The sequence below is a fragment of the Rhinichthys klamathensis genome, unplaced genomic scaffold (assembly GCF_029890125.1).
Source record: "Rhinichthys klamathensis goyatoka isolate OS25496 unplaced genomic scaffold, OSU_Roscu_1.1 h1tg000449l_1, whole genome shotgun sequence".
Classification (NCBI taxonomy): domain Eukaryota; kingdom Metazoa; phylum Chordata; class Actinopteri; order Cypriniformes; family Leuciscidae; genus Rhinichthys; species Rhinichthys klamathensis.
The window spans coordinates 574,712-680,227 of NW_026606942.1; the positions used below are offsets into that span (position 1 = coordinate 574,712).

The 105,516-nt window shown below is 38.1% G+C and overlaps 1 protein-coding gene across 2 annotated transcripts; it reads left to right on the forward strand.

Annotated features, from left to right (window-relative positions):
- The first annotated feature begins 8,807 nt into the window (after positions 1–8,807).
- LOC130071640 (serine/threonine-protein kinase ULK4-like) lies at positions 8,808–82,506 on the forward strand. 2 transcript variants are annotated; one of them, XM_056236504.1, is made up of 22 exons: positions 8,808–9,051; positions 9,141–9,278; positions 9,368–9,467; positions 9,601–9,740; positions 17,604–17,760; positions 17,877–17,978; positions 18,639–18,722; positions 18,821–18,896; positions 19,188–19,292; positions 26,160–26,257; positions 26,959–27,028; positions 27,576–27,636; positions 30,120–30,227; positions 30,370–30,430; positions 32,061–32,254; positions 34,618–34,664; positions 37,899–37,977; positions 47,194–47,301; positions 55,999–56,082; positions 71,265–71,426; positions 76,181–76,363; positions 82,375–82,506. In XM_056236504.1, exons 2-22 carry the CDS (start codon positions 9,141–9,143, stop codon positions 82,504–82,506), a joined length of 2,289 nt encoding a protein of 762 aa, XP_056092479.1. In that variant the 5' UTR covers positions 8,808–9,051. The 2 variants fall into 2 exon arrangements, with proteins under 2 accessions (XP_056092479.1, XP_056092477.1); XM_056236502.1 differs by having other exon boundaries at positions 8,808–9,037.
- The last annotated feature ends 23,010 nt before the right edge of the window (positions 82,507–105,516 follow it).

A 105,516-nucleotide genomic window follows, 5' to 3' on the forward strand; every position in this document is an offset into this window, starting at 1 on the left:
TATTGTGAAAAGCTTTTAACATTTCATTTAGGTGAACCACCACTTTAAAATGTCCGTGGGACTGAAATATTACAGAATCGCAGGAATGCCCCTTTAATAGCTCTAATATATCTTATCATTTAAATTATACCCATTTTTAGGATCATCGAGATCTGTTTGAATTGTGACATTATTTACACGATTATAGTAATGTACAATAATGACAATCATTCTGTCTTCTTTGTCACAGTGATTTTCTTATTATTAATAAAACTCAATTCAATCAAATAGTTACAGTAATTACAACCATACAAACACAATGTTTATGTGTTATTTAAAATAATTACATTTAAATTAAATTATATTATAAATGATAAATAGCATAATTGACCTGCTTTATCAATGAGAATGACGTTTTTTTGTTTTAAATTATAGTTGTAATAATTTGTAGGGATGCCTCATTCAATTGTCTTTATGAAAAAAAATATAACACAAATATATTACATTTACATCAATTTAACCGAAACTCAAGCAGGAATCAATAATCTGCCAAACAGACAAACTAAAAGGCTGTTTCGGGAATATCATGACCTTAAAAACACATTATCCACCAGCCACGTGCAGAAAGATGTCCATAAACTATTAATAAAGTGTCTGCTCACTTCACTTCACTTCTGACTTTTCCCTAATGCTATAAAAGCTTTAATGCTCCAACAAAGTTTAACGAGAGAGAGAGAGAGAGAGAGAGAGTGTCTCGGACAAGCAGTTTCCTTCCATTATGTTTCTGGGACTGTCTTAAATGCAGGGGCCATTCAGGAGGAGGCCACGGGACAGGGGCGAAAGACCTACCCCCACCACACCCTCACACTTCACACAAAGGAGCACTCTTTAAGTTAAAGAGATAGGACTCACTGTAGCTTAACCTTGGTCACATTAATTCCCCTCCTTGCTGCCTTAACTTGTAATTTTGCCACTCAAGCATGCTGGTTCAACAAGCAAATGATGTGGAAAATATTTGCAAAATTCAGCTCTCCTCCTCAAGCCTTTGTTGGCTTCCACTCAGGCCTTGTATTTCCCAAGTGCTCCGAGAGAGAGAGGCGATGGCATGAACCCTGCGTTAGGTCATTTTTGCCGGGTTTCTGTGATTGGGTAAGAATCCAGAGAAGCAGAGCTTAAACACAAAAGCGGATCTTTGGAAAGCATAAAAAGAGCTCAAAACATCATCTCTTCTAGTCGTTTAAGGCTGATATGTGCTTATTTCCTTCTTTCTCAACAGGACAGACAATCTAAATATGAGGAGGCCCTGCCTTATTACAGAAAAAATAAATATTCTGATTGGATTACGGTTGCTTGGAGACCACTGTAAGGGACCGGTGTTGGATACGTGACTAAACAAATTCCTGATTTATTCAGCATTTATCACTGATCTAATTGATCTATTATCATCTGTGAATGTGCCTCTGTTTGAAGTCTCTCTTTAGTTTTATCTGGGTGATTAAAGGAAAAATAGAAAAAAGATTATATACACAGAGTAACTGATTATAATTCTAAAAATATGTCATCACCTTAGAGGCCATTTACCTGACACTGTTTTCAACTAAAACTGTTTTTGGCCATTCATTTACACAACGACGGCATATTGGACGCCTGAAAAAGTAAACTTTTGAAAACGGGTTTTCAAATTGCAAATTTTGTAAACGACACCGTTATCGTCTCCGTGTAAACTATACAAACGTGAATTTGTGTAAGCGGTGATGTCATGCACATGCATATGGGTTTAGTCATAGACAGTATAAGAAGTGGACAGAGCCATCTCATTGGAACTCAGTTGAGACAGTTGAAGCCCATTTTTAGCGATTTTTGAGCACTTCCGTTCCTGACGCGCAGACTCAAACCGACTCAAACTAAGCTTGATGACGTGAGCAACCTGTCTGACAGACGTAAATCTTCTAGTAGCTGTGCGTGAAAATTGCCAACGTTAATCTTGCAGAGACGGGGAACTTGAGCAAAGAGTTCTTTGGGGCGTGAGTGAGCAGGAGTAAGTATTCCGTTGCTTTTATGGACTCATTATCTATGGGCTTCTCTCTTGACGGGACGTCCCCCCGATTGCCTGCGAGCTTCTCCTCCTGTCTGTACGGTAACTTCTGTACAGCGCGACAGAGAGTCGAGTGGTTATGACGCAATCGTTAGCCTATTTTTACAAAAACTGTTTCTACGGGGCCATAATGTAACATAGAAGGTAATGGAGCCCTTTATACATTGTCGTGTTTCTTTAGAAATAAATAATGGACAAATGGAGTCTTTAAACGCCTCAGATGTAAAGTTATTCGCTGTCAAAGTGACACCAAAATGAATGGGAGTCAATGGAAATGCTAACGCAAGTGAAGTTCTGCTACAAGATGGCGGCACCCGGCCGGCTTCAACTTCCGGTCGATGGATTACCCCCTTGGGTTTAGTCTATAGATGCATTAATGTGTCTTTAAAAAAGTGATGTCGCCAACTACTGGCCTGGCAGCAGAATACAGCGTTTTGAACTGTTTTCGCAGATCCATGTGAACAGGGATCGTTTTGACAAAGTTGTCGTCTGTACGCGAAAAACAAAGAGTGTAGGATCGAGACTATTTTTAAATGTTTTTGAAAGTAAAAGTAAAAACCGTAATATTGCGAAATATTGTTAATTTCGAATAACTGTTTTCTATTTTAATAGGCTTAAATTGCAATTTATTCGTGTGATGCAAAGCTGAAATTTTTCAGCAACATATCTCCAGTCTTCACTTCAGTGTCAGCATATTCTAATATGCTGATTTGCTGCTTAAGAAACATTTCTGATTATCATCGATGTTGAAAACAGTTGTGCTGCTTAATAATTTTGTGGAAATGCTGATTTTTTTTTTTTCAGGATTCTTTTATGAATAGACAGTTCAAAAGAACCGCATTTATTTCAAATAGAAACCTTTTGTAATATTGTAAATGATTTACTGTCATTTTTTATCAATGTAATGCACCGCTGCTGAATAAAAGTGATAACTTAATCTTACTGACCCCAAATTTTGAATGGTAGTGCAGTATGTGGGTATTCTCTGGTTCTTCCACTAAAACTCTTCAAATAGTCTGAGAAGTGCTAAGAACAAGAAACAGGAAGTAAGCTCTATTAATAGCACATTGCTGTATTTTTGCAGCTTTGCTATGACACTTCCATATTAATCGACTGAGTTTATACATTAGCTGTTTTGATTAAGCTGAAATTACATTCCTCCAAACTGAGCTCTGGTGTACGAGTGTGCGGATGAAAATACAGTTTTGTATGAGAAGAACAACAACTGGACAAATCTTGATGCTGAAATATAAAACATACCCGAAAATGTGATGCTCGGAAAGCCACAAATATAACAAGATTACACATAACCCAAATTCAGTATCCTGCATCTTATCATGTGATGACAACACAGATGGTAGATAGTGGAAGAGGTCTAAGCGCACACAGAGGAACTCAGGAAGATCACTTAACTCAGTTCCCTTTGGACTGAGATTATAACTAAAAGAAAGACAACAAAGCGCACCCAGAAAAACTCTTTAAGAAAAATCAATTGAGTGCATTTAAAGGCGGCCTTTTAAGAGCCCTGATCAGCAGGAGCAAGCTATCAGTTACATTGCTTATATTAGTAAAACGCAACTCATTATTAAAAATGTAGATGTCTATACCAATCAGGTTATGGATAATTCTATAATGTCTCGTAATTCGAGAAACATAGACAAGATATCAAAAATGCATATGATGTATTTGATGTGCCTGCAATTGGGCAAACAAATTTATTAGTATCAGTTTTGGCCAGTATTCGATATTTAATTGTACTTCAATATAAATATAGATCACCTTTACCAACATCTAAAGTTACATTTATCTTTAAAATCACTAATATATGTAATAGCACTCTCACATGCAAACTTTAGCAAACCTCAAAATGTCATGATGACTAAGTTCACTTGCTCTTCTTTTCATTTTTTTTTGTATTTAATGTTTTAATGGTTATTGGTCACAACATAATTATTTATTGGCTCATCTGAATCAGCAAAATTGTAATATTTGTGCATCCCAAATATAACTCAAAGGTACTTTATGGAACTCTAGAACTGCATGTTTTAAATGTGTATAATTGTATTTTGTTTACTGATAAAATATGGTTAATATGCTGATAAATCCACCTTAAAGCTGTTGATGTGAAGCGATAAGCAGTAGTAAAGGGATAGTTCCCCCAAAAATGAACATTTTGTCATCAATTACTCAACCACACGTCACTCCAAACTCATAACTTTTGTTTGTGCTATAGCTTCCATTTACCGAATCTGAGTTCTCAGTTTATATGTGAATAAAAGCCTAAATTAAATCTGTTCATCATATACATTGATTATGTCTCTTAATATAATATGGATTTCTTTTACAATCGCTTTATGAACGTTTAATTTGAGTTTTGGGCGAATAGACTGAAAATTATACTGTCATTTACACAACAGTTTTCAACTAAAAATGTAAAACTTTAAGCATTTTGGCTGTTTATTTACACGACAACAGAGTTTTAGGGGCCTGGAAATGCAAACTTTTGAAAACAGGTTTCGAAGTGCAAGTTTTTTGAAAATTATACTGTTATCGCGTTTTTATACTTCAAAAACGCGAAATTGTGAAAATAGTGACGTCATGTGCACAAGTGTTATGTGTTCCATCTATGCATAGTGTCCGCCAACATCGCCAACTGGCCTGGCAGAACAATACATGGATCTGAATGGGGATCATTTTGACAATATCGTCCATACATGAAAAACACAAAGGAAAAACGTTTCTGTTTATAGTATATCCTTGTCGTCGTGTAAACATATCCTTTTAATAGAAGTACAGAAATCTCTCAGATTTCATTAAAAATATCTTCACTTGTGTCCCAAAGATAAACAAAAGTGGAATGATATGAGGGTTAGAAATTGATGACAGAATATTCATTACTGGGTGAACTAACCTTAAAGGGATACTCCACTTTTTTTGGAAATAGGCTCATTTTACAACTCCCCCAGAGTTAAACTGTTGAGTTTTACCGTTTTTGAATCCATTCAGCCGATCTCCGGTTCTCGCGGTACCACTTTTAGCATAGCTTAGCATACATCATTGAAGTGGACAAGACCATTAGCATTTCTCATAAAAAAATGACCAAAGTGTTTCGATATTTTTCCTATTTAAAACTTGACTCTTCTGTAGTTACATCGTGCACTAAGACCGACGGAAAATGTAAACTTGCGATTTTCTAGGCTGATATGGCTAGGAACTATACTCTCATTCCTGCGTAGTAATCAAGAAACTTTACTGCCGTACCATGAGTGCAGCAGGCGTAATGATATGACGCAGCACCTGAAAATAGTCCCCAGCTGCGTCATATCATTACGCCTGCTGCACTCACGGTACGGCAGTAAAGTTTCTTGATTATTACGCAGGAATGAGAGTATAGTTCCTAGAGTTGTAAAATGTCCAAAAAAGTGGAGTATCCCTTTAAGTTATACTTGTGTTTTAAGTTATCTGTACTTAATTCAGTGGGAAGATTAGATGAACTTGATACAATACGTTTTGTTAAACACCATTACATTAATTAAACTGCGGCAATGAGTTCCCTCAATGAGTCAAATCACCGTATGGGTTTACAGTGTAGCAATACCATCATCATACAAAAAAAGAAAAAAAGAAGAAGAAAACAAACTTCATAATAAGAGAAGACAAAAGCTAAGAAACCACCATACGAGGAATACAAAAAAGATAAAGACACCTCTCTCTGTCAGTCTAATATTACCAAGGGTAAGTAATGAAAAAAGCCAAGCACATGCAGATACACCACTACGGTTATTGTGGACCTCTATAAGGGAGGACATATGACTCAACGTAACCCATCTCAGCCGTTATAGCATGAACTCAAGCACACGTGCTCATGAAAGCAAACCACACATGCAGAAACAAATAACCCTTGAGGAAAAAGTGTTCTCATGTCTCTCTCTCTCTCTCTCTCTCTCCGTTTGCTTTCTTGGTCTCTAGGGATGACACAGCTGCTGCGATTCAGATGACTATGAAACAGACATTCTTATATTTGGGCATATGATGCTATTATGCAACATGAGGTTTGTAAATCGTTATAGGATTAAAAGTCACACACTTTCTGTTTCACTTCGCATTTCTACACGATCCTCCATTGAACATTACGACCCCTTACAGGAGCACTGCTGTGAATATGTCATGATCTAGGTTAAATCTGATCAGCAGAATCTGGGACACAGCCAGCTGTGAAAGTAACTTGATGTTTCATTAAACATGGCAGCTAATACAATCACCATGTTTCTGTCAAGTATTCATCATATATTCAGCTTTTACCATTATAAATCAATGGAATTCCTACAAGATGACGTCGTCAGATGATTTTGGATCACTCACTTGCAAATAAACTTAAGCATGTTACTGTAGAGAGAAAAACATTACATTTGAAAATATTCATATTTATGGTGGGGACTCTTGGGGATAACGAAAGCAGAGTTTCACCTCTTACGTTTCATCATGTTTATTTTTGCCAGTAACCCTGTCCTGATGGGCACATGACTTGTGTTATCATCGTCACTAAAATAGTGGGACCAGGGGGTCAGATGAACTTTATACCATCTGCTTGTAAAGTGTATCACTCTCACTTTTTCCACCTGATGAGGTTAACTTAATATACTCTCAAGAACCAGAAAATTTGCGCTCAGAACAAAAAAAAAAATAGACAAATATTACTTATAGTCAACTAAACATTGCTGCTTGTCAGTCTTTTATGCTGTAAAGAAAGTTGCTGCCTTATATTTTTTAAGTACAATCAACTTGGATGTTTAAGTCATTTCAACTCAAATTACATTAAACTGACTTAAAAACTGAGTTGAATCTTGTAAAAATTTTTTTTAAAAATTGCTTAATTTATTTTGATGAGTTAAAGCAATGTAAAATGTTGTCAAATTATTGATCATATATTTTTTTTTCAGTGTACTTGAAAGGTCAAGTATGAACACAGTTTGAGCTGCTCTAACACGAATAAAATACAATCTCAAGAGTAGGCCTATATTAAAGAAATGAGATTGCTGTAATCAGATTCCATAATCTGCTGTGCTTGTAGTGAGAGCTTATTAAAAGTTGCTTGCTGAAGTTTGCTGGACATTAAGTCATAGGATAGATGTTTCTCCACTGAGCCTACAGTGGTTTTCTGGTCTCCTGGTTAAGATGGTCTTCAGCTGGTCTCCCAGTCTGGCCAGGGTGAAGGTGCCCTAAAAATCAGTATAAAACGAGCCAACAGACCAGCCTGGTCGTGGACCAGTAAAACCAGCGTCTATGGAAGAGTCTCAAAACTTAAATGATCAACGCGTGCAGCACTTTTGGCAACATTATGCGCGTTCCAGTCAGCTGTCTAGCTAGGCAGCTCACTAGATTTTGGGACACAGTCAGGTGTAGGATAATAGACAGCGTACACACAATGGCTAAACATATTTAAACGATCAAAAAGGTGATGATGTAGTGTGTGTGTATCATCTTACCATTCGATGAAGGCTGTCCTTTAGGCTAAAATAATACAAAATAGTCCAGATCAGATGCAGGTTTACTTGAAAAGTCGTTGAAGACAATCCTGGTTTTTTTTTTGTGTGTGTGTTTTTTTTAGAACCAGCTAGTTGTCAAACCAAATAACTCCGTATGCTATTTAATCGGCACACTTTTTACGACGTAGTGGACTTTATTTCGTAATTACCCGAAAACAAAGTGATCCCCGGCTCCCTTTCAATGGACCTGCTCGGCTGTATGAAAAGTAGCACAGCAATCCTGTTCAGTTTGGTTTTTCTGTCCTTTATGAGATCTGAGCATCTGTAATTCCCCTCAACGAAGCTCTCTGGCCGAAAGAAGAACAAATAACGAAGATGTGCTCTTCCCAATAATAAGGACGTTATGATGCCCAGAATCTCATCCGAAAAGCCGGTATCACACGCTGCTACACGCTCTCCGCCCCAGACATGCAACACTGATCTCTCTCTCTCTCTCTCTCTCTCTCTCTCTCTCTCTCTCTCTCTCTCTCTCTCTCTCTCTCTCTCTCTCTCTCTCTCCCTCTCTCCCTCTCTGAGAGCGTGACGCCACTCCCCATCCTCCGAGCTTTTGCAACTCTTTCACAACTACATGTTAAAGACTGCATGTTTGACTGTTTTTATTCCTTCTCTTTATAATCAAACAGTGCACGTTACATTTCAGTGTAAAAGTAGTCTGCTTTGATTGTTTTGCATACACACAAAGAGACAGATAAAAGTGTCAGTAATGTTACTTAATACTAACAACAATATATAACATAAAATAAAATGCAAAGAAATAAAATCAAACTTTCAGTAAGACATTAATGAACAGTTAGGAATAGACTGCTGTACATGAATGAATGAAAAATAGAGAAGAAGAAGAAGGTGAAATGTAACCGGATTCTGGTGTATTCAACCAATGACTGGTGCTGTGGATGCGCATGCTCAGTGGAACCGGTTTCCTAAACGCAACAGTGCGTCCTCTTCTGTATCTTAGCAACGAGGGATCTTCCAGTAGTAGGGGTGTAGGAATATTAGAAAGTTGAAAACAGATAGTAAAAAGGCATGCAGTTATTTATTTTTTACATACCTTTTAAATGTTTATGCTTTTAAAAATGCAATTATATAATATAATTATAATTTAAATTGCTATTTTTAACGCTTTGGTCTTGTGAGTGAGATGACTCCACCTCGGGCGAGTTAGTTTCGCTTCTAATTTTGGGTCCGTTTGTCAGTTGCCGACCGCGCGTAAGAACAAACTTGTACAAAAGAAAGCTACACCCGTATTTGACCCCAATATATTGTCAAAATATTACAAAAAGAACCGGGACATATTTTAAATATGGTGTTAATCGGTCCGTGTGTGTATTATTGAATTTCTGTAGTGCCTGTTTGGTCAGGAAGTTGTGTTTGTAGTTAGTACTGTGAACTGCCAGTGAGCTCGAGCTCGCAATCTCACGTGAGTCTCTGCAGGTGTGTTTATATGATTAATATGCATCTAAACACTGGCTGGTTTGATGGTTGTTTTGGCTTTAATGTTCATGCTTTTTATCGCTGCGTAGATGGAGAACTTTATTTTGTATGAAGAGATTGGGAGAGGTAGCAGATCAGTTGTTTATAAGGGCAGAAGGAAAGGCAGCATACATTTCGTGGCCATCATCTGCAGTGACAAATCCAAGAGACCTGAATTAACAAACCATGTATGCAAACGTAATATTTCTTCAGCTATTTGTTTTAAACAATGAGTTTGCACATTCTGTGTTTGATAAATGTAACATCATCTCCACAGGTGAGACTTGCCCATGACATTAAGCATGAAAATGTGGTATCTTTCTATGAATGGTATGAGACCAGCAACCATCTGTGGCTGGTGGTGGAGATGTGCACAGGTGAGATCCCTAAACTTTTACATAAGTTTTACCAGTGTACTAAGTCTTCTCTAATACTGTTTCTCGCTTTTCGAGGTATTGCAATCTAATGGTTCTGTTTTGATCAATTTGTATGTTTTTTTTCTTCTTCTAGGTGGATCCCTGGCAGCACTGATCGCTCAAGATGAGTGCTTGTCTGAGGATGTAGTGCGAGAGTTTTCCATTGACCTGATAAAAGGTCTTAAATACATCCACGACTCTGGCATTGTTGTCTCGGATCTCACACCTGCGAAGGTATAAGCATCACACACCTGTTAAGCCATTGTAATGTATGTCCATTCTGAGCTAGTGTATGTGAAGTGTCATATTACACCCTAAAAGCTGATGATGTTTTGCTTTTAGGCGATTTCAATATACATGTTTGTTGCCCACAAAAGCCACTTGTAAGAGAGTTCACTCAACTTTTAGACTCTTTTAATTTAATACAATATATTTCTGACTCTACACATATGCAGGGCCACACTCTTGACCTTGTTATGACTACAGGTTTTCCTATAGTAAACATTGACATTCGTGATGCTGGGCTGTCTGATCACCCTGCCAATAATATTTGATTGTTCTATCCCTGCTTTAAAACCTGAAAACAGCTCCTCCACTTACCTGTCTAGAGTTATCAACTCCTCTACTGCCGCACTGTTTATCGAGGCTTTTAAAGAACTCCCAGTAGGTGTCACTACACAGTATTCTGATGTTGATGACTTGGTCGTTAGTTTTAATACATCATGTACTGGGATTTTAAATGAAATCGCCCCCTGTAAAGTCAGGACACTAAAACCAAAAAAACAGCCTTGGATAAACAAAGTTCGTACTTTGAGAAAAGAGTGTAGAAGAGCAGAAAGAAAATGGAGGAAGGATAAATTACAAATCTCCTACCAGTTATTACAAAATTCCTTAGTCAAATTTCAAGAGGAGGCTGCCTTTCAAAGGTCTAAATATTTTTCTAATTTGATTGCTCAAAATTCCCAATGTCCAAAGTTTTTGTTCGCTACTATAAATTCTGTATTAAATTCGTCAATTGAGATTGGTATTGTTCAGAGTACAGAGTTGTGTGAGAAGTTTTGCAGTTTTTTCATAAACAAAATCCTTTGCATTAAATCACAGATTGTACTGAATCCATCCCAGAAGGTCTGGCGTTTGCCTCTGAGTAGAGCTAAATTTTCACACTTCCGTCCGATCTTACATTCTGAACTAACGAATATAGTGTCCAGTTTAAGATCGACCACTTGTTCACTTGACGTTATACCAACTAGATTGCTAAAGGAAGTCCTGGACTCAGTTGCACCAAATCTCATTTCTGTCATTAACAGTTCCTTTCAGACGAGTTCCGTTCCATCTGGTTTCAAACATGCAGTAGTTCATCCGCTGCTTAAAAAGGAAAATTTGGACACATCTGATTTTAATAACTATAGACCTATTTCGAAACTGCCTTTTTTGTCGAAAGTATTGGAGAAAGCTGTTTTAAATCAGTTATCCCCTTACTTAATTGAGAATAATATACTGGATCCGTTTCAGTCTGGGTTTAGATCCAAGCACAGTACTGAATCAGCCCTGTTAAGAGTGGTAAACGACTTGTTGTTATTTGTGGATTCCGGAAATTGTGCAGTTCTGGTATTGTTGGATCTCAGTGCAGCTTTTGATACAGTGGATCACTGTATTCTTTTAAATAGGTTAAAAACTGAGGCTGGTATTTGTGATTCAGCTGTAGAGTGGTTTGAATCCTACTTCTCTGAGAGGAGTTTCTCTGTTGAGATCGGTCAGTTTCATTCATCGCCTGTTCCTGTCACCGGGGGAGTACCGCAAGGCTCCATTTTGGGACTGATTTTATTTTCATTATATATGCTACCTCTTCGTTATATTTTTGAATCTCATCAGATTCCTTATCATATTTATGCGGATGATACCCAGTTGTACATGCCAATAAAATCTGGGTCTAAGTCCTTATCCGATTTATTAGCCTGCGTAAATGACATTAAAAGTTGGATGGGTGAAAATTTTCTTCAGTTAAATGAAAACAAGACTGAAGTTATTTTATTTGGCGCCCCCCATTTGGTAGATAGTCTGACCTCTGATTTAGGACCTCTGAAAGCTAACATCCGCACTCATGTAAAAAACCTGGGTGTCATTGTCGACTCAGAGTTAAAATTCGACAAGCAAATAAACTCTGTTGTCAGAAGCAGTTTTTTTCAGCTCAGGAGCTTAGGAAAATTTAAATCTATTTTATCTTTTGGTGACCTAGAGACAGTCATTCATGCTTTCATTTCAACAAGGCTAGATTATTGTAACGCTTTGTATGCCGGTATCAACCATTTTTCATTAATGCGCTTGCAACTGGTACAAAATGCTGCAGCTCGTTTTTTAATGGGTAAGAAAAAACGTGAGCATATCACCCCTATTTTATTACATTTGCATTGGTTACCGGTCAAGTTCAGAATTGAGTACAAGGTTTTGACTTTTGTATTTAAAGCCTTGCATGGTCTTGCTCCAGTTTATATCACAGACCTCATTTGTCCATACTCTCCACTAAGAACTCTTAGATCATCTTCTGAAAAATTATTAACTATCCCTCGCTCTCGCTTAAAGTCGAAAGGTGATTGAGCTTTTTCCGTTTTGGGTCCGAGGCTGTGGAATTTGTTACCTCAATCTGTTAGGTTAGCTTCCTCTTTATATGCTTTCAAGTCAGCTTTGAAAACACATCTTTTTTTCTCTGGCGTACTCATAACTGTGGATATGTAGCCTTAGTGAGTTAAAATTTTATACTATGAAATTTGTACGATGTTTGTTTTTATTGTGTTTTTATTTTGTGTTTTTGTGAAGCACCTTGGTCAGCAGAAATGCTGTTTTAAGGTGCTATATAAATAAAAGTGACCTTGACCTTGACCTTGACCTAAACAGAGTTTTACAGTGGGCTGCTTCTAGGTTTTTACTGGTGGTGGTGAAACCTTAAAGGGATAGTTCACCCAAAAATGAAAATTATGTAATTTATTACTCACCCTCATTTAGTCCCAAACCTGTAAGACTTTCGTTCATCTTCGGAACACAAATTAAGATCTTTTTGATGAAATCTGAGAGCTTTCTGTCCCTCCATAGACATCTATGCAACTACAACTTTGATGCTTCATAAAAGATCATAAAACTAATCCATATGAATTGAGCGGTTTAGTCCAAATTTTCTGAAGATCCTTGGTCACTTTATATGATGAACACACTGAATTTAGGCTTTTATTCACATTTAAACATTGATCAGAGAACATAAACAGAAGATCAACCGAACCTGCTTGACGCGTGAGAACAAACCGCTTGCTGAAGCTCAAACGCGCTGCATAACACGAGAATGAACCTCATTGGTTCTTGCTGAAGCTCAAAGTGCTGCGTAACATGAGAATGAACCTCATTGGTTCTCGCAGAAGCTCAAACGTGCTGCGTAACACGAGAATGAACCTCATTGGTTCTTGCAGAAGCTCAAACGTGCTGCGTAACATGAGAATGAACCTCATTGGTTCTTGCTGAAGCTCAAAGTGCTGCGTAACATGAGAATGAACCTCATTGGTTCTTGCAGAAGCTCAAAAGTGCTGCGTAACATGAGAATGAACCTCATTGGTTCTTGCTGAAGCTCAAAGTGCTGCGTAACATGAGAATGAACCTCATTGGTTCTTGCAGAAGCTCAAACGTGCTGCGTAACACGAGAATGAACCTCATTGGTTCTTGCAGAAGCTCAAACGTGCTGCGTAACATGAGAATGAACCTCATTGGTTCTTGCAGAAGCTCAAACGTGCTGCGTAACATGAGAATGAACCTCATTGGTTCTTGCAGAAGCTCAAACGTGCTGCGTAACATGAGAATGAACCTCATTGGTTCTTGCTGAAGCTCAAACGTGCTGCGTAACACGAGAATGAACCTCATTGGTTCTTGCTGAAGCTCAAACGTGCTGCGTAACACGAGAATGAACCTCATTGGTTCTTGCGGAAGCTCAAATGTGCTGCGTAACACGAGAATGAACCTCATTGGTTCTTGCTGAAGCTCAAACGTGCTGCGTAACACGAGAATGAACCTCATTGGTTCTTGCTGAAGCTCAAATGTGCTGCGTAACACGAGAATGAACCTCATTGGTTCTTGCTGAAGCTCAAATGTGCTGCGTAACACGAGAATGAACCTCATTGGTTCTTGCTGAAGCTCAAATGTGCTGCGTAACACGAGAATGAACCTCATTGGTTCTTGCTGAAGCTCAAACGTGCTGCTTAACATGAGAATGAACCTCATTGGTTCTTGCAGAAGCTCAAATGTGCTGCGTAACACGAGAATTAACCTCATTGGTTCTTGCTGAAGCTCAAACGTGCTGCTTAACATGAGAATGAACCTCATTGGTTCTTGCTGAAGCTCAAACGTGCTGCGTAACACGAGAATGAACCTCATTGGTTCTTGCTGAAGCTCAAACGTGCTGCGTAACACGAGAATGAACCTCATTGGTTCTTGCTGAAGCTCAAAGTGCTGCGTAACATGAGAATGAACCTCATTGGTTCTTGCGGAAGCTCAAATGTGCTGCGTAACACGAGAATGAACCTCATTGGTTCTTACTGAAGCTCAAACGTGCTGCGTAACACGAGAATAAACCTCATTGGTTCTTGCTGAAGCTCAAATGTGCTGCGTAACACGAGAATGAACCTCATTGGTTCTTGCTGAAGCTCAAACGTGCTGCTTAACATGAGAATGAACCTCATTGGTTCTTGCAGAAGCTCAAACGTGATGCGTAACACGAGAATGAACCTCATTGGTTCTTGCTGAAGCTCAAACGTGCTGCGTAACATGAGAATGAACCTCATTGGTTCTTGCAGAAGCTCAAACGTGCTGCGTAACATGAGAATGAACCTCATTGGTTCTTGCTGAAGCTCAAACGTGCTGCGTAACACGAGAATGAACCTCATTGGTTCTTGCTGAAGCTCAAACGTGCTGCGTAACACGAGAATGAACCTCATTGGTTCTTGCTGAAGCTCAAAGTGCTGCGTAACATGAGAATGAACCTCATTGGTTCTTGCTGAAGCTCAAATGTGCTGCGTAACACGAGAATGAACCTCATTGATTCTTACTGAAGCTCAAACGTGCTGCGTAACACGAGAATGAACCTCATTGGTTCTTGCTGAAGCTCAAATGTGCTGCGTAACACGAGAATGAACCTCATTGGTTCTTGCTGAAGCTCAAACGTGCTGCTTAACATGAGAATGAACCTCATTGGTTCTTGCAGAAGCTCAAACGTGATGCGTAACACGAGAATGAACCTCATTGGTTCTTGCAGAAGCTCAAACGTGCTGCGTAACATGAGAATGAACCTCATTGGTTCTTGCTGAAGCTCAAACGTGCTGCGTAACACGAGAATGAACCTCATTGGTTCTTGCTGAAGCTCAAACGTGATGCGTAACACGAGAATGAACCTCATTGGTTCTTGCTGAAGCTCAAATGTGCTGCGTAACACGAGAATGAACCTCATTGGTTCTTGCTGACGCTCAAACGTGCTGCGTAACACGAGAATGAACATCATTGGTTCTTGCTGAAGCTCAAATGTGCTGCGTAACACGAGAATGAACCTCATTGGTTCTTGCTGAAGCTCAAACGTGCTGCGTAACATGAGAATGAACCTCATTGGTTCTTGCAGAAGCTCAAACGTGCTGCGTAACATGAGAATGAACCTCATTGGTTCTTGCTGAAGCTCAAACGTGCTGCGTAACACGAGAATGAACCTCATTGGTTCTTGCTGAAGCTCAAATGTGCTGCGTAACACGAGAATGAACCTCATTGGTTCTTGCTGACGCTCAAACGTGCTGCGTAACACGAGAATGAACCTCATTGGTTCTTGCTGAAGCTCAAATGTGCTGCGTAACACGAGAATGAACCTCATTGGTTCTTGCTGAAGCTCAAACGTGCTGCGTAACATGAGAATGAACCTCATTGGTTCTTGCAGAAGCTCAAACGTGCTGCGTAACATGAGAATGAACCTCATTGGTTCTTGCTGAAGCTCAAACGTGCTGCGTAACACGAGAATGAACCTCATTGGTTCTTGCTGAAGCTCAAACGTGCTGCGTAACATGAGAATGAACCTCATTGGTTCTTGCTGAAGCTCAAACGTGATGCGTAACACGAGAATGAACCTAATTGGTTCTTGCTGAAGCTCAAATGTGCTGCGTAACACGAGAATGAACCTCATTGGTTCTTGCTGACGCTCAAACGTGCTGCGTAACACGAGAATGAACCTCATTGGTTCTTGCTGAAGCTCAAACGTGCTGCGTAACACGAGAATGAACCTCATTGGTTCTTGCTGAAGCTCAAATGTGCTGCGTAACACGAGAATGAACCTCATTGGTTCTTGCTGACGCTCAAACGTGCTGCGTAACACGAGAATGAACATCATTGGTTCTTGCTGAAGCTCAAACGTGCTGCGTAACATGAGAATGAACCTCATTGGTTCTTGCAGAAGCTCAAACGTGCTGCGTAACATGAGAATGAACCTCATTGGTTCTTGCTGAAGCTCAAACGTGCTGCGTAACATGAGAATGAACCTCATTGGTTCTTGCTGAAGCTCAAACGTGCTGCGTAACACGAGAATGAACCTCATTGGTTCTTGCTGAAGCTCAAACGTGCTGCGTAACATGAGAATGAACCTCATTGGTTCTTGCAGAAGCTCAAACGTGCTGCGTAACATGAGAATGAACCTCATTGGTTCTTGCTGAAGCTCAAACGTGCTGCGTAACATGAGAATGAACCTCATTGGTTCTTGCTGAAGCTCAAACGTGCTGCGTAACACGAGAATGAACCTCATTGGTTCTTGCTGAAGCTCAAATGTGCTGCGTAACACGAGAATGAACCTCATTGGTTCTTGCTGAAGCTCAAACGTGCTGCTTAACATGAGAATGAACCTCATTGGTTCTTGCTGAAGCTCAAACGTGCTGCGTAACATGAGAATGAACCTCATTGGTTCTTGCTGAAGCTCAAACGTGCTGCGTAACATGAGAATGAACCTCATTGGTTCTTGCTGAAGCTCAAACGTGCTGCGTAACATGAGAATGAACCTCATTGGTTCTTGCTGAAGCTCAAACGTGCTGCGTAACACGAGAATGAACCTCATTGGTTCTTGCTGAAGCTCAAAGTGCTGCGTAACACGAGAATTAACCTCATTGGTTCTTGCACATGAAGTGAACCATGCTTGAGCTTCCGTCGTTTACCACAACTGATGTGTGAGTTGATGAATGTTTATATGTGGATAAAAGACTAAATTCAATCTGTTCATCAGTATAAAGCGATTGTGCTTCTTCAATTTGGACTAAACCGCTCAATTCAGATGGATTAGTTTTATGATCTCTTTATGAACTTTTTGAAGCATCAAAGTGTCAGTTGCGTAGCTGTCAATTATGGAGGGAAAGAAAGATCTCAGATTTAATTAAACAAATCTTCATTTGTGTTCTGAAAATGAACGACCGTCTGGAACGACATGAGGGTGAGTAATTTTTCATTAAATTAATGCAATTTTCATTTTGGGGTGAACTATCCCTTTAACGCTAAGCACTTTCTAAAAAAATTAATTCACGTTCCCTCTCCCGCTCGCAACATCTCTTCTCAAATGACGTGTGCAGGACAATAATCGCTCCCCTCCAACCTGTCACTCACATGAGATCACAGCACATAACAAACAACAACGATTCAATCAAATCCAGATGGACAAAATCAAGTCCCGTGACTCCCGCCCTACTTTTTTTTTCGCGTTCGAGAAGACTCTTCACTCAAATTCACGCCACAATAGCGATATCTGTTTCATGCCGGATTTAATAAAGTTTTCTACCCATTAAAACCACACTCTTTATGATACCAAGCTTTTCTGCTGTTTTATATGATTTCTTTATACCCTTTAGTATGCACCTCATGTGATCATGATGTTTTCCTTATCAAAATGTTTGTTTTTAAGTTTTGTTTTGTTTTCTTAAGTTTGTTTTTCCTGCAAGCAATATTGAAGTTAAAAGGTGCTAAATAAAAAATATAAAATAACTATTCATTTAAACAAACACTAAACTTTTCTTTTTCAAACCAAAGCTAATATGTCACCATGCATTCATGTAGATTTTGTTGGATGGACCAGGAACTCTAAAGTACTCCAATTTCTGCCTGGCCAAAGCTGAAGGAGAAAGTCTGGAGGAGTTTTTCTCTCTTGTGATGGCAGAGGAGACAGGAGCTGGAGACTGTATCTCTCCACAAAACATCAAGAACAGAATTAAAGGTCAGCAGCAGGACTCCTTTCACAGCAACTTCCACTGTTCATATACTATACAGTACTTGTCTGTCTTATCTTCACTGTTCACTTGTATGATTTATTATAAGATGTTGCTCTGGCAGGCTCTCCTGTGTATTGCGCTCCAGAGGTGTTGAGAGGAGCAGACTCCAGTGTCTGCAGTGACCTGTGGGCGTTAGGCTGCATCCTTTATGAAATGTTCACAGGTTACACATTTTACCATTTCATCTTAGTCTATGAATTTGCCTAGACATTATTTTGCTATGTAGTTTAGTAACACTTTACTTAAAGCCTTTATATACAGTATAATGCATTACAAAGGTATTTTCAATACATTGATTATATCTATTAGGCCTATGTAATGCACCTTACAATTTTGTATCATTGTATGATATCATGAATAAATGTAATGTAGAGATGCACTGATTGCAATTTTCTTGGCCGATTCTGATTTCCGAATTGTGTCCGGCCGATACCGATTTTTGCCAATTCCGATTTTCTTTCAAAGAACTATAGTTGACAGCAATAGACCAACAAAAATCTACTTTTATTCAATGCAATTTTTTTTATAAAAAAACAAGTTAAAGACAGTAATAAAATAAGAACAATAAACACATTTTAAACAACAGCACAAATAAATCAGTTCTAATGCTTTAAATTACAGATCTATTCATTGTTACACATGACAAACAACACGTTTCAGAAGTAACAAGGAATCTGCTAATATTATAATGCATTTTAACTTTGGTTACAAGTAATTCTGAAAATATATAATGCATTACAATGTACATTTTGAACAACTATAATACATTATACACAAAGGCTTCAAGTAAAGTGTTCTGTCTCATTTTCTCTTTGTTTCCTAGGAAAACCTTCCTTTGTCTCTGAGAGTATGACCGGTCTAGTTGATCTAATTTTAAATGAAGATCCTCCACCCCTAAGACAAAAAGGTTTGACACCTCACCTTTAATATATTGTACTTTTATATTGTTTTTTTTTTAAGTGTTCATTTTATGACACATGTAATGACATCTATTTTCTTTTTAAGAACCTGCTTTCTCACAGCCCAGTGTAGAGTTTGAGAGGCTAGTCATGGGTTTACTTCAGAAAGACCCAGTGAAAAGGTACAGTATTTATTTTACTCAATCTCTTCTCTATGTTTTATTATTAATCACATTACTAAATGCTTATGCATATGAGATGGATACATTGATAGACACCGAATCGTTCTTTCAGTTCTTTAATTTCAAATAAATAATGCAATTCATAGTCTTGGACATTTGTTTAGGTACCATGAGTAATATGACCAGGAATAAAAGCATTCACTCTTTCCACACCATTGAACCTGTCACATTACATTAACATTGTAGCTTCAGTGCTCATCTGTGAATTTCCTAAATTACTGTCATCTGTAGGTTAAGCTGGGACCTTTTAGTAGCTCAACCGTTCTGGAGGGAAGTGTTTTCAGAGGCACACATCACAATGGGAAAAGGGCAGGATGACGTCTCGCTTATATCCAGGTATATTTGACAGTAGTGCCAAATATCTATTTTGGTGCTCTTGACATTGTTCTGTTAAGTATAACGTTCTTTATTAAAGGGTTAGTTTACCCAAAAACTACTCGCCCTCATGTTGTTCCAACCCCATAAGACTTTCGTTCATCTTCGGAACACAAATTAAGATATTTTTATATCTGAGAGCTGTCTCACTCCTCCATAGGCTTCTATGTAATTTAAACTTCTGGGCTGTACGTCAGAACGTAGGCTCACTATTGGCCGTCGCTGGTCATGTGTGTGATGCTTGTGATGCTGGCCAATAGTGAGCCTATGTTCTGACTTACAGCCCAGAAGCATTATTTATTTTTGTTTGTTTTTGCGCACAAAAAGTATTCTCGTCGCTTGATAAACTTAATGGACAAGTTTTTCACTGTTTTTCGGTATTTTACACTTAAAGGGATAGTTCACTTTGAAATTAATTTTTGGTATGTTTTAGCTTACCTCAAGGGCATCCAAGATGTAGGTGTCTTTGTTTCCGCAGTAGTTTCAATTTGGATATTGTTAGGTCAAACCGTTCTTGTCTGTCAGTCATATAATGCAGGTCTATGGTCACCACCTCAAAGAAAATGCACAGAGAAGTCCAAATTAAACATGATTTAATGACTCATAAATGTAAGTTCACATTGATGGCCTAAGACACGAAACGAGCGGTTTGTGTGAGAAAACGAACAGTATTTATATCGTTTTTACTAGGGCTGTCAGTTAAACGCGTTATTAACGGCGTTAACGCAAACCCATTTTAACGGCGTTAATTTTTTTATCGCGCAATTAACGGTCTTTTTGGCCTAGCAAACTTTGTCTTTTTTTTTCACATGCTTTTTGCAACAGGACGCGGCATGCGCGGCGCGGCGCTATGAAAGCCATTCATTTCAATAGCTTTGCGCGAGGACGCTTTGTTGCTTCGTCGACCAAAGCGCAAGCGGATCTAGCTAGACCGGAAACAAAACAACAGGCACGCCGCACACACTCGTTTGGGCTTGCGAGCCGGCCAAATAGTTGGTTAACGTTATGTTTTGAGTGGATGACGAGCGCGAGACGCCGAAATGGATGTCAATAAGATTCTGAATTGAAAGTTTACTTTTAAAAAGTTGCCAAATGGTTCGATTGACAAGACCAAAGTGATCTGTGTGTTTTGTCGTTGTGAACTGAGCTATCATCATCGCAGCACGTCCAGTCTGAAACACCACTTTTTTTTAATTATTTTTTTAATTATATGACATATTACAGTAGATATAAATGTTTCACATATACTGTTCTAAATTATTACAAATCATCATAAGATATGAACAGCAATCAATGAAATTAAAGAACATTCGAATCACATATTAGAAACAAGAAAAAGAAAGAAAGAAAAAAAAAAAATGAAAAGGAGGTATACATGTATAATTAAAATAAAGAAGAGGAATTTAATTCTTTTGAAACACCACTTGATGGCCAAGCACACACACACACACACACACACACAGCTGATGCGAATTCTCCGCCCCCTCGTCAATATCAGGACCTGTCAGTATTTCTTTCACCCTTTTATTGATGGACAGTGTTACATTGTGTGAGAGATTATTTGCTCCAAGTGAGAATGTTAGTGTGAAATTGAACACAGTATTGTCAATTTTGTTTTCAATAAAAAAAACATTTGCACAAAGCAAGCCGATCCACTTTTCCATGTTGATAAGAGCATTAAAATGAGAAAAAATAATGGAAACAAAAAGAAATCAAGAGACATTTAGAATAGATAAAAATGTGCGATTAATTGTGATTAATCGCGAGTTAACTATGACATTAATGCGATTAAATATTTTAATCGTTTGACAGCACTAGTTTTTACCTCTTGTAACCACAGCCACGTCCAAGTGATCTGAGGGCGCGGGCGCTTCGGTCTGCGCAAGCGCCGGAAAGCGCCGGAAGTGATCTCTCGCGCGTGTATGTCACTCATTGTTTACACAGAGATTTCGGAAGTGTTACCTTTCACTGTGAAGATTTAAACATATTTAGATATACAGGAAAGCGCAATGGAAGACGATTTTGATATATCAACAGACAACGTTTAATTTTTTTCACAACCGTGCGAGAGATCACTTCCGGCGCTTGCGCAGACCGAAGCGCCCGCGCCCTCAGTTTAATTTGGACTTCTCTGTGCATGCTCTTTGAGGTGGTGACCATAGACCTGCATTATATGACTGACAGACAAGAACGGTTCGACCTAAAAATATCAAAATTGAAACTACTGCGGAAAAAAAGACACCTACATCTTGGATGCCCTTGAGGTAAGCTAAAACATACCAAAAATTAATTTCAAAGTGAACTATCCCTTTAAAGCCCTGTTTTAAGATAGTTTCTGATGAAATATGGGGTAAATATGGGGTGGAAATATGGGGGAAATATGGGGTGGTGATGGCGCAGTGGATAAGACACATGCCTATGGTGTGAGAGACCCGGGTTCGAATCCACTGTGAGACACCAATGTGTCCCTGAGCAAGACACTTAACCCCTAGTTGCTCCAGAGGCGTGTGACCTCTGACATACATAGCAATTGTAAGTCGCTTTGGATAAAAGCGTCAGCTAAATGAATAAATGTAAATGTAAATGTAAAATAGAACGGTTAAGATTGAAATTTGGACACATGCTGCTGGCCCGAAAATTTCGCACCTTCACAATGGTTGCATAGGTGCACTGGAACAATCCTTCATAAAACGCATTAAACTTTAGTTTACAAAGACGTTAAACTCACCGAGTGGTCTGGGGTGTTCACTGATATCCTCACACAAAAATCGCTGCAAAAGATGCTTTCCAACAGGTTTTATCATAGTTTTTAGATGGAAAGCATCTTTTGTCCAAATTTCAATCTTAACCGTTCTATTTCATCAGAAACGATCTTAAAACAGGGCTTTAAGTGTAAAATACCGAACTTGTCCTTTAGGGTTGAGCCTCTGTAGTCACTTGGACTATTTTAACGATGTTTTTACTAACTTTTGGGCCAGCAAAGTTTCAATTACATAGAAGCGTGTTACACTCCTATGGAGGAGTGATCCAGCTCTCAGATTTAATCAAAAATATCTTAATTTGTGTTCCGAAGATGAACGAAAGTCTTACGGGGTTGGAACAACATGAGGGTGAGTAATTACTGACAGAATTTTCATTTTTGGGTGAACTAACCACTGATCTATATAATGACTGGATTGCGCATGACGTCATAAACAGTGAAGCCACCGCGCCGCCGTATTGGTATTCCCTAGTGAGCTCACGTGTTCTATTGAATCAATAGGACATTTGATGATTTGACTTAGAAAACATTGCCTAACGAGACACCGTTTTTAAATCTAAAGTCTCCCTGTACGTTCTTACAACGCAGACATCCTACGCATTTAAATGGGTATTTGTTTAAAGTCGGAAATTTTTCCTGCTTATTAAAAATTGCTTTGATACTGGGGAGAGTCTGTCTAGGCTAACAGTAGGTGGCAGTAATGAAGTGTTTTATTTTGTGATTTGCCCTTTGAATGAAGGAGCAGCAGCTTACCTCCTCGTTAAAATACACATTTAAAATATAATATTTAATTTGTAAGTGTCCAGTGTTCGTTATTCACTTATGGGACTTCCGTGTAGCTTAAGATCAGTGGTATAGCTAGTTGAAACCCCAAAACGTTAACTAAAACGGCAATTTCTTTGCAAAAGGAATACAAAGCTGTACGAGAAGTACACTAGTCGGCCTTCACTGAAGAGCTATCTTAATCACTTGATTAGAGTCGTTAAACTTCAAATGGCAGATAAGCAATTTTAACAGTCAAATAAAACAATGAAAGAAGCAATGATTTGTCACTGAAGAAAAATTCCTTGTATACCGGTATGTGTACTTAAAATATAGCTCTTTCTGATTGTGTTTTATAGATCAGTAGTTTGTTCAAATAAAGTGTTTGATTAGTTAGCAAGTACATGTTCAGGAAATGCATAATACAAATTGTTTAGGTTAATGGAAGTAACGGTATACGGACTATTATTAATTATTATTATTATTATTATTATTATTGCTGCTTGAGGTTTCTTATAAATTCATTACATTTATATAGCGCTTTTCTGAGCACTCAAAGTGCTTTACATGGAAGGGGGAATCTCCTCAACCACCACCAATGTGCAGCATCCACCTGGATGATGCGACGGCAGCCATATTGCGCCAGAACGCCCACCACACACCAGCTTACTGGTGGAGAAGAGACAGTGATGAAGCCAATCAGTATGGGGATGATTAGGAGGCCATGATGGACAGAGGCCACAGGGCAAATTTGGCCAGGATGCCGGGGTTACACCCCTACTCTTTTTTTGGGATTTTTAATGACCACAGAGAGTCAGGACCTCGGTTTAACATCTCATCCGAAGGACGGTGCTCTTTGACAGTATAGTGTCCCCGTCACTACACTGGGGCGTTAGGACCCACACAGACCACAGGGTGAGCGCCCCCTGCTGGCCTCACTAACACCTCCTATAGGCTACTGTTGACTGTTTTATCAGGTTTTTTCTTTTTTGGAAGAAGCATTACTCTTGCCTCAGAGAAAACAACACGGGAATAGCGACAATTGTGCATATAAATTACTACTTATGGGGCTTGAATTACAACCTGTGGGCAGTTTTTCTACATCCTTTTGTGAACGTTGCCATACTTGTATGGGGCACAGCGGGTCATCTTAAAAGTGCCGTCGGAGCTACCAATCTCTGTATAGCGGCCGTTGGAGCCCTCTGCTGGTAGGGAATAGTAAGATGGCCGCTCGAACACTTCCGGTGGCTTCACTGCCTGCTGGCAGTTTAGAACGTCATGAGTTATCCAGTCATAATATAGATCAGTAGAACTAACCCCTAACCCTTACTAAAAACATAACCGAGCAGTTTTTTTATACAATAAACCACGATCACTGACACCCATTTTACTGTACTTGTGACCCATGCCAAAAGCCCTTAAAGTCACATGAAATCAAAATTGACGATTCTTTTTTTTAATCGAATATCGCAGTATTTACTATCAATGATTTATCCGTGCAGATCATTATTTAAAAAAAAAATCATGTGCCCTTGTAAACTTTAATCAAAATAACTTCCCTTCCCTCATGCAACAACATCTCTTCTATTCTCTGATAAAGTGTTTGATGGCATGAGGGTGGGGCAACCTGTCACTCACGTGAGATAGACCAATAGCAAACAACAACGATCCAATCAATTCCCGATGGAAAAAAATCAAGTCCCGTCCTAAATTTTCTTATTCGAGAAGCCCTTTCAATAGGATTTAAGTCACAACAGGGGAACTTCCATTTCATGCTGACTTTAAAGAGTCTGGTGTTTGAATATGGCTCTATAGATCATCTTGTGCACAGAAGCTCTCAGTCTAGTATTGATGCAGTGAGTGGGCAAACAGCCCTATGGCACACTTTATACACTGCCTGTGTGTTCAACACAATGCCTTACACAATAAGCCTTTGTCCCATCCTAGCTAACACAACAAATGCAGATTTGATAAAAAGCTTTTTTCAGTAGTATTGGCGCTTCTTGCACTGAAAATACACACCACATCTGTTCCATTTGTTTTATGAGTCCAGAACAGTTATGTACATATGGTTATGCCATTTTGTTGCTATTAACTATAACGAATCAGAAGTTATTGGCCAATGAAGACTTAATTTGTGCAGGTAGATGGTTTTTAGGCAAAGCAGACTGGTTGAACCATTATAAGCAGGTTATAGGTATAACCAGGTTAAACTTATAAGCTCCAGCAGATCTGATGAAGTCTGTAAGTGTGGAGTGGTGCTGACTTTGGGTTTTGATTGTGATCTGAGCTGGTGTCAGCTGCTGTGAGTGGGCCAAAACAAAGACCATTGTGATTCAACCACAAGTCCGCATATATAATAAGAAATATTACTTGAGCACCAAATCAGGATATAAGAATGATTTCTGAAGGATCATGTGACACTTCAGTTTTTAATTAATTTTAAAAAAATTTAAATAATTTCAAAATGTTATTGTTTTTCATGTATTTTTAATCAAATAAATGCAGCCATGGGTCATAAGCAAAATAGCAGCCCAAATCTTTTGATTTATTCACACACCAGTGATATATTTACTAGTGATGGCCAAATAAAACAAATTACCTTTGAAAATATACATCTTGGTACTATTTGGTGCGTTGCATTTAGTGATTTTATTAAAACAAAAATCAAACTATTGTCTCCAGGCAGGATGGCTTTCATTACTGTATTAGGACAGTGAGTAGTCTTTTTTTCGTACATAATATTATTGAGAATTATACCCCCCGGTCAATATCAAAGGTAGCAGTCAGTATCTGGTGTGGCACCAGCTGTTTTAACTACAGTACATCTCGTCAGCATGGACCGCAGCAGAATTTCCAGTTCTTGCTGTGAGATGTTACTTCCCTCTTTCACCACTTGCAAGTTCTCAAACACGTCTGGAGGAGACATTTGGTTTCACATGGTGTGGCACTGCAAGGGCGATCAGCTGTCCTTCCTGTCTCCCTGTTGCACTGTCTTACTGTACATTATGGACATTGCAGTTTATTGCTCTGTTCACATCTGCAGTCCTCATGCCTCTTGCAGCAGGACTATGGCATGTTCAGACACACACATGATCAGGGACCCTGTGCATCTTTCTCTAGATGTTTTTCAGAGTCAGTGTAAAGGTCTCTTCAAGTTATTGGGACTGTGTCCTTAATTTGCTACCGCATGTAAACTAATATGTATTTATTTATTTTTGGTGGTAAAATATGACCCATCCATTTTTACATTTGTCTATTGTCTTCTCCAATTGATTGGTTGTGTGTGTGTGTGTGTGTTTCAGCCTGCATTTGGCCCCTTTGGCTTCTCAGACAGCAGAGGAGTCACAGACAGCATCTGCTGACCCAGCCAGCCCAAACCTCAGCAAGTCCTTCACATTAGGTAATGCAGCAGACATGAGAGTCAGCACGTCCTGCCACACTTTGTGTGCCTGCATAGGATCTTATGCCTATGCTCTGTGCATGTGTGGTCGCCAAGCACATACACGTGTGTGAGCCTGTACAACTCATCTTCAGTTTGCATTGCTGTACAAATGATATTTATGTTCAGTATTAAATCTCTCTCACACACACACACACACACACACACACACACACACACACACACACACACACACACACACACACACACACACACACACACACACACACACATACACATCTGTACACTTAAGGATTAGATTACTGCTGGCTTATACCTCCATTGCATATTAACAGAGGGGCACTACATGACAGAAGAGAGAGCTTATGTAAACGTGAATTTATTTTGCTGTACTGTACATTGTTAAAACTTAATCTGCCAAAATGGGCTTCATTTGAAACAGTAGAGCTATATTACAGGAGAAAAAAAAAACTTCCTGTTTTACAGATCTTTTACAGTGTTAACAAACACTATAATTAAAAAAATGGGCAAAAAATTACATGGCTGTTGAATAGCCTGCCATACAGATGATTTCCTTGGGTCTTAATTTGTTTTTCTAGATTGTTTTACAAGCATTAGAGTTATTTTTTTATTTTAGGAAGACTTTGTTTTCATCATTATTTTTTGTCCGACCTTTTCTTTGTGATGTTTTTGTATCATAGATAATGTGATTGAGTTTAGACCAAAGTCTGCGCTGGACATTGATTCCAAAGAGGCCATTTTCCTTCTCAGGTAACTCAAATCACTCTCCTGTAACTTCATCTATATCTCTCTGAATTCACAATCATTCATAAACACTTAAACATGTACATTTTTTAACCTGTTTGTAAACATTAAAATATAGTAAAATCAGAACATTTTAGTCTCTTACTTTTAACGAGCAGCTGCCAAAAATATTAAATAAATAAAAAGTGTTTTATATGCAGTGGGCACATAACAATTTTAAACAAATAAAAATGTAGTTCATTATTTAAAAAAAGAAAATACAAATATTTGTTTCTTTTTTTAAATAAATATGCATTTGCCTTCTATGCATTTGGTCTTACTCCATTAAAAATGTAAATAAAATTACATTTTTAGTTTTGTCAAGAAATATATATATGTAAGCACAATATACATTTATCTACAAAACTAATTTGAAACATTTACATGAAAAGGGTTTTAAGTTCATGAGACATCGTGTGTACTTTTGATATTGTGGTATGTCATGAGGGGTGTTCAATGCTAGTATCAGGATATTCCTGTATATTTCAGTTGTTTTGTATCTCTGATCAAACAGCTCCAGACCAACTCCCAGAACAAGCTCTAGAGAGATGGAAGACAATCGGCCTGCAATTCAAGTGAGTTCACAAGTATAACCATACAGTTGCCCTCTAAATAAAAGTATTAAAGCAAGTGGCATCTTCAGAAAATGATGCTAGCTTTTCCCAAAACTAACCAGATTTGCAAAGGCTTTTAACATAGTAGTCCCACTGTAATTTATAGTGGATGTATGGAGTCAGATCCCATCAGGTGTTACACAAGTGTTCTAGCAGTGTGTAGTCACAGGTTCCACTGGTGTTTGACATCCAGAATGTGTCCAAGTACTTATTTAAATATTGGCAAACTTCTTTTTGTGAAATGTTTTTGTGTCCTCTGTACATGTCCCACAGGCCATACTAAAAACGCTCAACAAAACATCACAGTGGAAAGCTGAGCTATTAGTTTATTCCTTATGCTTGTTAAGCAGTTAACCTCAGGCTTGCATATGATATGTTTTGTTATACCACAGCACCATCTACTGGATATATTTAACATTACCATTTGCAACTAGCACATTTGCTGTCTCATTTCAAAGCTGTGACAAAAGTAAGAAAAAAGTTACAATAGATTACGCCTCACAAGGAATAACAGTCAAATTTATAAAGGTGTCTTTCCTGAAATGGGACATCCATAGGGCACAGCCTTCAATGAGACACAGATATTGGGTGTCTCAATCAGCTCCCTAGTTCAGTAGTCAGGACGATCAGAGAATCGGCCATTTTAAAGGGTTAGTTTACCCAAAAATGAAAATTCTGTCAGTAATTACTCGCCCTCATGTTGTTCCAACCCCGTAAAACTTTCGTTCATCTTCGGAACACAAATTAAGATATTTTTGATTAAATATGAGAGCTGTCTCACTCCTTCATAGGCTGCTAGGTAATTTCATTCTGCCGGCCCAGAAAAGTTAGTGAAGACATCGGTAAAATAGTCCTAAAAAAAGTGACTTACAGTGGCTCAACCTTAAGTTTATCAAGCGACGAGAATACTTTTTGTGCGCAAAAAAGACAAAAATAAAAAAAAATAACGACTCAACTTTTCATTTTCTTCTGTGTGGGCCTCTGACGTGAGTCCATGAGAGCGCCACGACGCATGCGCGAGAACACTGCACTGAAATGTTTGCTCCCTAAAAAGGATCGATCAAACCCAAAAATATCCCACAGTGCACCATGAAAACAAGGGAACATCTATGCTCACTATGTTCCCTTAACAGAAGTTCTAAAGTGCGAAACATAAATTACATGGGTCAACTCACTACACAATGGGGTGCGATAGATGTTTTTTAAAATACAAACCATTATTGAATTACATGTCATCATAAACCTACATCGCTAGACATGTAATTAAAATAATCTAGCTAACATTTATAATTTATTTATGGCTAAAATGTTGCACAAACTGAATGTGACAAGCAAAGTATTTATCATAATGTACTTAAATTAACATACAATAATATAGCATAATAATAATAACTATAACAACAATATAATAAAGATATCAGCTCTGCCGTTGTTCATAAATCCCAGATGTACAATGAGGATGTTGCCATGTCGCCATCATCAGTGTTCCAATGTCTAGTGAGCCAGGGTCCTTTCTGTCCTTACCAGTGCCTGAATTTGTGTACATGATATACTGGTTTATGACCTAGGAAGCTGCTGATTGAAACGCACCCGTAGTTACACCCACTTTAGGGGTGTGCAATCCTGCAGAGCTTATGCTGCCTTCAGAAGTGGGAAGTAGGAAATTTCCGATAACACGTGAAGTCGTGATTACGAGCTTGTTGCATTCAAGTGCTTTGTTGTCGGAAAGAACAGGAATCATAGAGGATACCAGATTTATTCTTGCCTATTTATTGGGAATCTCGTATTAAAGGTATCCTTTAAAAAATGATATTTAGCGGATATAAATACATAGACAATTCTGGTCAAATACAGGCTATTTTCGCTGTGTATAAAATATACAATACACTTCAAATGATTATTCATATTTGTAAATATGCTCTACTTTACCGAAAAGACTGTTGTGGAAAAAACTAATAAAGAATGCCACTCATAGCAGCAATCGTTCTCCCCTCCCACCATGTTTAAAGTTTGTGGCCAGCCCAACTCTGGAACATGGGTATCAAAATTATCCCCAAGCTTCCCAGTGGTAAATATTTCATGAGAGTGCACCCATATTCAATTTTTAACTAGGAGTCACGCATTTTCATTTATTCCAATAGCACATGAAAGCAGCATTGGCTTCAACCCTAATTAAACACACCTGAACCAATTCATCTTCAGTTTATTGAGATCTTCAGTATTACTAGAAACTTCAGGCAGGTTTGCTGGAGCAGGTTGGAGTTGCAGGAAGGGGGTGGAATACGATTGGATAACCTTGCTCTGGATTATTGATCGCACTGGTGCAGGAATATCATTTTACAGTTTAACAGAAGTTATAACACCAGTGTTAAATATTCTTTTTTTTATATATAGTACTATTTAAGCCGTGTTAAGGAAAGGAGTGTGTTACATGTGTTCTGTAGGAATCCAGTGTCATGGTGGAGGAGCAGAGTGACTTGAACACTTGTATTAAATCACTTTTATACACGGATAATGACCTTGCAGTTACTCCCATCATGGATAACCCAAAGGTAAAGAGACCTTCAGTCCAACAAAATAGACCATGTCTGAGGGACCTGTTTTCTAAACTTTTTGTCCCTATTCTTGTGTGAATATGACAATGTTATGTCTAACCAACACTGGTGTTAGTTTCTAATTTTGCTCTATTTTTAGATTTTAAAGACTGCTCCAGTTCGTTTTGACCCCAAAACGCTTTGTGTACCAGCACACTCAGGTAAACAGGAAGATCTAGTGTTTTTTTGATAATCTAAGATGAAAATTGTATTATTACCCTTCCTTAATGTCATTCCAAGTTAACATAATTATTTAATATTAATAACATAATTATTAAACGCTCAACAGCTCAGAAGCATTATCAATAATAAGACCTAAATTCAGGTTCGTTAAATATTTTCAAAACATTTTTCCTAATTTGCAAAGTCATACCTTTGGTATCATGGATGTTTTCTTTTGCTATGAGACCAAATGGGAATGCAAAAATTATAATTGTTGTAGTTTCCGTTCACCACTGTGACGAGTTCCGCTTCTAAAAACCCTGGAAATGTGAAAAGGATGCATTCATTTTTGGTTGTAATATTGCTTGAAGATAACTTTCTGTGGACTTAAGTCCACACTGTGCAAATATTAAAGGTGTGTAATTTATATATATATGCATTTATTTATGCTAAAATACATTCACTCAAGACTGATTAATGTACAGAGAGTTTATTCTCAAGTAGTAGATAACTGTAATCAGTTAGATGATAGTTTTTATTTTATGTTTTAATTTTAAAGTTTTAGTATTTTTTATCAGTTTTTTTTTTTACATGGGTATATAGTTTTTATTAATTTGAATCAAATAAAACTAACTGAAAATTATAAGTGTTTCCTTGGTAACTAGCTGAAATAAAATTTTTATATATATATATATATATATATATATATATATATATATATATATACACACATGTTTTTTTCCTATGGGTTTAGTTTTAGGGTGCTTTCAGACTTGGTTCGATTGCTCCCCCTGTCCCCATTGGACTGTGTTCAGTTTGTATTATTTGGGTCCGAACCGCGGTGCGTTTGCATCATCAAAGCAGCAGCTGTTTACCTTGTTGCTTGGTAACAATGACGCAGAAGAAGGCAGCAAAATGCGTAACGTTGCTCGCCTCACTTTTATATATATATATATATATTTGAACCATTGGCTTTTTTTCCAAAGCTTCAGTATCTAACGGCACTTGTCTATCTGCCGCTAACGCACTGCAAATGGTCTAAAGAACGCTAAAGGCAAGCAGAAATGAGATATACAGCTCTCTGTTTGCAGTACGCCAGTCACGCTCATCAGGAAAGTGAGTGAAACACACATTTTTATCAAATCATACATCATTAATAGCGGTTTCCTTCCCCGATTTTGTACGATTGCATTCATATCAGCAGCGAACCGTACCGGAGTTCACATGAACCGTACCCCAGACCACCCTTTTTAAGCGAACTCTGGTATGGTTTGCGGGTGCGCACCCGAGTTCGGAATCAGCATCCGTTCACATCATCTAAATGAACTGAACTCTGACGTCAATTGAACCCTGGTTGCTCACCAAAAGTGCTAGTGTGAAAGCACCCTTAGTATTTAATAACCCTGGTTTGTGGAATAAAATAGATTCTCTCTCCATCTCTCTCTCTCTCTCTCTCTCTCTCTTCTCTCTCTCTCTCTCTCATCTCTCTCTCTCTCTCTCTCTCTCTCTCTCTCTCTCTCTCTCTCTCTCTCTCTCTCTCTCTCTCTCTCTCTCTCTCTCTCTCTCTCTCTCTCTCTCTCTCTCTCTCTCTCTCTCTCTCTCTCTCTCTCTCTCTCTCTCTCTCTTCAGCTGAACGGTTGTCCTGTCTGAACTCAGAGGACTGGTCTCAGTTTTTACAGCAGGTGTGTGCTGTTCTGGAGTCAGTGGACCGGGCCGGATCAGCCAACGCCACAGCACCACGCACTAAACTCAACCTACTGTGTTACCTCTGCTCTGTCTGTAACCACAGTGAGATGGCCACACATCTTATACACTCCCAGCTGGTAAGACGCATCTGAAACACATGCTGTTGAAAGAGACAATCTACAGTCACATGGTCATTATCACAAATTAAACCCTGACAGGGTGATCAGGTGTCCCATATCACCCTGATCTTGTATCACCCTAAAGGGGTTTACTTTGAATTTTGTGTACTAAGCAGCATAAGTCAGCTGCTCATTGTCCCAAAGAACACAGAGTAATAATGAATCAACATTAAGCATCCGGTTTGTTCCAAGGAAAGGAAAGATCTAACGTTAAAGATACAAATAAGCATTACAGATTCTGAGCGTCATTGACACATCTTATCTTAAAATATGCGGTGTAATTGGTAATATAGTGTTGTCACAAGTTTATTAAATTGTTGGAAAGTCGGCACATCCCTAGTGTATAGAACGCCCCTACTTCCCTCGCTACTGGAACTAACCTTTAAAGCCACACACTCAACAGCTGCTCTCACTGAAACAAAAGAAATGTTTTACATACCCTCATCATGTTTTCATTTTAAATTAATTCATGAATAAAAATGCATTTTTTAATAAAATAAATTGAATAGGACTTAGTTAACCTTTTAATCGGTAACCATTTCATGTGGTGCAAATCACACTTTTCTTTTGTGATATTATTGAGTGGTTGGACGTGTAGATAATCTAATGAGGAAGTTGAACAATAGTGTGTCTGCTGAGGAAAGGGTGTCTGCTGTCGTCCTCGCCTCAGTCTGAAAATTAGCTTCCTCTTCCTTTGCTTTCATCAATGTAAACTGTAATCAGAGGAACTTCATAGATTCTTAATGTATTAGATTTCAGTGGTACCTAAAGGGTTCATTCCATATTTATACTGAAACTTTAAACCAATGTAAATCAGATAGGCAACATTTCTATTTTGGATTTGAACATTTTGGTCATTTTTAAGTATAATTTGTTATCACAGTAGCCTGTACACCCGTACATTCCTCCTCTGGCCACTAGGTGTCTCACCACCATTAGCATTTCCATTCATCTAACGGAAATTACTTGAGCACTCCGGATACAGGTTTTTTTTAGAGCCAATCACCATGCCATGTGACCAGTCACTTTGGAGCCACTGAAAATAATTTCTTGATGCGATGACAGCACTGATTGGCTGATGGCACATAAGCACTCACACCAAACTCTTCTTTAGGGATTGTCCTGAGCTCTGATGTCAAAGGCAGAAAAAAAATAAAAGTATATTATAAAATTACAGGGAGCATTTTATTTTTTACAGTCCTGTTCCACATGTACAGACTGTGTATTTATTATAGTGATTAAAGGGATAGTTCGGCCAAAAATGATATTTAACACATGCATTACTCACCCTCAAGCCGTTCGAGATGCATATGTCAATCTTGTTTCAGACGAACACATTTTCAGTTATTTTAGAAAATGTCTTAGACCCTTCAGTGGATATAATGTGAAGCAATGGGGTCCACCTCCTTCAAGTCCCAAAATGTGCATACATCCTTCACAAAAGTAATCCATCCGGCTCCAGGGGGATAAACAAAGGCCTTCTGAGGGTAATCCGTGCAGTTTTGTCGTAAAAATATACATATTTAAAACTTTATAAATTAAAATATCTGACTTCTGGCAACGATCGACGCGCGTTCACGGGTGATGGAAGTCGGCGTACGAGGTAGGACGTAGCGTAGGAACCGTCGTGACGTAGAACAAACGCGCCTGCGCAGCCAGAGAGCAGAGCAAAACAACGTCTACGTCACGACGGTTCCTACGCTACGTCCTACCTCGTACGCCGACTTCCATCACCCGTGAACGCGCGTCGATCGTTGCCAGAAGTCAGATATTTTAATTTATAAAGTTTTAAATATGTATATTTTTACGACAAAACTGCACGGATTACCCTCAGAAGGCCTTCGTTTATCCCCCTGGAGCCGGATGGATTACTTTTGTGAAGGATGTATGCACATTTTGGGACTTGAAGGAGGTGGACCCCATTGCTTCACATTATATCCACTGAAGGGTCTAAGACATTTTCTAAAATAACTGAAAATGTGTTCGTCTGAAACAAGATTGACATATGCATCTCGAACGGCTTGACGGTGAGTAATGCATGTGTTAAATATCATTTTTGGCCGACCTATCCCTTTAACTGGGTAATAACTAGGTACTAACCCTGAACTTGTCCCTAATCCATGTACATTGCCATGTACTTTCTTAGGTAATATACATAAGTGGATGTACTGTAAAATAAAGCGCAACCAAATTATAATGCTGCAAAATCATGCTGTTAAGAGCGCTCTAAAAAAAACTCACTGGCTCTGATTTAATAAAAGTGAAAATATATTGAGACATCTCAAATTGTGACTTTTTCCCCCTGTTTCTTTCTGACACAGTTCCCTGTCCTGGTTCAACAGATGCGACATGCTCCGAACTGGGATATGTAAGTTTCACCCTTCAGTACATAATTCTCAGCCTTGATTTAAAAAAAAAAAAAAAAAAAAAAAAACTTTCATTTATTACAAGGACATAATATTCTCTTTTTTGGTTTTATTGGATACACTTTAAGGTTGTATCAGCGATTTCAGGCCCAAACATAAATGATCACATTCATCTAATCTTTCCTAACGATCCGCTAGCTGCCCGCCCCATAAGCAGGCTGTCAAAAAAACGCGTCTCTGTAGGCAGCCTAGGCTCTGAGATCTGCACACAAACACAAATGGGTACAACCACCACTCAAAACCAAAATAAACAGTGTTCCAACCAATCACCGACAGGGGCGGGTTTTGTTTGTTTTTGCGCTCGTGCACGGCGCCTGCACGCGAAGTCAGAGCTGAAGAAGAAGCCAGCGCGTCTATCAACGGACCAGATACAGTGAACATGGAAGAGGCAATCCCCAAGAAGGAAGGAGGATTAGGGCGAGGGAAAACCGTCGTTATTCGTTAAAGAAACGAATAATAATTGGGAAGGCTTTTGAACGGTGGAGAGAGCTTAAAGATTTGAACATTTTTAAATCGGACGCTTTTTTTTTTTCATGATGCACGAAACGGGAGGGAGGGGCGAGCTAACTTGGTTTGTTTGGGATCTCGTTTCAAACACAAACAGAAGTGACGTCACCCCAGAGTTTCCGCTAGAAAAAAATGGTGCCGGTCAAAGTGACCGGCAGAGGTTTCGTTTAACGGACATTTTGATGAAATGCCGGTCAAATATCGCCTCTTAATTAGTCAAGTTGAGGAAAACTGGAGGCAGGCTATGTAACTTAAAAAATGACATAATCAGGCCGTATAGAATGCAACATGTTATTATTAGCCTAACTTTCAAATAGACGGAAAAAACATGAACGTCCGATTGGCGTCAATTAACACCAATTGTTTTTTACTATGGTTTCACACACATTCACTTTTTGAAACATTGAGGCACGGATGTACCTAATACAAATAAATAAAACATATCCAGTTAACTAGCAGATCATTCATTTAGTTCGCTATTAAATAAGAGATCTAGCGCTAAAATCAGTTGTTTTTTAAATCAAGCTTCTTGCGCAATCTTCACTCGGACGCGCGTTTCAATCTATCGCCGTTGCGGAGACTCTACACAGGCGAAGCACTGCTATTGGGCGCAGAGATATCACGCAACACCTGAAATAAAGCTTGCCACAAATAACCGGCGAAAGTAATGATTATGCATGAAACATTTAAATTGTTGATAAATTGATAAAGTTGACGATGCAGACTCGCCATCTTCGCAGTAGTGAACGCGCCTAGAGAGAGAAATGCTCACTTCATATGAATAAATTCTTATTTATTAATCCAGGCTAATTTGTTGATGAAACATTCATTAAAATGAAGATACAATTTATACAAAACGAAATAAACTTTAAAGAAAGGCTTTCTACAAAACAAAACTAAATAAGTGGTCAAAATCATGTCTGACCAATTCCAAATGTTTTCCGATATATAGGCCTATTGGTCATCTTATGATCCTATCTTACTCATCTCATGCGGTTCCCTTTTCATATAGCCTAATCAACATAGATGAAAAAAAAAAAATAACATTATATTATTTATAAATATGAAACGTATATTTAAGTTTTTTAACTTATAATAAGTGTCACACCGCTCCGCTTTGCTCATGCTCTGGTGTATAGTACAATTTAGTGCAAATATAGTGCAATTTCGTTTTGTATAAATTGTATATTAATTTTAATCAATGTTTCATCAACAAATTTGCCTGGATTAATAAATAAGAAGCAATAGTGGACAATATAGGCTAATCAGGACCCGGAGGCGCCGGCGCGTGCACACTTCTCTCTATAGGCGCGTTCACTACTGCGAAGATGGCGAGTCTGCATCATCAACTTTATCAATAATATCAATGGGCCTGGCCATATCTGAAACGTCTCACTCAATCATTCGTTGTTTAGGTCTATATTACAGCCGTTATAGGCGTGCGCTTTATTTGAAATGCAGCATGCGATGTTGTTTTATAACTTTCAAACCCTAGAGCCTGTTCCTTTATAACATAGCCAAAGGTCGGTGTATTTTTGCTTTAAACATTTTAGAATTATTCTCAAATTCATATTGTGTTAGGGGGGCGGGATTATTACGCAATTTTAATCGGACAATTTGACCGGAGAGATTTAATTTTGTCTGACATTTCATTTTTTTCCCGGCCAATGTCCGGTAATTACCGGACAACGGAAACCCTGGTCACCCACAATCGCTGATACAACCTTTAATCAATCATATACATTTACCAGTTTAAAAAAAATCCTACATACTTTTGCCGGATCACTGTAACTAGTGTAGTATTCTCAGATGACACTATTGGTGACAGCCTTGGAGTGTCTGCTCAGAGAAATGCAGTGGCTGTCTTTCTCTTCTCTGTCCCTTTGACTCTGAGTGGAAGCAATGACAGGCATGTGTCTCACTGGCCCCTCACATGATTACAGCCTCTATCTCCACACTAGTCACCAAGCAACAGACAGAACCACTTTAGTTTTAAATGACAGTGAAAACCAGCATTAAACACTGTAAACACCCCACATCTCATATTTAAATGATCAATCTATATAATACTGTTATATTCAATACCATTCAAACATTTTATATACAATACCATATAAAAGTTTGGGGTCGGTATGTTTTAAAAAAAAAGGTTTTTGAAAGAAGTCTCTAATGCTCACCAGGCTGCATTTATTTGATCCGAACTACAGTAAAAGCATAATATTGTGAAATATTATTACATATTAAAATAACTATTTCTATTCTAATTTATTTTAATATTTTATTTATTCCTGTGATGGCAAAGCTGAATTTCTGGCAGCCATTAATGATATGATAGTGAACACTGATACAAATCTAAATATTGTACAGTAGAAAATATTTATTCATTACTTTTGTAATCTAGACAGAGTGGGAATAGGAATAACATTGCATTCATCTTATCAACCTCCAAAAATGATGTCATAAAATAATGCTGAAAAACACCAATCCTAAAACCATAGGGATGTATCGCTAATATCACTATTCTTAAAAAGACAAGAGAGAGCTCAAAGTAAGAAAGATTCCATTTATATATTTAAAAGATGGAATAAAATGTCAGATTTAAAAAAGTAGAACAGCTATAATGAAACAGCTGGATGAGAGTCATTTGATTGTTTAAATTTGTGTTTTAGAAGGAGCAAAGTGATGAGAGTGATCGGCCTGCTGGCCTCCCACTGCACAGAGCTCAGAGACGACGTTCCTGTCACAGAGGTGAGACTTGTGTGTCTGTGTGTGTTTGAAGCATGGTGGACATTTTCACATTATAACAACAATGGGCAACCAGCAGGTGTCACTGTAGCATTGCTGTATTCTCATCTACTACTCAAGAGGAAAAGATACTAACAAAAATCATTTCTCAGCTCTCAATCCAAAGCACTTGAAATCCAGTAAAAGCCAGGTGAAATAAGCTTTTTACGTCTCTATCCCAGCCTTTTCAAATACAAAGAGGACAGACATCTCATCCAAACAGGTTTAAAAAAGCTTTCACTTATCATCAAAGCGCTGCACAGATGCATTGTGGCTAACCAAAAACAAATTCTTCCACCCCAATCCTTGATTTTAGACAGGTTTGTCTTCCGTTCCACTACCAACTTCTCCACCTTTTTGTTCATTTCGCGTACCACCCGGGCTCTGCGTAGACAGCGGCACAAAATGGCCGTCCGTCGTAATCTAGGCTGTTTTTTTTTGCCGTTTTACACAATACAAGCTTAAACTTTGCAGCTCCTCTCTGCGGCTTCTTCCTTCTTGCTTCTCTGGGCTCAGTGGGTCGGTATTGAAGAAGTGCTCAGGGTGATGGACTCTCTCCCCAGTTCTCTACAGGGGTTTTGTGTCTGAGCGGCCGATCCTGTCATGGCGATTTCTTTTAGTGCTTCTCTTTGGTGAGAGAAAAGCAGAGCTGCTTTTTTATGGTTCTTCTGCACTCTAGAGGGCCTTCTTAGATAATAAATTGAACTCAAGTCTGAACAGATTTTGCATCATACACTTGCCGATTTTGTAAATGGGTACAGAAAAAAACAACTGGGGATCACACTACTAAACTTGTGTATAATTTCCAACACAACCTCATGCGCCACATTGCTAAGAGATGCATGACAAATAAAAACAATAGATCTTAGTCAGGGTAGATGCCATATTGAATTCAACGTGGATGACAACGAGGCTGTGAGGGATAAACTTACAGCCTTTACAATGGCACGCACTATATAAAAGTCCTAGATCACGTAATTTTCACAACTCACTACATTCAAAACTGTTTTTGTCTACTGAAGTTATTTTTTCCTTTTCGGAAAGACATTTCATCAGCTGAACAATAGGTATGTTGTTAAACAATCCATTGAACACACTGTACTTGCCTGCCACTAGCCTGGTAATTAATCAATCAATCAAACTTTATTTATAAAGCACTTTAAAACAACCGAAGTGGACAGTACAGATAAATAAATTAAAAAAACATAAAATACATACTTTATACAAAGCATACAATACAAATAAAACAAATCAAGAGACATAAAACAGAAAAATAGCCATACCATAGCAACAATAAAATAAATAACGCTCTACTGTTTGAGCTACAGGAAAGCTAAACAAAATGTCAACATCAGGTTTTAAAGGCCAAGGAGAAAAGGTGGCTTTTTAGAAGCGATTTAATAAATAAAAAAAATGATCATCTTTATCAGATTAAGGTGTTTGTGTTCTAAAATTTGCTCAAATTATCAAAGGCTGCGTTCACTGGCACAAAAAATCTGACGTGTCGGATATTGTTACACACGTGTAAACGAAAATCAAGATTAATTTTTTTGCATCCGATTCATCATGATTCGTCAATTCCAAATGTGGTTTTAAATTCAGATACATATTTGATATGTGGCCATCTGACCTACGTCTAAACAAACCACCTCAAGATGAGGGCGAAACATTTACCCAGAAAGATATATCTATTCTTATGTTTTATTGAGGTGGACACTTTATAAGTAAGAGCTTGGGCACAGACAGAAACATTCAGTATAATAGAATTGTGCTTTGACCCAATGGGTCTCATTCATTAAGCATGCGTACGCACAAGTTTGTGTGTGAACTGTGTACAATGTTATATTTCATCGTAACACAACTATAATTATATTGAAGTATGTTGCATTAATATTATATAATCCATATATAAAATCATATAAGGAAATATGAAATAATTCAATTTAATTTCATCTTAAACATTCCATCATATACAGTTAAAGAGTAAGACATGCTGCGTTATAGCTTCAGATGTGAGGTTTCTTTGAATAACGCAGATATACGCGTATGTACAGCTGGTTAATGAGAGGTCTGTAATCTGGGTCTGTATAAAGATGTTTATTGTGAGATCTGGTGAGATTGACACTAGTTGTTTGAGGATCAGGCGAAGTGACGAAAGGCTGTATGGAAAGCCCTTAGTTTTTCTATGCGTACATATACGAAATAATTAACACAATTATTAGCAGCGAGGAGATAACGTCATTGTTTAAAAAATAATTCTATGTATTGTGTATTCCAGCCATAATTGTAAATTTTTCTTGAGAAATGTGTTTTAAAAGAGTCACAATATTGATTTCGAGTTGTAATGCTTGTTGTTTGTGGGAGCTGGAAGCTTAGCAGTAAGTGGATCCACATGGGTAAGTTTCACTCAAAGGCAGTATCCATCATCTAAAAGAAACTTGGGCTAATTCATCGTCATGGCAACGATAAAAGCTTCTATAAATAGAAATGTCGCACAGGGGCTTGAAGCAGGAGGAAGGAAATTACAGAATTACAGGTAGAGCACTAAAGTCTCTTCTCAGGAAAGTTTGCTTTTGGTGCTCTCTCTCTCGTTCTACATCCACCCCAAAACACTTGGGGCTCTATCTTGCACTCGGCGCAAATGACTTTGTACACTGACGCATGTATCATTCCTATTTTGCACCCGCGCAAAGCGGGCTTTTTCCTCCACAGACGCACGTCGGTTAACTAAGAAATACACTTGCGCTCCCCGGGGCGGTTCAGCGCAAAGAGGAGGCGTGTTCCGGCGCAAACTTTCCCTCATGCTATTTTGCTGTTCTATAAAACAATTGCGCCACTGACCAGAAAAAAACTAGTCTAAAGTCAGTGGCGCATTGCGCGTTGTTCATAATGCTATTTTAAGCGCGCATGCTTGGCCATAATCAATGTAGCGTGTGCACAACGCGCATACACTTTGATTCTCTCATCTAAGCAGCAGTTTTCATTTTTGCAAATCATACATTATTACGATAGATAGATAGATAGATAGATAGATAGATAGATAGATAGATAGATAGATAGATAGATAGATAGATAGATAGATAGATAGATAGATAGATAGATAGATAGATAGATAGACCATTTATTATGTAGCTTACACATTTACCCAATGTGTAAGCATGTAGCTTACACATTTACCCAAATTATCATACGCCTGTTTAAGAGGAGTTAATTTGGGTGGGTTTCTCCATCCCCAATGTCACTTCTCTGTGTTTTACGGCCCTGACGAGAACGTTGCTCTCCTCGCCTGTGAACCGCTCCTGGCGCGCGCCTGGCAAATCCGCCGTTATAATAGGAATCCGCTTTAGAACAAGCGCGCCTGCTCTTAAAGGGAATGTGAGATGACGCTCTGATTGGTTTATTTCACGTTACGCCCAAACCACACCTATGAATAATGAAGCTACTTTAGACCAACCCCTTTTAGATTTGCGCCAGGCGCAAGAGGCATTTATCCCGCCGGGAAAATAGCAACAGCGCCGGGATCCGCCCACAAAGTTACTTGCGCTTTACGCTTTGACACTTGCGTTTCAGATCGTTAAAATAGGGCCCTTGGTCTTTCTCCCTCTGACGTTCGATTCGTTCTCTAATCCTCCCTAAAACCCTCTGTGTCTGTGTTCGCCATGAATACTTGAGCACTAGTCTAATGAAGTGGTAAATTAATCATTGTCCTTGGCACCGGCAATCCCCCGTGCCCCTAGCCTAAATTCAGAGTTACTCTCAGAAGAGCCTGACTGTTTCCCCTGACCAATCCCATTACACACTGCTAAGAATTACAGCAGAGCCATCTGAAGGAGGTACCACAGGGATGAGCCAGTTTGGGGGTTTTTCACTACTTTATTTATTTGATGGTAAACCATTTTCTGGAAAGTCATTTTAAAGTTACTTCTTCCATATATATTTCATAGAGAAATGTATTAAAAATCCAGATTCTGTCAGCGCATAAAGGCATCTGCAGCGTCTTGTGCCGGAGGGAGTGAATATTTCAGAGTTGAATTTTAAGTGGCACACAAGAGTATCGGTGCGATTGGAAACCAGTGAGAGAGTATCAAGGGCACTCTGTTTCTCCCTCGCTCTGTCCGCTGGATGTCTAAGACTGCATTTGACATGACTTTGACTGGATTTGTCTGACTGACTCAGGGAATGATATTGATTCTCTGAGCTTCAGTTGATTAGATCTGCATCTCCCAATACGTCCTCCGTGGTAACTTGCCGCTTCTCGTGTCCTTTGTCTCACATTGTCGATGGTGTTGTTTAGGAATCTGAATTTTAAATCTGGTTTTTGGTGTGACACTTTTTTCCCCCTTTGGCTTTGTAGAAAATAGTGAAGTTGGAATACTTCCAGACAAACTCCTAATATAAGTTTAAGTTTAAATGTTATTTTTTCACTTCTTAATTTGTTGTAGGGAGAAAATTTGCTGGCTGATAAAATTCTCCATCATCCATTTACTCCCGCATTAATATTTACATGATTATTAGAGAGATTTTAGAAACGTATTAAACTGAGGTATGAATAGCATGAACACTGATATTGTCAGTGGATGTTGATTCAGATTAACTTTGGTAGTTTGTTAATTTGGGTACTTTTACTGATTTAAAGCTACTCGCTAGATAAATGGAACTCTGGACAAAGAGATCCAGTATGTGACTTGATTGTTGATCTGTATCAACTTTACATAACTCAATTATAGATTTAGATTCAAAAATAGATTTATATCAATAGACGTTTCATTTTGTGTCGGTTTTGGTTCTTAGGTTACCATCTTAATATTTTTTCCATGCAGAAATTATCCACAATTTAGAATAATAGTGTAAAATAATTCATCAAATGATAAAATAACACAAATTGACAAATGAATGAATATGCAAAATACGATGTGATCCTCGCAACTGGCCCACCTTTACAGGTACTCTGCCCTGCCCCATCTGTGAGCCAGTGGCATCGCTCTCTCCTCTCCTTCTCTCCTCCTTTCAAGCACTGTCCTTCTCCCTGGGCCAGCTCAAAACTTGGCTACATCTCTCAAGAGTTTGGTGGCTACAATTAGTTGCTGTTTCCGCCTGTTCGGTGACATTGCCTATCAGCCGTTTCCTGTTCATCCCTTCAATCCCCAACAGTCCAAGGGTTCTCCAGAGCGACTGTCCAGCAAAATCTCTGCAGCCAACCTCTACTGGTAGATTCCAGGCCTTCCATCCTTTTTGTTGGCTCTCGAGGACAATGCCTTGATATTTTTACAGCTTGTGCTCATGTGCCTCCTCCATCTCTTCCCAGGGTACTGTTAACTCTATGAGGAAGAGGACAAGATCTGGTCTGAGGCTAGTGTGTGCTATCTCCTCTGGGAATTTGAGCTGCTTCTTCAGGTCTGCCCGCATCTCCCAGTCATTTGCTGAGGCCAGGACTCCTCTGCTCCTCCATCCTGCTTCAGTGCTCTCCTGTCCTGACGAAATGGATAAAGTGGTACCCGTCGAAAAGTTGTTTAACCTTCTTCCTTGCCTGTTCCACACCATCCGCCAACCGAGACAGGATCTTATCATGACGCCACCGGAATTTCATGTCTTGCAAGCTTGACTGGCATGCTGAAAGGACATGCTCAAGATTGGCTGGCTTTCCACAGAGCGTGCAGCTTGGGCTCCCTACCATCCCCCAAATATGGAGGTTTGATGGAGTAGGCAGGACATCGTAGAAAGAACACATCAATAACTTTATCCGACATCCTTCCATGGTCTAGATGTCCTGCCACGTTTTTTCATGGCAACAGCCTTGACATGCCGGGTTTCCTCCTCTGCTTTTCGGACCTCCCTCTGCACAATGCTGCGCCGTTCTTTTCGGCCAGCTTTTTTGCAGCTCGTTCAACCCAGTCAAAGCCTGCCCAGAGCTTGTCCCAACGATATCAGCATGTCAATCCTCAGCTCTGCTGACTGTTTCGGCTGACAATTTATGACCTGTCCTGATGACAATACCTGCTTGGCGTACTCTCTCATCCTTGCTGTCTCACAGCATCATGGCCTGGCGTGTCTTTGTCGCTTTATACTCCTCGACCACTGAAGTCACTGGCAGCTGCAGCTGGCTGCCTGTGCTATACAAGCCAATGGAGCAGAAGCATCTTGGGATGCCCAGCCACCTCCTCAAATAGGTCAGAGGCCAGAGCAGCCTATGGAGTACCCCGTGCTGGTAACCCTAGGCCTTATACTTGCCGGGTAGGCCGCTCTTCTCTAGGGATGTCATCCAGGTATCTACTTGGATAATCATCTCACTCACACTCTGCTTATCCTTGAGGTCTGCCCTGTACCACCTGTACCCAAGCTCTTCACCGGTCTCTCTTGGACCGTTGGTATGATGATATCTTTGATCCTGAAGCGGAACTGGTCCAGGATGCGCCCCTTCCTCAATACCAAGCTTCTGGTCTTTTCTGGTATAAATAAATAAATTCAAAAATAAATATATGAAATATGCTAATAATAATAATTTTCAACCAGGGGGCCGGGGCCCACTATGTAGGGGGGCTATATACGATCCTAAAAGAGTCCTACAAATGTATTAGATTAATTGTAAAACAACCTGTAATAAAAAAGAATAAATTTGGAATATTTATAATAATTGGAATATTTATAAAAATTGAAATATTTATATTTATATGCATTACTTTAATTCTGTCATGACAACTGTCGGGAGATTGGTATGATAATAGAGATTGGCATGGTAATGGATATGGCAATTTAAATGTATTTGGAATTGGCGGAATAGATCTGCTAATGCTGCTGCAGGGCAAGTACTGAGACTTGCTACTGCCAATACATTCACAGACATTGCTGTGAGCATGTAAGACATGCTGCTGCTGCTGCACATGTAACATACATGTATTAACCCCCGTAGCAGATCTATACAGGTGGAGCATGGGAAGGTACAGGGATTCTGTAAATTCACTGCAGACTGCTAACAGCAATAATACCGGTATTTTAACCCTCTGGGGTCGGCGGTCTCGCCGGCGATACCAGCTCACTTTTTTCCTTATCAGTGCAAAAGAGACTCAAATTACTCTGTTGATTTTGATCTTACATATAAGTGTTGTACATCATTCGATCCTGTTAAGTTAAGATAATAAAGCGCAAGATAGTTAAGCGCAATGGACAATGAAAATTGGCAAATTGGCAACGTGCAGTATCACAGACCAAAACAATAACAAGCATTCCAGCCTGGAAACACACATTTCAAAGTAAAATAACTGGCTGTAGAAGTGTTTTTCAGAGAAACGAGTATGTGAACTTAGCATGTTTCCTCAATGTATGCAAACATATTATGATATTTTTATGCTTTAGTAGAGTGAAAAAGTTACATACAGCACCTTTAAGAATTTTTTTTTTTTTTTTACTTGGACTGCAAAATTCTTTCACATTACAGCTCATGTGTACACTATTTGTTAAAAGTTTGTACATTCTTTGATAACAGCTTTTGAGAACCTCTCTCTCTGAATTTCATTCTACTCCTGAAAATAAATAAATAATGAGGTGTATTAATTAATATGCTCGGCACGACAAAGTGACATTAGTGACATCAAACACAAGTGTTTTACTATAGAGTTGATTAGAGCTAATGCAATGCAGATATACACACAGAGGCAGCTGTTCCTTATACATAGGACCCCATTAAAGTGCAAATCATGACTAGAACAAGGAGATTAAACATATAAATCTAAGAGAGAGAGTTTTGGATTAGCTTTATTTAAATATTAAGGATAGGATTGCTTTCCGGTGGCACAGTGCAAAAAATATAATTGTTTAATACACATCTTTGATAATGAGCCAACGAGACCGCAGGTAGGATTCAGCTCAGTCACTTCAGCCTTGAGTTCCTGGATGCTTAGTTAAAAAAAAAATAAAAAAAAATATCTGATTTCAGGCTAGAGAGAAGCCTGCATTGCTCCACTGTCTTCTCCAGCATGCCACATCTATACAGCTTAAACCTTCTAATACTCAGCTCAACTTGCATCTGTGTGTGTCGATGATAATGATGTTTTCTAAAGCAGAATAGCATGTGTATGTGTGTTTATGTGCGTATGGATAACAACAGCATACTCTAGAAGAGAATTTGTGTGTGTGTGTGTGTGTGTTGATGATAATGATACGTTCTAGAGCAGGAATTACTTTGCATGCGTGGTGTGCTGAATAAGACAGCTTAGCCCTGTTTGTTTCTTCCTGTGTAACAGGAATCATCGCTGCACGTCTCTCTCTGCCAAGACTCATCAAACACAGCCGCCAACATCTGTTCCCTGCAAAGTCATCATTTATGAGACTTTAACAGTCTCTGGGCCAAACGTGATACACAGGGCATTTGCATAGCACCCCACTGAGAGAACAACTGCAGAGAGAGAAGCATATATACTTACTCATGCAAGCACTCGGAGAGTATGAAGATAATGGAATTAATAGAATGCTAAAGGCCGAGCTCTATGGATGAGACCATATATTGGTCTGTTAAAAAATACAGACCCAAAACAGCAGGGACATGTTTTAATGACTCATCCTGCACTCATGACATACAAATGCTCTATAGTAGGAAAATGTCCCTTCCCTAATGCCACCTGTCACCAAATAGAAATAGCAGGTAGCAAATAATCATGATTCACAGCTGTGGTGCAAGCGAAAAGCTTTTGGGTATTAAAAAGTCCTGCCCAGTGTTGTGTTTTAATGGGAAATGTAGATACATGGAAACAGACGAAAATTGTCATAATTGAATCACCCCCATGTCATTCTAAATCAATACATTTTTACACATGAAGATAAATAAAATAAATAAAACCCACAATTTTCAGCCTTTCAGGCATTGTAAAAGTAATCCATATAAATTAAGCGGTTACATCCACGTCTTCTGAAGAGACATAATGGCTTTAAGATGAACATATTTTATTTTTATTTTATTTTATAGGCTTTTATTTTCATTTAAACATTGATCAATGCAGATACACAGAGCACATCTAATTTGGTAAACATCAACTCAAATGTGCTTGCTTGTGAAGATGAATGGAACAACAGGGGTAAATGATGACAGAATATTTTTTTTTGGGTGATTTCATTCATAGGTTTTCATTAACTAAATAATTTCATTTATTATATATAAATATAAAATGTTGTGTTTGGCTTGCTCCTCAGGCGGTGGCCATGTTCACAGAACTGATCCGAGAGAACTTCAGGAGCAGCAAATTGAAGCAATGCTTGATTCCACCACTAGGGGAGCTGCTGTATCTCATTGCTACACAGGTAAAAAAAATTAAATGGTGTAGGCCTACATAATAAAATAGCATATGGGCAATTATTTACTTGGGGTATTTTTCAAACTGTTGTTTTGTAAAAAATCAATTGCAAATTATTTTATAATATTTATTTTACTTCTAGCTAATATGTAAATATACTGTTGCAATATTCAACCCCCAGAGACTGTAATAATTTACAGATGTAAGCTTTTCTAAAGATAGTTTTTTATTTATTTATCTTTAGCAGTTTAGTGGCAAATTAAAGTGATTGTCAATGTATAATGTAATGCTTATGAGTTAAGCCTTTGCAAACTCTATAACAAAACTAGTGGTGCATGATATGGTCAATTTTTTACACATCGGTATCGTTCCGATGTCAAAATAGGGCCGATGTGAACAGGCCGATAATCATTCCTGTGTATTTGACGTGTGTGTAGGTGTGAGTGTGGGGGCGGGGATGTTTGTTTTTGCACGAGCGCATGTATGAGCGCAAGTCCTGTCAGTTTAAACATCAAGCGCAAGAAGACTGGAACTTACGCGCTGTTTTCTGTCAGCCTTACTAAGGCGTATTTTTGTCCCGCCAAAGCCTTGATTTTGTCCCGCCAAAGCCTCACCGGTCACTCAATTTGACCGGTGAGTGATGTAGATGACTGACTGCTGCGCTTGTTTTACTGAGAGAACGAGCAGTGGGAAAGCCCCGGTCGCGCGCGCGCACACTCTCACCGTCTTCAAACTGTCTTGCTCTCTCTCCCTCTCTCGCGCATATTAATGAATTGAGTTGACTGAATATCTTTGAGAATACACGGTGGTAACAGGTCGGAAGACTGAAGTTTTTTTTTTTCTGAACTACCATTGGTTGTGAATTGTGCTAAAACAACGTTGCCTTATCTTCTCTGAAAAGCTTTCCACACATTCAGATGACATAAACCACACTTTAAATAAAAAAAAAGAAAAGAAAATCTATCTAGTGATTAAATGTTTTCTGTGTCGAGACAAATCTTGTGCGATGTCCTAAACTGCCTGGATAATCACACAACGTGTGACGTGGTCCGTTAATGACACGTCCGATTCGCGAACTAATGACTCCTTTGAACCGATTCACTTTAATGAATGGTTAAAACAACTGATCTGTCCAACACTGAACTCAAGAGACATAAATCGGAAACACTTTACAATAAGGTTCCATTTATTAAACTCTAGTTAACTACATTAGTTAACATTATATTAATATTAGTTTCTATGCGGATTTACTCCATGACAAAACCACCCCAGTCATTCTACAATGATTCATTCTTTCCAAATAGAGCTATTCAAGTCATCTGGTGAAATTGTTTTTATATCGCAATGTCATTTTTTACCAATATCGTGCAGCCCTAATCCTCGCTATGTGTTTTCTATACAGAGATATCGACATCAGTAAATATCGGTATCGGCCATAACCACAATATTAATATCGGTTAACAGTATCGGCCACAATTTTCTCATCGGTGCATCACTAAACAAAACTGAATTATCTTGTGCTCTTACACACACATACATTTATCCCATGCATGTGCTGAAGTTGAGTAGCAAATATGGCCAAGTCAAAAGAGCTCCTACTAAAGCTATAGATAACCAATTGTTTTATTACATTAGAAAGTCTATGGATACCAGAAGATTTCCAAAACACTAAAAGATCATAGAGACACAGCTGACAACCTTATTCATAAGCTACAATGTTTTGTTTTTTTCGCCACTAGGGGTCGCTAACCTCTTACAATAACAAAGGCGTAGGTTGATGACGCATAAGTGGAATTATGGAACTTGTTGTCATACTGATGGATCTAATAATGTTTATGGATGAGTGAATACAGTGATGTTTTTAACATGACTGTGGTATGAAGCATGGCACGATTGCTAATGAGTAGGGCTGTAATCAACCAAAAAAAAAAAAACGTTAGGCGAAAAAAAAACCGTTAGATTAATTAGCTGCGCAGTAGGCCTGGTATCCTTGTCCACCTAAATTAATTATAAATAAACATACAAGCTGGTAGGCTATTTGCAGTATATTAAATAATTTTTGACCTAATTATTTTGCACTGAAATGACACACTCGAGTCTGTCGGCTCTGACAGCATTGCATCACGTGCAACTGCGCAATATTATAGCCTATGATTTCCCAAAATAGTACAACTAGTGATTTCAGCACAAGAACTGTTGAGGAATATGCGACATCATTTAGACAATTGTTTTTGTCATATGTTATAACAACTGACAGACACACTATCATTTCAGCCGCTCTTGTGCATGTCCTCGCACAGAGCGAGGCTGAACATAGGAGCTCAGCTTCGCGCCTGAGACACGAATAGACTATTAACTTAAAGCGTTTACTCTTAAACACAAAAGGCACGTCCACTTTAATAAAAAAAAAAAAAAAATATTAAACAAACCAGTTCAAGACGAGAGCAGAAACGAAATAAAGTGCATTACTGAAAAATAAATCATAGACTCAAAACAAATACAAACAGTGGGCACAGCGCAATTGCGGATTAGGTTTAGGCATTGGGTTGGGCTAATCCAAAAAAAGTGAAAACAAGGGGGGTGTTCTGAAGACAGACTGTTACCTGTGAAACAGGGGTGCACCCCGATTAGCAATTAGTGCTTTCCACCAGATGAAATTAACACGGCAAAAAATCGACCAATCAGAATTTTGGTCGAGCCAGAACATCTCGACCAATAAATCGCCTAGTCGACTGGGAGATTACAGCCCTACTAATGAGAGACAAATATCAGCGCCACACGCGAGTCCCGTGTGACATTTCATTCTACCGAACTACCCGCAAGTGCAGAATTGCTACTCACACAGGTCAGTTTATTAGACGAATGCAACTTGTGAGGTAACGCAGCGCTGTTTCACTTGGTCTACACTATCACACTAAATTGCATTTGAGTGTGTTGAAAGTTTTATAATGTTATTCTATGTGTTAGTTTGTTGGCTGTATGAGACTAGCAGTAAGCTAGATCAACATTAGAATAACATACAGATCATATTCTAACATTTCATCATGTTCAACTATATAACATTGATTAGTTTTATGTACATTTGCTCACCTGTCTAATAAAGTACATGCAAGAGCTCTGTCAAGTCGAAGTTTGTCACGGTTGTGGAGCTCTCGGCATCTCGAAAACGCCACGCTGATATTGATCCTCGTTTTAGTTCTCCTTTTGTCACAAAGTCTGCTTGCCATGGACCATAATGTTTGAACGAAACAACAACAGCATGAGCGTGCCACTAGACATAAAGCAGTTGTCCACGTCTGTCTCCATGGTTACTATGGCAGTATGAGCGGAAACCAAGGATAACGGGATAAATATTATGTCATTGACAGGTGACAATGACCAGGGACGAGCCATTATTTAAATATATATATATTGTAAGTACACAACTGCAGGAAATATATCAAACTTTGCAAGTTATTTTTGGATATTTTATTATAAAAATCTTACATATTGTACCTTTTAAAAAGATTTCTGTACCTGAAAAACATTTAGGGTTTTGAAGAAAAAGCACAATATCATTAGTTAGTTAGTTATGCCCTCCACCCCTCCCGGGGTATGGGGCGCCAAAAATAGAGTTCCAGAGATTTCTGTCCTGGGCCATTCTTTCTAGTTGACTCCAGTTGAAGCCCATCATTTGACCTTGAGGCGGATGGGCTACAACAGCAGAAGACCCCACCTGGTACCACTCATCTCCACTACAAATAGGAAACAGAGGCTACAATTTGCAAGAGCTCACCAAAATTGGACAGTTGAAGACTGGAAAAATGTTGCCTGGTCTGATGAGTCTCGATTAATGTTGAGACATTCAGATGGTAGAGTCAGAATTTGGCGTAAACAGAATGAGAACATGGATCCATCATGCCTTGTTACCACTGTGCAGGCTGGTGGTGGTGGTGTAATGGTGTGGGGGATGTTTTCTTGGCACACTTTAGGCCCCTTAGTGCCAATTGGGCATCTTTTAACTGCCACGGCCTACCTGAGCATTGTTTCTGACCATGTCCATCCCTTTATGGCCACCATGTACCCATCCTCTGATGGCTACTTCCAGCAGGATAATGCACCATGTCACAAAGCTCGAATCATTTCAAATTGGTTTCTTGAACATGACAATGAGTTCACTGTACTAAAATGGCCCCCACAGTCACCAGATCTCAACCCAATAGAGCATCTTTGGGATGTGGTGGAACGGGAGCTTCGTGCCCTGGATGTGCATCCCACAAATCTCCATCAACTGCAAGATGCTATCCAATCAATATGGGCCAACATTTCTAAAGAATGCTTTCAGCACCTTGTTGAATCAATGCCACGTAGAATTAAGGCAGTTCTGAAGGCGAAAGGGGGTCAAACACAGTATTAGTATGGTGTTTCTAATAATAGCGTATATGTGATACTACTATATGATATATATTTAAAAAAAGTTATCCTTGACAAAAAAGTTCCTCTAATTAAAGAATCATCTATAATTCACATATCATATCAATATTCACATGGGTTCAATTAGAGAGGTAAGAGGTAGACTGTCTATTATATTGAAGTAATTATTGATAAGTGCACAACTTCCACTTTGACTTTATAGGGGGACTAGCCACTCGATTGCAATCCCAAGAACGGATCCTTATGCTCAATGGCCTGAAATTTCATATAGCTCAGTTTGCTTCTCATAAATGTCTTACAGGCAGTATTTGCCCTCTGAGTATTCCATGACATTTAAAAAGCTCCCTTATGAGGAGAGTTTCACACAACCTCTCAGACCTCATTAACCTCAACATGGGAACCACCTCATAACCCATGCAGTCTGGTGCATCATGCGTAACCTTTAACATAATTTTAGTACTGTAAAGATCACTGCTGAAAATTGATCACTTTTTATTCGCATTTACCCATGTTACCTCTAGTATTTGCCATGGTAACACTGCATTTGCCAGCTATAGCACAATGCTTTGATGAAAGTCAGTGTTGGGGGATTTTTAGCATCACACATTTCCAGCAGCCTGTGAATGAGGTCTAAAGGTGTAATGAAGCACAGCCTCTGGAGTCCATAAACGGCTCATCACAGCATCATTTTACCTCATTACAGCTAGTGTGATGAGATGGCCTGTTTTCCCAAAATGTGTCCTGTGTTGTAGACATCTGGTCATCCTAATCTGATCGCTGTATTGATCGCTGTAAGGGACTCGAGGTTAGCTGATAACATGCTTTGTTGGGCTTATTTAGGTGTGTATCTCCTGTACGGTTGTGTTTTTCAGGGTCATGCAGTACAACAGCACACGCAGCTTTTATTGATCATATTAGCTCTGAGCCCAGGGGGAGGGTGAGGGACACTGTGGCCTTGATTGGCTTTATCTAATGACTTTTCTCTACTCCTCAGTTCTAGTGTAATGTGAGCAATTGGTGTGTTGACGCCTTGAATTCCAATAGCAGTCCAGGTGAAAAACTATGGCTGTGTTCTCTATGACATAATGAATGGGAGTGATACTAGATAAGCCATGAAAGCATACACGCACTCACTATTTCAGTGTTCTTCAGTAAAACACAATTGTAATGTATTTGGTCTTTAAATTTGTCAAGAGAGTCAGAAACCCTCAGTTTCAAACATTTTGCTGTGTAGTCATAAATAATAGTCAAAAACAAACACACCACAATAAAACATGATTTTAGATTCTTTCTTAGAACTTGTTTTTCTAAGCCATTTTTGTAATTTGCAAAATTGCATGTTGACCAACTGGCCCTAAGGTGGACGGGCAAACAATTTATCGACAAATTAGAAATACAATCTATATTTTGTAAACATTTAAAATAGAAAACAGAAAAAGACTGGCACACCAAGGCTCCAAAAATGTAATGGTGGACTCACACATGTAACGTTTTGAGCACGTATGGCTCTTCGTCGACATTGAAAATAGTCAATCGAGCATTGTTTGGCTATTTCTCAGCATAAATGTAAGTTCGCTCTTCTGAGATTTTATTGATGTATTTTGCATCTGTAACTTCTTACTCCATTCACAAGCACAAATGAGCAAGTGCTGTAATTTATTTGTGGACTTCACCCTATACCAGCCAAAATTTTGATTAATGTAATGCTTGAAATATGCTTTGGATCAAAACAATACTTGTTTGAAATTAAATCAGGAGTAAGGGTGGGACAATTTTGTTTTACCATATGATACATTTTATTTCACGATAACTATACATTTTATTTCACGATAATATACATCACAAAATAGTTTTTTATTTTTTTGTTTTTAAAATGAGAACAAAGCAAATTACAAACAATACGACTAATACAATAGAACAAAGATACAAAGAACAGAAAATGAATAATAAAATGTTTAAAAAAATACTGCATGGTCTTCACTGTATGATTGAAATATAAATTGATTCTTATTAAATTTACAAAAGTTAAGAGCATTGAGTGATTTTTTTTCTTAGTCTTTTGTTTGATTAACATTAATGACACAGACGGCAGCAGGTTTATTAGGCTGCTGTCACTTTAAGACTGAATGGACAGATCTAATGTACTGAAATGCGTCCTGTTTTTACACAACTGTTAACGTTCACTTAAGACATACAGACTTTTTATGTGAATACTCCACATGATAATATATTTGTGTATACATATATTTGATAATACATAATTATGTATTTCACCATTTCAAATGCAATAAGCTGCAAAAGAGAACTGAAAGAGTGGCGGCTTTTTTCATGGCTTATTGGGCTTTGTCATTCTTTTTAACATCATGCACATCCCTCTCTTTATTATATATTTCATGCATTTTTCTTTATCACTCCAAAATGTTAACTTTAAGTAGTACTGTGCTATGCGGGTGTATTTGCATGCAGGATTATAAATGGTATAGCAAAATCCCTTTATATTGTCGCCACGATATATATCGGCATACTGCCCAGCCCTAATTAAGAACGTTCCATTTAATGTTTATTTGCTTATCACATTCAGTTATGAATTACATGGATGACGGCAATGATATTCAATTCAAAATGGCGAAATCATACAAAAACGTCTAGTATTTTGGATTAATTGACATTACTGCCGGTCATTTAACATTTCAGTTGTCAAACTGTAATATTGCATGTTTAGCTACTTTCTTTGCAATCTTTCACCGTTAAAACTGAAGCTTTGTGCTGTAATGTTCGGATTCCGTCAAGCATCTTGACATCTTAGACCTCTTAGGCAGACCAGCTTAAAAATGCAACTTTAAAACATTTTGTCATCCTGATAACAAACAAATTGGTGCATAATGGATTGCAGCAGAGTAGCATCAAGAATTTCAAATGGTGGTTATGGCCCTTGGATATTTTATTGTCTTTGAAATTTATACATTCTTAGGTTTGGTTTATATAATAATAATTTTTATAAAACTGAAAATATATAATAATAATAATAAAACATATATATTATTTATTAGAAGTTAATCTTCTCTTCAGTAACCTGCAGTGTACATAAAGAGGCCAGTGAATCGGTGCTATTTTTAATGGGGAAAAAAAAATAAAAGTTTATTGTATTAGCCACTGGGGGGTAGAGTTTTCCCCCTTTTCTGCTGCTATCCCATGGCAATCAATTTTAATGGCCCTGGAAAAAGTTTGAAAAGTTCTCTGTAAGAACAAGACCATTGATGTACTCACTAATGGCTATCAGTTTATTGTATTAGATCCTTCCAAATGTAAAGGGTGTAAATCTTATTGACTACAGAAGTGTTAAATTGACTGTAAAATGTTTTATTGCACAAACTGCGGCAAAATATCTGGTACTGTAAATGCAGCCTTGAGCTCATGTATGCTTTTTATAATGCAAAATGATTTAAAAATCTTTAAAAGAAAAAGAAAATATTGACATTTGCAGATCAAGTTTGACTTCTACCCACTCCGTTTCGAGCAATAGATGGAATTATTTGTTAAAGTTTGATGAAAGTATGATGAATTTAAAGGCTTGTATAGATTAATCAAAATGCTTCTTATTGCCTTGTCATGTGTAATTATATATTGCTCGAAATAAATAAACAAATAAATAAATAAATAAATTATTAAGGTTTGAAGAAACAAAACTAAATTAACTCACTTACGGTTTACTTAATTGTACATTTTAATAACCTTCAGTTCATTTATGTGAAAGTTATTTGTTTTGAATTATAAAGCTGTTTACACTCTTGGATTTTAATTTGAGAGAGGATAGTTTAGAGGGTTTTCATTTTGTCAATTTTCTACCGTATATAAAATGTAATCATTTTTTCCTTTCAAATTTGTAACAGCCTACAGCACACAGCATAATGCAGCTACATATAAACAGAAATCCAAATCAGGCCTTGACTTGTACGAAGGTCTTGCTCACGAGCTGCTGTTGATGTTGACGATCAGTCTCAGCGCTGTGCTGAACGCAAGCATTAGAAGTTAAATGAGAGCGGGATGTTGCTTCGCAGCTTTCTCCGCTTCTCCCTCTAATTGACACGATCATTGCTTCTCACTTGAGCTGTGTTTCCTGTACCTGCCTGAGCCTGGCGTCTTATTTACCGTCGCAGGACTTTATTTATTTAGCCTCATTATGATGGTGGCTGCATTTTACTGCTTTTAATTGTTCCCCCAATGAGTCTCTGTAATAGTTGTCTCTCTCTCGTGCTCACACACACACATACTCTCTTTCCTTCCCCTGCAGGAAGAGAAGAAAGAGCGCCCAGGAGGATTGTGGGTCGTTCCTGCTGCCGCCTACACCGTGTTAATGAGGTGCCTTCGGGAAGGGGTAAGACTGCTACACTGTCCTCACAGATTGTGTGTAAGTGTGCGCACTAGTGTGTGCGTGAATATGTGCGCATGGGGGCGGGGGGATCTGTCTGATAACCAACCTCCCCCAGCCCTTATAGGCATTATTCGCATGCCGCGAGTCAAGGGCGCTTGACGCTTGTTCGTCAGTCAGTCCTGTCACACAAAAACACTCACTCACCTGCAGCAGAAATGCTCACGTAACCGCACCTCCAGTCGTCTCAGTAGCAATTAACCACGCTGGCCTGCATTGTTTGAGAATGGAACCATCTGCATGGAGACAGACATCAAACTGATCATCTCCAGTCTGAACAGACTGTGTTTATTGTGAGTGCTGAGAGCTTCTCTTCCACAGGGGACTGAGCACCATACAGACTCCCTCATTATTCCTTTATTAGCAGGGGAAGATCTGCCATTAAGAAGACAGTTTAGGAGTTGCAGCTTGTGTTGCCGACAACCCCTGGTCTGCAGCATTGAAATAAAGTATCATTCGGAAGGAAAAAGTTGGGAGTGAAAGTTTCTCTAGCTGTTCTGGCGCTTCTTCAGCTACTGTTGTTTTCTGGCTGGTCAGCTGCCAACGTTTGGCAAAAGTTTTGCCCTCTAGTGAATGTGCCCAATTTTAGCACTCTTCTCCAACCTGCTTAGGCAGCATTTGAGGGGTTTATTCTCTTTTTTTCTTTTGTCTCATCACTTTTTGGTTAAATTTAGATTCTCAGATGCTTGAAGTAGTTCTTCCTGGAGTTCATCTCATTCCATTGAACTTTCAAGGTCGATTTCAAATTTGTGTTTCAGAACTGATGGCCTGTAATGATCAACAGCTGCTGACTGTTTCACTTTCATTAAAAACGCCTTGTGTTTTTGATGCATCAGCAACCTTCTAAACTTCACATTGACTGTCTGATGTAAATTGCATGCAAAAATGGTGTTGGTCAAAATGACTGGCTTTACACAATGGCTGATATCTGTTTTTTTGGCCAGCTCACACCGAAGTCGACAAAAGACACTTTGAGTTTTGTCGGATCAGTGTGCTACCCCTGTCAGAGTATGTTGGTGTCTGTCGGAGCTTGTTTTTGCATATTGAACATGCTGAATCGTAAGTAGAATTGTCTGATAAGTGACGTGCTATAATCTGGTGACTGTCGCCATTTTGTCTGAGTCTTTTGGTGCAGTATGAATTGGCCTTTAGTATTAGTAAAGACGTCTGGACACACACACACAAATTTGTGTATGCATACGTGTGTGTCTGTTTCAGACCACATGCACACAGTCTTGTATATACCCTCATGAGTAAAATTAATTTGATTATGAAATAGTAAAAAAAAAAAAAAATGTAATACACTATTTAAACTTTTGCATTTTTGATATATAGTGATATACAGTGGCAGAATGTATTTAGACACCTAATCCAAACCTGAAAATCTCTGCATTATATTACAAAATATCAAACCAAGAAGCATGTATTTTACAGAAACGGGGCATGGCATTTTAAGCAAAATATCACAGATTAGAAGCTTATGAAGTTTAGACATTATTGTTCAAAATTAACAAGTTATTTGGACACTTTATGGATCAAACTTTAGGGACATTTTTCATAGTTAATTTGATGAACTGTGGTTACGGTGTAAAACTCTCGAGTAATTTGTTTGTAGATGCTACTTTGATATTTTGTATCTAATGCAACATTCAGTCGGTATTCAGAACAACAATTCAGAACAAAGTGTCCAAATACATTTACGACCACTGTATGCAATTATTTGTATAACAAAGGTTGACAAAACAATTTTAATATTGTGTTCACACTGAAACGGTCTAAAACTGTAACTGTATAAAATTCTTACACTATGTACTTATGCACTATGTACTCAACCGTGTAGTGTATAAGTCTAAGTTCATAGTATAGTGTGTAATTTGGGACACAACTAGAGAGAAAAGAAGCCCGGGAGAGAAAGAAAAATGCACCTCTATTCTAGGATACAAAGCTTATAAGCAAGTCTAGTTCCTTGCAGTAATAAGCTCAGTAATCAGAGAGAGAGAGAGCTGGCCCTCCAGCACTGTTACTCCCTCGCTCGCTCTCTCCCTCTCTCTTTTTCTTCCCAGCAGCACTGCCACCAGGCTGTGCAGTTGATCACTCTCTCTAAAGCAGGTCTAGACTGACAGCGACACGATTGGAGCCGAGGCAACAGCCAGAAGCCGGTGTGACTTCCCGACGCTACCTTGCTAATTACACCCCGCAAACATTAACGGCACATCTTCTGGAAAGCCATGAAAGAAACGGGGGTTAATTCAATTCCGCCAATTCCCCAACATTAGCGTCGTGCGAGTACGGTAATAAATCCATGTGTGAGGCTGATGTAGGCAGTAATTGTAATGCCTCGCTGTGCTGACCTGTTTGAGAACCTCTGCTGATTCAGAGAGAGCTGAGCTCAGGAAACAAGACATCAGAGAGGGAGGGAGAGAGAGAGGAAGGGATAGGGAATTAGAGGGAGAGGAGGAGAAAAAAGGCCAGGAGGTGATGATGGGAGAAGGTTGGGGGAGGGTAAGAAGTGCATAACACACACCGAGAAGATGAGAGTAACCGAGCTAGCCAGAGAATATTGTGTGCTCAATCGAGAGTGAGAGTGCTCTTAATTCAGAAAGACAGCCAGAGCAGCATGCAGACAGGTTTTCAGGTCAGACTGCAGCTGGAAGAGCCGTGCGCGAGTGTGTGTGTGCGCGCGATTCCGTGTGCATGGATGATGAAAGGGTTGTGCTCACTGTAAGTGGCGTGTAGCAGAGCCTTGGGCTGCAACTGGGCATCACACTACTCTTCCATTAAATATTTATTACGCACACTCACATACTGTGCATATTCCATCCCCTCCCTATTAGCTCTGCCTGTAGTGCCTCTCTATAGAGCGCACTGACCCTTCTCTGACTCTGAATATCTATGATGCAGTTTATACCAATGTGTTTTTGCCTGTGATCTCCGTCGCTCCGTAATCAAACACACTCAACAGCTCCACACGCACTCCGTCTTCGTGTTTAGCAAAGACGCCATGCTGAATCGGTCACGAACAGCCATTCAATATGCATCACCCTGGGGACCATCATCATGGAGCGTGTTGATCATGAAGGTAACTTTGTTACCGAGGGCTTATCTATGTGAAATGTCAGTGGTGTTTGGCCATGGGACCCAAATTTACCCATCGTCATTGAGCCTCGACCCAAATTTTTAGGCATTTGAACCAAGCAAATTTATTTCTCAAAAATGGTTGAGACACACTAGCACCGTCCCACTTTACTTAACATACACATACATTATAAAACTAACACTGATGAACAAACAGTAAGATGGTATGAGCATATGAGCAACCCCAGTCATTAAAAATACAGAAAATGGCACACACTGAAAATAAAGTGGCATTTTGGGTTAAGGTTATGGAAACTACAGTTTCTAAGGGGACTACACAATACTAACATGAACTGTTAATAAACATGAACTGATCCTAATGAATAGAATGAACACCTGCATGTAAATCCTTCCCAGCTAACGCACTACGTACCAGTTACACAATTTATTGGTACTTTTTGGTAATTTCATGACCTGCTATTTGACAACGTAACTACGATGTTGCATGCTCGTAACTACTTTTGCTTTTTATATATACTGTTTATATACAAGCCGTTGTGCGAATCCTGCATTGAACTCGCGAAGATTGTTGAAGCTTTCCTCCGTAAAATGTGCAGCACAGAGAGCGAGATTTGGGTAATAATTATGAGGGACCGAGTTAAAAATAAATTAACCATTGATCCCTAACTCCCCCGTCCCTAGGAAGGCTGAACAAAGTGGACCTGCAATCCGGATGAAAATAACAGCCTTGCGGCATTGCGGCAACAACACTCCAGCCTACTATACCACCACAACTCTTCTCCAAAGCAAAAATGGCCTCGCCCCCCCTTATTTAGTATTCTCGGAGGAGGGGTTTATGTAAATATTGGGGTTAGTGATGTCAGCAACCCTGTAGGAATGTCGTGTAGTCCTTAGAAATTGATTTCTTTAAAAGCAAATATCTCTCTTTGCTTTGAACTTTGAGCGTTGTAACTTTGCAGATGTTGTTTATGCTCAAAAAGTAACAATACACACTAACTAAAGTTAGAAAAGTGAAATCGTGTTTTACCACGCCTTTAAAGTCTTAGACGACTGTGTTCCCAAACAGCAGCATCCACCTCCGAACGCAAGATAACATCATTGCGAAATTATTATATACAGTGGCATCTCCTAGTGCAGAAACTTCCATTTTTCTTAGTGATATTTAGCGGCAGTTTATCAGGAAGGGACGATTTTGTTCTCTTCGGCTCACTGGATGGAAACTGCATTTGCTTTATTTGCAAATGTTTTAATGCGAAATTCCAATTTTGCGCATAGGTTAAATGTACAACTTTGGATGGAAAAATGTTAAACATGCAATGTAATTACAAATCGAAAAAAGAGTGTCCACGATAAAGAAAAAAAAATGCTGGTTTAATGTTTTTTGAAGAAAAAAATCGTCATTTTGCATCATCGGAGGATTTGTTGGCCAGAGGCTAAAGACTACAGTCAGTAGTAGGGGCTGTTCTGCATGTTTTCATCCCGCCCATAGAGGGTGGGATCTCACTCACAGAATGAACACATACTGTCAGCCATCTTTTTTTGGAAGCTAAGCTAGCAGGTTCTTGTTCTGTGGAGAAAGCTGAGTAATAGGGGTTACCATCCTCTTTTTCCCGGACATGTCCGGCCGTCGATGTCCGGGATTCAGCTTTTGCTTTCTGCAGTCGCCATACATTGTTTACATGCACACCTTTTTTTGCAATCTAACTGAATTCATTCCGATTGGTGAATCTGAATGTAGTGTTTACATGAACGCTAAACAAGTGATCGGTTGATGTGCGTTTTAACATTGCTAAGAAAATTCTCGCTCCTCTGTGAGAGATACAAGACCGGTGCGTCTCACAGGTGTCGCTCATCGGTAATCACGCCACCGGCCTCGCGCCGTTCTCCCGCGGCCCTAGTCTCCTGCTCGCCACAGTAAACATAATGAATGGCGACTGTAGAACGCAAAAGCCGAATCCCGGACATTTTTGGGCGATCTCGAAACACATTTTCGGGCAGACTCATCACGGAGACTCACTAGTAGCCTAGACTTGTTGTTTAACTACTGCGCTCTGTTACCGGTAGGCGTGGCCTCCTAGGGCAGCGAAGCAAGTGCATTCTGGGAGTTGTTGTCTTTCATCCACATAAGCCAAAAATACATTTTCTGGCTTTTCTCAGTCTAGAAAGCTCCAAATTCCAAAATAATTTCACATTTCTTCTACATAAATTACCCATTTTAAATACACATTCATCTTTCCAGAGGTGAAGTATCCCTTTAATAAGTTGTTATTACAGAAGCAATGTGTTGTGAATACTGTTCCATGTCGACTTTGAGCATCTTCCATAGTCTTCCTAGTCTTGACCAGCTCTGGTTTTGGATTTGGAGAAACCACAGTAGCTGGAATAATAGAATGTTTATGCCTGGGACTGAATGGATTGATGCTGAGAGAGAGAGAAAGAGCTCAAACAGTGAGATCACACAAATGAAAGGCCTGTCTGGCTCAGGCAATTTACATAGTCCTTTATTTAGGACCAGGTGTGCTGCTCCTTCAAACAGACACTCGTGTTGTTAGAAGGAGCCACACAGAGATGACCTCTGTAAGCTTTACGTAATCTCTGTCGCTAACAAACACACACATAGAAATACAAAATGGGCTTGAATGAGTGTATTTAGCTGTAGAAAGCACCTGTAGTCCATTATGAAATATGTTCATTATTATTATTTTTTATAAAATGAGCCCAATCAGCATAATTTAACATAAATGTACTCCTTTAATTGTTTCCCAGATGGTCGCAAAATGCCAGTGACACTAAGGGCTGAGATGACTATAATTGGTGGTGCTTTGCCACGACAATCATCACAATTACGATCGCTGTATATTATTTGAACAACCTCCTAACCCTACGTTTTAAATTTCAACATGTCTACACCACTATTTGTTTTAGCGATCAGGCTTTTTCACCAGTGGGATGATAAAATATATATATATATATATATATATATATATATATATATATATATATATATATATATAAATATATCATTCATCACACTAAGTGTTATCACACTAAGAATCTTAGTAATAGAACTGAACTCAGACCCCTTGAAAAAGAACCCAATTATCTTTAGATTCACACTGACTTGCCTTGAAAGTGTACCTTTTTATCTATACATGTGTACACGTATGTGGAACCCAACCTTCAGTATTACTGTATTCAGTACAGTATTATAATATTGATGATTACTATTACACTGCATATTCAAGGAATATTTTGGATGTCAAAGTTAACAATGATTTTTAAGTTTTCTAAATGATTTTAATGGTAAACAATCATGTGTCCTTGTTCAATAAACCGTCCTTTGCTGAATTCTGGCATCAATAAGGCATATTTACAAGCCTGGGAAAACCCAGACAACTTCCGGCAAATTTAGATTTGCTCTGAAAGTTAGTCTGGCAAAGAGCTCATTCAAGCTCATTTCCAATCCGCTGAAATCGAGGCACCAATCAGAAACGTTGGGGCAGGCTTTACACGATGACGACAGCGCTGGGATTTTGAAGCAGATTTTGTAGCCTACATTACAAAGATGGATGCCGCCGTCGAACATCACTCGTTCGAATCAGCTATCATAAATCGCTGTTGTAAGCGATTTGAACTTTTCCCTTTTGTTAAAAACCGAGCAAAGAACAACACACGGAGATGTTTCTCCGCCCGCTCTGCATACGTCATCTCCTTCATCGCTCCGATTGGGTTTAGGTCTATCCGCGACGTCCGTTGGTGAGTCCCTCTGGAAATGATTTGTCTATGAGGCTTTGCCAGACCATAACTCAGTAACAACTGAGAATGGTCTGGTTTTAACCAGGCTACATATTTACTACAGTACATATTGTTTGATTTCTATATCTTTATAATAAAATAAACAATTGAAATAGAATAAAATTCAATACATTTTGTTGTCATTGCCAATGAGCCTTCACTTGTGCAGTTATGAGTTTTAGTTCTCTTTAAAGTTTGGTTGTCAAAATTCATGCAAACTGCTCTCGGACCCCTGAAACGAATTTGGCCGGTAAGCAACCACATACAAACCCCTCATATCACAACAAACGCATAGCAACTCAGCTACCATATAGAAACATTCTAGTGTTGTGTAAGTGGGTTTTGCATAACCACCACCACTCCCATTTTCTTCAGAACATTAAAAAGAATGTAGTTGTGTTAATGATACATTGTGAGAATCAAAACTCTCCTCTATTTAGGACAGCAAATCTGTTTTAAAGGAATTATGTAATTTCACTGTCTTCAAAGATGTTAAACTTTTTAACACTCCATCTCCAGTTACTGTGTCGGTGTGCATCGACTTTTTCACAAACGTAGACTAGTTTAGGTTTGACCTCCTGTTACCGCATCGAGTTACTGACTGCTGATGTTGCGAGAGAGAATTTGGGAGAAATACATAAATTCAGTAAAGTTTGGCTTGAGCATGGCCCGAGGCAAGAATCGCGCTGGGAAGCTCAGCAGAGGTGTGTGAGAGAGAATGAGGCAGAGATTGGAGGACAGATCTCTGGTGAGAAGCTGTCCTCACCTCGTAGCCCCTGTAAGTCTGACATTGTGTGGGTTTGGGAGGCAGCTGCAAGTTTATATATAAACATATATCGGAATAAGTCCTATGCGCATCAAATCAGGTTAGTCAGGCAGAACACATGGCATAGATGAGCGGCACGATTTGGGCAGGGTATCTGGCTTACGCCGTGTCCAAACCAGGAGCGGTGCGACTGCTTTCCAGCGACAAGTCGTATGTCTGTTCACTAGAGATGTCAGGAGTACTTGTAAAAAGTGAAATAAATAAATAAAATGAAATAACCATTCCAGTTTTTGCTGTTTGGTTGCTAGGGTGTTCTGGATGATTGCTAGGTGGTTGCTAGGGCATTGCTTGGCTTTGCTTTTGAGTGACAGCATATAGTTTGTAACTAATTTATGCTGAATGCAGCCTCATAGAAAACTGCTTTGTTAATATAACTTAAATCATCAAACCTCAATCTTTACTCAGCGATTCTGTACTTAATTAACTCTTTCCCTGCCAGGTTTTTTTTTTTTTTTAAGTTACCAGCCAGTGGCAGCATTTTTGATAATTTTCACAAAACTCAAAAGTTTTTCTCAACACTTGAATGTGGGTAAGTTTCATAAAAAAGGCAACTTTTTGAACAAAAAGCTGAGAAAATCATGTTTTTGTCAAAGAATACGTCCAGATCAGATTCAGAACGATGGTCAAAAGTAGATTGAGTCCATCATAACCCCCAAAGCTTGCATAGTTCTTTACCTGTTTGTGGGTTAGACATTTTATTTGGGAACATTAGCCAGTTTTGATTTATATGCCGTTTAATGTTTGATGATCACGCTAGCTTACATGTGCATAAGCAATGCTTCTATGGCATGTTTCTGCTTTTTCGTTTCTTGTTTTTGGATCTAGGGGCCGGTTTCACAAAGCTATTTTAGACGGGTCTATAGTGTTAGACAAGTCTAAAATTTGCTCATAGACTAGTCTAATGCAAGTTAGACTGTTTCACAAAAGTAAAGACTGACTTAATTTAGACCAAATCAAAATTAGAGGCCCCTGGAGATTCTGTATTATTTCAGAAGATGCATAATAGCGCCCCTTATACAGTTTTTCTCGATTGCTTAAACACATTTCTTGAAACTATGCCTCGTATTCTCAAAACAGTAAACACAAATCCATAACGTCTCACCCAATTCCCCAAACATCCTATTTTCAGGTCAAAATGAAGCTCTACACTCAAAACCATTCACTCTTGCTGAAAAACCAAACTTTGCCCTCTGACAGGACACACAAGCCCTCAAAAATACACACACTACAACATAGTCTTACACACTGGTGCTATAAATTCAAAACAACATTTCCAAAACTGGTAAGTCATGTTGCTTGTGGTCCATCCATCTTTTTTTTTTTTTCTCGCTCCTACTCTTACGTAAGATGTGTGTGAGCATCATATGACAGCAAAAGAGCACACACAAACCTTATTCAAATCTGGAATTGTATTGGAATGGTAAAGAGTGTTGGTACATGCCTCCACTCAAGGATACAATATGATGAACAAGTCTAAGAATGTTCCACATATGGTTGAAATACCATCATTGGCCTAGAAAGATAACATTCTGGGAGTCAAGACTATAAAGGAGAAAGGATGCCCTCCCTTCACTGTCACACTCTGCAGCCACTCCGTGTGACTGTACGACTGCTGGCCTTTTCTTGCAAGAACATAAACCTCATCAAAGACAATTTGAAATATTTGTCTCTTATTCAGTGATAGAAATTTGTTTGCCACCACACCTCCCTGAAGGTTCTGATGATCCGACGGTGAAGCGACTCAAATTTGGCTGTACTCGTTGCCCAGCCTCCCTCATAGTCATAACAAGGACATGGCCAACTAAAGTGGCTTGAATTTCATCCGAGACTGCTTGTCTTCTTGCCCTTGCCCTTCCTCCTCCTCTTCCTCTGCCTCTTCCTCGTCCTCCTTTTCCTCCTCCTCCTCTTCCTCCTCCTCCTCCTCCTCTTCTTCATTCTCTTCCTCCTCTTCCTCTCCCTCCTCGACTTATTGCTTAATTTCTCTGTGGATCCATTGTTTCAAAACTCAGTAAACTGATTTTTATCTTTTATAAAAGATTGTATAACCTTTTATCTATCTATTGAAGGATCTGACTGATGTGTGTACAATTTTGACTCTTAGTGTTTTCACCTGGGTAATTGTGTGCTAACTGAGCTGAAGCTGTGCTGACTTGAGTGAACAATATTGAATGCTAGTGCTTTCTAAATGACCACGTGCTGTAGGCAATGAGAAATGAAGGGATTTGTGTGTAGAGTTTTGCTGTGACAGTTCAACAAATCTGACTAATGTGTCAAAACAGGGAATAGTGTTCATAGTTCAGTGAAATGGGTGTGCTTTTTGATAAATGGCATTATGGTTTTGAAATTTTAGTTCAAAAGCCTGGTTATAGTGTTTAAGCAATCGAGAAAAACTGTAATATAACAGTGAAAACATGAAAAAACAGAAAATTTCGTCAATGACAGGGAAAGAGTTCAATTTAATTCATTTGATTCTTAAATGTTTTATTTTAAGTGTGAATCGGCTGTTCACAATAGGAATAGTTACCCTTGGTTCATTCTAAACCTCAGGTAAACGGAATCCATCTTGATTCACGTTGCACACTTCTCACAATTTACCTGGTTTAACAATTAATACTGGGTATTCATATATAAGCTGATGTTTCACATTGTATAGCCTATATTTTTAAACGCTGCGTTAATGTCCTTATTTGCACATTTGCGTTGTCAGTGTCATTGATTGGACACATGCAGCACATGCCTGCTTACGTAAAGGATCTAACTTTGTTTTTCCTTAATTTACTTTTTGGACTATAAAGGTAAGAATGAAATGGTCTTAATTCTAATTACTGTGTTTTCACCTCAAACGCTGAAACTACTGTTTATCCAAAATACGGTGTTTGTGGGAATTTCTGTGTTCAGGCCAGGTTGTAGTTGCAAAATTAATTTGCACTGGTCAGGTGGTGCAACGATCATGTGGTACAAGTCGGAGCTATCAGAAAATTCTGAGTTTACAAGTTGTAATTATGAGTTGTACTAGAATGCGGACACTTTTTGCATCTCATAATTACGGTAATTACAACTTGGAGTAAATGCATATGCACCGTGTCAGAAATCGCATACTGTATACATTTGGTTTAAAACTTACATTGTGACCGATAAAAAAGTACAGTAGTTGCCGAAAGTGACGTCCGGCCTTGGAAAATGTACGTCTTGACTCTTGACCCTTTATTCAAATAAAAAATTTTTAAGCATATTGCATATGTGTATATATATATATATATATATATATATATGTATTAGGGCTGTCAAAATAACGCGTTAATTTCGATTAATTAATCTGAGAAGAAATAAGGCGTTAAAAAAAATAACGCAGATTAATCCATTGATCCGTTTTGACCTTTGGGGAGCCGTTCTAGCCGTAGCCACCATTCGTGTAAAAAGAAGGAGGGAGACAAGAACGCGCTGCTTGGATTATTGTTTGGAACATTTACTTATAACAAACGGAGTTCGTCAACTCTAAAGTACCACATCAATGCAAAGCATCCAGGAGTGTGTGCGGGAGTCGGTGAGTGTGTCTGAGAGAAAGCGCGCTTGTGTGTGTGTGTGTTGTAACTTTTCACGCGCTCTCACGTCACACAACCATTTTCTCACGCACAGAAAAATCGCGCACCAAAGAGAGGACACGGAAACAGACAAGACAGAGCACGTTACTTATGATATTTAAAAAATCTCATTTCTCAGATTCTGTCAATTTTATTACGAAAATCAAACAATAAATACCGTTTTGGCGCTTGTAAATGTGACATGAGTCATGACAGATCCCATAGCGGCACGTGAACCGATCATCTCTAATAGTAAATAAACACGAATGACCAATGTTGAAAGATAAAGTAGGGCAGCCTAAAACTTACCAATATGTATATTCCTCGATCAATCAGTGTTTTTCAACCGCGAAAAGAGGTCAATAAAAAAGCTGGAGAACAATTATGTCACATAACATTTAGCCTAAGTTACCTCAGGAAAGCCATTTCATGACCATATAGCATGTTATAGTTGGCTATAAAAAAAGAGCTATAGAGAGTATTTTTCTAAATTTATTTAGCCTACTACTATATTACATATGTATTATATTTTTACTTATATCAAAGTTGTTATTTGTAATAAACACGCATTATATTTAATTTGAGCTATTTTTAACCTTAAATACTACCAGCTGATATGGCTCCCTGTATTTTTACAGCATTGGGTGAGATTTTTTTTTTCTTGAGAAAAATGAATGCCTATCTTGTGTACCTATCCAAATGAGTCAATATTGCATCAAATCACAAGAATTAAATTATATTGAAATCGTGAAATTTGTGTCAAGCAATAATAATAAAAACGTAGCTTACCAGAAATTGTACCATGTAAACATTGTAAGATTGTGTATGCGATTAATTTAGATTAATTAATTACAGAGTATGTAATTAATTAGATTAAAAATTTTAATCGATTGACAGCCCTAATATGTATATGTGATGATAACGCTACGCAACATGTCAAATTGTGCGGACATGATTTTTGGCCAGGCCGTCATACAAAGAAATGAACACATGCAAAAACAAGAGAGAACCAACTAAATATTAATATCTGATTATGTTGTAGTCAATAAGTTTTTAGTTTTGTTGTTCTATGCATTTTATTTGCATAGTAAAATAAAACCTGCAGCTGTAGTTTTCCTCCTTTTTGGCCACTACTGTATGTTCTACATAGTATGAATCTGTGTAGTATTAATGAAATTCGTACGTACTACATCTGCCATGTTATCACTGTCATGTGACCTATGGCATCAGTTGGATCGCTTTACCTCCATTCACAAATCCTCTCCCGTGACCTCATGGAATAGTAAAGTGCCCGTTGAATGCGCACTTCAGAATCTCTGCGAAAGTAGTAGGTCATTTCTAGTATTTTTCGCGGAGCAGGGTTTCATAACCCCCAGGTTAAAAGCAATCCATTCTGAACCCTACTTCTAAATTGCAAGTGTGAAATGTTCCTTTACCCAGGGTTAAATGTCGATAACTCAGGAATCATTAGGGATTTTCACACTGTGCTTAACCCAGTCATTTTGTTTTAGTTTGGAGCTTTGGCTGGTCAGGTTATGGAGTTGCACTGGATAGTGCTCTGTAGACTTGCCCTGGTCACAAGAAAGCACGAATGTGTTTGTGTGTGCATGTAGACGGATGAGAAATGTGCTCTGGTACGTTTAGTTTCGGGTAATTTCTAGTCCATCTAGTCAAGGCAGCCTACAAAACTCCTTCCCCTCGACCGCAGCCAGATGATCCCTAAAGCATCTTACTCAGACCTCAGTGGAAATAGACTGGCTGTGTGTATTCGAAAAAGCATGAACTCGCCTACAACGGAGCGTATTTGTCCAGTGGAATTTAAATTCTTATTGAGAAACCTCAGGCTGTTGGATTTTAGTTTCATTTTCTATGCCTTTTTGACAAGGCCCTGTAGCAGCTGTCAGTCATTTCCCCTGCTCTAGCGAGTGCCTGCTCTAGTTCACTACCTAAAGCCTCCACGAAGCCAGACCACCAGACTCCAGCACAAAGAGTTACGATAGGGGCCAGGGACTCTGGAGAAGCTGCTATGTTATTTGTGTTGCGTCAGAATATTCTACTTCAAACTTCTTTCTACTTTTTTTTGCCTCCAAGAGACAGTATGTGTATTAATGCACCTCTTCCATGGACGAAGGTGAACTTTCTTTTAGCTTTTGAGACGGGGTCTAGGAACTACATTACAGCGAAGGCATTCATATTGCATAGCAGGAGTGCACAGTGTAACTGCGCCTCTAAGATATGCCCAACCTCTCCGTTTGCTATTTTCCTCACACGACTCTGCGTGCCTGCCGTTTGTTGAACGCTGTTAAATGTTTAATTTCCACCAGATACGGTTGCAGAGAGACACGCTCAAGGACAGGGGTCCAAATACATAAAAAACACAGCCAGCTAAATCTCTACATATTGCCCTTCGTTATCTGCGAGCGAGATTTGCTGTGGTGTGAAATTTAAGGAAATTATTTCACTCTAGTTTGGAGGGTGTTGAGGGACTATTAGGTCATGATGTAATTGCGTGAAATTCATAAAGGTCTGTGTGTCCCACTTACAAATGGATTTATGAACACATGTCTTTGAGTGTAATACTTAATGCTACAGCCCATTCTTTAGATTCATGTTTTTGTTGTTGTTGTTGTTTTTCAGAGATCGATTGCTTTTAAAGTCCACATGAGACACTGTTAGCAAGCCATTTTATTCTTGTAATCCTTATGGGGCTTGATTTTAGCCAATGGGAATTGTTTGGATTGTGAAAAGTGGGTGTTGCATAATACAGTAGTAGGCTATTAAGGTAAAAAGGCAGAGCAAGTTTACATTTTGATTTAAAAATGACAAAGACCTTTTTTTTTTGGTAACACAATGTTCTATTTGATGCATGGTCTTTTTTTCCCTCCAAAGATGTAAATATAACAAATATTATTGGAGTATGTTTTTTCAAGAAAATACTATTTCAGTCTTTCTACTTAAAAACAAACATTTAAATCAGTGTTACTTGCCATTTGTTTTGCGAAATTGCAATTTCTGAGTGAAAGTCGTTTCAAAGTAAATCCTACACCTTTTTTTCAGTGTAGTTGATGTTAATTTCAACATTTACTAATTATTAAAGTAAAAAACAAAAATCTGTTAATATAATTTAATGAACCTGAGCAAACACGAATAAAATGAACATTTTATTTTATTAACAAAGATTAATAAATACTGTAACAAATGTATTGCTCATTGTTAATTACCCTTTTGTAAATTGTTACCCCACTCCTTTTTTTATAAATAATTTACTGATGAATTGTTAACAATAAGACCGGGAATGTGTATTAAGTGAATTCAATTTATTTATTTATTTATTTTTAGTAAGTGTGATATATAAAATGTAACATTTTTCGTTAACACTTTACAATAAGGTTTCATTAGTTAACATTAGTCAACTACATTAGTTAACATCAACTAATAATGAACTGCTCTTCTACAGCATTTATTAATCTTTGTTAATGTTCATTTCAACATTTACTATACCGGTACATTATTAAAATCAAAAGTTGTATTTGTTAACATTAGTTAATGCACTGTGATCTAACATGAACTAACAATGAACAGCTGTATTTGTCTTAGCTAACGTTAACAAAGATTAACAAATACAGTAGGAAATGTATTGCTCATGGTTAGTTCATATCAGTTAATATGTTAACTTATGTTAGCAAATGAAACTTTATTGTTACCCATTTTTCTGTCATTTGGAGCTCATCAGGTGCTTGGTAACACATTGTATGTTGGCAGACTTTTGTGCATATTGATTTACACCGTAGCTGAATGTTCATGAATTATGGGGGATTCGTTTTTCTCAGGAGGACTTGGTGGTGAACCACATGGCTGCCAAAATCATAGAGAATGTGTGCAGCCGAGAGTCTCAATACGCCCAGGGATTCATCACTGCAGAGGTGGGACCTGCACTCTGGTTTCTGTTCACACACTCCACAGTGGATGCACTCAGGGTCAGCGCTATATCTGTGAGTATCATCATTCTCATCACTTTAAAGGAGAACTCCGGCGCAAAATGAACCTTTTGTCTAATTACACATTGTTACCTAGTCAACCGTTATCTGAGATTTGTTTTCATGATTATCGAATGTAAATAGTTTTATCTCTAAAAACAGTTTAGCCTATAACGCTAGTATAACGCTAGTATATTGGGCATAGAGTAATGACAAATAAAAATCGCTTGTTAATACCACTAACAAGGCTCAAAATAGCCCCACACTAACACGGTAGCATAATGAGGGTCCCTACCTTCAAACCGAAGCATTGAGAACTTTGTCAGTGTCCAGACAGTTTAATAAGGAAAATATTTTATACATACAGTCAACTTCGCGTATACAGGCAGAAGCCATCTTTGAAAAACAGTCTCTACTGGCGCTTTTCCATTACCAGTACCAGCTCGACTCGCCTTGGCTCGCCTCGACTCGGCTCGCTTTTCGCTCCGTTTTCCATTGCAGAAAGTACCGCCACAAATAGTACCCGGTCGTCATAGCGATGCCTTTCGTTCCTCGTTGCCCCATCAAGCTCTTGCTGGATCTTCTCTTCGGCAACCAAACAAAGGAATGTCTGCACCTCCTCGTTTGACCACGGCGTATTCTTCCGAGTTGCCATAATAATAGTAGTAAGTTTAGTAACTAACTCTGGCCAAACTATTTAAAAATGGCGGGGTTATTCTGGATACTCCATCTGGCGCGTGCAATGATGACGTGACGATGATAGTGACGATTCTCTCTGACCAATCAGCAGTCGGCATTGTTTTCACGTCACATTTTAGTATCGCCTTAGCTCGCCTCAGCTCGCTTAGAACCTCGCCGGAGGTGGTACGAAAAAAAGTACCCGAAAGCAGGTAGCTACAGGTACAACTTTTACACAGTGGAAAACCAAACAAAGGCGAGTCGAGCCGAGCCGAGGCGAGCTGGTACTGTGTAGTGGAAAAGCGCCATACCAGTCGATCTACGAAGGCCGATCCAAGCCTACTGTTCGCGCTCACCTTATCACAACTTATAGTTCTTTCACATCTCACCAGCGCACTTGGATCGGCATTCGGAGATCAACTGGTAGAGACTGTTTTTCAAAGATGGCTTCTGCCTGTATACGCGAAGTTGACTGTATGTATAAAATATCTTCTTATTAAACTGTCTGGACACTGACAAAAGTTCTCAATGCTTCGGTTTGGAGGTAGGGACCCTCATTATGCTACCGTGTTAGTGTGGGGCTATTTTGAGCCTTGTTAGTGGTATTAACAAGCGATTTTTATTTGTCATTACTCTATGCCCTATATACTAGCGTTATACTAGCGTTATAGGCTAAACTGTTTTTAGAGATAAAACTATTTACATTTGATAATCATGAAAACAAATCTCAGATAACTGTTGACTAGGTAACAATGTGTAATTAGACCAAAGGTTACATTTTTGTGTTACATTACATTTATTTTTGTGTTACATTACATTTTTACATTTACATTACATTTTCCAGGTACAAATTACATTTTGAATTCCAGATTTTAAGTGCTGTTTTAGACTTTGTGTCACCACTGTATAAAACAGTGTATAAACTTTTAATACATTTGTATAAAAAATTGTAACATCAGAGCCACCTTGCATATTGTCATTGATTAGGGGTCCAAGCACAAAAGTTTTTTGATTTTCCTTATCTTCTTTATTTGTACCATTGGGCCAATGCCAAGGCTGTCAACTGTCCTGGGAGTCTTTCATGTTCGATGCTATAATAAGCCCGTTTATGTCTTCATATCTTCACAACCGTATGGTCTAGAATTTAAATGGAATTTCCGCCTATTAAATGTTTCTGCCATTTTTAAATTTTTTAGAAAATTAACTTTTTGAGCTTCTCATAGGTTCTTGGTCTGATTTTCATGAAATTTGGTACGTATTATCTCAAGACCCAATAAAAAATTTATCAAAATAATTTAGTTTCCTCAAAGTGTTGTGAAGATATAAGCCAAGGCAAGTTTGAAGAGGAGGTCTTTCATTTTGATTAATTGCTAAATATCTGCCAAACAAAGATCGAACATAAAGAAACGTGATACCTATAGACAACAGGGCATTCTGAGATGAATTTGTGCAATTCTGCTCATTTAAGGCACTACAACTAAAAACCTGCCATAAGTTATCAAAACAACTTTGAATCTTTGTTTGTTTAGCAGATAGGCCAATATATAGTTGGGTTTGGACCATAGTGACTAATTGACCTATATCTTGTGAGTGTAACAACCCAGTCAACTTGGAATTAGTTTTTCATGATTTATTTATTTTGCAAGGGGGCCTTTGTTCAGAAATATTCAGAATGTTCAGCCACTTATTTGTGACTGTGAATGACAGATGAAAGCTGTAATGAAGCCCATCTTAGGGAAGAATAAGGAGTACTTTTAAGTCTAATGTTTTTGCATCATTGTAAATATATTCCTACAGGTTTACAGTGGCTGCGTAAAACAATGATCAACTTTTAAAGGGGTCATGACATGGATTTTTTTGGATTTTAAAATGTTCCTTGTGTTTCACTTATAATGTTGAAAACATTATCTATATAAAACTATCATTTAGAGACAAAGCATTATGAAATAATTGACTTATGGTTTGTGATGCAGCTGTGTCAGATCCAATACAGTTAGCTGCCTCAACTTTCAACAAAATTTCCTTTTGCGAACTCTGCGTTACACTGTGCCTCGTTTACAAAACAAAATGCGCTGAACAACATATATTCCTATGACGCGATCCGGAACGCCATTAAAATAAACTATCCACATGTTTCTGACACTGGGATCCTTCTGAACTTTCTTCTGTACAGAGACACAAACAAGCTGTTTAAACTGGACATGTCAAAGCAAGCGATCTTTCATTTGTCCTGTTGTTGACAGACTCAAGTGCCTAGAGTATGTCAGAAACTGAATGTGCATGTGTATACTGTATCCAGCTTAGACTGTCAGTACAATGGGTTATATTTGCTTTTGACCTGATGTGACACTCACATCCATTGTAGGCAAATGTCAACCGTTAAAGGGGTCATATAATGGTACATGCACTTTTACAAGTTTATTGTACTGAAATATGTGTTGTCAGTGCCTGTACACAACCATCAAATAATGATAAAAATCCATCCAGTGTTTTTTTTTTAATCTCCTTATATGTTTTCCCTTGTCTCAAATCAAGCCGTTCGACCGTGTGACGTCACACGGTCGGACGCCCCTCCCACGATTGTTGATTGACAGCAGCGTTTCAACACAGACCCGCCCTCGCTCATGAGGGAGCTGTCAATCATAGTCTGCGCGGCGCGGACTGGCGCGGTCATTGTTGATATGCTGGAGCACTGTCTATGAGCAGAATGGCGTCTAAGCGATTGTGGTGTTCTGTTCTTGGGTGCAATAAGGAACACAGCAGTCATTTTAATGTTCCTAAATCCGAACCGCTGAAGACGCAGTGGCTGAGTTTTGTTTTCGAAGGGAATATTCCCCACGAGCAACGTCAATGCTTTCATGTTTCCGCGAATCATTTCACACACCAGACTGCTTTATAAAAGAGGGTCAGTGTAAAGCTGGTTTTGCTGAGAAGCTGCTCCTGAATAAAGGATCGGTACCAACTATTCGTGTTCCTGCTGAACCTCCAGAAGAACTGAAGTGAGTGTAACGTTTTATTAACCTTTATATTAATATTTATATTAATCTTTGCAAATCGCTTGCACGCTTCACGATGAATGCGTCTAAGGTTTACACTCAGGGTACATTACGGCATGTTTTCTATGTATGACGTTCTCAATATAATTCATAATCCCCCTTTTATAATGAACAACGCGTTATGGTTATTGTGTCATTGTATTACAAACAGTGTACGCACAGAACAGAGAGGCGTAACATTGTGCTTTTGTAAAATAAAGAAAACAAACAGGGGGGTGTGCTTTCTGTCGTCTCGGTCTCTGTGTACTTTTTTCTGAAGCGCGTCACAAAAATAAAACAAAACTCAGCGAATTCTTGTCACACAGACATGAGCAATATATCCATTCTACTTTGAAATGATCTAATTCAAAATGAAAACCAATATTCTCTGTTTATCTAATCTGTCTGAAAATGGATACCGTAGATCATTACCCCTCATGTGAGCACGCCTATGGACTCCACGCGCTATGCATATGGTATTGATCTCAGCAAACAACGGCCACATCAACTCGATAAAACACATCAAGTTTCATCTGATTCATTTACTTTACATTATTTTGGTATGCGGTGAGGAATAATCCTGGACGAATTTACCTCAGAAGAAGAGCGCAACTGTGGTTTCAGATTCATTTTAAGGAGCGACTTGATCCAGCTGATCCAGCCTAAAAAAAAACTCAAACCCCAGAGTGTTAAGCTATGAAACTTGCAGAATGTTTTAATGGTTCAAAGACCATCTTTATGCCAAAAGTTCAAGGCAAGTTTGATTTCTCATGTCATGACCCCTTTAAATATATGGTTCATGATGTTATGGTTAGGTTTATATTATTTTTTACTCCAGACCTACATGCAATCAACTGACACATTCTTCTTTTTTCTTTAACTCAACTTGCTGTTATTATACTGTAAGGTTCTTAACCTTTTAATAAGACATTCACATTACATTCCTCCAAATAAATACATAAATAATATTATGTAACGAAAAAGCAGCAGCATTAGAGATACTGTATTCAACCCACCTCCACCCACCTGTCTTCTTACATTTATCTGCCCTTCCAGGCTCTATGTAAAATAACACGCCAATCTGCTGGGGCCTTCCAGAGCGTGATTGACAAGGTGGGATTACCCAGCATCCTCAGCTGCCTGGTGTCAGGCATCAGCCGTGTCCAGCAACACATGCTCACTATGTTCGCTGCCATGTTAGCATCAGGAGCACATTCCCACAGATTGGTACAGGACCGGGTATGTACATACAAGCGCATGCATGCATATTTATTAGGGCTGTCAAAGTTAGAGCAATTACTTTACATTGTCATGGCAAAAGTAATTCAATTACAGAAATTAATTATTTAGTAATGCATTACACCCAACTCTGGTCCAGACCAAACATTCTCCAAACAATCATAGCAGGTTTCTAAAGTAAAAATGTAGACTGTGAGTGTGTACAGTCTTAATAAATAAATATATACTTTATTTGCCTTGGCAATGTTTAGGAAGAGGTTTTGGAATTTGACGTAGCTGCATAATTCATGGTTATCAGAAATATAAAAACATGTTTTTATACATTTTAAATATTAATAAAGTGGTGGTGTGAAAGAAACGTGCACCTTAATGAATGATGTTTTAATTTTCTCTTTTTATTGCAATCAGAAAATATTCACTCTTTCCTCTCACTTTTAATGTCAGCATTAAAAATAGTTTCAGTAGGGAAAAAGAAAAGGACAAGCATGTTGTGTTGTCCACAATTTAGTTGCACACAGCAATTCTAGCATATGAAGTCCTGTGTGAGATTTCTTTGAGTTAAGTTTGGAGCAGGGGAGAATCCGTGCAATTGTCCTGAGAACATGGTGTTTTTTACTTCCTGTACAAACAAACCCAAAGGACACCGCTCAGATTTTACACACCTTGTTGCATTCCGAGTGCATTTATGCAAACACTTAAACTTGCACTGCTCTCTGCCTCTCTCTTTCTTTCTACTGCTGACTATTAGTCCTCCACACTCTTTTCATTGCCCCTTTTTTCTTTTCACTCTTGCCATCATTCTCTCCCTCATCCTGATTTTATAGTTCTCACTCTTTTTAATTCTTTTGATTAGGGAAAAAAAAACTGGACTATTAATAGACATACAGTTCTGTACCATGATAGAGAAAAAGTCATATCACATTTAGTACAAAAAGTCTTACATTTTACCCCGTAATGGTTGGTTAAGGCAATTGTAACACTAAAAACGTCTCTCAAATGCGAGTCCACTTCAAAGTAATACTGTCACTTTACATATGATACACATTATTTTAGCTTTCAGGAATAATGGGCATTTAAAGCAAAAGTCTTCGTGAGATCAACATTAAAATGGTTGGAAAATACTTTTTACAAAAATATCGGCTTATTGATGTGTTCAATAAGATACTTTAATGAAATAATGATTTATTAATGTTGCAATCATAATATTTTAAAGCAGTAGTTCACCCAAAATAAATATTTTGTCATTAACTCACCCTTACAGTATATCGTCCACACCTATTGGTGTGGTACCACACTGTATTACCGGTACTTGCTTCCTTATGTGGACCTCAAAAATATAAATCTATTAATGTATTAATGTTTCACTCATTTCAATATAACAAATGTAAACAGGGACTAGGGCTTTCAAGATTCAAAATGACTCAATATAAAGCAATGGTTCCCAAACCTGTACCTGGTTTGTACATTTATAAGTCTTATAAAGCTTTTATGTGATATCTTTGTGTGATGAACAGACTGTCATTATTCATTGAAATTCTTGGCATCTTCATACGTTCATAAGACAAGTAGTAATGTCTGATTTGTGAATGAATTTTGAGTCAGATCTTTTTCAGTGAAATGGTTGATCCAGTTCACTCAATTTTGGTCATTAAACAAAGCTACAGCACTCTTTATTAGTCTTCCGAAGACATAGTGCAAGAGTTTTTTTTAAAAAAGCCCTCTCATTCACTTCCATAATATTGAATAGGCCAGGCAATTCTTTAAAAGTGTGTTTGTGTGTGGTTCAGGTATACCCTACATAATAGAGACAAAATGTGATTATAATATCTGAAATCCTTGTCCTTGTGGGAATTTATTTTTTATATTTTGGTCATCATGAGGAACCAATATATAAATCATACTAACTCCGTGTTTGCACCGGACGCCGGCGGTGCGATGCAACAAAATACAATAGAAGTCATTATAATGAGTGATTTTGTCTACACTGGATGCTGCACGACACGACAAATTCCTGACGGTAAACTGATGACTCGTTCTATTTATGACGTACTCCAAGCACTCGTGATACTTCTCATAGGAAGGACAAATGGATTTGCAAAGGTTGCTTTGCAGAGCTGTCCAATGTAGACAGCTTCTAGCTGTTGCGGCGCTGCGCCATGCAACACGTCAACTGTTGTGTCCGGTGTAGACACGGTGTAAGGGATGCATAACGGTCTAAAAATGCATAACATTTTCTGTGATTGGTAGGTTTAGGGGCAGGGTTTGGGGATAGAATATGCATTTTGCACAGTATAAAAATCATTCGGTCTATGGAAAGTCCCTGTAAAATGTGGGAACCCAATGTGTGTGTGTGTGGGTGTTGATTTGTTAAAATCATTGTGAGGTCAGTGCATTTTTAAAGAATTCCCTGGCCTATTCAGTATAATGGAAATGAATGTGTAATCAATGTAGTGTTTACCTACAATGTAGTCGTCTACTCTTCAGCACAATGGTAAGCACAAAAACTTCAAGGTAACAAACTCTTTCAAATGTCTTTCCTTTCACTAAAAGAGAAATAAAATAACACCTAATTTGAACGTTTATTTTCTTTATCAGTCCTGTGTAAAGCATTTTGGAAACTAGAAAACCATTTCCCAATTTTAATAAAGTTATCAAGACTATTTCATTAAGGTTTGTTTTTCTTTTAACTAGAATTAATGCAGATATTTGAGTTTGTTACACACAATATTAAGTTAATTTAATGATCAAAATTATTATGTCAATAGAACTCAAAATAATGTTTGCAACCTAAAATGTTTAAAGGGGTGGTTGATTTATGATTTCACTTTTCTAACTTTAGTTAGTGTGTATTGTTGCTGTTTGAGCATAAACAACATCTGCAAAGTTACAATGCTCAAAGCAAAGGAAGATATTTGCTTTTAAAGAAATCGGTTTTAAGGACTATACAACCGGCTGGTAGGGACATTCCTCCCGGGTAAGTGACATCACTAACCCTAAAATTGACATAAACCGGGAACACGCAGTCCATGCTGAGAAGAGGAAGAGTTGTTGTAGTACAGCACATTTGTGAGTCTGCTCAAGCTGTCGCATCCGTCTTTTCACATGCAATACCGTACGTAACACAAATGCAATAGCATGTCACTCTGTAGGCATCTTACAACAGTTCCCATGCACGAGCGAACACACGATTTATAGATTATCATGACAGAATATGCTAATCAATGACTTGAAGATAGTTAACTCCAAATCAGCAACATAAATTCATCAACTAACCATTCAGAAACGTGTTGTTGCATTCTACATGTTGTCAGTCTCTCCATCATTGTCCGACTTCGGTTTAAACATAAAAGGCAGAACGCGTTTTTACTGACCGTCAAAAAGGGACAACTTTAACATGTCGTACAAAATTATCTGTTGGGTATTTTGAGCTAAAACTTCACATACACACTCTGGGGACAACAGAGACTTATTTTACAAATTGTAAAAAGGGGCATTATACCACCCCTTTAAATTAAATCAATAAATTTGAATTGTTAACTTGCAACCATTATTATTATTATTATTATTATTATTATTATCTGACCTGTTGTGACAGACCTGTGGTATTAGGTCTCCTGTTAAAATCCCCTGCTTATGTTTTTATCATGCTGAGAAACTACAGTATTTTAATAAAAAAGTGTCACTGAGTGTGGAGTGTGACTGAAGAAATTTAGAGCGTTACAATTGCCCCCATTCTCCCCTACTGCACGTGACTTGTGATAAAATGGGCCAGTATGTATAAAGCTTAATGGCAGAGTTTGAACTCCTTATGCATAACGGTTTAGTTCAGTACATACTGACCCCAATTCTGATCATTTTCTTTCTTACGTTTGACCATAACCCTCCGAACCGTGCAGCAGTAGTTTAGCATGTCCAATTTGAAGAAAATGCTGCATATAGTGCAGATTTTTTTTTTTTTTTTTTTTTTAAACAAGTTCTGCCAATAAGTTTTTGATTTCTTTCAGTTTGGCAAACACACACTTTGTACATCCTGTGCCATCTCTCTCTCTGCTTTTTGTTATTGACAGCCTGTATCGCTCTTAGTACTGGCAGCACTTCATCGGTCAACAACTTTAAGATCGGACCATTTTTGTTAGTCTCAGCAACTATACAGTGTTCTGAAGCAGCTGCGTTGACAGGCACTGTGCCTCACTGCCACTCAGCATTCTTTCTTTTGTTAGTAACACCTGCAGAAAGACTGGCAGAAGAGGGGGGTTTTTTTCACTCGAGTCTTGACTTCTGGAGGTAGAAGTACTCTGGTCTGTGATTTTCCAATTGTTTCAAATTAAATGAGAATTATAGATTTTTTTTCATTACATACTGTTTACTCATTACTATAGTGATATCATTTATGTTTTATAATGAAACACATTTCAAGCTAAAGTATGTAATTTCTGTGCCACTGTTGTTCCCTAAATATTAGAAAAATTCCTTTCTACAAAAAAAAAACGTTCTCTTATAATAACATTCTGTAGTATATACACTATCATTCAAAAGTTTGGGCCTGGTAAGATTTTTTTTTATTGTTTTCTATTTTTAAATATATTTATTTATTTTATTTTTCAGGGTCACATGATCCTCTATAAATCATTATTTGTGTCATACCTCAGTAATATGCTGACTTGTTGCATATTTCTTATTATTTAAATATTGGAAACAGTTGTGTTACTCAACATTTTTGTGGATACCATGATAAATATTTTTAAATATATATTTACATACATATTTCCAGTATTTTTTTTATTAATATTTCAAAAGAACCACATTTACTGTATTTGTAATAGTAAGGATATTTGTCATGTTACAAAAGATTTGTCACTTTTGATCAATTTAATACATCTTTGCTGAATAAAATGATTAATTTCTTTTTTTTAAAGACAGCCTTTCTAACCCCAAACTTTTAAATGGTAGTGTAGTTTTAGTTAATCATAATCATTATTTCTGTACATTTATCGCAATGAAACCTTAACAGTTATGTCCAGTTTTCATCAGGAATTATTTACAGATATACCAGTTCTTTCCCCACACAATTCTTATACAGTATATTATTATACATTTCTTAATCCCCTATTCAGAAACTGGCTGCAACTTATCAGTTTGTCTTAGATTTACCCAGCATGCTACGTGGCGTGTCAGGAGCGAGCAAAACATTGTACGTCTCTGTTTTGCTCTTTATCTGAGGCAGTAATCAATTGGAAAATGGGCTGTAGAAATTGATTTAAATGCCACTGTATACTGCCTTCAAGGCCCTCTCAGATTAACAATGCTAATTTTCTTTGACCTGTATTCATTTGCATGTCAATTTCCAATTTGACTCTACATATTAGAAAAAAAGAAAGAAAAAAAATATTTTGAGTGCCTAAAACCTAGTGGATCACCTCCGGACCAATTATAAACTGCTGTGGATTTCACTGCTTAATTCCCCTGACGAATAGAAGTCCAGAACGTGGCGTGTTTATTCATACATTGACTAGCATAGAATTTAAATTTCAATGAAGCACCGAGCGACTAGGCTAATTGGGTAAGGAAGTGCTGCAATCTCAGAGTGCAGCTTGGAATACTGTTGATGTAATTACGATCCATGCCGAGAGTACAGTAGGTGCGTTTGAAATTAATTAACTCCCCTTCTCGTGCTGTAGTTAATCCTAATGTTTCGGATTGTTTTGCTTTTGACAGCCCCCCCCCCCCCCCCAATTATGCTGATAGTGAAATTTAATCAATTCCTCCTGATTTGCTGCCCACTAAATGTTGTGGAACTCATTAGCTTATTAACCTCTGTTTTATATCAAGTGCATTTCGGGGTGCTTTTCCATCCCCTCCAGCACCTCGCTGTGTAAGTGATAGCACCTGTCAAATTACTGTCAGACAATTGGGGCTTATGCCACACTAAATGTCCAGAGACCTCCCGGTCTATTTAAATGACGCGTGTGCGCTAACAAGACTGTGCTAACGGCTTGAACGCCTCTTTGCAGGACTTTGTTATGAAGATAATCCGCTCTCTGGAGAGTCCGTCTTCTGTCATCCGTGCCAAGGCCTTTCTCGTTCTTCTGCAGGTCCTTATGCACAACAGAGAGATGCTTCTGCTCTGCTGTAACTCCAGGTAAACACTCTACACCAGGGGTGCCCAATCCTGCTCCTGCCAATCGACTGTCCCGCACAGTTCATCTCCAACCCTAATCAAACACACCTGCCTTTAATTTTCAAGTGATCCTGAAGACTTTAATTGGTTGCTTCAGGTGTGTTTGATTAGGGTTGGAGATGAACTGTGCAGGACAGTCGACAGGCAGGAGCAGGATTGGGCACCCCTGCTCTACACAATGAAATCCCATAAACCAACTGTGCAGAATACATTGACAGAGCACACACGTTATAGATCCGGTGAAATGCTTCTGTTCCTCAATAGCGCGCTGAGAGCAAAATATACACGGAACGGTAAACAAAGACACAAGCACAAAGGAAAAAGCAGGAGAGATGTTCCTCTTGTGCCCCATATCCAAGTACAAACACACTACAAATAATTCCACATATGAATCACAAAGAGAGAAAGAGACCATCATGGAGATGGAGATAGCGAAACACATAGACTAAATCAATATCATATATGTTTCATAAATGGTTGGTGGAGACTGAGATGCATGAGAGGATGGAAACTCTAGTGAGTCTGTTGCTCCACTGAACAGTAACTGTTTTAGTTGAAGGTTTTTTAAGAGTTTCTGTGTCTTTCCTCTGTTACGACTGGAAAAGTTCCTCAATTTCTTCCCAACATTCATAATGTTTTAAACATCTCTAAATATCCTTGCATGCATGATTATTACACATTTTGACAAATGTAATTAATGCTTGTTCATACCAATTAAGAAGTGTTTATTTAAGGGTTTAAGTATGTATGATGTTGTATGTTTAAATACATTCTCTTGACCCAGTTTATTGTTCATTGACTACAAATGCCATTTGTTGTCCCAAAAAAAAAAGTGTAAAGATTGAGCCTCCCAGGCACCATTTAAACATTGAGAGCAGTACCAATAACTGTAGCAGGCTGAACCAAAGGGTTTTTAGCCACTGTGGGACCATGGTTGATGCGTTACATGGGAAAAGAAATTCAGCTTTGGTTACAGAAGTGCAAGCCAAAATTCACTGCATTTTAGACCTTTAAATATTAAACCGGTCATTAAAGGTGCCCTAGAATGGGGTTATTTTATTATTTTATAATGTTTCCTGGGTTGCCCTTATGTTAGTATTTTTTTTCTGTATATAATTTATTCACAATTTAAATAAGGTTTTTTTCATCCTACTAAAAGAAACGATGTGAAGTTGATTTCAGTCACTGGCTTGACTTGATGCATAAACAGTATTGAACAATTTTGAGAGAAAGATTACCTGTCTGAACATGAACAATTAGGCTACACATCAGAAATTGTTGCTTGGTAGCTCGATCGATATATTTTCAGACGTTCATCGAGTTGAGGAAACAGTCGTCGGTGAAATGTTTGGACCATACACAACTTTGGGAAGTTGTGTCGGCGCATTTCCAGAGAAAATAAAATTAAGCCATTGTTTCTTCAGAGGCTCGGATGAAGGAACTAAAGAATACTTTTGTGTTCATGTGTACATCCAAACACTGAGCAACTGCTATGCTTCGGCTGCGCAGTTCCGCCTGTCATTGAACATGGGCTGGCAAAAGTGGTCACTGAGACGGTTCCCTTTAAAAAGGTTCTAACTCTTTGGTTCCAATATGTAGCTTTGAGGTACTAATATGCACTTTTTAGGTACAATGGTAATTTGGTAATTTTGAAAGTGTACCGGCCCAGTGACCGCTTTTGTACCTTTCTTTTAGAGTGTAGTGTCACAGAATCTGCATTTTGCCAAATTCTGAAGATTTTCATAAAAAGAAAAAAAGTTTATAAAAAAAAAAAAAAGTGCTCTGATTCCATCTGGACCTAATTATTGCATTGACCAACAGAAAAATGCTTGGTTTGAAGGTGCGCGAGTGGAAACTTCTGTGGTGCTTGATACATCTCTACACTATTGACAATGGAGAATATACTTTTTTTTTTTTTTTTTTTTTTTTGCAAGATTGCCTGCAAGAATCACTTCTCTGAAATAACAGGATTTAAAATATCACAGACTTTAAGCTATAAGTTTTTGGTTGGTAGAAAGTTAATAATGAAAATATCTCCTTAAAGGATTAGTTCACCTCAAAATGAAAATTTCCTGATAATTTACTCTCCCCTATGCCATCCAAGATGTTCATGTCTTTCTTTCTTCAGTGGAAAAGAAATTAAGTTTTTTGAGGAAAACATTTCAGGATTTTTCTCCACACAATGGACTTCAATTGCAACCAACGTTTTGAAGTCCAAATCAATGCAGTTTCAAACGGCTCTGCACGTTCCCAGCTGAGGAATAGGGTCTTATCTAGCGAAACGATCGGTCATTTTCTAAAAAACAAACAAACATTTATGTACCTTTTAACCACAATTGTTCGTCTTGTGCTGGTCTGCAACGCGCCAGGGATTACGTCATCACGTTGGAAACGTCACGTTTTTTGTTTTTTTTTAATAATAAATTAAAACAAAGCTGTCAGACGATTTTGAAGTTGGATGAGAAAACTGAAGAAAATGAGATGGAATTTTTCGCCCTTCCCTGCCTTTTTTAACCGGAGTACACAAACAAATAACTTAGATAGATGACGTGACGCATGACGTTTCCAACATGATGACGTAATCCCTGGCGCGTCGCAGACCAGCACAAGACGAACAATTGTGGTTAAAAAGTATATAAATGTTTTGTTTTTTTTAGAAAATGACCGATCGTTTTGCTAGATAAGACCCTATTCCTCCGTGCAGAGCCGTTTGAAACTGCATTGATTTGGACTTCAAAACGTTGGTTGCAATTGAAGTCCATTGTGTGGAGAAAAATCCTGAAATGTTTTCCTCAAAAACTTAATTTCTTTTCCACTGAAAAAAGAAAGACATGAACATCTTGGATGGCATAGGGGAGAGTAAATTATCAGAAAATTTTCATTTTGAGGTGAACTAATCCTTTAAGAAATTGGAGTGTATACATGAATTTCAGAGATGATAGATTATAGATGAGAATGTATGATGGTCACCTTCATCTGGATGATGATTGCAGGGGAGAGCTGCCTCAGACATGGTATGGAAACTTAAATAGATGAGTTTCATTCTCTCATCCTTCAAATGTCTCTCTGCTCCCAGCGTCATTTCCTCAAATAGGATTAGTCAAAAAGAGATTATGGTTGAAGATAGTTTGATATAAAAAATAAATAAATTAAAACAATGGTAACGCTTTATTTAAAGGTGACATAGTTACACATTACTTCATGTACTTACTATAGTAATAACAGTAAATTATGCATAATTACAAGTAACTAAGCCTAACCGTAACTCTATAGTAAGTACATTTTGTTAATTAATATTCCTCAGTACTTATTTGTGTAAGTACAATGTAACTGTCACCTTTGATAAATGGGCTCTATCATACACCTGGCACAGTGCTGCGTTCAGGCGCCTTAATATTTTGAGGCAACTGAAATAGACTGCGCTATTGACCAACAAAAACCTGGTCTAAAGTCAATGGCGCAGTATTTTTTTGTTATTTAAAGGGCACATTAGTAGTACACTCTGCTTATTACACACACACACACATCAGCACACAAACATGCCAAATATTACAATTAAAAGGATTACGATGAAAAAGATTATTATTGTATAAAGATATAGTGGAATCCGGCTTGTCTCGTAGATGGTCTGCTTGTGCACTTTAACCCCGCGTACGAGCAGATCCGTTTCCTCGCTAGGGAAGCGTTCAGTTTTTCCCCTTGCAAATTCCGCCATGTAAATAGCAAATCCGTCATGGCGCGAGCGCAACTAGCTTTTAAAGGGAATGGGAGATGAGACTCTGATTGGTTTATTTCACGTTACTCCCAAAACAAACCCATTACTCATTAAGAGAATAGGCACAACCCTTTTAGACCATGCGTCGAGCACAACGACCATTTTTCCTGTTGTTAAACTAGCAAAAGTGGATTCGGACACGACCCTGAGTGCGCTTCAGACCATGCGCTTAGATCGTTAAAATAGAGCCCATAGTGTAACCAAAAATGTTGCCATTGGAGAGTTATTTTTCAAACTCGTTTAGGGCTGTTAATGAATAATTGATCATTATAATAGTTTATTTGATTAATGATTAATCAATTTCAATAGCTATGTGTTAAGTATTTTTAAATACTGCATACAAGCTCAACAAAATCGATTGCAGGAGAATGTTTCTGTTCACTGCAGACACTTTGATAGTGTGTTAAACGTGATGACAAGCATTATGAGCGTTCTTCACCATCCGCCGATCTCCCTGACAGTGTCTGATGTATCATGTCAGTGTTAGCCGGTAGAGCATGCACTGTAAATCTTGCTGCGACTGACCAGTGAAGTTATATTTTGCAAACCACACTCACTGGTAGCAGGCATTTTTTGTGGGACCATTTGGGATGGCAAGGGATAAGGGCGTTGTTCTGGATATTTTTATAATTCTTCTTCAATTATTTCTAAGGGGGTATAAAAAAAACAGCACGTTTTGTGATGTTTTCTATATATGTCATGCACATATTGTCACTTAACAATCTGCTCATTAAACACATAGATAAAACAAAAATACAGTGGACTGAAAAATGTATTTATAGAGTAACATAATACTCTAACAGTATTTTACATACTATCATACTATTTAGAGACAACTGTGAGTGATACAAATTTAAACTGAGACTGTTTTACTTTCAAAACATGGCATTCAATCAAAAATACAATCAACAGTACAAATTCTTTTCCTAACCAAGCTCTTTTTGGCTTGGCAACAGATTGGTTTGACCTCGAACTGTGAAACCAATGACAGAAACAGGCCGATCATTTAAAACGTACATTTTCCATAATTGAGTCTCTTTCCTTCAATCTTACATAAGAAGAATGAATCTTGAAACTGATCTCATTATTCCTTTTGTATGTACATCTTCAGAATATAACCGGTCATTTTCTTTAATCATGTTCTCCTAATTCATCTATATTTAATTTGAAGCCAGTCTTGAACAGCTGAAGCTCCTAATTGCTCTCATCACTGTCTTACAAACACAGGATGTCTGTCATCACTAGCATTTCCTCTGCCCGGGAACGAGATGTGCTTTCTCTCTCTCTCTCTCTCTCTCTCTCTCTCTCCCTCCCTCCCTCATTTTCTCCTTCTACCTCGAGTCCAAGCAGTGCCGCACTGATGGAGTGTGTCAGAACTGACCCAGCGTTCCATCTCCCAGAGTGAGAGCGTTTCCTCGCTGTTCTCATAAACACTTCTCTAATTATCTATGCAGCGTCTGCTGCATACAGCCCTGTCAGATGAGTGCGTCAGCCCGCCTCAGAAGTGTCAAACCGGACACGTCGTGTCCAGCCCCTCTCGGGTCAGAGCAGACGCATTGACTTCTCCCAGCCTCCAGATAAGGGGATGTTTTTAACTCAATGAGACGGCAGCAGAGGTATTGAGGAGATGTCTCTGTTCTAGGATTGGTCCTCTTGAGGTTTCTGATGGAGGAGGGGTTGGAGCTCTACTGGAGGTTTTTAATTTGAACGTTGAGATAAGAATGTTTCATTTTAGAGACTGCAGAAATGGACTTTGCAGAATATCTGCATTGTTAAAGGTTTCTCTTTTTTTTAAACAAAACTGTGGTGTTAAATACTAACTGCAACTGCTGTTAACTGATCATTCTAACTCGATTATACTCTAGCAGTGTGTTTGTGGCATTTTCCCACAATCCATCTGGAATTAAATTTTCATATTTAATGTGCTTCCTCATAGCTTCATAGTGAAAGCTTTATGATGTAGATCTGTTTATGTACTGTGTCTCATTCATGGTGTCCAGTGGTCTATGATTACATGATTAAACAACTATAATAGGTTTTTAGGGTGTTGCTAGAGTGTTCTGGGTGATTTTTAGGTGGTTACTGACCCAAGTTTAAAAAGCCTACCCAAAATGTCTATGATATTCTAGGTCTTCTCCCCTCCTTCTATACAATTTTGGGGGGTCCATTGTCAATAGTGTAGCGATGCGTGATCTCATTTTCAGACCATGCAGATTTCTGTTGGTCAATGCGGTAAATTGGCGGGTAAAACTTGAACACAAGTTTAAGATCAGCTTGGGGAATGTTTGTGAAGATTCCTATTGAAATTACTAGATTTCACCTTCAAAATTTCACTGAGCAATGATAAATGTGACCGCATTTTAAGTCTATTTTATTTTTTTTCTTCTCCCTATCAGATTGTTTTAGTAGTAACTTTTAGTTGTCTTACCATGAACTAGTGCTAATGACATTTCCACTAATTTGCTTAAGTGCGAGGCAGATTCTGCTGGCTCAATAAAACAAAAATAAGTTGTTGTTTTTTTCAATAACATTTCAGTAATAGTAACTTTATTAGGTCCGTAGACTAGCCTGGATGCCAGCCCAAACCCCGCCCACAACATTTTTTGGTCGGGAAGTTCGGTCTGGACTCGCTCCATTGAGGAGTAATTATGATCAGTCAAAAAATGTTCGGGCCAATCAAATTGCCAGGGCGGGCTTTATACGATGATGGATAGATGATCTGCAGTTACGTAATCCTCACGTCATCAAAGAGCGCTTTGTTTGAACCTATGGTTTGAACTGGTTTCCCTCAAAGATGACAGCAGCTGGAGAATTGAGATGTATAGATTCCGCTATCGCGTCAGCCGTAAAAGAAATCGACAGGGCATTAATTTTAAAAGACGAAAAGAGAACTGCAATAAAGGCATTTGTCGATCGTCAAGATGTGTTTGCCGTCCTTCCTACAGGATTCGGCAAAAGTTTAATTTATCAGCTGGCTCCGATGGTCGCTAAGAATATGGGACGCAATGAAAAGCCTGTTGTCATTGTTGTTTCTCCTTTAGTCGCACTCATGGAGGACCAAGTAAAAGAAGCAACCGAAATGGGCATCAGGGCGATGCAACTTATGTCAAAGCCATCGCTACATCAAACAATGGTGACGCTTTGTTATACTGTACTCGCACACCATACTGGTAATCACTGTACCCCTTACGAGCGGTTTATTAAAAAAAAAAAAAAAAAAATTATGATGTTACTCAATTCAGTTTATTTGCCAGACTCATGTCCAAAACACCACGCAAGACAGAACAAATAAACAAGACAAAGTACAAGTACAAGAATTACTCATCATTTTGTATTTAAATAATCATTAAAACATAATTTTGGCTCCCGGTCTCTTTTCTCTGAAGACTCAAATGAACACGCTTATTCAGCCTGGTGTCTTTCGTCTCTCTCCATTTATTAAAATCAGTTAAGTCGCGCTCCAACCCTGTTATAAAATTGAGACAGGTCAAACAAATGCGAGTAGATTTGTTGGCTTTACTGTCGAGATCTAACCCTAAACGGAGAACTTGTTCGTATATACATTCACATTTTCTATTTCGTTCAAAAATGTTTTTCGAGTTTGCAAGTACTCTGCGAATCCTTAAATTATTTTTGCAACACCGGCAAAGGTCGTTAACACTCATTTTTCTTTTAAATACTTTTTCGTGAGTGCGTACATTCTCTGGTGCAGTGCAGTTCAGTTCTGTTGATATGAGTCGCTCAACATACGTCACTTACTGCGTTGCCCTGATTGGTTGTAGGTCTATCCAATTGAGTGCAGAGTTTTTTTTTTCCTGGTTCGATTAAGACACGCCTCATAATCAAAGCCCTATGGAGCAGTATCAGACTCACATTCTGACTAGAATATGAGTATGACGAAGTCAGGCTATCCGTAGACAACTAAAACAAGCAAATATGCAACAAACAATAAATAAGTTGCAAATATAGAATTAATTGAGTTATTGCCTGAGGAACATAAATCCTCTTCAGAGTTTTTGTGTGTGTGTGTGTATTTATGTGAATACTCACCAAGGTGGGTGTTTTGGCATATCCCGTTTAGGCGCACAACCGAAGACAAAGGCTACTATGCTTGTCCGTGTTGCGCTCGGGAGTTTGTGTACAGAAAGCATCCGGTCATCCAATAGTGGATTCAGTTCTCTTTAACGGCTTATTTCTATATATTAATATTTCTTTTTTAATATCAAGCACATGCCGCTCTTTACTTTTCATTCATCCATGTTTCTTTATTGAAAACCTTAAATGGTCCCTCTCACTGAAAGCTGTAGGGATTATCATATGGACTCTGTAAAAAGTCTCTATGGCTAAAAGTAGCCGGTGAAATGTTTCAAAGTGTCTCTTGGCACAGCAGAGCAGTTTCAATGAAAGGATATGTTGATTGAATCTGAGTGCAGGAGCTCAAGGTTACCATAGAAATGTAAGTGGTTTGCCGTTAATTGCTGTCGTGACAATCGCGAACAGCACTAAACACGCACTATATTATATTTCTAAACTTTTCATTAGCTTTAATAGGCTGTACAACAAAGGAATTGCAATTCGCTGATTTTTCTGCAGGTCAGAAACTAATCTCTAGTGATGTCTAATTTTTTATCGATCATTTGTTGGTAAAGGGTGAGTGCCATAGGTTTCTGAACGCTGTCTCATGTCATGACTTAACAAACGAATTAAAGTTTATATTAATAATGGTGGTTTCTCAGAATACTGCATTATACAAATTGCACAAATAAAAAATATATATATAAAAAATTTAATTTCAATTTAATTCAATTCAGTTTGGAATGGTGAAAATTCTAAATGTCGCAAGACAAATTTATATAGACAGACTTAACTGAAAGTTTGGGGAGCAATCCTGAAATTGTCATTGTAAGGTGTTGATAATGGAGTTCTTACAGATGTACATCTGGGCCAGGTTTATCCTAAATGACTAAATGCTAACTCAGATATTTTTTTTAATTCGCTTATTGCTTTCATGTCTGCACTTCAAGTAAGCTACAGAATCTGAAACACAATGCTCCTTTTATTATAATATGTGTTCAAATGTATTTATTTTAAAATGATGCAAAGCATCAGGAAAAACAAATACAGTGATATATCACTGATTGGTGCATAGTGACAGACAAAGATTTTTTTATTCAAAACAAATGGATTAATTTGCTTTTATCCCGTAATCTCGTTGTACTCTGATCTCTGAATCCAATTAGAGCACCGTCCTTGATTAATTATTGCAAATTTGTTTTCTTGGATATAGTTTAAGAGATAATATAGCGTGCAAGTGTTTCAAATTGAAAATACTTTGAGAATGTGACTTTACATATTTTTACACTGAATCTTGTTCGATCTGCAACCAAAACTTAAGAATGCATAAACGTGACCAGTGCCCTTTCTGTGAAAAGATTGATTGATTGTCCCCTTAGAGTCTGTAACTGCTTACAGCCTCATTAACAGAAATAACTGCAAATAAACACATCCTGCATTTATTTATGAGACTTTCACACCACTGTGAAAGAATTTTGTCCCACTCCTCTTCACAGAACTGCTTCAGCTCAGTGACATTTGTAGGCTTTTGAACATCAACTGCGTGTTTTAGATTCTGCATGGGTTTTATGCTTTTGAATATTGCCTTGCTGCATTACCCCCTACCGTGTTTCAGCTTAAGTTCATGGATGGATAGTTTAACATTCTCTGCTACGCAGCAGAATTCATGGTTGCTTCAATCACGACAAAGCATCAAAGGTCCTGATACATCAAACCATTACCAGAGCATTCATGTTTCGATGCGTCTGTCCATAAGACGTTGTTCCAGAACTCTTGCGGATCATTCAGGTGCAAACGCGAGACAGGTTTTACTGTTTTCTTGATTCAATCTTGCTTCTTTGATATGGACCCCATTTTTCCTGAGGGTAGAGTCATGTAGACCGACATTCACCGAGGCCTAAGAATGTTTTGAATGTTCATTGAGGCTTCACAGATAATGGACCTGTTTCACATTTCCTGGGTTCTGGAAAGTCATCATAGTTGGGTAAATACATAGTGGTGAATGAGAACTACAAAAAATACCTATATAATTTTTGCATTCCCATTTGGCCCAATTTCAAAAGAAAAAGTCCACGATAGTGTTTCTGTGACTTTCCAAAAGAGGTGGAAAAATTAAAGAGAGAGATTGATTACTTTCGTCACTCCCTTATCTGTTCTATTAGATACAATCAAGCTGCATCATTAACGTTTTTTGCAATTTAATGCCATGGTAAAAGTTATGATAATATATAATGTTATAAATATACACTACATTTTTTAAAAATGAAAATATAAAAAAATGTTGCTAGTGTTACATTGTAAATAACTATGGAAACGCGTCGTCACAGTCTGTGAAAAAAATTGTTCATTTTGCGCCTTTTTTGGAGAGATTTCATCAGAATGGCCCAGGCCCCTCATTGAATGAAGTGAACATACTGGCAGAATTCTTTTTTTAAAGAAGGTTTGCAATGAAAAGGAAAAGGGTCTATTTTAAAGCACTTACAAATGTGCTAATGGATGGGTTGATAGAAATGTGAGGCTCTGGTTGTTGGTTAGTGCACGAAAAAAACAGCTCAGAATAAAATATTGATACTCTTTCCAGGTTATTTTATTCATTGGCTCCTGGTAAAGGAAGTTTGAGTGTCTTTGGTTTAGATGGTGCTGCTCGCATGCACCTCTACTTTATAGTTCTGCCCACTTTTCAGATTAGAATCCATTAATCTGGAAATCTGGTCTATTTTCTACATAGCAAGTAGACCTAAAGCTGCTACCAGACCCTTGTCAGTTTTCAAATGATTTCTGTCTGTGCCCTGACATACCTAATTCATATAATCAAGGGTTTGGTATTTGACTGATAAGTTGAAAATGTCGCCTCAGAGCAGACAAAAACCAAATATGTGACCCCATTCTGTGGGTCTATAAAAACCGGTTCACAAATCACTGCATTACAGCTTGAACTGTCAGGATAACAAAGAACCGCTAGGGAATGAAATGTTACCCTGTCACTCCTGTTGTTCCCAGTCATTCAGTCAAGAAACGATCTCGCGTAGGATTCCAATTATAACCGTATGCACGTAGACCCATAAGCGCACAGCAGACCTGGCACCCAGTAAATGTAATTTATTGTGAAAGTCACAGTTCCCTTTTTTCATTTCTGTTCTTCCTCAGGTAATGTAGCGGCTGGCTCGCCATGTCCGTCTAATAAAGGGCTGCTTGATCCTAACATCTCGGAATAAATGGTTTTGTAAATCATGCTCATGTCTCCAGATTTTCATTTTCTCCCTCGTACCTCCTCACCTACGAGCACTGAGTATCCCTGACATCCGACAACAATTCATTCTGAGAGAGGGAAAATGATAGCCTTTTGGGAGGAGGATATTTATTATAGGCTAATCCAGTCTGGCAGCAACTCCATTGTAAATACCAAGGTTGTCATTATTGCCTCTCTCCTGTCAGTAAGCGGAGGTTGGTTGAAATTTGTGAGGACTCTCAGAGTGCTTGCTTTATTTTAGATTTGTGGCAAAGATTGTTCTTTATTAAAAATGTAGAATTAATCAAAGAAAAACCTTGATGGAGAGGTTTCGTTCAGAATACTGGCAAACTAATTATTGAAGGGAGAAACCTCATCAAATAGTGTTTATAATTGCAGCTAATAATAATAGTCCATGAAAAACACTGTTCCTAAATTTTTACTTAAAAAATAAAATAATAATAAGGATTTTTATAGTTAGAATTATAATAATAACAATAATAATTATACCACTTTATTACAAGGTATCATTTGTTAACACTAACTAACAGTGAGCAATATATTTTTACAGCATTTCTATTTTATTTTTATTAACTAACATTAACCCTTTGTTTGGGGAAATTGTCATTTTCATGTGAGTTAACACTAGTGCTTTAACTAATGTAAACTAATGCTGACTAACTAATAAATGCTGTAGTGTAGTATTGTTAAATGTTATTTATTTCATGTTATCTAATGTAGTTAACTAATGTTAACAAATCAACCTTATTATAAAGTGTCACCATAGTAATACTAACATACTTCTATTCATCCTTAAAGGAATTATAAACCCAAACATCCAGTGTTCTTTTAATTCAAATTTGTTGGCATCTTTTAAACTGTAATAATAAAATAGAAGCTAATAAAGAATAATATATTGGGCTAGGATAAATTAGCAATTAGCTTGAATCAACTTGTCAACCAAGTCCTCAGGTTTTTATTTTATTTTTTGTATTCACTTAATCTGAAAGCACAGTGATTAAAGCAATAAGCCCCTTGAAGCCGTGATTTACAGTGATTTTAGAACAGCTAAGGGGCGTTGTTAGGCACGACACTGAGCGGAGTGCCTAAAACCCCCTTAGCTGTTCTAAAATCACTGTAAAACACGGCTTCAAGGGGCTTATTGCTTTTATAAAACGGTTACTCCGTAAAAATGTACATTTTACTATTTATTTTATTAATAAAATAAACACCAGCAACAAAAAATATAACGTTATAACACATGTATTCCTCCGCCAAGCAGTAGTTCCAAAGAGGTTGCCAAGCAACACATGCAGCAACAAAGAATCACAAACGGCAGTTGCACAGTAACACTACTCAACAAACATACACCTGTGACCACATTACATTAATTTACAATGGCTTCGAACGTGGCTCAACCAATCAGAATCAAGGACCGAAACTATCCCTTTTATAAAACAATTTGCCCCAGCTAGTAAGAAAGAATTTCCCATGCAAGATAATGTGAAGGCAGCATTACATTTGACAATCACAATAACATGCAAGAGGCTACATAATATGTTTCTGAAATTTCACCACAGGCATATGTTTTTCCAATAAGCCTGGGTAACATTTAAAGATGGGGTTTAAGGGTCACCACTTCAGTTGAGTTTTTAGGAGACCTGTCTGAGTTTGAGTTGAGATGTGTGTGTTTTTTACAAAGGCAAAAGTACAAGTTCTGACTCCATTAAAGTTGGGCACATAATGGTGTCTAACAGTTTGCACAGCCCAGGCTGTGTGGTTTTTATCCCGTCAATTTTATTAACACTGAGAAAGTGTAAGAATCATTCCTTTGAACTCAAAGCTTAATCAAATGAATTGCATACCTGAAAATGCTCTCTCTTCAAATTACTCCCAAGATTCTAAGAGATGAGCTTTGCTTTAAAGCTTTTGTCAATTATGAGTGTAGCTCTGTTCTGCTTAACCCTGGAAGAAAGACTTGGCTGAAGAGAAAATGAGAACAAGAAGGCTGTGGTAGATTATAGCACAGATGACATTCAAAGCAGTCATTTGCGTTTCTTAGTTTTGATGTTCTTTGGGTTTCTTTTGCTGACAACAAAATGCAATTGTTTTTGTATCCGAGTTTCATAAGTTGTAAATTTAGATGATGATGATACACACATATGCTTGATAAGGCAATAATTACTATATTGCCCATACTTTGCCAAAAATAAACTTAAAGGGGTGGTATAATGCCCCTTTTTACAAGTCTCTTATGTCCCCAGAGTGTTTATGTTAAGTTTTAGTTCAAAATACCCCACAGATATTTTTTCCTGTTAAAAGTGTCCCTTTTTGAGGGTGAGCAAAATTGCGTTGTTTTGTGTGTGTCCCTTTAAATGCAAATGAGCTGCTGCTCCCGGCACAGAGGGCAGACCTTCAAGAGCTTGTGTGTGTGTGTGTGTGTGTGTGTGTGTGTGTGTGTGTGTGTGTGTGTGTGTGTGTGTGTGTGTGTGTGTGTGTGTGTGTGTGTGTGTGTGTGTGTGTTAGCAGCTCCGATTACCTCACACAGACACACTCTGTAAATTTCAAAAAACTTTTAGCCTTTTATGTTCAAACCGGACAATGATGGAGAGACTCAAGAAGAAGTGACAACCTGTAGAAAGCAACAGTTTCTCAATGGTTAGTTGATGAAGATAGTTAACTCCAAATCAGCTAAATTCAAGTCATTGATTAGCATATTCTGTCATGATAATCTATAAATCGCTTGTGTGATAAATGTTGTAAGATGCCTACAGAGTGACATGCTATTGCATTTGTGTTACGTACTGTATTGCAATACATTTGAAAAGACGGATACGACAGCTTGAGCAGACTCACAAATGTGCTGTACTACAACAACTCTTCCTCTTCTCATGGACTCACTCCCTTTGTTGCGTTTTCCCGGGGGCGGGGCTTATGCAAATTTTTTGGGCTTGTGATGTCATTAACCCGGGAGGAAGCTCGTGTAGTCATTATCAGTCGTTTGTTGTAGTCCTTAAAGGGTTAGTTCACCCAAAAATGAAAATTCTGTCAGTAATTACTCACCCTCATGTTGTTCCAACCCCGTAAGACCTTCGTTCATCTTCGGAACACGAATTAAGATATTTTTGATGAAATCTGAGAGCTGGATCACTCCTCCATAGTCCATAGGCTTCTTCAGGGATTGAACTTGCCGGCCTCGAAAAGTTATTAAAGACATCGTTAAAATAGTCCAAGTGACTACAGTGGCTCAATCTTAAGTTTATCAAGCGACGAGAATACTTTTTGTGCGCAAAAAATCCCCAAAATAACGACTTTATTTCCACTATTCATTTCCTTCTCTGTGGGCCTCGAGTCAGTTCACTAGTGTAATAGCGTAAGCTTCTGTTGTTGTACGTCACACGCATCACGCACATGACCAGCGTCGGCCAATAGTGAGCCTACATGTGACGTAGCTCTACGGAATCACACTACGTTAACTGACTAGAGGCCCAAAGAGAAGGAAATGAATAGTTGAAATAAAGTCGTTATTTTTGTTTGTTTTTGCACACAAAAAGTATTCTCGTCGCTTGATAAACTTAAGATTGAGCCACTGTAGTCACTTGGACTATTTTAATGATGTCTTTAATAACTTTTCGTGCCCGGCAAGTTCAATCCCTGAAGAAGCCTATGGACTGGTATGGAGGAGTGATCCAGCTCTCAGATTTCATCAAAAATATCTTAATTCGTGTTCCGAAGATGAACGAAGGTCTTACGGGGTTGGAACAACATGAGGGTGAGTAAATACTGACAGAATTTTCATTTTTGGGTGAACTATCCCTTTAAAAAACGATTTCTGTAAAAGAAAATATCCCCCTTTGCTTTGAACTTTGAGCGTTGTAACTTTGCAGATGTTGTTTATGCTCAAACAGCAACAATACACACTAACTAAAGTTAGAAAAGTGAAATCATAATCAACCACCCCTTTTAAGAATTACATTTTGGTGCTCTTCTTAAAAATACAGAGACACATAAATTATGCTTCAAATTTGGTAAATTATTGAGAGCTGCCATTAAGTTTTCTATGCGATCAGACTTACCGGTACACTTTTTCTCCAGCGGTCAATAAAATGGATGGGAAAATCCTATAAACTTACATTCCAAGAGGGACCACAATATCAGAGATTTGTAGGTTGCCTCCAGTTAACCTTGCAAACACCCTAGCAACCGCCTAACAACCACCTAGAATACACTAAGGTTATAGTGACAACATTTTTTAAATATTGCTTAAATGCAGATGCTCATCCTAGTAGTATTTCAGATGGAGAACAACTAAGATCCAATCATCCTCATATACAAGCACTGGCCCAAATCTTCTCTGCATAGGTTAGAAGAAATCCAATTCAGCCATAAGCTCCAATGACTTTATATTTCTCTCTCAAGGGAACAATCCATTGGGCTGTAGCTTTCCAACACATTGAAACACACATCACATAGAATCAATGGAGGTCACCTACACAACCGTCAAGCTCAATCAGACTAATCTAAGAACAAACATTCTCTGCAGATGAGCTCAATGCTAGGAATGTAGCCCACACACTCCATGGCTGCTTTTACACTGGCACAAAAAATCACAGATCTGACACAGATTGGAATTTGTTGCACACGTGTAAACAAAAAAAATCCGCACGAGATCCGATTTTTTCGCATCGGATTTGAGCCACTTCCAAATGTGGTTTTAAATCAGATACATATCCGATATCTGGACATCCGACCTCCATCTAAACACGCATATTCGATTCCCCTTTGAATTCCAAGCCACCACAAGCCGAGGACGACACGTTTATTCACAAATATAGCTTTTTAATGTTGTATTATGAGGCAGACGTGCCTGTCTGCGCTCGCTCACAGCTTTTTATTGAGGTGGGAACTTTATATTTATCTTTGTAAAGAAAATAAATTGCGCGAACACTGAAACTTTCAGGTCTTTCCAAAGGATCTCAGAGTTAGGAAACAGTGACTTTATTTTATTTTTAACAAAATGTATAATTTCAGTCTTGCCTTAGTTTGAGTGACACATTTCAGCACATACCGGTTTGTTGCCGTGATGCAATGTTAAGTAACACAAATTTTCCATTGGAACAGGAAGGGTGGGGTAATGCAAACTATATAGAGAGGAACTGTAACATTTTGGAAGTAAAGAGTTTGTTCTCACTCCACTCTCAAACAACTTGTCTATCTGTATATATTTGAATGGTATTTTACACTTGGTCAATGACTGCTCAGTCATTTACATCTTCTTCTTTTTTTTTTTTTATGTTTCCGGAACCAAGGCTGTAATAGTATTATTTTGGACCTGACAGTAAATTTGCAATTTGTGAACAAGCGATGTTACTCATTCTTTATGCAGAATTCTTAACTGAGTTAATCATTCAGTCAGCCAGTCATTTTTTTTTTCCTTAAAATGCTTTAATTACTTTGCTGGAGAAAAAAAAAACCTTGACTAACACAAATGGACTTGTATTGGAATATAAATGGATATAATCCCTTTTACTGTTTTCATAGAAACTATTTAATATAATGAAATCACTCTTTGGATATTTTAGCTGTTGCACTGCTATAGATTTTAACGGCCTATCTTCCTCGGCAGTCACGCATTTATGTTTACTGGACTATGAGGTGTTTAAAGCTTTTAGTTTGGTTGACACTTTCTATATCGACTATTCTCGAAAGAGTTTTACCAAGAGTATCCCTGAGCACAGAACTTCTGTGTTAATTTCAGTGCCAATTACAATTCAAAAGAGTTGAGTCACTTAGTCACCATTTCAAAGGGAAGATCAAATCTTACATTATTGAGTTTTAACCATCCAAACAAGATGTCTTAAATGATTGTAATGCTCATTTTAGCTTGTGTTTTTCTTTGTTTGGTCAGTGCAGGTTTTAATACGGCAGGTATTTGTCAGGTTTGTATCCAGGTCCCAGTTCTCCTCTTTGTCGAATGTGCTAGTTAAGTAGGCGATTGCTCTCTCATTGGAGTTTAATCCAGTGTGTTCCCTCTAGTCCTCTGTTCAAACTTACTTTCAGCCTCTGGTATAATTGCTGGGTGCATTTCCTTCCCACACTGCTGGGCTCTGTGCAATTTTCTCACTGTTTGCTTTTTCATCCGTGTCTAATTTGAGAGACGCGCCTCAGCAGAAATGTGTGTGTGTTTGCGTGTGCCAGTTTGCGTGTTTGTGTGTTACGAGGGGCTGGGAGGAACTGACTCGCTTACGGGGAAATGTTGAGGCACAGATTGTATAGAAGTGTGCAGTGCTGGTTGCAAACAAGTTAATTAACAGTGTTTCTTAATTAGCATGGGCTTGAGGGCAAAGACGGGCTGCCACTGCTTGTGCCGTAGATCTCACCCTCTCACAATCTCATTTCTCTCACTTACAGCAGAGGAGAGGAGAGGTTGCTCTTGACAAGCTATTTTTAAAGACATCTGCACTGTTGGCAGAGCTGCACATTTTTAGTGTAAGAATTGTAATTGAATGATCTTAGAACATCTTAGGCCCTGCAATTAATTTAATGAGTAGTACACCGTGTGTCTGGATAGACTTGATGTCGAGCCAAGATTTAAAGCAAAATGCTTCTTTAGAGCAATAGTTTACCATAAAAATAAACATCTGTTTTAATTCACTCTCTGTTTTTCTTCTCTGGAACACAAACGGAGATATTCAACCAAATGTGTACACTGCTATAATGTAATCATTGGTAACACTTTACAATAAGGTCCCATTAGTTAACATTGGTTAATGCATTAACTAACAATGAGTAATGCAACTGTTCATTGTTAGTTCATGTTAACTCAGGTCCTTTTTATATATATATATATATATTACGTCCAACATTTGATTTTAATACTTTATTAGTAAATGTTGAAATTAACATTAACTAAGATTGATAAATGCTTTAGAAGTATTTTTCATTGTTAGTTCATGTTAACCAGTGTTACCACAGTTACTTTGAAAAAGTAATCTGATTACCGATTACTCCTTTAAAAAGTAACTTAGTTACTTTACAGATTACTTGATTTTAAAAGTAACTAAGTTAGATTACAAGTTACTTTATTAGTTACATTCAGCAGCTGCCGACAACACCCCTGCCGCCTTAACATAAAAATGACAACCGGTTTTGCCAACACTCACTTTATTGGAAGTGCATTTTTAACAGTAACGTCAACAATGTATCTCCTGATGTTTAAGTTGAACTATTTCCTGAAAAGACATGTTTTTATAAAGAATAAAATAAAGACAGTCTTTCTTGACTTCACTTAACATAAATACTTGTTTTTCTAAAATATAAAATAAAGACAGTCTTTCTTGACCTGACTCCAAATGTTTCTTCAAATTTGACGTAGTGTTTTTGTAGCTAGATAACACTTTGTCGCCACTAGCACAGTGTACAACGAACCTTAAAGGTATACTCCACCCAAAAATGAAAATTCTGTCATCATTTACTCACCCTCAAGTTGTTGCAAACCTGTATGAGTTTCTTTCTTCTGCTGAACACAAAGGAAGATATTTTGAAGAACGATTGGAACTTTGGCACCATAGTATTTTTTTTTTCTACTATGGAAGTCAATGGTGCCAAACAACTGTTTGGTTCCAATCGTTCTTCAAAATATCTTCCTTTGTGTTCAGCAGAAGAAAGAAACTCATACAGGTTTGCAACAACTTGAGGGTGAGTAAATGATGACAGAATTTTCATTTTTGGGTGGAGTATCCCTTTAATATTGCCATCTTTAGCTCAGACAAACTAAAAAATAGTGACGGGGGTGATGCGGTGGTGACGCGTTCATGTAACATGTAAGAGTGGCGCTGCCAATAAAGCACCTAAAAGCTGTCACAAAAGTAATGATTATGAATATTTCAAATATAGCAAGGAGACATTTTAATTGTTTATTAATAAACAAGTGTTTTCTGTGTCAGTGTCGGCTGCAAAGTTGACGATGCTGACTCGCGATCTTCGCAGTAGTGAATGCGCCAGAGAGAAATGCACATTTCATACGGATTACATAAGCAGAGAGCAGTCTGTTTTCTTTCGTTTTGAATTGTTCTGTTTAAAAGTAGATATGTCAAGCTTTCTATAGATATATTTCTTAGGTCTGTGAGGCAAGTAGGCTACCTCATACGCTGAGTTTCGGTTCATTTATGAGACGAGCTCTAGTTCACGCGCTGGCGCCTCCGTGTCGTGATTATCTATTGTCTGCTATATTTACTTCTTATTTATTAAATCCAGGCAATTGGTTGATTAAACATTGATTAAAATTAAGATGCAATTAATACAAAACGAAATTCACTTTAAAGAAAGGCTTTGTGCTTTCTGTTTGAGGTGACTGTGAAAGTTTTAAAGCAGTCTTTTAGTGCCGCTTTCAGAGCGGCCACGTCCGTAACGGAGAACTGTCACATCCGTAACATTGTTTTTTCCTCATAAATGCGAACACGAAAAATAAAATGAATATTTTATGTTCTGTGGAGAGCCAACCAATCTTCATCCGCTGGGTAGTATTACTTTTGATTTGCGCAGTGTAATTAACTGAATTACTAAAAAATATTTTGCCACCTAAAAGTTAAATATTTTTTGTGTCACATATACACATGTGTATTTCCCTCATATTAAATATAAAACGCATGTGTAGACTTATATTTTTCTAATGTCTGGACTCCTTTATTAAAGGATTTGTTCACTTAAAAAAAAAAAAAAACTTTTGCTGATAATTTACTCACCCCCATGTCATTCAAGATGTCCATGTCTTTCTTTCTTCAGTCGAAAAGAAATTAAGGTTTTTGATGAAAACATTCCAGGATTTTTCTCCATATAATGGACTTCAATGGGCCCCAAACGGTTCAAGGTCCAAATGACAGTTTCAGTGCAGCTTCAAAGGGCTTTAAACGATACCAGACGATAAATAAGGATCTTATCTAGCGAAACGATCGGTCATTTCAAAAATAAATAAAAAAGTTTAAGTTTTATAAGCACAAATGCTCGCATTGCTCTGTTCTGTGATGCGCGTTCGTGACATCACGTAATACGCAATTACGTTTAAAAGGTCTCACAGAACAGAGTCATCACAGAACAGAGCAAGGCGAGCATTTGTGCTTATAAAACTTAAACTTTTTTATTTATTTTTGAAATGACCGATCGTTTCGCTAGATAACCTTAATTTCTTTTCGACTGAAGAAAGAAGGATATGGACATCTTGGATGACATGGGGGTGAGTAAATTATCAGCAAAAGTTTTTTTTTTAAAGTGAACTTATCCTTTAAGGGAGTTTGGATACAAACAGACGTTTCAATATATTGGTATTAAATGCATTTTCTGAGAATTTATATTTTCTTTATATCATCTTTATATTTCAAGTTTTTGACTGCAAATGTCACATCCATAACGCTGGAATTTCCCAATTTTAAAGAATTTAACTAGTTTTGTGGTGTAGGTCTATGTATTTTATAATGTATAATTTAAAAATATGGTAGCATTGGATCTGGACGGGGAGGATAACTCTGGGAATTGGAAGGGGTGTGTCGTGATTCTGCCTTCTCACACCGCGACACAGGTCCGTGGATCTGAGTGTCGCGATTTCGGTTTCATATCACATATCATTACAACCCTAAGTTTTACTAAGGAAAATGACAAAAATAGTAATGCACAGTGACTTGGATAAGTAACTTTAATCTGATTACTGGTTTGGAAATTGTAACACGTTAGATTACTCGTTACTGAAAAAAGTGGTCAGATTAGAATAACTTTTAGATTGGTATAGAATAGTTACCGGCATCACTGATGTTAACTAATGAATGAACTAATGTTAACAAATGGAACCTTATTTTAGTGTTACCATAATTTCTATATATAATAAATGGGTCTCCCGAGTGACTGACACACACACAAATAATAATACAAAAATAAAAATCATAAAAGGCTATGTGACTTAAGTTGCGGTCACATTTACCTTTGCTCTGTAAAATTCATATCAATAGGATTCTGCGCAATCTGCAGTTTCGCATGAGGACAAACAAGTTCCTGATGCAGATTTAGCTTAAATTAGTAATGTGAATTTGCCACATTTTGAGCAACAGAAAGCTGCTTGGTTCGAAAGTGATTTCTTTGTGAGCAGAGCGTCATAAATTACTTTTGTCTCTGAAATTTCGTCAATGTGACCGCACCTATGCACAGTATTCCAAATCTTGTAAAGCCATACGATTGCTCTGTATGAGGAACAGATCTAAATTGAAGTCATTATTCACCTAAAATCTTACCATTACTCTCAAATGTCATAGTTATACTTGGTGTGTAAAGACATGGCATGTTTAAGGTTGGTAATGCCATTTGCTGCTGATTCTCATATATCTTACTAGAATGATTACTATTTGGTCCTTCGGGTTTGTAAAAGCGCGATGATAAGTAAATTACAGAAATTATTATTATTTATTTTTTTGCCTCACTATTTCTCTAATTTGATGTACTGTATAAATCAGAGTAGACACTACAATTTTTACAAGCAGCAATCATTTGAGAATGGCCTTATCCTCACTGCATTCTGCATGAGTTTTATCATCTATTTTCTTATTCGTGTTCTTTACTGTGTTCATGACATAAATTACTATATCATCAATATTACATGTTAGCTACTTCTCTCATGAGACACATCTGTTGTTTGTAGTGAATTGATTAGTTTGAGATACTAGAGGTGAGGCTGAATCAATAGTGTTGTTTTGCGATACTCTTTTGTCATTGACACTCTAATGCCAAGTCTTACATATTAATTTATGGTATTTGCTAAGGCAAGCATCACTATTACTGTTGCTTATTCTTAAAGGTGATGTAAGATTTTTTATGTTAAAATACATTCTCTTGACCCAGTTTATTGTTCATTGACTACTATTAGTATGTCATTCATTGGTTTTTCTCCCCCAAAAGTGTAAAGATTGAGCCTCCCAGGCACCATCTAAACATTGAGAGCGGTTCACTCAGATCTGTCAATCTCTTTCCAGCTCGACCAATAGCGTGAGTTTGAGGCGTGGCTACTGTAGCAGGCTGAGCCAGAGGGTGTTAAGCTACTGTGGGACCATGGTTGGTGCGTTACATGGGAAAAGAAATTCAGCTTGGGGTACAGGAGCGCAAGCACAATTTCACTGCATTTAGACCTTCAAATATGAAACGGGTCATGAACACGTCAAAGTGAATAGTGTGTTGGATGCAACATGCTAGTATGGACGCTTCAATACATCATCATCATGCAACCATTCAGAAAGTCAAATGTTCCAGTTTATAGTATTTACTTTGATGTGTCCGCCCGGTGTAGGCAGCCTCAAGTTCAGACTGTTAGTCCAAATCCGTGTTTTATGCAAATCCGATTGGAATCCGATCAGATTCAGATAGTGGTGAACGGTTAAAAATCACGTGAAATCCGATCTTTACAAATCCGTTTCAAGCTACATTCATATTTGGTTTGAAATGCTATTTAAATCGCATTTCTGGAAATCCGTCTCAGTCTGAACGATCTGATTGGATTTTGCGTGGTTTATGTGACTTTCTCACGCCACGTAAAACATAAACGCCAGACGTTGTTAAAGGAAACATGTTGAAAGTCGCTGCCGAAACTAGAGCCCGACCGATATGGATTTTTGGGGGCCAATACCGATAAAAAAAAAGCCAGATACCGATATATCGGCCGATATTATTTATGTGTATATTATAATAAAGTAGCAATATTATGTATGTGTATTATAGTACAGTACCAGTCAAATGTTTGGACACACTTTCCTATTGGTGTGTACAAACTTTTGATGCGTACTGTATATAGAATACACAGTATAAACAGAATAAATATATAAACGTTTTCCAATGATCACTCAAATGTGGGGATCAAACACTTG

Coding starts and splice junctions, on each gene's coding strand:
- LOC130071640 (XM_056236504.1), top strand. CDS start 9,141: ATGGAGAACTTTATTTTGTATGAAGAGATTGGGAGAGGTAGCAGATCA. Junction 17,761..17,876: donor CATCAAGAACAGAATTAAAG/GTCAGCAGCAGG, acceptor TTGCTCTGGCAG/GCTCTCCTGTGTATTGCGCT. Junction 71,427..76,180: donor TCAGGGTCAGCGCTATATCT/GTGAGTATCATC, acceptor CTGCCCTTCCAG/GCTCTATGTAAAATAACACG.